A 144179-nucleotide genomic window follows, 5' to 3' on the forward strand; every position below is an offset into this window, starting at 1 on the left:
AAAAAAAAAAAAAAAAAGGTTGGAGACTCATAAATAACAAATAATGGTAATCATCCAAGCTTTGCTTTGGAGAAGTTTCTGAAAAGAATGATAAGGTCTACTCCCTTTTTATTTAATGTCTTTTACCTACTGTGTGGTGATACCAAATGTTCAGGTATTTACTTTCTACTTGGAACTTGTTTGGAATTTGGAATTTGAATCTGTGGAGAGTCGTCTTTTTTTTTTTTTTTTTTTTTTCAGGAAGATTCATAGTCACGAGGGCAAGCAGTTAAGAGAACGTCTCCACTGGTTTTCCTACTAATTTTAATGGGAGTCATATTTTTCTTTGTCTTAGATAGTGCTTAAATCCTTTTACTTGTTCAGAGGTTCCCACCACAACATAGTAGTCATACAACTCTACACACAAATGACAATGATATGTGCAATTACCGTACATGATACATACCTAGAAACAAAGAAATTATAAAAAAAAAAAAAAAAAAAGACTGGATATCTGCATGAATTCTTTTGCTCCATGGAAATACAGAGAGTTGGAACATATTGTCCATGTAACATATGAGAGTTGTGAATGGGGAGGGAATAGTCTATTAGGTCTTCCTTATTTCTGTAAAGTAAATAACAACATTTGTACTTTTATACATATTTTATTTTGTCTATTTCTATATAGTAAATAGGATATAGATTTATTCTATTTATATAAAGTAATTCACTAACCCCTACTTTTTTTTTTTTTTTTTTTTTTTCTTTCCAGTTTATCCCTTGTTTTGTCTCACTAAAATGAAGTGAAAGGATTTGATAAAAGATTTTAATGAGATCTTATAGATTTTGGGAAAATTCTGTGTCAGCATGTTTTAAAATAAATAAATAAATAAATAAATATAACACTCAAAGCAAGGTGTTTTAAAATAAATAAATAAATAAATAGATAAATAAATAAATTAATAAGGGTTTTTAAGCTTCTGAGCCTGGGGAAAGCTTAATTAAACTGAATAGGGAAATTAAATTGAAAAAAAAAAAAAAAAGTGGCAAGAAAGAAAAGCAAATAAGTCAGGGAAACTGCTGAAGAAATAAGAATTAATAACTGATTTCCAGGAAATCAAAGCAAGGTGTTTCATAATCATGATGTGGATTTCCTTCTGGTAGTTCTTTCCACAAATGTCTTCTACAGAAGATGACAAATAGACGACAAAAGTCTTCTACATTTGTCTGTCTACTTATACTGTCTGTCTCTTCTACTGTCACGTTTTTCTAGTGGAAGGACAGACAGTGCTCCCACTGTGGAATTGACTGTGTGAATAAGCTTCCATAAACTGAAAGATTTGCCTGCGTGGAGAAATTTACAGGCATAAAACTGGCAGAATAATTAGTTCATTTCAAACTATTCTGATAGGACTCTCCAACGGCAAAATTATTTTGGAACAAAAATGTTTCTATTGTTGAGAAGTAACATAATTAATCTGGAGGACAGCTGGATTTACTCAGTAATTGACTGTCCATGTGGGGGAGTTAAATAAGCATAGATTGAGTAAAATAATTCAATTGCTGTAGCTATGCCAGGAAATTACCACACATAAATAGAAATTTATTACAAAACATAAAGATAATACTTGTCCTTTTCCCAATGTGTAAATTTTTGAGAATGGATTACAAATTTAAACCTCTGAGAAAAGGCAGGGTTTTTTGTTTGTGTGTTTGTTTGTTTTAAGAAATACAGTCATTGGAAATTTTCAACATACATGTATATCCTATGAATAACAGTTGAACTAGTGGTGTTCTTTGACCTGTGAAACAGAAAGCTGATAGAGATCATGCTAACATTTTGTATATAAAAATAATAGCTTCTATTAAGTTAAGCTGGAAGCTTAAAAGAAATGAAAAATATCTGAAAAGAGGTGGCAAAATCCAAGCTAAATGCTGGTTAAAGACAGATGCTCTTAATAACCACTTATTATGTTAATAAGGCCACTGGAGAAAAGAGTCATTAGAGGTTTGTGGTAGGGTGGTTTGGCTGTGAGGTGGAGTAGGTGATCACTTTGTGTCTTTGATAATAGGCAAACTGTGGGTGAAGCAGGTGCTCAAGTAGATAGGTATGAAGGTAGCAAATATCAATTCATAATTGAATGGATTCCAATGCACTTAATTAAAGCAATATTAAAGTGTTCTTACTTTATTTTTCTGTTTGTACTAGCTCTGTCCAGTTTTTTGTTTGCTTTCAGTTTCCATGAAAAGTTAGTCTATGGAATTGACTTTTAAAAAATGTATAGGAATTAATCACCAAATAGCCATTATTTTTTTTCTACAAGTTGTAACCATACCAATTGTTTATTATTTCTTATTTAATTGTCACTTAGTATTTCATATGATTTTGATGTTTCCTTGAATTTTAGGGGGGATATGTCTTTCTGTCCCTAAAACTAAAGTGTCACTCATTTATCCATCCTAACCGTATCTTATCCGTGAGCCACACTGTAGAATTCTTAATAAAGGCAAAATAGATTCAAAAATCTCTCATTAGTCTGCAATTAATTAACTCTAGATTTCCTAATATATAAAACAAAAAAAAAAAAGTAGGAAAAAAAAAAAAAAAAGAAAAACCAAAAACATTAAAATAAAAGAAATCTAGATCCTTTATGATGTTTGGGGGAGGAAGAAGAATGGAACTATGAACAAGAGCTGAATTCACTGATGGTAAAGGTGTTTGTTGATTATGACTATCAAGTAAGGATAGTCATGGTGAAAGTTAAAACAGTTGACTTAGTTACATTACAAAATAAGATCCTGTGAGTTCATTGATTAAGCTTTGTTTTATTCTAAAAGTTAGTGAGTTCTGTTTTAACTATGACTTTACAAATATAATTTATAATGCTTAAAGTTTTTATCAGATTTTACTTAGAATTTCTCTGAATGCCAAAGTACATTAGCTTCACAAGGAAAGCTTTTAGTGCCAGAGGCAAAAGTATGTTTGTTAAAGCTGAGGGACAGACCTGAATACGTGTTTGGCTTTGCAACTGTAGGCCCTGGGTAGCTCATGTCCCCTCATTGCTAATCTAACTCATGGGCTTAGCACAACTATATTGTGTTAACTAGGGGCTAATGTCACAAATAACTACTCCTGTGAACAAACATTGAACAGCAAAGAAATTATAAAAGTTAAGACACTTGCCACACACAGAACAATGTTCTCACATCTTTCAGAATACATTGATGTTTTAACATTCAAAATGAACTGAAGGCTTATCATGCATTTTTTACTTCACCCTATGCTTTCCCAGAGAGAGAATCAAAAGGCATCTATCTAATTATCTCTTCATAGCATTTACAGAGTAGTTCTGGTGCCTGCCACTCAAGAAAGCATTCTGTGTTTGGGGAGATTACAAACAGCACATAGATGTTTCATGGGGTGGGAGCTGGGGAAGTTATAAACTGAAATAAGAAAGACAATCATACAGTGAGTTAAGTGGCAAAAGCTTCCTAACCACTGAATCTAGAAGATAAAATATCCTGAGACCTTTCACTTGTGAATAGCAGCCTGTTCTTTTTTAAGAATTTGCATGAGTAGAAACTTGCTTTGAGTTTTTAATTCATACAGTTTAGTCACTTCAGCCATTTTCTAATGCATTGATCAGACACGCTATGAGGTATGTCTTGTTAAAGAAATAAATATATGAATCACACATCAGTAATAGATCTCATAAAAAGTTAAAGTTTTGTTTGTTTGTTTTCTAGAAAATCTCCAGAACTTGATTCTGCAAAATCCGGCAGTCTGTGATGCAAGATGAACGTAAAATGCTCTTGCCACAAAATGGGAAGTATTTCTCTCTGTTGTGATGCAGGGTGTGAGGTTCTCCAGGCTGCAGTGAGAAAGGGACATTAAACAGAGCCTTGTATGGCTTCTTCACCTGGGTTTGGTTCTGGGCAGTTCCCAGTAGCAGAGCTGAGTAGGTCAGACTGTACTTCCCTTAATCCTCATGATGTCAACAGGCCAGTAACCAGCTGGGGCTTTCTGTTGTGAGATACTTTCTCATGCTCTTCACCTTCCTCAGTGGAAAATAACTATGTTAACAAGTAGTTTAGCTCATTAGAAGAAGACTAAAACAATTTGTGTATATCACCTGTAGAAATGGTACATACAAGTTAAGTGATTTATTTAAGGCTATATTTTCTCCACTTTCCTGTAACAAATATCACCTCAGTGCCCATGATTTGAAGCTATCTGCAAGCCCAGACATTGTTTCAGAACTTTATCCTCCCTGGTGATTTGAAGCACATCTGAAGCATACTCATGGAAGAACTTCTAGTCTATTTTTCTCCTGTTTCTCCTATTTCACATGCAGCAGAAACATTTCTGAATTAACATGCAGTGATTGGGGAAAATTGGCTTGTTTGATTCAAAAGTGCACTATTTTTATGCAACTATTGTCAGTGAAGATACAGCTAAATTGTTGATTTAATTATATTAAATTAAAAGGAGCATGGCCAGCAGGTCAAGGAAGGTTATTCTCCCCTTTTACTCTGCCCTGGTCAGGCTTCACCTGGAGTACTGTGTCCTGGTCTGGGCTCCCAAGATCCAAAAAAAAAAAAAAAAAAGACAGGGATCTCCTCAAAAGAGTCCAGTGAAGGACCACAAAGATGATACAGGGCCTGGAGCATCTTCCTTATGAGGATGAGGAAAGACTGAGAGACCTGTGTCTGTTCAGCCTTGAGAGTGGATCCTATCCATGTTTACAAATATCCTAAGTGTGGGAGACAGTGGGATTTAGCCAACCTCTTTTCAGTGATTTGTGGGGATAGGACAAGGGGTACTGGCTACAAAATGGAGCACTGGAAGTTCTGCACCAACATGTGAAAGAACTTCTTCACGGTGAGGGTGACGGAGAACTGGAACAGGCTGCCCAGGGAAGTTGTGGAGTATCCTTCTCTGGAGATATTCAAGGCCCATCTGGATGCTTACCTGGGCAACCTGCTCTAGGGAACCTGCTTTGGCAGGGGGGTTGGACCTGATGATCTCCTGAGGTCCCTTCCAACCCCTACAATTCTGTGATTCTGTAATTCTGTGATATAAGAACTAACTTAAAAACAATAATAATAATAACCCCCTGGCTTTTTTTATTTGTTTTAATTATTTTTTAATTTTTGTTTCCAACCTCAGACAGCACCTGCTCAGAAAAAGAAGTACCAGATTTTAAAAATTACAGTAATTTCTGAATAAGAGCCAAATAGCAAGAACCAAGAGGATAAAGTAGATACAGTCATATAGGTGTAATCTTGATTTGGAAGAAGGAGAAGAAGCTGCCATCAGCTTAATTAAGCCGTATCCCCACGGTCATGGGAGAACAGATTACAGGAGACTGGTTTTAGTAGTTTATCAAACACACCTAGATAACTTTCTCCAGACTTACATCATGTAGAGAAAGAACATAAGAATAACTACATGTGAAGAAATCCTTATGAATTCCAGTGGTTTAGAAACATCTTAAGCTACAAATTCTACCTGAACAATGACAACAATCATTACTAGAGAATCTGCTCATAGTACATTAGCTACTCAAGAAAGCTGGTTAATATTCAAGGATCGCCTCCTCCAAGCTCAAGAGCAATGCATCCTAGTTGTTGAAGTTGGGGAAAAGCACTCAGAAGCCTTCATGGATGAACAAGGAGCTCCTGGTCAAACCCAAACAGAAAAAGGAGGCCTATAGAGAGTAGAAAAAAAGGACAGATAGTCTGTGAGAGATAGAGAGACACTGTCTGAGAAGCCAGGGATCAGGAAAACGAAATAATTTAGAATTAAATTTGGTCAGGGACATCAATTAAAACAACAACAACAACAACAACAACAACAACAACAACAACAAGACTTCCATAGGTAAATCAGTGATAAAAGGAAGACTAGGGAAATTGTGGGTCCACTCTGGAAGGAAACAGGAGACCTGGTTAGGCAGGATACAGAGAACTCTGAGATACTTTTTTTTATTCAGTCTTCAATAGCAAGAGTTCTAGCCATATAGTCCAAGTTAAAGAAGGCAAAGTCAGGGACTAGGAGAATGAAGAACCACCCAGTGCAGGAGAAGATCAGGTATGAGACCAGATAAGGAATCTAAAGGTACACAAGTCCACGGGACCTGATGAGATGCATCTGTGAGTCCTGAGGGAACTGGTGGATGTAGTTGCTAAATCATTATCCATCATATTTGAAAAGTCATGGCATTCTAGTGAAGTTCCCACTGACTGGAAGAGAGGAAACATAACCCCAATTTTTTAAAAGGGTAAAAAGTAAGACCTGGGGAACTACAGGCCAGTGAATCCCACCTCTGTGCACAGCAAGATCATGGAGTAGATCCTCCAAGAAAATACGCTAAGACCCATGGAAAATAAGGAGGTGATAGGTGACAGCCAACAGAGGTTCACTGAGGACAGATTGTGCCTGACAAATCTGATAGCATTCTATGATGCAGCATTGGTGAGTAAGAGAAGAGCAACTGACATCATCAACCTGGACTTGTGCAAAATATTTGATACTGTTTCCCATTGTATCCTTGTTTCCAAATTGGAGATAAATAGATTTAGTGGATGGACCACTCGGTGGGTATGGAATTGGCTGAATGGTTGCACTCAAAGTGTTGTGTGTGGTCAACGACTTAACTTCCAGGTGGAGATAAGTAATTTGTGGTGTTCCTCAGGGGCTAGCATTGGGACCAGTGTTGTTTAACATCTTTGTTGATTACCTGTACAGTGGGATTGAGTGTACCCTCAGTGAGTTTGCCATTTGTGGCATAACGACCACACGTACACCAGGGTTCTTTTAGGATCAGCAGCTGCTACCATTTTATTGATGACATAACTTCAACCTCTCTTACTGAGGACAGGCTCCCTTCTTATACCATTCACTCTACAGCAGTACTTTTCCAATAACTATTCATTGGTCAAACAACTTTGCCCAGCAACCACAAACACCCAGCAACTTCCACATCTTAATGGCTTGAGAACAAGCAGTCTGAGACAGCAAGGTGTCTCCTGAATCACCCTTCTTTGCTTCTTCTAAGCTCTTTATGTTCCTCCTGGCCTCATTATTAAGAGTCCGATGTTATCACCAACCATGGGGCTTGTTGACCCCCATAGCCACACTCCCACAGTCAACAGCAACAAGCTGTGTGGTGGAGTCAACACACCAGAGGGAAGGGATGCCATTCATAGGGACCGTGACAGGCTTGAGAGGTGGGCCTCATGAAGGTGTGATCCTCATGAAGTTCCACAAGGCCAAGTGCAAGGTTCTGCATCTGAGTTGGGGCAATCCCAAGCACAAGTGCAGGTTGGGTGCAGAATGGATTGAGAACAGCCCTGATGAGAAGGATCTGTGGGAGTTGGTTGATTAAAAGCTCAACATGAGCAAGCAATATGCATTTGCATCCCAGAAAGCTATTTGTATCCCGGGCAGCATCAAAAGAAGCATGGACAGCAGGGAGGTGATTCTCCCCCTGTTCTCTGCTGTCATGAGACCCCATCTGTTCAGCTCTGGGGCTCCCAGCACAAGAAGAACATGGACATATTACAATGAGTCTAGATGAGGACCATGAAGATGATCAACAGGCTGGAACACATCTGCTATAAGGACAGTCGGAGGGAGTTAAGGTTGTTCAGCCTGGAGAACAGAAGGCTCTGGGGAAACTTCATTGCAACCTTCCAGTACCTAAATAGGGTGTACAAGAAAGCCAGAGAGGGACTATTTGTCAGGGAGTATAATGGTAAAACAGAGTGTATTGGCTTTAAGCCAAAAAAAAATAAAAACAGATTTATATTAGATATTAGGAAGAAATTCTTTACTCTCAGGTTGATGAGGCACTAGAATGTGTTGCCTGGAGAAGCTGTGGATGCTTCATCCCATGGAAGGTGTCCATGGTGTGTGTGTGGGGGGGGGGGGGGGAGGGGAGGGCGGTGGAATTATATGATCCTGAAGGTCCCTTCCAATCCAAACCATTTGATGATTCTACGTTTGTCTGACCCCTTTTAGGGACATTTATACTTTTATAGTCTATATATTTCCTATACAATATGTCCATGATCTTACTGGGGGGTGGGGGGGAAGAAGGGGGAGGTGGTGAGATAGGAGTGATTAGTGTTGTTGGATGTTCATAGTCCCTTAAATGTACATTATCAGCATAGGTTAAGGATCAAACAGACAGAAAATAAGGGTAAAAATAAAGTAGGCAATAAGGAATATACATAATTTTTTTTTGTGTGTGTGTGTGTGTCATTAAACTGGTAATGCAAAGCACTTATCTGTTATCTTCTAAAGTATTTTGATAATTGTCTTGTAGCTTGCTATGCTGTTACTCAAATGAAACAGTAATGAATGTGAACTCATTTTTCATTTTCTTAAATGACTATTTCACGTATTTAATGCAGTTTAGGGGTCAACAGTTGTCCTCTGTGACTTTTATATCACTTTGAAATATACTAGAGCTATCCTGTGGGATTTGACCTTGTATATGGAGAGTAAAAGTGAGCTACATTGGTAGTTCAGAAGCAATTTATAATTCCACAGTAGGCCAGACATCTGATCCCAATAAATATTTCTCCCAAAGACTGTCAACACTTTTTTATTTTTTTTTAACTTTTTAATAGGTGTAAATCATATGCACATAGTTTAAAATTTTAGAAACATAAAAATATTTCTCATATATTAAATCTGATTAAAAAAAAAAAAAAAAAAAAAAAACAACTTTGTTTTGTGATAATTCAATAGTACCTTGCTACAGTCAGCTATAATAAGCTATTCAGAATATTGACTCTTCAATTGCTCTTTGTAAATTTTCTAGATGAAAACTGTAACCCACCTGTGCAGAAGTGTAATGAAAGCCATGTAATTATTGGCCATTTTGTAACTATTCTTGGTAAAGGGAATGTATTATGAACTTGAGAAGAACTCGTAACTTCAAAATATATTACAAACTTGTTATTATGTTTTGTGCAATAATATGTCACAATGAACTTGAGTCTGTAGAGAGATAGAAAATCAAGGTAAATATTATTAATGAGCTTTAATACACTGAGACTTCAAATTACATCTTTTAATCAGTAAGGATCTATTACAGAAATGCAATCAGCCTTAGCATGGTGTTGTGGACTGTATCACCCTGTGTAGAATAACATTTGTCTCAGTATTATAAAAGGTGATTACAATAATTATGTTCCTAAGTGTTATGCCTAAAATTAAGTGAAATGAGGTTAGATCTAAGAAAGAGTTTCTAATACAGGGACAGTTTTCTTCATTTCTACATATTTTCATAAAATAAAAGGAGAAATAATAGTAAGAAACGGGAAGTAATTTTTCCTTCCTTCTGTGCTTGTAATGTAAAGGGAGCATAGTTCTGGCAATTTGCAATATATAATTCTGTGGTCCAGACTGTGTTAGTGGGGTAGGGGTTGTCTGGGTAATAACTCAATTTCTATGAAAATCCAACCATTATGGAGCTACACCACCAGCTGTGGCTATGATCCAAGTCTTTTAATTAGCCTTTTGGGTTCCTCTCCAGGAAAGTACTCAAAAATGTGGGTAGGTTTAAGCACAGGGTTGCAAAAGTGATTTCGCTGGGATTCTTGATGAACTTGAACCCTAGTAACTTACATTGAAAGAAAACACTGAACTTAATATAAATGAAATGCGTGATTATATTGTTAAAAAAAAAAAAAAAAAAAAAAACTATTTATCATCCAATAGAATCCATCTATTTAAAGGAAAAGAAATAGTACTATACATATTTTCCTACTAAAACCATTTCCCAAATCTCCATGAAACCTAATGTGGACCACAGGTTTATACAATAAAAATCATTAGAAGTCATGTATTCAATTTCTGTGAGATTCCATTTCTTAATCCTTCATTTAAACAACACTGAAAAATGTTGAAAACAAAGCAAAAAAACAAAAATCACTTTTTACTTCTCTGTAGATAACCTGCAAAACCCAAGACTTCCCTTAAATAAGTTCAACTTTTTCTATTGCACTCAATCTCTGCTATACTTAGCAAGAAACCTCACTAAGTGATATACCTTTCATCTACCTTCAAAATAGCTGACTTAAAAATAGCCGTTTCACAAAGCACAATGTAGCTATAGGTTTCCTTTCCCTAAGCAAGCACTTCCAAGTAACCTCACAAATGTTGGGGCTTAATTTAAAAGATTAATACAATCTTGTCACTGAACCATTCTGCTTGTCAAGCAGATAGGACTAAATGTTTGTCTTTCTGAAGAAACCTAAAGGTAATTTGTGAAAATAGCCCACTGTTCAAAAGCATAAATCCAGATTTTATTACCAACTGTTCCATACGAGCTTCAAAGATTAGCTACAGTTGTATTTTGATTCTTCAGTGACTTGAACAAAACTCAAGAAACCACTTAGAAACAAAAAAACAAAAACAAACAAAATAAACCTTTATAAATAGGCATTAAATTAGCTTTTGCTTTTCCATCCAATGAAGGGGAAAGTATGCTTCATCATATAAAATATGGTAACAATCAGTACATTTTAAAATCTTTTTTCTTTTTTCTTTTTTTTTTTTCTTTTTTCCTACTGCCATTTATAAACCATTCGAAATAGATTTCTGAAAACATGTTCGGGAAGCCTGGTATAATTTTTAAAGGGGACAAGAAAATGAAAAGGGCCATTAAATTCCATTCTTTTTGATCGTAGGTTAGTGGGAGCTTTAAATAATACGTATGAAAAAGGTGCTTGCCTTCTTAGCAAACTCAGAAAGCAAAACCTAAATTACTTCTAACTTCTTGTGTTTTTTGTTTGTTTCTTTAATCATTTCAGTCATGGGGATAACTATAAATAGAAGCATCCATTTGCAGGAGACAACCACAGGAACTATTCTAATAAAAAAGACCACAATTAATAAAATATATGTATTAGTTGAGTTTCAATAACCCAAAATAAAAACAACACAAGTTTGTAGTCCTTGATGAATAATTGGCTAGACCTTCAAACTCTGTGGACTTAATTTTTTTTTTCATTGGTTTTTGTATAAAAAACCTGAAGGATACAAAACCAAAATACCTATGAATTGTGACTAAGACCAATGTGTAAACCAGAACTGCAAGTTTTGTTTGTACCAAGTCTTCTCAAGAAGAACATTTCCAATAGAAACTTCAATTTATAAATCTGTTGATTCTTTCAGTATCATCAGGTAAATTTTCTCATTTTTGTTTACTTCACCTTTGGAAGCTGTGCTTCCAAAATCTACCCACCTTACTTTATCTTTCCACCTATTAAACTCCTGTTTCTGTTCTGTTTTATTTTCTTCTGATCACTGTTTCATTATCTTTTCTCCTGTTTATCACTTATCTAAAGTGACTTTATCCTCCTATCTATTCCCCCAACATATGTAATTTTTTTCTACTATTTCTCTTTTATGCTGTTAACAGACTTGACTAATTATGATTATATGTATGTATATAATGTTGTTTAAATTCTCTCATTTGGTGCCATTTACTTACTATTTCGCTTTTTTTTTTTTTTTTTTTTTTTTCCCACTATTTTCTCTCATTAATCTTTTATTAAGCATTAGAGTCAATTCGTAAAAGTTAGTCTTTCAAATGTAGGATTGCTCTGTTCTGCTCCACTCCCCTCTCCCCTCCCCTTCTCTATTTTCCTCCACTTCTACTCTACTCTCCTTTATCTCTTCAGGGATATTAAAGAAAATCAGAGATATAAAAGTGAGAGAACTCATGGGTTGAGATAAACACAGATTACTAAGTGAAGCAAAAGCCATGCACACAAGCAAAGCAAAACAGGCAATCAGGCCTTTTCCAGGAAAGCGGGACTCATCATATGTAACAGCTTCTTGGGAAGACAAGCTTTATCACTCTGAACATCAAACATCCTTCCTTTACTCCACTTTTACATGATGTCCTATGGTAAGAGATATTCCTTTGGTCAGTCTAGGTCAGCTGTCCTGTCTATGTCCCCTCCTAGCTTCTTGTACACTCCCAGCCTCCTCACTGGCAGGGTTGCACAAGAAGTAGAAAAGTCTTTGGCTCTGTGTAAGCATTGCTCTGCCAACAAGTAAAAACAATGGTGTGTTATCACCACTGTTTTCATAAAAATCCAAAACACAGCATTGTGTAAGCCTATACAAAGAAAATTAACTCTGTCCCAGCCAAAACCATGACATCTTTATATATTGTTTCTTATTTTCTCCTATTTCTTAGTATCCCATTTGTCAAGGTTGTCAATCAGATAATCTTCCTGAAATAATCATTCCCACTTTCCACATATCAGTGTGACTGAAGAGGCTGGTTCGCTTTCCTTCCTCCCTTATCATTTGTTACTCAGGTTTGTGTCTCTATGTTATTTTTAATGATGTCCTCCTTTTCTTATTATCCTCTTTTTCCCTTTGAAAAAGTCCTCAACCCTTAGAAGAGAATTAAGAGAATATGCTCTCTTCTTCCATATCATTTGAATAGATAAAGAGGTACCCAACTATGTAATAATGTTTATATATATATATACACACACACATATATATATACTCTTCCTGAAATGCAACAAGGAGCCTGAAAGACATGAACCTAGTGATCCCTCATCTTAATATCATATTACACAGTAAATACTGATATAACATATTTTTTTTTGTAGCTGTTTGTCTACCTCTCACTTGTGTTCTACAATCTAAGCTTTAATAGGTGAGCTGTAGTGTAGTCTCTCATGTACTTTAGATATGAATTGAAATTTATTCAGTGTCCGGGGGGGGGGGGGGGGGGGGGGAGGAAATGGGTGGGTGGAAGGAGAGAGAAAAAAGAAGAAAGAGGAAGAGGAAGAAAAGTTTAAATTCTGTTATAGTTTTGCTAAAAAGTCCACCCTGTGTAGCCAATTTCTGTAAATGAGTTAAAAATGAGTTAAGAATTTCTTATCTGTCAATAATTTCTATTAATTTCACTTCAGCTTAAGACATGATGTATGTAGAGCAAAAAACCCACACACAAAATATGTGCAAATGTTACTCAAGACCTAAGCCTGAGATAGGGTTCTGGGAAATAAGAGTCAATCAAGGAAACATTAAATAGAGAATCAAGGTCTGGCACCTAGGATGAAGAAGAAGAAATAGATTATTTCTTCTGTTTAATTATTATATTATTATATGTCTAATTAATTCCTCTCTCTAATTATTAGACAGAGGAACAAATTCTTTAAAACTTTTATGTGTAAATGTGGTAACATGGTAACAAGTCAAGTGAGTGAAAGCATCAGGATGCTACCGATAAACACATCCAATGAACATAAGCTAGAAGAGCTAGAAAGTCAGCAGACCAATATTTAGTAGTGCTTTTGTTTGGTTGGTTGGTTTTTCCTCTTTTTTTTTTTCTCTCTCTGTCTCTCTCTTTTTTTTTTTTTTGCTCAACAGAGTGTGACTTGAGCAAACGTGCCCTTGCATGTTTTTAATGCATTGTTTGATTCTGGGTTTAATTTTACTGACACAAAGCTTAAAGGAATTTGGAAAAAAGTTCAACTGAAAAAGCAGGTATTCACCAGCCATTCACTACTTGCTTCTGAACAGTTGTTATTCATGCTTCTGTAAAATATTGTTGTAAAAATGGATGTTGACATTAAGATGCCTTTGCAGAAAACTCATTCTAATTATTCTTCTGATATTCTTGTGCATCCTAAAGCTGCCATAATAGCTTATTTAGAATGACAGTAAGATTATTTAAGGTAGAACTAAGCTGATCAAACGTACTGAGTGGAAAAAAATGCATTTACTTTTTCAACATGAAAGTAATTAGCATTTATTTATTTATTTATTTATTTTTTGTTTGGTTGTTTTTTTTTTTTTCTTCTGGAAAATGTCTTCTTTGTTTATATCAAGAGTTTGAAAAAAACACCTTATCTGCAGTTATGGTTTTATTTCTATTTTTATTATTGACATTTTGAGTGTTAACATTAGGATGTATAATTGCAGTTAAGGAATAGCTATGGCATATATTTTATGACTTGAGGAAAGGTCCTTTTTATATATATGTATAAAATACATATATTTTAGGACTTGAGGAAAGAGATGCATACTTAAACAAGTATTGAACTAGAGTAGAAGGATGTATTTTTTACCAGTTCTCCATATTATCATGTTTGTTTCCCAGCAGCACATCTTGTAGTGGGTTTACGTGGCAAGGTTTTGGTAGTGGAAAGGCCAAAGGCATAGCTTATGTGAGAATAATCCAGAAGCTGCCCCATTTTAGATAAGGGCCCCATGACTGGCCAGAGCCAAGTCAATAAACAATGTTGTTTGCACCTCTGTGAGAACATATTTAAGACAGAGAAAATAACTACTGCAGAACAGCAGCTGGGAGAGAGAGAGGAGTGAGAAAAAGCTTTGCAGACACCAAGGTCAGTGAAGAAAGATGGGAAGAGGTGTTCCAGATGCTGAAGCAGAAGTCCCCTGTGGCCTGTAGTGAGGACCACAGTGAAGCAGGTTCTCCCTGCAACAAAAAAAGTGGTGTACCATTATGGAGCAGAGTTCCACCCTGCAGCCTGTAGTGGAGACCATGGTGGAGCAGGTGGACCTGTATTGAAGGAGGCTGAGGCCTGTGGAGGACCCCCAGCAGAGGAGATTCTGGGCCAGACCTGTAGCCCGTGGAGAGGAGCCCACGCAGGAGCAGGTGACCTGGCAGGAGCTGCTGCCCGTGGGGGATCCAGATTGGAGCAGTGTGCTCCTGAGGGATGGACCCCGTGGTATGGACACGTGGGAGCAGTTCTTGAAAAGCTGCTGCCTGTGGGAAGCCCATGCAGAATCAGATCGGGAAGGACTGCATCCCATGGGAGGAACCCCACATTGGAGGCAGGAGAAGAGAGTGACTGAGAAGGAGCGGCAGAGATGAAGTGCTGTAGACTGACCACAATCCCATTTCCCAATGCACTGCTCACAGCGGGGGTAAAGAATTGGCAAAGGGAGGATGGGGGAAAGGTGTTCTTTCCTTTGTTTCTTGCTTCTCTAGCTTGTTAGTAATAGTCTTACCATTTCCCTACTCTGAGTCTGTTTTGCCCATCACGATAATTGTTGAGCAATCTTCCCGTAAAGCCACCACACATCTACAAAATTATATTAATGTATTTTTACATATTTGGTAATTTAAACTATAGTTAACTGAAGTTTGAATACCTGCTTTCATTTGCATTTTAATTATTTATTGCCCTACAACTTTCCACTGGAATAGGTGACTTCCTCTGTAGACCCTGCCCAGGATTCAGGAGTATTCTTTTTTTGTAAACTAATTAATATCCCTAGTGTCTTGTATCTAAGTCATTGGTTCAATAATAGGAAACGCTGTCAGAGTAGCATTACATACAACTAAAGAAAGAAAAATTACCATCATTCAAGGAAAATATAAAATATTTTATTTCCTCCTGTTACTTAAATAATACACAGAGAAGGATTCTTTTTCTTTCCTCCTTCCTTCCTTCCTTCCTTCCTTCCTTCCTTCCTTCCTTCCTTCCTTCCTTCCTTCCTTCCTTCCTTCCTTCCTTCCTTCCTTCCTTCCTTCCTTCTTTCATCACAAGTGATGTTATAGATATTATTTACATATATATAGATAGTATGTGTGTGTACATGTATGTATGTGTGTGATGTACCAGACCAGAGAAACAGGAAAATTCACAACCTAGCAAATATACAGTAGGTAAAGTCTGTCTGCCTGCATTGACACTATGCTGTACTGTTGATTAGACAACATAATAAGAAGGCAAATAAATTAGATTTTTCAAAATATTTCCACTTTTCCTTGTTACAGGAAAATTTAAAAATATTTTTAATATGAAAAATATGCTTATATTTCAAAATCAATTTGCTTATCTTTTCTTAAAATATATATTATAATTTGTAAGTTTACTCATAAATAAACATTTTCAGGTTTATTTCTAGGCCTTATTTTTAGTAATCATGCTACATTTCAGTACCTATTGCCATATATCTTACATTTGCGCACCTAAGTTTTAGTGACTTCTCTAGTGAGGTAATTCCTGAATATAATGTCTTCAGATAAGAAAACTTTATGGACTGCCTTTTAAGGTAAGAGGAGAATTAAGAGCTCTTGCTTTGTTCTGCCTCCAGAATCTAATACTAGGACCTAACGATCCTCTTCCACCTTGACAAGTGCAATCATGTCTTCCCTGGATTTTACAAGTGACCACCTCATGTCCCTGTTCGGATGACTCCCTCTAGAATATTGCTTTGAATAGTCATAAAAGGTCTGTGAGATTTAGTAGATATTATCTATATCTATCTATCTATCTATATATATATTATATAGATAGATAGATAGATATTATAGATATATAGATATATATATAGATATATATAGATATTAGATAGATATATATATATCTAATAGATAACTATCATGAATCTAGAGGAGTATAATGAAGTTTTATCACAGCTAATTATTTTATTACAGATAACATGTAATTTTAGAATTATCATCATTTAGAATCGAAATGTAATTCTGAAATAGAAAATTACATTCTTTAAAAAAAATGAAATAAAAGTGAAAGAATAGAATAGAGCCATCATTTCTCTTGTTTTTGGGTACCTTATATTTAGATGTTCTTTGATTTACTCATGTTCTTTACATCGGGTGGAAGGCTTTAACAAAGGGCCATCTAAGGGAAGGACTTCTTAAGAATAAATTAGATCAGGGAAAAACAATTCTAAAGCTTCTGCTAAAAATGAATATAAATAAGTCTGTTAATGATTTTTTTTTTTTTTTCAGTGAATTCTTTAAAATAAGCTGAAAGCAGTATTTTTGTATTTTTTTTTTTTTTAATTTTGAAATGAGGTTTGAAGTTTTTGAAATTCCTGCTTCTTTGTCTTATATTAAAATTCATGATTTAGACCAACATCTAATTTTAAATTCCAACTAAAAATAGCATACTACAAAAATATATATATCAAGAAACTTATCTATCTCCAGCTTTTCAAAATATTTTCAGAGGGAAATACATTTTCACTAACAACTAAATAATGGCACAGACAGCAAGGTAATGAGTGAATTTACACTCATATACTATTCAGTTTCTTATATTGATACTTGGTGTGGGTTTCATCTTACATTATGTTTGAGTCAGAAGAATATCTGACTTATTGTTAGTGTAATGAAATAACTGACTCAAAATAAAATATATTTCATTAAAAAATAGCAATCTAAGGTTCTTATCAAAACAAAACAAAACAAAAACAAACAAAAAGTGCCTATTTATTTAAATAATACATTACAAATGTCTCTAAATGAAACAGTATAAAATTCTAGGATAAATCATTTTTGAAACATAGGAAAATTCATGCTTTACAGCTTTGCAATGGTCTATATATTCCAGCATTTCTGGTAACTGGAGAGTTCAACATAGAAATTCCTGGTAGAATAGCTATATAAATATGTCAAATAATATTTATCTGAAGAGAATTAAAACATTTTAATTTACTGTAGGTAACAAAATTCTGTAAACTAGAAAAACAAATTTGGAAGACTTGAAAATGTTGTCTTTTTATTTGGCTATTGTCAAGGAAAAATTCTTATATACTCTCCTGTCACTCACCCATATGGTGAGTGACATAATATATATATATCCTTGGTGTTTACCAAGGATTCCAGAATAGGCATTGATTATTTTTTCCCATTTACAAAATTACATAGATCAAGAAAATAAAAGGATAATTAAAATTATGATTCAAATTCAAACAGACATTAGACATTTGAAATGTGTTGTGTATTTTTGTAACACTTGCAACTTTGTCTATGCAAACTGTATCTTAAGGCAGAGCAATTTGAATACTACTTCCTTTCTGAACAATAATGGAGGTGTTTGTAAGTGTTTAAACTTCATATTAAGCTCTTTAAAACATTGGGACCAGCACTAGCCTTCAGTGTTTGTCTTTGCACCATCTTGCATGCTGAGCCCTTATTTCTCTTTATTTATATGTCTTTCATCTGAGAAAATAATATTATCTAACAGAAAAAATGCAATATGAAGTGTACTTTGTGGAAAGATAAAAAAAAAATACCATCAAAAACTACTGAATTGCAATCTTCTGCAAAACAAAACAACAAATTAAATCACAGGAAGGAAATGTGAAAAAAAAAAATAAAAAAGGAGTTTAAACTTGGAATTGATTTCTAGGAATATCATGATACAGTCAACTATAACATTTTTTTTTTTTTTTGAGTAGAATTATAGTTATTTTGTACACATTGTATTAAATAAATTTTAAAAGTAAATAAGCTGAACAATAGAACATTATTTTCAAGAGAGTTACTTACTGGCTTGAATATAATACTTGACATGATTTGAGGTTGCTCTTGAATTAATATTTTTCATTTCCCATGTTTATATTATAAAAGGGATATTAACTTTTTTTTTTTTTTTTCTCTGATTTTCTAATCCATATTGAATTTATGCTGCGGATGTCTGATTACAGCTACTATAAATGTTAAATAAATATGTCTAGTGTGATTTTAAAAGCTTAATTCACTTGCATAATATTTTCATGTGGCAAAAAAAAAAATAATTAGCTATTAGATATGCAGTTCTACATGTTGGGAAAGCACACTGAAGCTTTAGCAGCCTAGAAGTTTAAGTTGTGATTGTTTTTTTTTTGTGTGTGTTTAGGATTTTTTTCCTCTCCTCTGAGAAATAAAGCTTTTTCTTTTTTTTTCTAGGAAATGACCAAAGGTTTCTAGCAGGCAGTTTAAATCAAGATTCTCTTCTGTCTATCTCTCTTCCGTCTCTCTCTTCCTCATTTTTTAACATGTTCCACATGGATTGTCATGGAATAAGGTTAGTTAGTAAATCCTTCCCTATTGCTTTGTTATTCTAGGTATTCTTTCAACTGTTGTCCTTTATGTAGTGAATAATCAAGCATGGTAGATGGCAGTCTACAAAGTCTGTAAGATGATTAAAGAAATATGTAAGTTAAAGTTCCAATATTTTAGGTGTATTAGTAATAACATAGTTATAAATGTCACCCTGTAGTTCCTTCCAATGTATTGTAAGAAGACTACCTCTATGTCTGAAATACTTTAGATCATTATGGATGATTAATGGAGTGATTACAGCTCATGCTTGAAGACTGACATTTGAAATCCCAATGCTATGTCATCTTCAAGGAAATGAATTATCCTTACCTTTTCTTAATATGTTTATCATTTTATGTCTGAGTCACTTAACTATACAAATTTCTTTCTATCTTCAATCATCCTGTACAATATTATTTTTGATTAAGTTAATTCAGAGCCTGTTGGTATAGTCATGATTATAAAGAAGAAATGACTCCTTTTGAACAGGAAATCTCAGTTCAATAAAGCCCATTTCAGAAAAGCTGTTGTGAGGTTTCTGAAAAGCTGTGGTGTTTGGATTTTTTTAATTGATTTGGTTTGGTTTGTTTTTTTTTGTTGTCGTTCTCAAGTGCAGGTAATGAAAAGACTTCATGAGTTTCACTACACTAAATGACTAACTGGATTCTACATTGCCTTTAGGATAAATTTAGCCTGAGTGCAGGTGGCAAAAATTTCACCTGCATTCAGGCTAAATCAATGGAACATATAATCAGAATCAATGGAAAGGCTGATTTTGTTCCTCTGATTCGTATCATTACAAATACGTTTCCTCAGGGTAAAAAAAAAAATAAAAAAAAATTTGCCCTTTTTCATTTACTTTCAGTATCAATCAGAAATTTTCCATTTTTGATTCACTAAGGCTTCAATGTAAAATAACAAATCATTTAATTTAGTCCACTTTCCCAAGAAAACAAAAAAGCCACTTTGCATTTGTAGAGTGCATTCAACTATCTGCCATTTCATTCTTTCTTTCCTCCAATTCTCCTCCAAGCATTTTTCAAAAATAAAAGCTTGCCCTCACTGAGCGGAACCCTACTATATAAATTCACTTTTATATAGTCACACATTGTGGTGCTTTGGCCCCTCTACACTTGGCTGTCAATAGTGTTCAGCTGCATTAGCAGCTCTTACAAGGCCATGTGGTACATTTCACATCATCATTCTCTGCTTCACCAGAGGCATACCAACCATACAGCCTTTGATCCTATAGTGAAAGACCATGATAACATGAAGAGAACTCTTTCAGGTTTTGCTTCATATCTGTCCTGTTTAGTAATGATAAAATAAGAGTTCAAGTTATTCTTATGTCAGAAAGGCCTTATGTCAGATCAAGTCTTCCCAATTGCTGTAGTTTGGAGCTTAGTGTGATGTTTTCATGTCTCATTAGTGCAGAAGGGATGGTTGGTCTATCTGAAACACTGAAGTAAAGGTAAAATTCTTAAAGAAGCAGCAGATTTTCTTTGTGTAGGGCTGACTGTGAAGCAGCAAACAGTAAAACAAGCTGTGTGTGCTAGATGACAGGCTAAAAGGGTTCCAGAACTGGCTGCAGGATTATTGCTATCTGACTTCAACCAGCTAAAAGTTAGCATCTGGGTTTTGCTAATTATTTAGGCCTTTTGATGTTAAATAGAAAAGGTCAAAGGTATTTGAACTTTTTCTCTTGATGCCAAACATCTCACCAAAGGATGAAGGTGACTCATCCACTCATCTTGGACAGATATGATGGGACAATCTCTGCCGAAAGGGGGTTAACTTCACTTCATTGAACACAGAAGGATTTTTAAAAGTTATTTATTCTATGTGATCATTTTAACATTGCTGTACTGCAATGAAATGGACAAATAAAGTGAGAGTAAGATGCTTGATGTTAATGACTTTATCTGTTTTGAACTTTGGCTCATACTACACTGCAATGCAACTCTATACCTGAGACTCCTTCACACACAAGTTTAAGTGCCTGTAGTCTGTACATGTAAAGAATATTCTTTTACAGATGATTGCTCCACACTTGGGAAATTTCCTGTATTGCACATGCAGATAGTACAGTTTCTAATCAAAATGGCTTTAAAGCTTCTAGTTAAAGAGTAGAACCTAGATTACTATTGAGTTGAGGGGATAAATAAATGTTCTCCTTTGAACAAAAAATTGCTGAATATAATCATATTAACTGGAATATGAATTTGTGTGGATCCTGTCTACGTTTGTGGATTTAGAAAAACATCTGGGACAGAGCTGCATGAAATGTTTATCTAGAAACTTGAGTACACCTAACATACCTTGCCAAATAAATATCTGACCAAAACTACAGAATCTGGCAGATTTTTTTGTGACGCTATTTCTAGACACTGTAGAGATCTCCAGTTTCATCAGTAGGAGCTGGCCCACAGCCTGCCACCATGATTTAATTCTTCAATATCCATTTTCTTCAGTCTAAACAAACCAGTATGCTCAGCCCAACTAAAGACAGTGCAGACTTCTATAACAAACTCACTATATTCCTTTGTGCTAACTCTTTTCCAGAGTTCATTTCACTGAGAGTTTAATTCCATTTTGGATACAAGTTGGATGGATTTTTATATTCATGCTTTTTCTAATTTGGGGGACATTGCATGACCCCTGCACCATCTAAATCAACCTTTTGAACAGCAAGGAAAAGAAGCCTTCCTTGAAATAATTTTGGTGCATATTAACACTCATTTCTCAGAAGAAAAAAAAAAATCCATTTAGAATAAATGAAAAACTTCAGTATTTGCTAAGAAAAATCAGTAGTTAATTGTAGCAAAAAAAATAAATAAATAACTTAATTAATTAACCAATTAGGGGATTCAGAAATTTTGTTGATGTTAGCTGAAGAAATTTAACTTCCTGGTGGGGAATATGGGAAGATTTCATTTGTCAAGGATGTTGTAGTAATTAAACTACCATATGATAAAATAGATATATTGTACAGAAAGAACTTGGATGTGAGGATCCAGAGTGAAGTCCAAACAAAATATGACAACTATTTTTCCTTTTTCTTATTAAAGCCCCTTAATAATTTTGAGGAACCTCTTTTTATACGATGATTAGCAGGAAGCAGTGCTAACATCTCTCTGACTTTTTATAAGTGTTTTATGTTTCTGTATGTACCTCACTCAGTCTTCACATTCTGTAAGAATCTTAACTGTCTTTAGAAAGATAAAATTTTACTATCACGACTGAGGTAAAATATGTCAAGAACAATGTGAAAAATGAATAGCCAACAGGAAAATAAAGATTTACCCAAATGTATAATTTAATGAAAAAGGAAAAAAAAAAAAAAAAAAAAAAAAAAAGTGAATGGCTTGTATGAGGACCTGAGTCATAATTTCTGAATCTGAGAATACTGAAAAAGTCTTTTACTTTTGTTCATCTTCCAAAGCCTTAGGAAGAAATATCCAGATTCATTTGCAGGTTGGGAGACATTGCTGTATTGCATGTTTCATTTTTTCTCCTGTGTTTCATATATGATAGCGATTTCTATTTTTTTTTTTTTCATATACCCTCTCATCTCCATTTCTAGATGATTTACTTTCAATCACTTACTTTAAAAATGTTATGCTTTCTCTACTTTCTACCCTAATTTACACTACCCTGTTTCTATATAATGAGAATTTGAGAAAAAGAATATAATTTTTTTTCTGAATTTACATATTTCCTGACACTTCTAAGGAAACACGTCTTTCTATTACATGAGATTTTTTTTAATATCTTTAGACTGTCTATGAAATTGTGAAGACCTGTCAGTGCTAGAAATTCTCCAAAGCTAGTCATATAAAGCTGTAAATTTTATAGATCTTTACAGAGTATAACTAAACTAAGTTAAATACTGGCAGTTCAAAGATCTTAAAAATATCTTTAAAGTAGCAGGATTGTTAATTATAATCACATCTGATTTTCAGGCATAATATAGATAGTGTATTTTATTGGTTTAACATTTTAAGCCACATTCTAAAACCAAAAGAACATGGTGTGGGAAGATTATACTTTCAGAATTTAAGTCCTTAAGAATCTCAAAACCATAGTACTCACTACAGTCACCCAAATGTGAATGATCTGTCATTCTTCTGTCATGTAATTTAGAATGGGTATATTAGAATGGTTATAAAGTACTAAGCAAAAGTAAACATTTTAATTGATGTTAGTTAGCACTGATGATCTGGCAGCACCGATCAGCTGACTCCTGCCTCTATGTTTTAGGTATCAGGCAAATATATGACCCAAATGAATTCATAACTTTCTAGCAACTGGAATGACATACTCACATCTTTACATTATTTTGCAAGATGCAGCAAAGTAACAGACCCTAGTTATTGTGCTGTGCTTATATTCAGCATTTTGTCCGGACTTAAGATATTAACATAGAGAAAACAACATAAAAGAAAAAGGAGGAGTCACTACATACCTGCTGGGCAGGGGGGTTGGACTAGATGATCTTCAGAGGTCCCTTCCAACCTTGGCCATTCTGTCATTCTGTGAAAATCCAAAGTTTTTCTTTTTACCGTAATCCCTGCTAAAGTTTCTGATAATGGATTAATTATATCTATTGTTCTGTGAATACTATTTTGATAGATTCCTTTCCTTTTCTTTTCTTTAAATGATAAATGATAAAAGGATACACGTGAAAAATGTTATAAAAATAATACAGATTCAAGGAATGGTACAATCCTGTTTGATCACTTCAGCATCATTTAGTCAGTACAAACTTACATTGTTAATGGAGTTATGTTTAAACAAAATTTGCTTTTAAAGGAACATAAAAAAACTCTAAAAAGTTGTGTAATGCTTTTTCTCAATACTTAGAGGACAAATTGTGCAGGATGTGTTCCCTCACCATGTTAGCTAGGAGTTGACAGAAAAGGAATCTCGAAAACCTACTAAGGACAGAGAAAATTTTCAAGTATAATTTGTATTTTGTTTTGTTTTCGTCTTTGCATCCCTATTTAAAGGTTGTTTATTATTTATTTACTTATTTATTCCAGAACCTTACAACTTGTTTTTGATAGATGAAAACCTATGCTCTTTTGACAGAAGCAACCTTTAAGTTGTTGTTAAACATTATTTATTATTATTATATTATTATTTAATATATTTTTATTTTATTATTTTTATTATTTTAATTTTATTTAATTTAAATATTATTATTTAATGTTGTTAAATAATTTATCTTCTGCCCCAAGATTTGGTCTACTGATCATCCAAAATACTAATACATACTAATCCATTCCCAGATTATCTGTTTCTTGGTGTGAACAAAATGTTTTCTGGGGGAAGAATGAAACTTGTACATGGTTCTTCTCAAGGTTATGATAAAATAGAAACCAGATTCAGCTTCTGGTGTTTTCTTCTCCAATATGATTTCAACTTTCATTTTGCTCTTTAGGAAACACAGCACATACTCTCACTTCTGTACCATAAGCAGCCTTCTGATATATCATAGCTATCTTACTATTAGGACACATCAGACTGAAATCCTTTAATTTCCTTTACACAATCCTTTTAGTACCTGAAGGGGGACTACAAAAAAAGAAAACTGAAGTGGGATTCTTTATCAGAGAGTGTAGGGATAATGGTTTTAAATTAAAAGAGGGAAGATTTAAATATTCAAAACAAATTCTTTACTATGAGGGTGATGATGCACTGGAACAGGTTGCCTGGAGAAGCTGTAGATGCTGCTTTCCTGGAAGTGCTCACGGCCAGGTTGGATGGGGCTCTGGGCAACCTGATCTAGTGGGAGACATCCCTGTTCATGGATGTTCATGGGGTTGCAATTAGATGCTCTTTAAGGTCCCTTCCAACTCAAACCATTCTATTATTCTAGGATAAGACATAAAGACACAAACAATTCTAGATGAGCTGGCAGCAGTCAACTCACTATGGAAAAGATATTTCTGTGCAGCATGTTGTTCCTGTCTAGAAAAATATATTTAGCAGATTAGTCATACCTCTAATGAACTATTCATAAAGTAGGCTAAATCCTTTTTCTCTCTCTTGGAGCAGCTAGATGTATAGCAATATGGGAACTAACTCTTCACTATTAATAAGAAACAACATTTAAGATACTTTTACATTTCATATTGCTGTTTGAAGTGCCCAGGGGTGCTGCATAAAAAGTTTGACAGAGACTTCTTGACTTGCTCCTCTAGTGATATGACCATATAAAATGCATCCTGAAAAAAGAACACTTTTCACTAAAAGAGAGAACACTTTTATAAAATATTAGGGATTGCATGCTTGTCTGTTTTATTATTCTATAATCTATGTGATAGATTTTATTTTTTTTCAGATTCTGTGCTTCTGAGAATTGTCTTCTGATTACCATAGGCTATATTGAAGCTGGTGGATTTTTGAGTTCAAGGATCTCAATGTGAAACTAGTTGCATATTGAATATCACTGGATTTCCTGTGATTCGGTTTACATTGGAAATGAAATCCAAGAATGCAGATTTACTAGAAGATGAAGTTCAGGGTTATTTGTTTGGGAATCATATTCAGGATTCTGCAAGCTTGTAGTCTGCAGGGACATGCCCTTTGATCTGAATATATATGTATAATTTCTGGAAGCAACATCAGGCTTCACATGGAGATTACTGAGCTGCAGTTAGCAAGTGCAGGGAGAAAATAAAACAGCCAAAGCTCAACTTGAGTTGACATTGGCCACTGTGGTGTCACAAAAAAAAAAGTTTTTTTCAAGTATGTTTACAAGAGAAGGTCTATGGAAAACATTAGATTGCTACTTGATGAAGATGGTCACCAAAAAAATAGGGATGAGGAAAAAGCAGTGGCATTTAATGTTGGCTTTTGTTGTTGTTGTTTGTTTGTTTGTTTTCTCTGTTTTTAATGTTAATAACAGATCTTGGGCTGCCTGGACCTCAAAGTTTGACGACCGTGACTGGTGGAGCAATGACTTTCTATCTTTGGTGACTGAAATTGTAAGGGAACATTAATCTGAATGTTTATTAGCCCATGAGGTCTGTCAGGATTCACTACAGAGTGAAGAAATTAGTAGACATTATAGCTGGACCCCTCTCACAGTTTAACAAAGGTCTTGGGGAGGTCCCTGCTGACTGGAAACCAGTCAACGTTATCCCAGTTTACCAGAAGAGGTGGTTGATGTCTCATGCCTGTCATTGTTCAAGAATCACTTGGATAATTCCCTTAAATAGTGTGTTTTAACCTTTGGTTAGCACTGAAGTGGTCAGAGACCACTAATTGGACCAGGTGATATTTATAGATCTCTTCCAACAGAATTATTATATTTCATTAGTTGTCCAGTCATGTCATTCAAATATATACATATAAAACTGCAGATATAAAACATTATCTTCCTGCCACATCTCAGAAAATGTTATTTAAATTGCCCAGATTTAATCCCTTTTCAATGCCGTGTCTTTAATATTTTTGGATTTACTGGAATTTGGTCTATTAACGTTCTATTCCTTTATATATCTCTGTTTTAAACCTTAAATCAACATGGTGAAAGATACTAAAGAAGTCACTTATGAAAACAAATGTACAGAAGAAGCAGTAAGTTTAGTAAACTAAAGTTATGTATATTTTTTGCTCATTTAATATAATTTTATTTTGATTTCAGTAAAGTGATGAGTTCTTTTCACTTTATTGAATGTCATATAATACCAGTTTTCTAAATAGACAGAAGGTGCTAATATTAATACATAATATTTCATTTTCAACATATTATTCTGACATACATTTAAATCAGAAAGTTCTTAATATTCAGTTGAGGACCAGTAGGAATTTTATATGTGAAATATTCTATTTATTTTATTGGAAAAACTCATCCAAGCAATTAGTAACTATTCTAGCCTTTGTTCCTCCTCAATTCTCCATTGAATATTTATTTATTTTTAAATCCTTATCCTGCAGTTCCTAATCCTAAAATGGCATATATATATATGGGTTTCAGATCCGGTCTTTATTAGTTATAAGTTATCAATTTGCAAAGATTTATATTTGAGGAGAGAAATTTCAGAAGAGTAATTGCAATATTGGTGTTGTTTATAATTTAGATTTTTAGCTTTGAATCCCAAATACCTGGTACAGTAGCATACAACAAGGCACTTGCTCTGTTATTGGGTTATAAGATGAAGGGAAAACCTTTCACCCCAGTGGCCTGAGAGCTACAGGCTCGTTATGTATGTTTTAGCATATCTGTAAAATGATAGTTCTTTATTAATGTTTTTTAATAACATACATATCAGATCTATCATACTTTTTATGTGTACCTATCTGTACTATCTTCTGGTAACAAACAATTATTCAAATAAGTAAGTTTTATAGGAGAATCACTTGGTTAATATAAATATGAAAAATATTTATTTCTATATGCTATATATATATATGAATACATATATACATATATATGAATTTTATATATATTTCTATATGCTATATTTTTTCTGTACTGAATATTAATATGCTTTAGAAATAAAATTTGAAAAATGCTAAGAAAGCAAAGACCTTCCTAAAGACTGCTGCAGTTTTAGTAAGCTGGAAATTCTATTACACAGAGAAGGACTATAAAAAGAAGAATGTTCATCTGATCAAATATGTCCATTGTGTTATAAAAATTGTCTTATTTCTCCTACTACTTAAAAATTTCTCCACAAAATTTGTTTGTCTTTGTTGAAAAGCTCTCAAATTCTACCATATGACAAATGAAATTATTAGGTCTTAGGTTTCTTAGAAAATATTGAAACAAACAAACAATAAAATCACAGAGCTAAAACAGTAATAGATTTCTAAAATGGAATAACATCAATTACATTACATAACATTAATTAGTGGTCGAAAATGAAAAAGGAAACTTCCGTTTGGAACAAGGCATGTGCTATGCAAAACAATATTCTGTTTTAAGAGAAAGCGTGGAAAAAAAAGAATTGAGATATTGAGATAATGTCTAAACACATTAAGGTTTTTTGTTGTTGTTGTTGTGTTGGTTTTTTTTTTAGGTAATTAAGAATAAATCAATACATATTGTATTTGAATGTAAATATTTCCTTCTTATGCTAGTAGTTTACTTATTGCAGAGACACAGACAAAGGAAGCAGAAAGCTCCTTATAAGGAATATAGGAAATGCTATGAGTGAAAACACAGCAAGCAAATGTAAGATGGATTTTTTCCTGATTAATCCTTTTAGATCTTGTTTCTATCACAAAGAAAATAACTTTGTTTAATGCTTGTACCATCTAAAATTTATTACAATGGTAGCAAGAGTTAAATAAGGATTTTTTAATACTATCAATAATCCATTAACCTCTAGATAATACATTTACCTATTCTGAACTTCATTAAGTAATATTTCATTCATTCTTCTTTTCATCCATACATTCAGAAAATCATTTGGCCTGATTGAAACAAACCATTGTATTCAAAATATGATAAGAAAATAAAATATATATATATTAGACTCAAGACCAATCAGCATACATTTTAAGAGAAAGTGATGAAGCAATATAAGCAATGAAAAAGCAATGAAAAAAAAATAAAGCCATGTATGGAGGCTAAAAATCCTACACAGTGTTAGGAATGTTTTAACAATTCCTGTCCATAAAGAACAGTCCTGTCTGCCTCTGGGCCCTGCACTGGCAATTTAATTATTGAACCACAGATGCAGTGTGTCCCAGTCTCCCCCTCATTCTAGTCAATTTATCAAGTCTTCAGAAAATACTCCTCAAATTTATGAACCTGTTTGCTTTTGTTATTCCGGACTTCTATTTCTAACAGTTACAGCCTTTTTTCTGTCTTCTTAACTTAAGAAGACAGAAAAATTAAAAATTAAAATTCTTAACTTAAGAAGACAGAGATTAACTTAACACTGCTATAGGTGTGATTGTCCCTGTGAATGGCTGGTGAAGAATGTTTTAATTACTCGTGAAGTGTCAATAAGAAAGCTATTTGTGTTTGTATGAAGTCTTTGATGTCTGGGGGTTTCAGAACAACTGATAACAACTAGTGACTGTTATGGGATACTATGCAGGCCTCTGATATCTGGCCAGGTGGCCAAGAGATTAAGAAGAAGAAAAAAGAAGCTGAAGGATGCCTGGGAGACAAGACCTGCAGGAGATGTTCTATAAACTTGATATGGTGCCAAGGGTGTACAAAGGGGAGAGGAAGACTACAAGCCTTCAGCATGAAAGACCCCTAGAGACCCCCAGAGGAGACTGATGTGCATGCTCCAGTAAGAGGGACTGGACCCCGGAAGCTAATTATAATAACCTGGTTTTTTTTAGAAGTAGTAATGAATATGTATTAGTCTAGGAGCATAAAAATCAGCTGCTTGATGTAACTGGTGTGTGTCCTGGTGGAGCGGAGACTCCCGGTGCACCCAGCACTGTTTGCTTACCTCTATTCTTTTATATTCTTTCAATAAATCCTATTTTTTATTTAATCCTAATTTGAATCCTGAGCCATTTCTAACAACAGTAAGAAGAGTCATCTTAGTGAAAGCCTTAGAAACCATACTTAAGATTCATTTAATGATACGATTTTGTTGTCCCATTATATACTATGGGATTTTCTAGCCTCTGATTGTCATTTGTAAATAAGGGATTCACAATACACAGATGACAGAACTCAGAAAACTGTATATCATTGGACATCATTGATTGTTTTATTTCACTTGCGTGGGATAATTAAAAATATACATATATTATGTGTCTGTTCCCCAAACGAATCCCTTTCCTTGTGCAAGAAAGAGCACTCTAAAAGGTCCATGGGAAAGAAGGACAGCTGGTAGAGACAACTGACCATCCCTCTCTCCTCCCTTGTTTCTCTCATGCATATACATAGTAACCGCCCACCCTTCTTTTTGACAGACCTCAATGCATCTGTAGTGAGTAGTCCTGTGCTCTCAGTTTTCTCTCACTTTTCAAAAACTACCATTTCCAAGGTTGTCCTGGCGTAAGGTACTAAAGTAAAAATAAAGTTATCTCAAAGTAATTCTTACAAGTTGGCTTTTCTAAGACCTTCTGAAAATATATTTTTTTCCAGAATTGTTCCTTATTTGTTAGTGTAATGATAATATACTGCCACAAAGGGAGGCATGACAGTTTATTCACAATTTTCACATTGTTACTGCAAATCATCTGGAATTTTCAGAGAAATATACTATAAGAAAGTGTATGCTTGAGTCACAGTTCCACCATCTTTTCAAATGTAGCAATTGTAACACGTTTTACCTGACATGACAACTACTGGATGAAGCCAGAAATAAACCAACAAAAGATACAAAGCTAAAATCAATTTAACTGCCTGCAGTATCCAATACTAGATAAATTAATAAATATTTTGTGGTTTAACCTGAAAGCACTGCATACTGTTAGGTAAACTAATCAGAAAGGCATTTCCCCAGAGACTTCTGGAAAAATTAAGAAAACCTAAATATCGTAGAGCTTAGGGATATGGTTTAGTGGAGGGCTGTTAGCGTTAGGTTGGAGGTTGGACTCGATGACCTTGAGGTCTCTTCCAACCTAGGAAATTCTGTGATTCTGTGATTCTGTGATCTTTACTGTCACCTTTGTCATTAAAATGGCCAATCATTGTCAGGGCAAAAGAGAACAGGCAGTTTTTAAGTGAGAAAGCATTTGGAAAGCTCTCACTCAACAGTAAAACAGCTATATCAGAGAAAAGAAACAGTAATAACTAGAAATCAGGCAATAAAATATGTGAGATTGCTATTTTCCTAGTTGTCCACATGTACTGGGTCTGGCTGGAATGTTAACTTTCCCAGCAGCAGACCATACAGTGCCGTACTCTGTACTTGTAGCTGGAACAGCAGTGTTATCACACCAGTGTTGTGTCCACTGCTGAGCAGTGCTGGCACACCATCAGGACTCTCTCTAACCCTCCTAGGAGGTGGGCAAAAAAGTGAGAAGAGAAACATCACCAGGGCAGCTGACCTAAACCAACCAAAGGGATATTCCATATCATATGATGTCACACTCAGCAATAAAAGGAAAGAGGAAGAAGAGGAGAGGGGTGGGCTTTCGCTGTGAAAATGTCAGTCCTCCTCCTGAACACTGGCTACATGCGTTGAGGCCCTGCTTCAAGAACACGGTCAAGCATTGCTCATTTGTGGGAAGTAGAGAGTAATTTCTTTCCTCTGCACTTCCACATAGCCTTTATTTGTGTTTTTGTTTGTTTGTTTGTTTGTTTGTTTTCCTCCCTTTTTTTCCTTTCCCCCTCCTTTTTTCCCTCTTTTTATCCCTTTAGTTAAATTGTTTAGTTTATAATAATCTGTCTTTAACTATTATTATTATTATTTCCCTTTAATTAAATTATCCTTATCTCAATCCTTTGAGTTATTCTTTGCTTTACTTCTTCCCCTCCTCATCTAAGGAGGGCAAGTGAGAGAGTGGTTGTGGTGTTTAGCTGCCCAGCACAGTAAAACCACCACAACATAAGATAACTTGTCTATAAACAAACTAACAAACAAACAAAATCCTTACATGTTAACAACTGAAAAAAAAAAACTTTTCTGGAAGGGGAATAATTAATAGATAAGCAATTTAGCTATGAAGTAATTGGATTTCTTACTATCAGATTCTGAAAATAAAGTTGTTCAGAGGGAAAGGAGACCAGCTCAGTTTCTGCCAGATTTTCAATAACAAATACTGGTAACATCTAAGGGAAAAAAAAAAAAAAAAAAAAAAAAAAAAAGGAGAGGGGAAAAATATGTCTGCTTTTAAATAGTTTGTTCTTCAAGGTTGAAAAAATGTCTTATATTTTTACAGTCTGTAAAATATTCAAATATATTAAGTCTGTAACTTCTGAGAAGACCCACTATTTTATTCTGAAGGTCTGTGTAAAACCATTCCTGTGCTAAAAAAGAACAGGGAAAATTTGGCTTCATCTCACATTTCCTGTGAGGTATGGTTTGGTTGCTCAGTTCATGTTACTTAGGAATTAGACAGCCCTGTGATGATTCCTAGTCATGGGACATGTTAAAATATAACAATATTTTAGTTATGCATCATCCCATTGCTGGCACATCTTATATATTGAGGAAAATGGGAACTAGTGCCGTACCAGGGAATAACTACAGGGGTCTGGATGTTTCTTCAAAATGGAGGATAGTCACTTAGCCTGCTCTAAGCCTTCTAGACAGGTGTTCTAGTGCTCTGTTACATTTAAAATGAACAGCTCTTTGGTGTTATGTAGATCCTGTATTCTGATCTAGGTTTCATCTCATAGAAGAGACATCACAAAACTATGCTTGTCTTTGCAGAAATGCAAATTCTCATGGGGGGGTGGGGGGGCGGAGGAAGAACAGATGGTAAGCTGGATGGCACTATTGGACTCCTGATGAGAGAATAGAAGCTTCATGTCTGGACACATCTTGTTGCATTGCAATAATGACTTAAGTAGGTCCATTTTATTTTCAAAAGACTGATAAACACTATGAATCAGTTTGTTCATCTGTGCTCTTGGAATTCACCTGCTATAAGCCCAGGGGCTGCTTTGGTTCAACTGAAACAGACAGAGACAGGCAGAGGCAATCACTCCATTTTCCGTCTTTGAAGTGAGTTTTCATGCCAGTTACTGCCCTTCAAGCAAGTCTTTTTGCATGATACTGAATGACTAGTCAGAGAGAAATTTAGGAGGAAAAAAAACAAACAAATAACAAAATCACTTATAAATCCATTCAGTCTGCAGAAAATGGTGAGGGAATACTAATTTCTGAGGATGATTTTTTTTTTCTTTGTTATATAAACAGTTGCTTTTTCTATGAACTTTACATAATTCCTTTCTTCCTACAGTAAATTCCATAGGTTAAAAACTATAAGATATCACTAATAACTCTTAGTACAGGGAGACTGATCATAAGACTTTCTATAGTTGGCCGTATGGGTAGGTGTCTACAAAGCACTAGCTGATCAGTGGTGTCACTTAGGAATACCATGGTGCAAAAAGTAAATAAGCCAATCCAGGGAAAATTCTTAATCTTACTCTTTTTTTGTGAGCAGCTCATTGGAAGTTCTCAATGTCAATGGTTCACTGAAACACAAAGCAAACATACCAAGAACTATCAGTATTTTTCCTGATGGAGAAAGCACATACTTGCTGAGGTAAGCATTAACTATTTTTGATGTGAAGTGAGCTTTTTGTCATGTTTCCTTGAAACTATTAATTGTCTGAGCATTACTGTCAATAGCGTGATTTGCTGGACAGCTGTGTAAAAACAGGTTTCTAGGAGTAACACCTAGTGCTGAAAAGAATTGGATAGAACATTTACAGAAATGCTATTTGTCCACATGCAATTAAAAATGTGTAAAACTCAATCCAATGTACCCAAAATGTTACATTTTTGTTACCCATATATTTATTCATCTAATGACTGCAAATCTGATATATTCTAACCGTATGTGCTCATCTTCCCCTCTGATCTTGACCTCACACAGAAAATTTGTGATTTTATGTATGTTTTCATGATGTTCAACCATATCCTGGAAAGCACGGGCTCACTATGCATAGTAATTGTTTGGGAGGACAGATGTCTTCATAATGAGAACACACACACCACCACCACCGCCTTCCCCTTTCCCATATTTTATTGCTGATTGTGACACCACATGGTATGGAATATCCTTTTGGCTGGTTTAGGTCAGCTGCCCTGGTGATGTCCCCTCCCCACCTCTTGCCTACCCTCAGCTTGCTGGCTTGAGGGAGGGGGAGGAGAATCAGGTTGGAGGGAGTCCTGATCCTGTGCAAGCACTGCTAAGCAGTGGACACAAAACTGGTGTGATACCAGTGCTGTTCTAGCTACAAGTGCAGAGCACAGCACTGTATGGGCCACTGCAGGGAAAGTTAGCCCCCCAGCCAGACCCAGTACAGTTTCTTAAACCTGAACCTTGAAACTGGAAGCCAGATATTCAAAGAATATATATATATATATGTATGTATATATATATATATATATATTAATGGCTTATGTCTCCCAGACACTTACCATATATAGAACTCCCCAGACCTCTGTCATCTCTGTCATGTATACTGTGTAGAGAGAAAAAGAGATTATCAAAAGTCATATGGGTATAGAGCCCTTTCAGCAGGCCAGTAACAAGTACCTTGCAGAAAGTTGACAAGCATAAGGAAGCTTGCCCAACAATCAGAAGAGGTCTGTTTCACTGTGTTACAGACAAGAAAGGATGGGGTGGAGATCCACCAAGGGGGTGGAAGAAGCGATAACAGAGAATTCAAGACACTGTCATCTCAAAGATAAAATTGTACATGATTTTTTTATTGTTATTTTTATTTAATCATTGGATGTAAAAAAGAAGCAGTGATACAAGCGTAAGCAGAGCCCTGCCCTTGTTATGCTGCATGTGTTCAATGTGTTCTTATTTATTTATTTATTTATTTATGAGGGCCTTGCTGCACAGCTTAAGAGAGGCAGAGAATTTGCTGACCCTTCTCTTTCTCTCACAGTGAATGATTAGGGTTGTTTCTCTGGCAGAAAGAAAAACTCATATAGAAACTCATTTGAGAAAAAATCATATTTTACATTTTCTGGATAAATGATATAAACATTAGCTGTTCAGTGGGAAGGAAAGCCATCATTTTCTTTATGATCCAGCTTTTCAGAAAAGTAAGCTCTGGTCATCGCTGTATTTTATGAGGTATGTTAAGCATGGTCTGACAACAGTCAAGGGTTTTAATCCTGCAGAGCCCTACATCTGGAGCCCAGTTTCAGAGTTGATGCTGGGCACAGGTATGCTCTAGGTGCTACGCTGAATGACCTATCAAAATCTGACCAGATACAGCAACACACTGAACATATGGAAACTGAATAACTTCATTTAACAGAGGGAAAAAAAACGTAAAGGTGTCGAGCAACACAGTTTTAAATTCAAGTATCTCAGAATCACTTTGGTACCTACAACATTTAATAGAAGTTTAGCAAGTTTATCACCTTTGTTCAAACACCAACATTTTCTGTTTTGTGTATCTGAGTAAACACTGATAATAAAAAATTCAGCCTACAATAACCACTAAAAATATCTGAAAAGTAGATTGCAAAATTATTTCCTTATATGAACTTTGGGGCTATTTGAGCTTTAGATTTTGCTCAAGTAAAACAAAAATCTAATTTAAATATTGTAGTATAAATTTTTCATATGAACTACCTATACAGAATATCTATTGAATTCAAGACTACCATATTAAAATAATATAATAAATAATTTCAGATAATTAATAAATATAATAAATAATTTCAGATAAATAATTTCAGATTTAGTTCTCCTTGAGGAGATTTTTTTAAATCAATGAAATAACATTTAGAAAATGCTATAGCTAGTACAAAACAAAATTGACAAAATAAATAAATAAATAAATAAAGTCAACTACAACTATTACTTTCTTTTAAAGAGCAGCTGGTCCTCTTTTTCAGTCCTTTTATTTTACATTTATGTATCAACTTCATATTCAAAAATAATTCAAAGAATGCATACAGGGGGTAAGGATTGTTTTTTGTTGTTGTTGTTGTTTGTTTGTTTGTTTTGTTTTGTTTTTGTTTTTTCAAAATATTCAAAATTTCCTTCAATGAGTACGTAAGGATGTATTAAACATAAAAGTTCAATATGTATTCAGTGATTCTTGTTTAATTTCCTTCTATTAAACCCTTTTCATCCAGAGATTGGCGTTGTTTGATGTTAAATCAGGAAATAAGTAATAAGAGATAAATACATCTTTGTTAATATTATAAAGGAAAGAAACTGGCTTCCTAACTCAGAATTAAATTCAACCTGTATGCATTTAGAAGAAACTAATTTTGTTATCTTTATTTTATTTAGTTTTCTTTCCTTGTGGGGAGGGATATAAGAAATGAAATTGCTGAATTAAACATTATTGTTACAATGGACAAATTGCTATTATGGAATATTTAACTCAATATACTAGAAACAGAATCCATAACACGTATCTCTGGAAATTAATACAGCAACATATTTATTAGTGATTACTTTTATGATTTTAGTATACTGCATATCCAACAACTGAAAATGTATTTTTTTGATATAAAACATTTATTAAAAATAAGCAGACTCAGTCTGACTGTAATGCAAGTATGTATTTAGAATAAGTAACTGATTCAAGAATACATTATAATTAATGCAATATAACTGTATCATTTTAGTTAATTAATTCTCTTTGAAATTCTGAGTAATTTTTTTAAAGTAAAAAGTGATGTGATGACATCCAGGGAATTCACATGATCTTAAATATACACATTTCTAAATTTGCAATAATAACTAATTTTTATCATAGAATCATAAAATATCCAAGTTAAAAAGGATCCACAACAATCATCAAGGGTCCGACTCCTGGGTCCCCAAAGGACCACCCAAAGAAATCAGACCATGTGTTTGAGAATGTTGCCCAAATGCTTTTTGAGCTCCAGCTGGCTCGGTGCCATGACTGTGGGGAGCCTGTTCCAGTGCCTGACCACCCTCTCGAAGAACCTTTTCCTAACACCCACCCTGAGCCTCCCCTGTCCCAGCTCCATGTATGTTCCCTTGGATCCTGTTGCTGGTAACCAGAGGGAAGAGATCAGTGACTGCCTCTCCACTCCCCCGGTCCCTTTATGTTTGGTGATGCCTTCCTGTCCAAAGAACACTTTTCAAATCTTTATAATTATGCTCTTTTGAGAAAGTGGTTCCAGTGAACTAGGAAAAAAAAAAATATATATATATATATATATATATATTAATCCAGTGAATGAATAAATAGATAATCTGAAGCACAGTTGGTGATTTGGAAAGTCAAAATGAAATGGAAAACACAAAATTAAACAAGTGGATAAAACCAAATTAGATTATAACGACTGACATAGATTTTTAATCACTCAAACTATTTCATCAAAGGTGTGATGTTGTGAATTTTAACAGCTTCTCTGGATTTTCAACTTCATAAGCAATTTAAAGCTAGTAAGCAACCTAATTTTCCAAACATAATTTAAGAACGACTTTTTAAATCTCTATTTATTTACTGGGGCACCCAAAAATAAGCTTTAAGGCATTATTAGTTTTTTGTTGTTGTGGTTTGTTTGTTTTGTGTGTTTTTTTTTTTTCAACCTGTCTTTCAGTCATTCATCATAATGTAAGAATGTACACAGATAGTTCTCCAAACAGTGTCAGTAAGAAAGTGTACAAATTTTAGCAAAGATGATAATGAGAATATTAATGATGAACTGTTTGGCATTTATGAGGTTAAGGACTGTGATACAGAGAAAATGACATTGAAGGTCAGTTATAATTTTGCCCAAGGCCTCCTATGCTTCCATGTAAGATAGAATTCCTTTTAGAAAACACAGTATTTGGAGATGTGGTTCTTTGTATAGATACTGCATTTGATACAGTAATTCTAGTACCACACTATGTAATCTCCAGGTAGGACAGACATTTCTTCACCCTGAGAATGATTTTCTCCTGTGACAGATAGTCTAATAACATGATACATTTCCCATTTTGCATGTAAAGGAAAAGGTCAGCTCTTCTCATAACAGTGAAAAACAAACAAACAAACAAACAGAAAACAACAACAATAAAAATATCTTTTTTTTTTTTTTTTTTTTGCAAAATTATTCAAGACAGAGACAAATTTTATCTGAAGCATTCTATTCAATTGTTCTCACAAGCTTAATCTAAAATAATTGAAATCTTTCATGGATTAACCTGGATTTTTGGGGGCAATGGCAGTACCACAATTTCTCAGACAGATTAATACAATATAGACTGTGAAAAATAGTGTGGGTTAGTTCTCAAAAACATTAGATACAGAGTTCTATCCTAAGAATGACAGCTAAATGTTAGGAAGAAGTCTGTAAACAGATGAAAAGGAAAATGTGTTGTTCAGAGCTCTAGGGTGCCCAGTAATGGTACCTTGAACAGTAATTTATTTGTGAAGTCAACAGAAAAAGTACTATTCCAATGAACTGGTATGGCTATTGTTTGATAATAATAAATTATAATTTGATAATAAATGCATACAGGCTGTTAGACAGTAAAGCTATATAGATAGCCTGTAAAATAAATTTACCCATAGTAGTCACAAGCTACCTAATCTAGCTTCCATGTTGAATCCAAATTCAAAGTTTATCTTTCTTTGATTGAGGTGTTGGACTAGATGACTTCTAGACATCCCTTCCAACCTACCTTATTCTTTGAGTTTATGAAAATGGAAAGTAAACATATGTAAGCAGAAGGAAACATAAATTTGTTCATAACTGTCAAAAAACATAAAATGTGCTCATACAGACATTTTGGAAATTCAAACACAGGAATGGATAATGAAGAAAAAAATAAAAAGAATAAAAGAATGATGCCTGTGAACTTCATATCACGTGATCTTCCAGAAAGCTGAACTATTCTACGTCATATTTGCTAGCTGGATCTTGCACAACAGAACGCAATGACAGCAGACTGTACTTGTAGCTTCCTATTTTGCCTTCTCTTTCTTCCCATGCCAATTTTGAAGCTTTATAGCATCAGGGGACTCGCTGTAAAATCTGACATTGCAAGGAAAGTCTTGTAACTCCTGGCTTACAAAACACTTGAATTCCATTCTCTTTGCCTGTCAAATAAATGCCAAAAAAAAAAATCCTTCAAGTTCAGGGCTATTTGTAACAGCAGGAAAGCAAGACATGCCACAGAAATATTTGTGACAACTTCTTTTGAGACACTAGCTTTTTCTGCTTAAAATCCATATCAGCTTGACCAAAAATAAATAAATAAATAAATAAAAATAAAATGGAATGAGTGTTGTGGTTTAACCCGCCAGCAGCTAAGCACTACACAACCGTTCGCTCACCCTCCCACCTTCCTCTCTGGAATGGGGAAGAGAAACGAGAAAACTGAAGCCTGTGGGTTGAGATAGGGACAGTTTATTAGGACAGAAAATAATAATAATAATAATAATAATAATAATAATAATAATAATAATAATAATAATAATAATAATAATATGTACAGAGCAAGTGATGCACAATGCAATTGCTCAGCACCCAATGACCAATGCCCAGCCTATCACTGAGCAGCCGGCCCCCCCATCCAGGCCAGCCCCCCATATTAATTGATCAGCATGACGTCAGATGGTATGGAATATCCCTTTGTCCAGTTTGGGTCAGCTGTCCTGGTGTAGTGGGTTTACGTGGCAAGGTTTTGGTAGCAGGGAGCCATAGGGGTGGTTTCTGTGAGAAAGATCTAGAAGCTGCCCCATGTTTGGGAAGGGCCCCATTGTTTTCCAGATCCGAGCCAATAAGCGATGTTGTTTTGCGCCTCTGTGAGAGCATATTTAAGACAGGGCAAAAACGCTGCGCCAGACAGCAGCCAGGAGAGTCAAGGGAGCGAGAGAACAGCCTTGCACATGCCAAGGTCAGTGTAGAAGGAGGGGGAGAGGTGCTCCAGGCGCCGGAGCAGAAGTCCCCTGCGGCCTGTGGTGAGGACCATGGTGAAGCAGGATGTCCCCCTGCAGCCCATGGAGTACCACGGTGGAGCAGGGTTCCACGCTGCAGCCCGTGGAGGAGACTACAGTGGAGCAGGTGGGCCTGCACCGACGGAGGCTGCCGCCTGTGGAAGACCCCTGCCGGAGCAGATTCCGGGCCGGACCTGTAGCCCGTGGAGAGGAGCCCACGCAGGAGCAGGTGACCTGGCAGGAGCTGCTGCCCGTAGGGGAGCCAGGTTGGAGCAGTTTTCTCCTGAGGGATGGACCCCGTGGTACGGACCCATATCTGGAGCAGTTCTGGAAGAGCTGCTGCCTGTGGGAAGCCCACGCTGGATCAGTTCATCAAGGACTGCATCCCGTGGGTGGGACCCCACAGCACAGGGGACGAGAGTGACCGAGAAGGAGCGGCAGAGAAGAAGTGCTGTAGACTGACCATAACCCCCATTCCCCCGTTCCCCTGCGCCGCTCGGGGGGAGGAGGTGGAAGAGGGTGGATGGGGGGGAAGGTGCTTTTGGTTTGCTTTTTCCTTTGTTTTCTCACTTCTCTCACTTGTTAGTAATAGGCAATAAATCTTACTATCTCCTTATGCCGAGTCTGTTTTGCCCGTTACAATAATTACTGCATGATTTTCTCGTCCTTATCTTAATCCTTGAGCCCTTTTCACATATTTTCTCCCCATTCCTCTTTGAGGAGGGGGAGTGAGAGAGCGGCTGTGGTGGAGCTCGGCTGCCCACTCGAGCGGAACCACGACACCTGGGTCTGTCCCCTCCCAGCTCCTGCTGCACCCCTAGCCTGCCTGCCAGCAGGACAGAACAAGAAGCTGAAACATCCTTGGCTCGGTGTAAGCACTGCTCTGCAAGAACCAAAACATCAGTGTGTTATCAACATTCGTCTCATCCTAAATCCAAAACATAGCACCCTACTAGCTACTAGGAGGAAAACCAACTCTATCTTAGCTAAAACCAGGACAATGGGCTATCTTTCTGTATATGCCATTGTTTTCAGTCACACAGACGGTGGTGTGTAGTTGCAAATAATAGTATTGAAACTACTGTGCTTCTAATCTAGCATCCAAGTGAGCAAAGAATAAAAGTGCTCTAATATTTCATTTCAAATACCAACATACACTATATCTCTGGTCACTCTATCATTATTCCTACTTCATGTCAGTGGGATTACTGACACCGTGAAGTACTATACAAGCACTGCCTAGCCTTCTCCAGAGTATGAGATAAAACCTTTCCTTTGTGATTGATGTGAATAACCAAGAATAATTACAGTCTTTTGAACTGCATTCCACTGTGAAATGAACACCACATAGCAAAAACAAACAAACAAACAAAAAACAATACAACATCACAGAAGGAAATGTTAAGTTCCCATCTCAAAAGCAATGATTTAAGTTGTTAACACTCCCCCTCCCTTGAAACTATTTTGGCAATTCTTGCAGTCTCACTATGCTTTCCACTCCCCTCTCCTCCATATATTCATTATAACCACATCTCTAAGAGACAGTGAAGCTTTTACTTATCTGTAGATCCCAGAACATGTGAATGAAAATTCTAACACTACTTTATCATTCAGTTTTCCTAGTGGTGCTTTTAAAACATTTATTAGAACACAGGTTGATGAGAAGATCTCAGGTTAACCAAGATCAGTCTGATTTACTTCACAATTCTTTCCCAATTTTAAAATTCTACCTGTAAGTATACAGGTAAGATATTTGGTAAGAAACTAAGTATTCCAAACACTGTTGTTACTACTTAGGTGTATCACTTAAAATCAATGAAAATGAACAAACAAGAAAGCCTACCCACAAGATAGCTTCTCTAGGGATTTTGTCATTTGTTGCCTGATAGAAGTTTCAATTTTTTATGCTACACAGACAATATGATTTCTCTGTGCTTTACTGATGTGCAGGGAGAAACTATTAAGCAACGGTAAGTATGAAAAGATAAGAATATATTCCCTTTTGGGTGGTGGAATATGAAACAATACAACCACTAACTTTTAACTGCTAGAAAACTAGTGTTGTTTTGTTCTTTTTTTTTTTTTTTTTTTTTTTTCTTTTTTAATTTGAAGACATTAGAACTGTAAAAATTATCATTAATTAATCATGCTGCATTAAGCCCATGAAAACAGGTTATTTAACTGAAGAGCAGAAAGAAACTGACAGTACTAGAACCTGAATTCCCTTATTTATGACAGCATCTTTTAGTAATTTATGTTTAACACGGTGTGTGTTTGGTGCCAGCACTAGTACGCTAATATATTCTTGTTGTGAGGCTAACTGAAATAAGTTATAGCTGAGGGAAACAGGAAGTCATTAATTAGAAAGTTTAAGTAGTGTGCAGAGCATTGTCTGTGTGTATAACCAATGCCATCAACATTAATTTCAGACTGTGATAGCAGAACTACTTGATAAAGTATTTGCTTTCTCAACATTGCAGTGAGCTTTTAGATCACACTGTGTTCCAACTCAGAATAAATCCTGCAATATACACATGGATAAACCCAGAAATGGTTGGAGGCATTCTAGATCACCCACTCTTGGGCAGGACACATACCTGAGCAATCTGTTCAGGTGATCCTGCTTTGAGCAGCAGTTTGAAGTACATGATCTCTAGAGATAACTGTCAGCTTTGGTCATTTTCTGACTGTGTCTCTTTTGTCACATTGAAAATACAGAAAGGCACTTGGTTAAGCTGTAGTGCAACCAAATTTTTAATGACTACTGAGGATAAGGAAAGGCTGAGATTCTCAATGCGTTCTTTGCATCTGTCTTTACTAGCCAGACCACTTATCCTCAGGATACTCGGCCTCCTAACATGCAAGTCTTGGATGAGGAGCAGAATAACCCCCCCCCACACACACACAGGAGAAATACTTGGAGACCTGCTGCTTCTCCTGGACTGTCATAAGTCCATGAAGTCAGAAGGAATCCACCTGCAGGAGCTGAGGGAGTTGGCGGATGTGATTATTGAGCCACTTTCCATCAATTACCAGCAGTCATGGTTAACCAGAGAGGTCCCAAATGACTGTAGACTTGCTAAAGTGACGCCCATCTATAAGCGGGGGTCATAAGGAGGACCCAGGGAACTACAGGCCTGTCAGCCTAACCTCAGTGCCAGTGAAGGTTATGGAACAGATTATCTTGAGAGGAATCATGTAGCTTATGCAAGACAAACAAGGGATCAGACCCAGCCAGCATGGTTTCATGAAAGGCAAGTCCTGCCTGACCAATCTCATCTCCTTCTATGACCGGGTGACCCGCTTTGTTGGTAAGGGACAGGGTGTTGATGTAGTCTACCTAGACTTCAGCAAAGCTTTTGATATGGTCTCCCACAGTATTCTGCTGAAGAAGCTGGCAGCCCATGGTTTGGACAGGTATACTCTGCTGGTTTAAAAACTGGCTGGACAGCCAGGCTGAGAGAGTAGTGGTGAACAGAGTGAAGAATAAGAATTCTATATGAGGCATCTTTTCCTGAAGCTTCTGCTCACTGGAGCAGCATTACAGAAGGAATAAAAAGATACTTTTACTGAATCAGGGGTCATACACTGACTGAAGAATTTTTCAGACATCATACACTCTCAACACCCAACAACTAAATACTTTGTATTATCTGAAACTTGTGCTGACACTCAAGGTGTTTTTTTTCCTGCTTCTTTTTCAGGAAGCAGAACTATAAGATTATCTAGTAACTGAATACTAATTCTGTAAATACACTGTGGAAATTGAGTATAGGAATACTGTGCTATATATGTTAGCCTGATCCCAAATAGCCCTTCATACTTCAGATCATGGGATCCTCAAGTTCATCTCCATTTCCCTAAATGAATCTGAGGAGACACAGGGAATCACAGAATCACAGAATGACTGAGATTGCAAGTGACCTCCAGAGATTATCTGGTCCAAACCCCTTGCTCAAGCAGGGTCACCTAGAGTATGTTCACATCCAGGTGGGTTTTGAACTCCAAAGGGGACTCCATGACCTCTCTGGGCAGCCTGTTCCAGTGCTCTGTCACCTGAACTATAAAGAAGTTCTTTCTCATATGGCAATGAAACCTCCTGTCATTCAATTTATACCCATTACCCCCTCTCCTATCACTGGCCACCACCAAGAAGAGTTTGGTCTCATTCTCCTTACACTGTCCCCTCAGGTATTTATAGAGGTTGATAAGATCCCTTCTCAATCTCCTCTTCACTAGGCTAAACAGGCCCATCTCACTTCTCCTCTTCACTAGGCTAAACAGGCTCATCTGACTTAGTCTTTCCTCATAAGGCAGATGCTCCAATCCCTTAAACATCTTTATGGTTCTAAGCTGGACCCTCTCTAGAAGTCCTACGTTCCCCTTGTACTGGGGAGCCCAGAACTGGACACTATATTCCAGATGCAGCCTCCTCAGAGCTGAGTAGAGGGGGAGGATCACCTCTCTCGACCTGCTGTCCACAGTCCTCCTGATGCAGACTAGAATCCCATTGGTCTTCTTGTCCACAAGGGCACACTGATGGCTCATGGTTAACTTGTTGTCCACCACGATGTCCAGGTCCTTCTCCACAGAGCTGATCTCCAGCCGGTCAGCTCCCAACCTGTACTGGTGCCTGACATTGTTCCTCCCCAAATGCTGGACCCTACACTTTCCCTTGCTGAGCCTCATGAAGTTTCTCTTGGCCTGACCCTCCAGCCTGTTGAGTTCCCTCTGAACAGCTGGCCGTACAGGCCTGTGGTATGTCAGCCACTCCGTCAATCTTTGTATCATTCACAGACTTTCTGAGGGTGCAGTCTGTCCCTTCACCCAGGTCATTGCTAAGTAAATTGAACAGTACTGGGCCCAATACTGACCCCTGGAGGACACCACTTGCCACAGGCTTCCAAGTAACTCGGCACTGTTGAGCACAGCCTTCAAAGCTCTGCCATCCAGCCTGTTCTCAATTCACCCCACTGTCCACTCATGGATCCCACAGTTCTGGAGCTTGGTTAGGAGAATGTTATGGGAGATAATGTCAAAAGCCTTACTGAAGTCAAGGTAGACAGCCTCCACTGCTGTCCCCTCATACATCCAGGCAGTCATCTCATCGTAGAACTCAGGTTGGTTAAATACGACTTCCCCTAGATGAATCCTTGTTGACTGCTTCGTGATCACCTTCTTTTCCTCCACGTGCTTAGAGATGGCCTCAAGGATGAGTTGCTCCATTGCCTTTCCAGGGATGGAGTTGAGGCTGACTGGCCTATATTTTCCTAGGTGTTCCTTCTTGACCTTATTGAAGACCAAAGTGATGTTGGCTTTCTTCCAGTCCTTAGGCACCTCTCCTGTTCTCCAAAACCTTTCAAAGATTATAGAGAGTGGCTTAGCAATAACACCGAACAGTTCCCTCAGCACTGTTAGGTGCATTCCATCAGGGTCCATAGATTTGTGGGTGTCTAGCTTGCCTAAATAACCTTTATCCCAATCCTCTTCAACCACGGGAAAGATTTATTCTCTCCAGGTTTTCTCTCATTTCCAGGCTCAGTAGTGCATGGGGGCCAGCTTTAGCAGTGAAGACTGAAGCAAAGAAGGCATTCAGTAGCTCTGCCTTCTCTGTATCTGCCATCACCAAGGCACCCACGTCATTTAGCAGCACACTCACATTTTCCTTAGTCTTTCTTTTGCTGATGATATTTTTGAAGAAGCCCTTCTTGCTATCCTTGATGTCTCTTGCTAAATTTAATTCTACCTGGGCCTTGGCCTTCCTCATTTTTTTTGCTGTATTCTCTGACAATGTTCCTATATTCCACCTAAGTGTTTTGTCTCTTCTTCCATATCATGTATGTTTTCTTCTTCTGTTTAAGTTTTCTCAAAAGATCTTTGCCCATCCACACAGGTCACCTGCTCCTCTTGCTTGACTTCTTTCTTGTAAGGATGCACCAATCCTGAACTTGGAGGAAGTGGTGCTTGAATATTAGTCAACTCTCCTGGACCCCCTTTCCCTCTAAGGCACTGCCCCAGTGGATTAGGTCCCTGAACATGTCAAAGTTAACTTTCTTGAAATCCAGAGTACTTTTTGCCCTGTTTCCTCCTTGCAGGATCTTGAACTCCAACATCTCTTGTTCACTGCAGCTGAGACTGCCCTCAACCTTCATGTTTCCAACTAGACCATCTCTGTTTGTTAGTACCAGTATCCACAGTATTCTGCAATAACCTGGACAGTTTGTTCTGAGCTGTGTTGTCTTCCCAGCAAATATGAGGGTGGTTAAAGTCCCCCATAAGAACCAGTGCCTGCAAATGGGAGGCAACCTGCAGCTGCCTGTAGAAGGCCTCATCCACTTCCTCTTCCTGATCCAGTGGCCTGTAGTAAACACCCAGCACGATGTCACCCCTGTTGGCTTGTCTTTTAATCCTTACCGAAAGGCTTTCAATTCACACTTTGTCTTCCCCTATCCAGAGCTGCATACATTCCAGATGCTCACTCACGTAAAGAGCAACTTTATGAGCACCTCGCCTTCCTGGCCTGTCCTTCCTAAAAAGCACATGGCCACATTCTAGTCATGAAAGCTATCCCACCGTGTCTCAGTAGTTGTGTCAGAACTTCAGTGAAAGAACATTCAAAAGATTCTTAGGCTTTCTGAAAGCGTAAGAACTCATTACCTCCAGCCAAGTCATGTTGCCCTGATAAAATTGAGAGTATCAGGGACACTGCTGAGAAATAAGGATTTTTCAGCTTGCTTCTTCATGCTCTGATATCTTTGGTATCTCTGATGAATTACTCATTCTAATTTTTATTTATAAACTTTGTAGTTACAATATTGGTTCTGTAACACAAAATAAGATATATATGTATGATTAATTGCCATCACACACATTTATTTGATCTTTATAATGTGAATAGTTTAAAACTCAATGTGAATTGTTTATGAATGTAAGTGTAACCCTTCAATGTCAGTTTTCATAACACTGATATTTGTCATGTTGCTCCTCTCTATTTTTATTCTGTGATTCTGAGGTACATAGTCCTTCTCTACAATCATTCATTTTCTTCCTAACATTAAATCACATTTAGATTTACTAACATATTTTAAATGAACATCTGGATGGAAGATGAACAGATTTCTGTTGATCTAATGGGAACAGCTGAATGCATATTTGTTTTGTTAGCTTTACAGATGGATTTAGATACAAACATTTAGCATAATGTATAGTGATAAACAAAATGTCATTGATGTCTTAATTTTTCATACCTGTTATAACCACCAGACTAAAGGCCATCTGAACGATGGCTGTGTTTGATACTTTTATTTCTGTGCATTTCCACTTCTTGTCAGAAGGTTTCTAGTGACCAGTTAGAAACAAGGAGCTGTGGGACTGAGCTCTTTGAGGATATGGAAGACACTAAATCCAGCATGCTGATCTTAGCTGTTATGCTAAATTTATCTTCTTCTGATCTCAAAGCCAGAAGGGATGTAAGGCTTTGATTCCCACTATTACCACTACCACATAGTTTGAGTTCAAGAGATTTAGCTTGTCACAAACACAATTCTCATCAACTTTTACTGCCTGGAGGAACTTCTTCTTAACCTTATGGATTTGTCTCATTATCCCTTATGTACCCCTTTTTTATTTCAGTGTAAGCATCTAATTCAGCAGTGCAAATCTACAGGCAGATAGCTAGTTTTTAGGTACACTCCTGTACCTCAGATGTCCCCAAGTCCAATTTCTGTGTTTGGAAAAAATGAAAATGTAAATCAAGGTCACGGGACAAATTATCCAAGATTACATCTAGAGCAGTATGAGAAATTGCACACCCAGGAAATAACCTGTATGAATTGTTCTTGAACAAGGAAAAATGAATAATAGCTCATCTTTAATAGCAAAATATGGTTTGCAAAGGCATGATCATCTGGCAGCTAGATAAGTGCTTAAATCAACCTTTTGTATTCAGTTTATCTCTGAATCAAGAAGATTTGTAAACTCATTAGAGGAAGAAGGCCTGTGCAGATAATGAATATATTTTGTATTGCATGAAATTTACCATTGTTTGTGAAGAGCTGGATTGTAGCCATACTTCTTACAGGCAATAAAAAGAACTTACAATGAAAATGATTCCCTGTGCAATAAAGTGTGAAAATGAACAACTTTGTTTTAGAAATGTTTTGTGAATGATGTTTTGGATGTGTGAAAAAAATACGTTACCCTTCTATTTACATTCTGTCCTTGAAGAAGGTAGAAAAAGAAACAGCCCACTGAGGTGAGGAAAAGAAAACTGATGTGTAAATAACTTCACATCTTATAGGAGAAACTATGTGTAATAACAGAAGTGTTGCCATTGTATTATTCCTCTTCCTTTACTGTGTGGCAGATTTGAAGGTGAAATTTCTGAATGTAAGGAGATGTTTCATGGCACTGAAGTAATTTGACAACATAAACATAAAAATATTTTCAGAAGAAATTTAATGTGGAAATAGTCTATAAATTAGTTCCAGAAATTAAAGAGGTCTGTGCAAGGTTTTCCTTTTGACTTCAATGATCTTTGCATATGACCCTGTGAAAGACATTTGGTCTCCAAATAAAATTTGTATCAAAGTTAAAGACTTCAATAAGAAACATATTTCCACATTTCATCCTTATATCACTTTCCTAAAATCAATCATTTCAGCACTTCAAGTTTGAATATAAAAGCTTGATCTGAAAATTAACTAAGAAATGCCAGATTACAAGTTATATTTACAACAAATGATAACACAATTTATTTCTTTATGTGATAGACCCAGAAAAATTATTCCAATATTTTTAATATATATATTTTTATTCCTTTAATTAAGGACTATAAAATCCAACAACAAAACATTAAAAATGACACCATGCGTGGTTTGAGGAGACATATGGATAAGATTTCTAAACCACATTTTTGTGTTTCTGCTTTGTTCAAGGACAGTAAAGAAGAGGAAGCTGTCTCAAACCAGTATACGTGAGCAAAGGATTAATGAAAATGTTAGTAAATTTTATAATGGCTTCAGGCTTGAAAAATTCAACAACATTTCTTTCATAAAGGATCTTTTGAAGTCATTTTAAAGCAACATTCACATTTTATTCAACTCTACATCAAATAGAATTCCCATATTGGACTGATGAAGATCACAAAGGTGCCATTGTAACAGTCTTTATTTGTATTTGTATTTGTATTTGTATTTGTATTTGTATTTGTGTTTGTGTTTGTGTTTGTATTTGTATTTTTTATATTTTTTACTATAGTAGAGTCCTAAGAACAATGAAGCATAAGATGCAGAAAAATTACCCTTAAGAAAATATCTTCAGTCATCATTTCTGCAGAAGACAGCAAATATTACCCATTTAAAACTAAATGCCAAATGTAAAAAGGGAAAGAAAGCCTCAGTATTAAAACCAGTTCATTTTCTTGGCATATTCCTGCTTTTTACAATACTTATAATTGCAATAAGCAATTGCAATAGTATAAGAGATTAAATACTTTCAAAATGTATTTTTAATTATTATTACTGTTTTCTAATCATTATTTTTATTTTCATTCAGAACAGAGAAGTAAATTTCAGCTATGTGAGAGATTCTGTCCTGATATCAATATAGTCAATATATTATTTAAATATTTTACTTAAACATATTATTGGTAAGTATGTCATATTATTAATATGATTCCATCATTTGTGATTCTTTGAATAAGAAGGGACTTTGCATGGATATTTCCGTCAGGGAGGCAGTTTTCTAAGAGTTCAGGTACATGCTATAATGTACCAAAACAAGAACAAGAAAGGAGAGAATATAGCTGTTACAAATCTGAGGATGTACATTGACATATAACATTGTCATGTAACTTTGGCAATGTTAAATATTGCATAATTAGAAACAGAATAGTTTAGGGGACAAGAAATTCATTTTCTAGAAGCAAGAGCATTGAGTGAGATTAATAAAACTGAGGACAAATTACTTGAAAGGCCTAGAGTAGTAGGTATAAGTGTACCTATTCACAAAAGGATTGGAGCAGTAGAGCAATGACAGCCACTGATGCAGAACTATTAGACAGGATCAAGCTCAAGGAGACAAGAAAGCAGAGAGATGAGCTGAGAAAATGGTGTTGCAAAGGTCACAGTTCAGTGTGTTCTGTGGAAGGTGACAGAAAAAGTAAGGGTATAGAGGGCATGGGAACCTGAAGCATTTTATTTCTCTATGTAGAAAGTGGAGAAAAAAAAAAAAAAAAAAAAAAGGGAAAAAAATCTACCAACCAACCAACCAAAAAAAAACAATCAAAAAAGTACAGTGAAGGAATATAGAGAATTCCATGAATATATCAATTATGTATTGGCACATCCAAAAAAATCTTAATGCATATAGGCAAACACAACTTAGTAGCACAAGGCCACAAAGATGATGAAAGCACCTCTCATATGAGGAAAAGCTGAGACAGCTAGGACAGTTCAGCCTGGAGAAGCTTATCAGTGTGGGTAAGTACCCAAAGACAGCAAGAGAACTCTTTCAGTAGTGCCCACTGACAGGACAAGAAGAAATAGGCACACATTTCAACACTTAAATTCCATCTGAACACAAGATATATATATATTTTTAATTTAATTTAATTTTATTTTTTTTACAGTGAGGATTCTCAAACACTGGAAGAGGCTGTCCAGAGAATTATGGAGATTACATCCATAGAGATATTCAAAACTGAACTGGACACAGTTGAGCAACCTGCTCTAGCAGACTGGACTAGGTGATTTCAGAAGATCTCTCCCAAACCAAATGATTCCATGATTCTACATGTGTGAATCACTCAGTCGGTTGGGGGTTCTTCAGCCTGTTGGGGTTGCCTGCATCTGCACTCCAGAAAGTGTAAAAGAATCCCCTATGCCATTTTTCAGCCTTGGTCCATGACTTAGAAAAGTATGTTCTGGAATGGTCAATGAATCACAGGACAAAAAGAGTTAAGGGAGTTATACCATCTCCTAGTGAATAATATTGATATTTTTTACTATATTGCTAGATATGAAATAGTGGGATTGAGTGCACCCTCAGTAAGTTTGCGGATGACACAAGAAGAAGATAGAAGTCTCTATCTTTCCTGTTTAACCAGGTCAGAATGTGTAAAGTATTTGAAAGATTTCAGAGGTATATTTTTCACTGGAACAAGTTCTGCAATTAATATATCTCATTTAAAAATCAGCCATCTTGCTGTTGCAGAAATAATGAAATTGTATATAGATGTACATATGCTAAGTGCAAGAGAGAATATCTTTCATGTATATATATATATTTTTGTTATTTTCTCTAAGACAAATAAATAATATGCACATGCAAGCAAACTCACAGCAATAGCATCCAGTAGGAAAATACTGCGGAAAAGGCATCTTGTTGTTGTTGTTGTTTTGTTTTGTTTTGCTTTTTGACCCCAGAATAAAGAAAGAACCGCAGGATTAGGATTTCAGGGATTTGAGGGGAAAAGAAGTAGCAAAAACTCTGGCAAAGATATTCTATCAAGATAGTGTTGTTTTAAACCAATTCATCTTTACTGTTTATGCCCCCTGACAGACAGCAAGTGTTTTACCAGTTAGCTTCCAGCTCAACAATCTTCAGGCTACCCCAAGGGCCAGTTCTTTCAAAAGACTGGCGGCAATATCGCACTAACCGAGACTCCCTGATTCCCATTCATAAGCTAATTCATCAATTGGAGAGCCAAGGAGTGATCAGCAAGACTCATTCACCTTTCATTAGTCCCATATGGCCAGTGCAAAAGTCTAATGGTGAGTGGAGACTAACAGTGGACCATCGTGGCCTGAACAAAGTGACGCCACCACTGAGTGCTGCAGTGCCGGACATGCTGGAACTCCAGTACGAACTGGAATTGAAGGCAGCCAAGTGGTATGCCACAATTGATATCGCTAATGCATTTTTCTCCATCCCTCTAGCAGCAAAGTGCAGGCCGCAGTTTGCTTTCATTTGGAGGGGAGTCCAATATACTTGGAATCAGCTGCCCCAGAGGTGGAAACACAGCCCTACCATTTGCCATGGGCTGATCCAGTCTGCGCTGGAGCAGGGGGAAGCTCCTGAACACCTGCAGTACATCGATGACATTATTGTGTGGGGTGACACAGCAGAGGAAGTTTTTGAGAAACGGAAGAAAATAGTCCAAATCCTTCTGAAAGCCGGTTTTGACATAAAACAAAGTAAAGTCAAAGGACCTGCACGAGAGATCCAGTTTTTAGGAATAAAATGGCAAGATGGACGTCATCAAATCCCAATGGATGTGATCAACAAAATAACACCTATGCCTTCACCAACTAGCAAAAAAGAAACCCAAACTTTCCTAGGTGGTGTGGGGTTTTGGAGAATGCACATTCCAAATTACAGTCTGATTGTAAACCCGCTCTACCAAGTAACCCGTAAGAAGAATGAGTTTGAATGGGGCCCTGAGCAACGACAAGCCTTTGAACAAATCAAGCAGGAAATAGTCCATGCAGTGGCCCCTGGGCCAGTTCGAACAGGACCAGATGTAAAGAATGTGCTCTACACCACAGCCGGGGAGAACAGCCCCACCTGGAGCCTCTGGCAGAAAGAACCTGGGGAAACTCGAGGTCGACCCCTGAGATTTTGAAGTCAGGGATACAGAGGATCTGAGGCCAGCTACACTCCAACTGAAAAGGAGATATTGGCAGCATATGAAGGAGTTTGATTTGCTTCGGAGGTGGTCGGTACTGAAGCTCAGCTCCTCCTAGCACCCTGACTGCCGGTACTAGGCTGGATGTTCAAAGGAAGGGTTCCCTCTACACATCATGCAACTGATGCTACATGGAGCAAGTGGGTTGCACTGATTACTCAGCAGACTCGACTAGGAAACCCCAGTCACCCAGGAATCTTGGAAGTGATTATGGACTGGCCAGAAGGCAAATACTTTGGGATATAATCAGAGGAGGAGGTGGGTCATGCTGAAGAAGCCCCAGGTAGGGTGCCAAAAAGGACTGTCATGGTTTAACCCGGCCAGCAGCTAAACACCACGCAGCCATTTGCTCACCCTCCACCCTCCCTCTCTGGGATGGGGGAGAGAAACGGGAAACTCATGAGTTAAGATAAAGACTGTTTATTAAGACAGGAAAATAATAATAACAATAATAAAAACAACAGTAATGATGATAATAGTACTACTACTAATAATGTCTACAAAACAAGTGATGCACAATGCAATTGCTCACCACCCGCTGATGAATGCCCAGCCTAACCCCGAGCAGTCCGGCGCCCCTCCCGCAGCTAGCCACCCCTATATATTGTTTAGCATGATGTCAGATGGTATGAAATACCTCTTTGGCTAGTTTGGGTCAGCTCTCCTGGGTCTGTCCCCTCCCAGCTCCTGCTGCACCCCCAGCCTGCCTGTTGGCAGGACAGAGCAAGAAGCTGAGATGTCCTTGGCTTAATATAAGCACTGCTCTGCAACAATTAAAACATCGGGGTGTTATCAGCTTTCTTCTCATCCTAAGCCAAAACATATCATTCTACCAGCTACTAGCAAGAAAATTAACTCTGTCCTAAGTGAAACCAGGACAGAGAGAGATGGATTTGATGGATGGACCATTCAGTGGATAAGGAGTTGGTTTGAAGGTCACACCCAGAGAGTGGTGATCTATGTCCAAGTGGAGACCAGTGATGAGTGGTGTCCCTCAATTGTCTGTCTTGTCTGGTACTGTATAATACCTTTATCAATAACATAGACAGTGGGATTGAGTGCACCCTCAGCAAATTTGCGGATGACACAAAAAGGAGTGGTGCAGTTGATACAATAGAAGGAAGGGATGTCATCCAAAGGGACCTGGACAAGTTTGAGAAGGGGGCCTACGGGAACTTAATGAGGTTCAACAAGTCAAAGTGCAAGGTGCTGCACCTGGACTGGGGCAACCCCAGACAGGAGTACAGACTGGGAGAAGAACTCATTGAGAGCAGCTCTGCAGAGAAAGACGTGGCATTTCTGATGGATGAAAAGCTCAAATGAGCCAGAAGTGTGTGCTTGCAGCCTAGAATGCCAACTGAATCCTGGGCTGCATCAAAAGAGGAGTGCCCAGCAGGTCAAGGGAGATGGTTGTCCCCCTCTGCTCCGCCCTCGTGAGGCCTCGCTAGGTGTACTGCATCCACATCTGGGGCTTCCTGTACAAGAAGGATGTTCATCTGTTAGAGCGAGTCCAGAGGAGGACCAGGAAGATGATCAAGGGGCTGGAGCACCTCTCCTACAAAGATAGGCTGAGAGAGCTGGGGCTGTTCAGCCTAGAGAAGAGAAGGCTCCAGGGAGACATCATTGCGTCTTTTCAGTGTGCGGCTTAACAGCAGTGTTATCACACCAGTGTTGTGTCTACTGCTAAGCAGTGCTGGCACACCATCAGGACTCTTTCTAACCCTCCTAGGAGGTGGGCAAAAAAGTGAGAAGAGAAACATCACCAGGGCAGCTGACCTAAACCAACCAAAGGGATATTCCATATCATATGATGTCACACTCAGCAATAAAAGGAAAGAGGAAGAAGAGGAGAGGGGTGGGCTCTCGTTGTGAAAATGTCAGTCCTCCTCCTGAACACTGGCTACATGCGTTGAGGCCCTGCTTCAAGAACACGGTCAAGCATCACTCATTTGTGGGAAGTAGAGAGTAATTTCTTTCCTCTGTACTTCCACATAGCCTTTATTTGTTTTGTTTGTTTGTTTTCCTCCCTTTTTTTTCCTTTCCCCCTCCCTTTTCCCCTTTCCCTTTTTTTATCCCTTTAGTTAAATTGTTTAGTTCATAATAATCTTTCTTTAACTATTATTATTATTATTATTTCCCTTTAATTAAATTATCCTTATCTAAACCCTTTGAGTTATTCTTTGCTTTACTTCTTCCCCTCCTCATCTAAGGAGGGGGAGTGAGAGAGTGGTTGTGGTGTTTAGCTGCCTAGAACGGTAAAACCACCACATATGTATAGACTGTTGTGTTCTGCTATTGCACTAAACCTGCATGGTCACCATTAAAACGTGGTATTAAAAATGTGAAAATCCTGAAAATTGTAAATGTCAGTATTTTGATGATAACTACCATCTACACTTTTAGTCTTTTCTGGCTGCTTCCTTATTCTCCATACTGCTTTTTGTTGCTCTTCTCTGAACTCACTTCAGTGTGTCCATCTTCCTAATAAATAGCTTCTAGAATGTAACACAACTAGCTGGAGATGCACTGCTGCCATATCATTAGTTATTAATATGATGAACAATGATATTGGTGAATGTGGTAGAATGATGTGAGTCTACGAAATAAATTCCTTTTTAACGGACTCAATGTTTAAAGATAGGTTTATGGCATTCACTCCATATTTTGCAAGGTTTAATCCGGAAGAAATGAAAATGGGTTTAATTAAAAGGAAAAGCAGAAAAATCTCATCTTTAAAAACATGCAAGTAATTCAACAGTTATCTTTATTCCGTGTCTGGATCAGCACAGTGCTAAAAGTTAGAGAAACAAACAAACAAACAAACAAACAAACAAACAAAACTTCTGCTTTCTGGATAATAGCATGTGATAAAGTAATGTAAGAATAAAATTCATGCTCTGCCTGAGTCAGACTCAAGCCAGGTTTCTCACATCCTCCAAAATACCCCTACCTATCAAGATGTACAAAATGCAGTCTGTATTATTCTGATCCTGTTTTAGTGTCTCAGTTACACAAATTGTGACTAGATTTTTTTTTCTTATATTTTCTCCTCAATAATGAATCTATACAATCAAAAAGCTGTCATTTTTACAAATCGCTTCTTTCAGTGTTTAAAATATCTCATTCAATTCTTATTAAAACATCTCTAATTATTATTTACCATCCATGGTACAAATTTCAATATTTTTTCTGTAGCTGATAGTTAGCTTTTTGCCTCCTGGATCAGGTACACAGAAGTGAAAATCAGTGTGAAATGTGATGGAGTTAACTTGTTACTGTGCAGTAGAAGAAGATGCAAAAGCCACGGAGAGCTTTAATTTCTTGTCTCTTCCATTAAGAGCAAAGGGGGTGCTGGTCATGCTCAGTCTAAAGTGTCTTCAGGACCAGTCCTCTTACATGCGCTAAGTCTCTATTCCTGTAGTCCTCATCTTAGACTCACCCCATATGTAGGATATGTAGGTCCCAGTACACTTAGTGGTTGTTGTTGGTTACATAATCACAGAATCACAGAATGGCCAAGGTTGGAAGACACCTCTAAAGATCATCTAGTCCAACCCCCTGCCAAGCAGGACCCCCTAGAGCACATTGCGCAGGATGGCATCCAGGGGGCGTTTGAGTATTTCCAGAGAAGGACACTCTACAACCACTCTGGGCAACCTGTTCTAGTGCTCTGTCACCCTCAAGAAAAGAAGTGCTCTCTCATATTCAGATGAAATTTCCTGTGCTTCAGTTTGTGCCTGTTGCATCTTGTCCTGTCTCTGGGCACAACTGAAAAGAAACTAGTTCCATACTCCTGACACCCACCCTTCATATGTTAAACAACACCCACCCTTCGTATGTTAAACAACATCTCTGCACCTTACACCTCTTACACCTCTGCAAAACATTGGGAAGATATTGGCTTGACTTTGTATCATTCAACTTAATGGTAGAAAATCTAGGCTGATATGATCTAGTGTATTTAGAGATACGTTGGACCTGATCAAGTCACTGGCTTACAATGATGTAAACAGAGTCCAAAAGAGGATTAATACAACATATATATTTTTATGTTTATAAAATACCAGGGAGTGCAAGACAGAGAACAGGTGCCAAAATATTTTAGTGATCTCTATGAAGGACTGTTGGTTTCTCTCTGTGGACTTCTGTACCATGTAAGATTTTGGCATTTTCTATTGTTTACATGATTGATTTTACAGTCTTAATGATGTTCCTTTGATGCTTATCTTCAATTAGATGGAAAATCTGTTCAAAATTAATTTAGAGCATATCTCAGAGATCTTGGCAGATGGAGAGACCTTACTATCAGCTTTAGGACAAAAATAATGTCATCAAAATGGACATGCCTTCTATAATTCTGCATGTCCTAAGATGTCTCCTGGTTACTATTCATCCACCCGATTGCAGGAAAATGAACTCAAATTTTAATGAACTCTTGCAAGCAGATGAGAGAAGAAATAATTTGTTGCAATTTGCAGCCCTTGTCTGATCTGAAAACTTTCATGTCCACATTTTGCAGGTCTGTCAGATGACCCTTCATATTGTTCAAGAAAGTATGACTTCATAATAAATTACAGAATCACAGAATCACAAAATCATCTAGGTTGGAAGAGACCTCCAAGATCACCTAGTCCCACCTCTCTCTGACCAGACACTAACAAGTCCTCCACTAAACCATATTGCCAAGCTCTACATCTAAACGTATTTTAAAGATCTCCAGGGATGGTAACTCAACCACTTCCCTGGGCAGCCCATTCCAATGCCTAACAACACTTTCAGTAAAGAAGTTCTTCCTAATATCCAACCTAAAACACCTCTGGCGCAACTTTAGCCCATCTTCCCTCAACCTATCACTGGTAATATGGGAGAACCCTCATATAGACCAACCCTCACCTCGCTACAGCCTCCTTTAAGTTACCTGTAGAGAGTAATAAGGTCACCCCTGAGCCATCTCTTCTCCAGGCTGAACAACCCCAGATCCCTCAGCCACTCCTTGGAAGACTTGTTCTCCAGACCCCTCACCAGCTTCATTGCCCTTCTCTGGACTCGCTCAAGCACCTCGATGTCCCTGTAGTGAGAGGCCCAAAACTGAACACAGTACTTGAGGTGCAGCCTCACCAGAGCCGAGTACAGGGGAACAATCACTTCACTACTCCTGCTGGCCACACTGCTTCTTATACAAGCCAAGATGCTGTTGGCCTTCTTGGCCACCTGAGCACACTGCCGTCTCATATTCAGCCGACAATTAACCAATACTCCCAGGTCTTTCCCTGCCAGGCAACTTTCTAACCACTCATCTCCCAGCCTGTAGCTCTGCTTGGGATTGTTGTGCCCCAGGTGCAGGACCTGGCACTCAGCCTTGTTGAACTTCATACAGTTGACCTCAGCCTATTGAAGCAGTGCTGAGCTTTCGCTACAAAAATAATGTTTCATCCATCATTTACTGAGCAGTTGGATTTAGCCTGATGCAACTTTTACTGCAAGATGCCTCCTTCAGCACCTGTTACCAGACAAACACCAGTTTGACATAAACTTATGTATAATCACTTCTTAGATGTTAATTCATATAAGTGTACAAAAATAATAATCAAAAATGTTATTTGACAGTGGAGGGATAAGAATTTAGCTTGTGTCATGCACTTATTTACAGAGGCTTCACTATAGCATTAACAATCATAAATGTATGTATAGGTCGGGCTCTACAATCCAACCCATTGAACCTGCAGAACAAACTTTAAGGACTTGTCTTTTTTTTTGGTTTGATTTGGTTTGGTTTGGTTTTAATTCAGTACATAGGGTACCAGTAGGTGGATCTTTATTAATCTATTTATTTCCCTTGATGTGAGAAAAACAATCAGGTTCAGGCAGGGATCTTCATAAAGCCTGTTGCAAATATTGAGCCAAAAGACTTTTCCCACTTTCTATCACTGGTGCTAGTCCTGGAACTCAGATCTATGTATGTTCACAGAATCACATATTGTTGAGCCCTCGTCTGTAGGGAGATGTCTTGAAAGAGACTGAAAAAAATCATATTGATTAAGACTGGTCCAAGCACTTGTCCCACATGTGTTCTGCCAAAATAAACCTGCTGGACTTGTGGATTAATAAGATGTTTTGGGGCTGTCCCAGACTATAACTGTCTTGGCTAAAATGAGGTAAAAGAGAATTCTGATAATGATAAGGAGATGATATGATAATACTTCCTAGAACTATGTTTTGGTATATATCCCAGAATCTTGGGAGGTCTGTAAGTTGTGGAAAGCCTGATTTTCTAAAGTAGTTCTTGTAGCCAAACAGCATATATTTCTTTAGATGGAATATAGATTCTCTCTAAGGACAGAAACTTGGCATATTAACTTGGGAGAACTAGAAGCTAAGTAATGAGTGCAGTTTTAAGGAATAGGGACCTTGAGTCAAATCTGAAAAGCTTTCATCCAACTTTTTACAACCTTTGATTAATCCTTAGAAATTGGATACTGAGAGGTCTCTTTCCACAGTCTCAAAACGGCCCCACCCATCCTGTCTCCTTTCCCAACAAATTCTCCAGCCGCCTGGCTAGTCTCTTGTTTCCTTTCCAGTTCATTGGTCTGCTTCTCTGATGCTACAGCGTTTAATCTCTCTCTTACCTACAGTGCTTCTTATTCTGAGCCTTTTATTGCTGATTTTTGTAAAACCACTGTATTGCACATGTGTTGCTTGGTTGTACTGAGTATTAGGGCAGGTCTGTGAAGGCTGCTTGCAGGTGGAATCTTTTGGAGATTTTACTGTTAGTGTTAAGCAGCTTTTGCTGAGTCTATAATAAACTGCAATGTCTTGTAAGTCTATCATTCAGTACAATTTTTGCTTCCTCTGTGGTGGAGAAAGAGCAAGAAATGTCTGCTCTCACCAGATGCTGCATGCATTAAATGATACTTCAAACTGAGTTTTGTGTATTTGACTTTACCTTTATAAATGTTTTAATTGTGATGGTTATTTTTTATTATTCATTCGTTTATGACAGCATGTGAGAACTGTTCAGGAGACATTTTGCAATAGTTGGAGCATCCTGATTTTTCAAGTAATTTAGTCAACTGCTTGTGGGTGTGAGAAAGTTTTGTCATTAGCAGTAGGACAGGTGCAGTAGTATTATCAAGTTTTCTTTGGATCCAGCCTGAGCTATTAATGGCAGAGCTATTTCTCAGGGAGTTAAGTACTAAATGGTTTTCATGATAAAGTCTGACCATTCCGGCAGCCTGTGGCTCCATAGCCTTCCAGAGAGAAAGAAGCAGAGCCTGCATTGACACAGCTAGCCCCAAAACCTAGATTACAATTTTAATTTGACCTGGATTACATATGATGATATGATATGACCTACAGTGATAGGATTCAAAGTTCTGAATCTAAAAAGATAAACATCATTTCATGTTTCCAACAGCACTAACAAGAGGAAGAGAAAAAAGCTGTGAGTGTTAGTGGATGGGCAGATTTTGCATCCTGGTGATAGAAGTATGGCTATACAATAATGATCAAGTCATTGCCTCTGTAATTTAGAGAATAAACAAACAAATATATAAAACAATCTCAATTTGTGTTGCCACAAATTATAGTATAAAGGCGATCCTCTAAAATAAGAGTATGAATAGAACATTGGTAGAAAGGTGGCATTTAACTTTATTAATGGATACTTTAAAAAATTGCTAATTTTTTAAGTTTCATTGAAGTTGCTTAAAATCATCTTTTCGTCCTCTGCCTAAAGTACTCTTTTTTCTGAAGAAACTTCAATAGTGTGATTAGTGTCTTTGCTAATGAGAGGTCAACAATGAAAGGTATTCAACCCATCTGAAAATTAACCCCTTAAAACTGTTTTCTTCCAAAATACTGAATTGATTAGCTGTTTATGTGACTCCCACAAGCATTGTTTAGAACAGAAAGAATACATTGTTAGGATAGCTGAAAAAGGGTTCCAGGGCAGGCAGAACATCTACTTTAAAAACAATAAAGATTTAGTTCAGTTTTTATTGCACATGAAACCACTGCCTTTTATGTACAGTGAAATTTCATTAGTCTGAAATGTTGAAGATACAACAAATCTGTTTTATTGTGGAGAGTCCCTTTCAAAGAAGTAATGGCTTTTAAGGCTTTAAAACATTCTATGTGCAATAGATGGATAGCCATTGCCTAATTTAGGTGTTTTATTTCTGAAAAGCTCTAATAACAGAAATAGCAAACTGTGTTGCAGAAGTTCTAAAATAGAACTTCATTTGACTCATGAGCTGTGAAATAATCCAAATGCTATGCCTCTAAGTAATGACATGCATAAGTTATTGGCTTTGATACTACCTTCCAGTTTAGGTTAATGTTTAGATTTCCAGAAATTTGGCTCTGTAAACCTGCTTAGTCTTTCTTTGTTCCTTTTTATTTCTTTTCTACCACTAACAAATGGGGGAATGAGGAGTTTGCTTTCCATTTGAAATTAAACTTACAAACAAAAGAAAACAAACAAACAGAGAAACTAGACCATGTCTCCTGCGGTTGTTACGCATCAATAAAAGTAGACTTGTATGCCAATTTTCAGTGTTACCTTAAAGAGTTCATATAAGGAATATATTACAAATGTACTTTATAGTTGATCTGTACACCTGACTTATTACACTAAGATTTCAGCAAATGTAAATACAAATGTAAATGGAGAAAAAAAAAAAAAAAAAAAAAAAAAAAAAAAAAAGTAAAGAGTAAGAAAGCCCCAACAATCTTGTACTTCAATAATCATGCCATTTCATAAATTGAATCCCTTCTAGAGTCTAGCTTTGAACCATAGAACCATAGAATCATTAAGATTGGAAAAGACCTTCAAAATCATCTGGTCCAACCATCACTCTACACTACCAATATTAATATTAATATTACACTACCAGCTAAACCATGTCCCTAGGCACCAAGTCCAACCTTTCCTTGAACCAGGGATGGTATACATTCATAAAAAATAAGCAGAGTAAAAAATAAGTTCTATCAAACTTCACTTTCTAAGTATAAGACACATAGATTCTGTACATAATTCTATAATCATTACAAATTAAATCATCATCTGAAATAAATTTATTAACCAACTGCTTCATAAGCTAATCAGATAAATAGAACATGTAGTCTATTATAAAAAAGATAATTTGGGCTTCAAATAGCTTGTGTTTGATAAATGCATAGTTGATCCCAAAGCCTGGTATTTCCCATAATATTTTTATTGGATTTATATTCATACTCTTTAATGTATCAAATATAGTCTCACAGACTATGTTATCTATAAGCCTTAGCCTCAGGATGTGACACTCACAAAGTGTTTAACGAAAACCCTTCTCTTCAAATTTGATAACCATTAAACACAGGCTTTTAAAAATATCCATCTATCCTGTCATGTCTGATTGCATTCCTAATATGAGAGCAATGAAGTGTCATTAGCCAACAACTATAGAATTAGATTATATATAAAGTTGAGTACTGCATTTTCCTTAGTATTTTTCAAGTTATTTGATAACTCTTTTCTTTCTAGTAACTTAAATAATTTTCTACAAATTGAAAACAACACCGTTTTGGCATATGAGGGTATGTTAACAAGGTTGTTAAAAGTTTAACAAAGAAATTAAGATATAGTTAAAATTAGTATATTTACTTATACTGATTGAAGATCTTTATAAAACTATCTTTCCCATAATAGTTTTATAGGGAAGGCTTAGGTTAGCACATATATTTTCTATGCAGCAAAGCTCCTTATGTCAGTGTGAACTGCATCTATATGAGGAAATATGACAGCATCCTTAGATCACAAGAAGAATGTCTGCAAGTATGGAAGTGACATGATTCTTAGAAAACTACTTTGAAAATATAATCAGAACAACAGCTTACAGATTTACAAAGTTATTAATTTTATTCATCTCTTATTCCCTAAAATGGAGAGACTGCAACACGATAGAATATTTGATTGCAAAATAGAATGCAAGAAAGAGGCTTGGTGGATCCCTAAATTGATTCAGTCTGCTGTGTCACACCACCATCCCTGTTTACAGTGAGTAATGTAGAGATATCTTCTAGCTCCTTTTGAGAATCTTCTTTAATGTTCAAATCATAAGTATAAAACAATGCTGATATGCAGGAGAACAAAGTCCAAGTTACATAACATAGGTGGGGTTATTTTGTGCTGACACAGATACTACATGCTAATGGAAATTACTTCAGAATAGTAGATGTTGAGATTGTTAGTGCTTTTTCTCCTGTCTGTATTTTCTGATGCTTCCATCTTCCACTACAGAATGATTCAGTTGCTGGTAGGGTTTTCTCAGCTATAAACTCTGAGCTTTTGTTAGTTTTTTACGATTCCAAAAAACATAATTCAGAATGTGAGGCTTTGTATACATCAAACAAATTTTCAGTTCCTTGAGAACAGTATACTCTATTCCTTAGGCAGAATGTTTATAAGCAGTACTTAAAATAAGTGTGAAATTATGTACTGAGGTTAAATTCAGCAAATCATTCTCAAAATAAAAATGAAGCAAACACAGTAAATACTAACACACAATTTATTTTGACACTTTCAAGTAATGAAAATAGACTGTGGATTTTGAAGGGAAATTAATATTACTGAATAAATAGTTTTAAAATTGGTGTACATTCCTCAGCATATTCCCATGTTTGATATCCAAATAAAAGGGCAATATAACAAATTGCCTTTCTGACAGGTTTACAGCAGAGGTTTCTCCTGAGATATCCTACATCTCAGAAGACTCACTTTCCCAGGGCAATGAGTTTTATTTTATTTTATTTTATTTTATTTTATTTTATTTTATTTTATTTTATTTTATTTTATTTTATTTTATTTTATTTTATTTTTTTGTCTTGCATTGTTTTGTTTATTTTTATTCTATTGTTTATTTTTATTCTATTATTTTATGTCATTCCTACATTCTGTAGGCATTGCTTTACCTACAGAAAAGTTTACGAAATGAAGCAGTATTGAAACAGGAAATGAAGCAGGAAAAGAAACACTCTTTTTGCCTTCTAGTGAATATTTAAATCTGCAGAAGCACTATGAGGAAAGTAAAATAATCTTAGATGAATAGAAATTGTTCTCTCAGCTCCCAAAATCAATACTTCATGGAAGAATATAAGGGGAATATAAGGGGACAACATGTGAGCTGTTGACACTAATTCACTAGAAAGTAGAATATGGACTGCAATGTGAGACAATGTTCAACAGCCTTCTATTCACACTAAATATACACTTGTTAATATAACATGGACACATGGACAAGAAACACTTTTTTTTTTTTCTTTCTTTTTTTTTTTTTTTCCCGAAATCTTAAACTGCAGCAAAGCCCAGGTCTCATAAGACAAGTAGAATTGAATCTGATCAAAAGCCAAGTAAATACTTGATTTCTGTTGAAATACAGTTTGCTTCCTGAAGTGCTTCATGCACATGGAACTCTGAATGACCAAGAGATCACCACAATTAAGCTGAACAATGGTTTACATTTTAAGGCTGTACGAGTCAGTATATGGCAGTGACATCTAGTGAGGTCTGAAGTGCCTAGTTAGACCTACACCTGAATATGTTCACTGCAATACTGATCTTTGTTTCACCTAACTTCCCCTTGTGGCTCCTAAAAGTAAATTCCTTGGAAATTCATATATCTTCAGCTTTTCAATAGTTAACTGTATGCTTCAGAGGCTAAAAGATCATGATTTTCAACAGCACCTACAGCAATAGTTGGGGCTTAAACAGGGAGGACTTTTTAATCAAATCAGTCCTAACAAGAATATATGAAACATCTAGGATAATTTTATCATTTAATTGTGGTCATTTTGATTTGGACATTATTTTAAAGATTCAAATTCAAAATGGTAATATATATATATATATATGTATGTTTCTTTTGTCTTTGTGTTTCTATTGTCTTGTTTGTCTTGTGTTTCACGGCTCTTCAACAAGTGTCTAATATCTTGTCAATGTTCTTACCAGTATATGGTAATATGAAAGACTTAAACATCTTTTACTATGATATACATGAAGTTTCTTGGAATTATGTTTTTCTTTTATTACTGTCCCAAAGTAATTCATTCTTCAGCACATGCATCTTTTTACCACAGATAAATGATTTTGAAAAGAAAACCCAGTCATCTGGCTTTGATCTAAATTGTATTTCTATGGGGTAGTGCAAAACAATTTCATTTTATACAACATTCTTATATTACTATCACAAAACACTTTAAGAGCTAAGTCAAACAACAGCTAAAGAGAAGTAGAAGATATTAAAGTGAGATTTAGAAGAGAAAATGCACTAATGGATCATAGAAGCAAAGCAGCAAAGATAGGTAAAAATAATTAACGTACCTTTAGCTGCTGAGTAGGTTGGAAGACAATAGCTGTTATAGCTTGAGAAAAAGAAGCAGAATAGAGAGAGTTTATTTTTATAAACTCATTCATATGGTTCCCATCACTATAATTTTCCATGCCTCCTTATACCCACACAATATAACATTTTTCTTCTGTTTTTCTTCCTTCGCTTCCAATGTAATTTATTATGTATTGTTCTTGTTATGTGTTGTCATTGTGGGAAAGCAGGGGTCAAAGATGTGGACTTTACAGCTTGCACTGAAAGTCCCATCCTTGCGTTCTGAGGGCAGTAAGGGACATATTGCTGTCAAACCCATTAGATTTTCTTCTCAGTTAGGAAGCTCTCATTGTCTTTCTTTGCAGAGGTGGGGGGATGAGGAGTCTATTTGGCTAGATTCAGTCTTCAGAACAGGCATCCAATGTGAACATGCTGTGAACAGCAACATATCTCCAATTTAGCTGAGTGATGAGGGACAGCTTTTTATAAGGTATAGCTTGTTGTAAGCCCAGTAGTGTAATATCCCAGAGTATTCACTCAGAGCTTATGCTCAGAAATTCTTGGACTTTTCTATCACTTGTTGTCTTGCTTGATTCAGGTTGTGAGCTGAGCCAAATCACACAGTCATATATTTACAAAGGGATTACATGCACAGTGACCAGAGATCCTAGCTCAGCTGACAAAGAGAAATTGTCAAACCATGGTAATTCAAACAGGTATCTGAGTATATCTTCATATCCATCAAGAATATGGACTTTTGAAGTTTAAATGTATTTATTAAACAAAATTCAAACAAATGCATTTTCTATGAGCTTCACATCAGTGTTATAGTATCCTGAAGCAGATAATAGAATAAGCATAAAAAAGTGAAATGGTGTAACAACAGATGTTGTTTAAAGAGATAAGAGCTCTACTGCCTCAAAGACTGTGATGCACCTTTTGTTGTTTTCGTTGTTCACTTTTGGTCAAAGGCAATGCTTTAAATATTCACAGTCTAACATTAAGAAAATCAACTTCTGTTTTAACAGAAACCTACATTTATAACAAATGTGGGAAAAGGTTACTGAATCACTTTATCTTTTAAAGACTGAAGAAAAATGACTGAGAAATCATTCTGCAATGATGAAAGATTCAAAATCTCATTACAGAGGCTTTGAAGAAGGCTGAATGAAGAGATTTGCAACAATACCTGATACAAACAGCATTGCTTTGTTTTAATGAATGAGGAACAGAGGAAACTAGCATATAAATTCTATGTCTGGAACAAGAAAAGGTACAGCATGCTGTTGTAGGAAATTACATTAAATATTATGGAGAACGTGTTCAATAGATTTCAGCCTAATTAGTGTAAATCTTTGGCATACTCTCAACACAAATGTGCTATAAGTTTGAGGAAGTACATTTGCCACCTAGCAATGCAATAATTCTTTGAATAATGAATAATCTCTTGCATTCCTCTATCAGATTTCCTGGACACATTAGGCTTACTTCACATGTTAGGAGATAATGTATAATGTAGATATTCATAAAGCTGATTTGTGCTTGCCCAGAAAGTCTGGTAAGTATAACCTATTAATTTGTGTGTGTGCAGGGTGCATCAGAATTAAAACCTCTGCATCTTTAAATACATTTGCTGGAACCAGATAGTTCTGGCTCACTCTCTTAAAAGGTAAACAATTTCTAACTGCCATTCAGGTGGAGAGAGCTTTAATATCTCACATACAAAGCTGCGAGGTTGCATATGTCCAAAGTTCCTGCAGGTATTCTACTGAGGAAACCAATCAGCTCTAGTTGATTCAAAGAAATTGAAGACGAGAACCTCAAAGTTCCTGGAACCGGCAGATGAATCTGCAGTAACAAGGGCTCAAAGACAACCCCTAATTACTTAGGGGTAGAGAGTGTTACTTCATGTCACAAAAGAGCAAATCAAGGTGCTCCAAACACCAAACGCTCCCCACCTTAACCCTCCCCATCCCCCCCCCCCCAAAAAAAAACACAAAAAAAAACCACAAAAAAAACAGTGTACGCAGACTAAGAACTCCATTGTACTCCATTGTAAACACTGGAGCGACTCTCAAGGAACACTCCAGAAAATGTAGCTGTGTTTTTGTTTTGGCGCCATGTCACAACCTGGGTAGTTTCAGGCAAGGGTCTACATGTTAAATTGCCACAGCTGAAATCTGAAGTTGAACTGAAAAGAAAGAAGCATCATACTCTCGGTGGTGTGAAGCACATGAGGAAGGAGTCAGAGTTATTGAGGACTTCTGTGAAGTATTAGGAAAATTTATCCATGGAAAATTTGACTAGTGTTGGAGGGAAAGCAAGTCAGATCCCCATAATTTCAGATCTACTTCAAGATGGAAAAGGTAAACTAAGAAGTTGCTTTGCTTGGGCAGTTGAGAGTACTAATAAAAATACAACACTCTTGCAAATATTCCTCTTCTGGACATCTGTGACAAAGTGGCTGAAAAAGCTTAACAGCAGTTGTATTTAATTTATATCATAGAATCACAGAATCATAGAATCACACAATCACAGAATGGCTCAGGTTGGAAGGGACCTGTCCTGGTTTCAGTTAGCACAGAATTAATTTTCTTCCTAGTAGCTGGTGGAATGCTGTGTTTTGGCTTAGAATGAGAAGAGTGCTGATAACACCCCGATGCTTTAATTGTTGCAGAGCAGTGCTTATACTAAGCCAAGGACATCTCAGCCTTTGCTCTGTCCTGCCAACGGGCAGGCTGGGGGGTGCAGTAAGAGCTGGGAGGGGACAGACCCAGGACAGGTGACCCAAATTAGCCAAAGGGGTATTCCATACCATCTGACGTCATGCTAAACAATATATAGGGGTGGCTAGCCGGGGGGAGGGGGCCGGACTGCTCGGGGTTAGGCTGGGCATCGGTCAGCGGGTGGTGAGCAATTGCATTGTGCATCACTTGTTTGTACATACTATTATTACTTTCGTATTATCACCATTGTATCATCATTATTATTATTGTTATTATTATTTTTGTTATTTTTTTTTTCCTGTCTTATTAAACTGTCTTTATCTCAACTCACGGGCTTCACTTTCCATTTCTCTCCCCCGTCCCAGAGAGGGAGGGGGGAGGGTGAGCGAACGGCTGCGTGGTGTTTAGCTGCCGGTCGGGTTAAACCACGACAGTCTTTTTTAATTCTGTGCTAACTGAAACCAGGACAGGACCTTAAAGATCATCTACTTCCACACCGTCCCTTGTCTTAGGCAAGGATACTCACTAGATCAGGTTGCCCAGGACCTTATCCAACCTTACTTTGAACACCTTTAATAATGGAGCATCCACAACTTCTCTGGACAACCTGCTCCAGCGCCTCACCACCCTCCAAGTGAAGAATGGAAACATCCAATGTTTCCTAACATCCAATCTAAATCTCCCCTCTTTTAGTTTAAAACCGTTTCCCCTTGTCCTGTCATTATCTGCTTGAGCAAAGAGTTGCTCTCCATCTTTTTTAAAAGTCCTCTTTAAGTACTGAAAAGCCGCAATGAGGTCTCCCTGGAGCCTTCTCTTCTCTAGGCTGAACAGCCCCAGCTCTCTCAGCCTATCTTTGTAGGAGAGGTGCTCCAGCCCCTTGATCATCTTCCTGGTCCTCCTCTGGACTCGCTCTAACAGATGAACATCCTTCTTGTACAGGAAGCCCCAGATGTGGATGCAGTACACCTAGCGAGGCCTCACGAGGGCGGAGCAGAGGGGGACAACCATCTCCCTTGACCTGCTGGGCACTCCTCTTTTGATGCAGCCCAGGATTCAGTTGGCATTCTAGGCTGCAAGCACACACTTCTGGCTCATTTGAGCTTTTCATCCATCAGAAATGCCACGTCTTTCTCTGCAGAGCTGCTCTCAATGAGTTCTTCTCCCAGTCTGTACTCCTGTCTGGGGTTGCCCCAGTCCAGGTGCAGCACCTTGCACTTTGACTTGTTGAACCTCATTAAGTTCCCGTAGGCCCCCTTCTCAAACTTGTCCAGGTCCCTTTGGATGACATCCCTTCCTTCTATTGTATCAACTGCACCACTCCTTTTTGTGTCATCCGCAAATTTGCTGAGGGTGCACTCAATCCCACTGTCTATGTTATTGATAAAGGTATTATACAGTACCAGACAAGACAGACAATTGAGGGACACCACTCATCACTGGTCTCCACTTGGACATAGATCACCACTCTCTGGGTGTGACCTTCAAACCAACTCCTTATCCACTGAACGGTCCATCCATCAAATCCATCTCTCTCTGTCCTGGTTTCACTTAGGACAGAGTTAATTTTCTTGCTAGTAGCTGGTAGAATGATATGTTTTGGCTTAGGATGAGAAGAAAGCTGATAACACCCCGATGTTTTAATTGTTGCAGAGCAGTGCTTATATTAAGCCAAGGACATCTCAGCTTCTTGCTCTGTCCTGCCAACAGGCAGGCTGGGGGTGCAGCAGGAGCTGGGAGGGGACAGACCCAGGAGAGCTGACCCAAACTAGCCAAAGAGGTATTTCATACCATCTGACATCATGCTAAACAATATATAGGGGTGGCTAGCTGCGGGAGGGGCGCCGGACTGCTCGGGGTTAGGCTGGGCATTCATCAGCGGGTGGTGAGCAATTGCATTGTGCATCACTTGTTTTGTAGACATTATTAGTAGTAGTACTATTATCATCATTACTGTTGTTTTTATTATTGTTATTATTATTTTCCTGTCTTAATAAACAGTCTTTATCTTAACTCATGAGTTTCCCGTTTCTCTCCCCCATCCCAGAGAGGGAGGGTGGAGGGTGAGCAAATGGCTGCGTGGTGTTTAGCTGCTGGCCGGGTTAAACCATGACAGTCCTTTTTGGCACCCTACCTGGGGCTTCTTCAGCATGACCCACCTCCTCCTCTGATTATATCCCAAAGTATTTGCCTTCTGGCCAGTCCATAATCACTTCCAAGATTCCTGGGTGACTGGGGTTTCCTAGTCGAGTCTGCTGAGTAATCAGTGCAACCCACTTGCTCCATGTAGCATCAGTTGCATGATGTGTAGAGGGAACCCTTCCTTTGAACATCCAGCCTAGTACCGGCAGTCAGGGTGCTAGGAGGAGCTGAGCTTCAGTACCGACCACCTCCGAAGCAAATCAAACTCCTTCATATGCTGCCAATATCTCCTTTTCAGTTGGAGTGTAGCTGGCCTCAGATCCTCTGTATCCCTGACTTCAAAATCTCAGGGGTCGACCTCGAGTTTCCCCAGGTTCTTTCTGCCAGAGGCTCCAGGTGGGGCTGTTCTCCCCGGCTGTGGTGTAGAGCACATTCTTTACATCTGGTCCTGTTCGAACTGGCCCAGGGGCCACTGCATGGACTATTTCCTGCTTGATTTGTTCAAAGGCTTGTCGTTGCTCAGGGCCCCATTCAAACTCATTCTTCTTACGGGTTACTTGGTAGAGCGGGTTTACAATCAGACTGTAATTTGGAATGTGCATTCTCCAAAACCCCACACCACCTAGGAAAGTTTGGGTTTCTTTTTTGCTAGTTGGTGAAGGCATAGGTGTTATTTTGTTGATCACATCCATTGGGATTTGATGACGTCCATCTTGCCATTTTATTCCTAAAAACTGGATCTCTCGTGCAGGTCCTTTGACTTTACTTTGTTTTATGTCAAAACCGGCTTTCAGAAGGATTTGGACTATTTTCTTCCGTTTCTCAAAAACTTCCTCTGCTGTGTCACCCCACACAATAATGTCATCGATGTACTGCAGGTGTTCAGGAGCTTCCCCCTGCTCCAGCGCAGACTGGATCAGCCCATGGCAAATGGTAGGGCTGTGTTTCCACCTCTGGGGCAGCTGATTCCAAGTATATTGGACTCCCCTCCAAATGAAAGCAAACTGCGGCCTGCACTTTGCTGCTAGAGGGATGGAGAAAAATGCATTAGCGATATCAATTGTGGCATACCACTTGGCTGCCTTCAATTCCAGTTCGTACTGGAGTTCCAGCATGTCCGGCACTGCAGCACTCAGTGGTGGCGTCACTTTGTTCAGGCCACGATGGTCCACTGTTAGTCTCCACTCACCATTAGACTTTTGCACTGGCCATATGGGACTAATGAAAGGTGAATGAGTCTTGCTGATCACTCCTTGGCTCTCCAATTGATGAATTAGCTTATGAATGGGAATCAGGGAGTCTCGGTTAGTGCGATATTGCCGCCAGTCTTTTGAAAGAACTGGCCCTTGGGGTAGCCTGAAGATTGTTGAGCTGGAAGCTAACTGGTAAAACACTTGCTGTCTGTCAGGGGGCATAAACAGTAAAGATGAATTGGTTTAAAACAACACTATCTTGATAGAATATCTTTGCCAGAGTTTTTGCTACTTCTTTTCCCCTCAAATCCCTGAAATCCTAATCCTGCGGTTCTTTCTTTATTCTGGGGTCAAAAAGCAAAACAAAACAAAACAACAACAACAACAAGATGCCTTTTCCGCAGTATTTTCCTACTGGATGCTATTGCTGTGAGTTTGCTTGCATGTGCATATTATTTATTTGTCTTAGAGAAAATAACAAAAATATATATATATACATGAAAGATATTCTCTCTTGCACTTAGCATATGTACATCTATATACAATTTCATTATTTCTGCAACAGCAAGATGGCTGATTTTTAAATGAGATATATTAATTGCAGAACTTGTTCCAGTGAAAAATATACCTCTGAAATCTTTCAAATACTTTACACATTCTGACCTGGTTAAACAGGAAAGATAGAGACTTCTATCTTCTTCTTGTGTCATCCGCAAACTTACTGAGGGTGCACTCAATCCCACTATTTCATATCTAGCAATATAGTAAAAAATATCAATATTATTCACTAGGAGATGGTATAACTCCCTTAACTCTTTTTGTCCTGTGATTCATTGACCATTCCAGAACATACTTTTCTAAGTCATGGACCAAGGCTGAAAAATGGCATAGGGGATTCTTTTACACTTTCTGGAGTGCAGATGCAGGCAACCCCAACAGGCTGAAGAACCCCCAACCGACTGAGTGATTCACACATGTAGAATCATGGAATCATTTGGTTTGGGAGAGATCTTCTGAAATCACCTAGTCCAGTCTGCTAGAGCAGGTTGCTCAACTGTGTCCAGTTCAGTTTTGAATATCTCTATGGATGTAATCTCCATAATTCTCTGGACAGCCTCTTCCAGTGTTTGAGAATCCTCACTGTAAAAAAAATAAAATTAAATTAAATTAAAAATATATATATATCTTGTGTTCAGATGGAATTTAAGTGTTGAAATGTGTGCCTATTTCTTCTTGTCCTGTCAGTGGGCACTACTGAAAGAGTTCTCTTGCTGTCTTTGGGTACTTACCCACACTGATAAGCTTCTCCAGGCTGAACTGTCCTAGCTGTCTCAGCTTTTCCTCATATGAGAGGTGCTTTCATCATCTTTGTGGCCTTGTGCTACTAAGTTGTGTTTGCCTATATGCATTAAGATTTTTTTGGATGTGCCAATACATAATTGATATATTCATGGAATTCTCTATATTCCTTCACTGTACTTTTTTGATTGTTTTTTTTTGGTTGGTTGGTTGGTAGATTTTTTTCCCTTTTTTTTTTTTTTTTTTTTTTCTCCACTTTCTACATAGAGAAATAAAATGCTTCAGGTTCCCATGCCCTCTATACCCTTACTTTTTCTGTCACCTTCCACAGAACACACTGAACTGTGACCTTTGCAACACCATTTTCTCAGCTCATCTCTCTGCTTTCTTGTCTCCTTGAGCTTGATCCTGTCTAATAGTTCTGCATCAGTGGCTGTCATTGCTCTACTGCTCCAATCCTTTTGTGAATAGGTACACTTATACCTACTACTCTAGGCCTTTCAAGTAATTTGTCCTCAGTTTTATTAATCTCACTCAATGCTCTTGCTTCTAGAAAATGAATTTCTTGTCCCCTAAACTATTCTGTTTCTAATTATGCAATATTTAACATTGCCAAAGTTACATGACAATGTTATATGTCAATGTACATCCTCAGATTTGTAACAGCTATATTCTCTCCTTTCTTGTTCTTGTTTTGGTACATTATAGCATGTACCTGAACTCTTAGAAAACTGCCTCCCTGACGGAAATATCCATGCAAAGTCCCTTCTTATTCAAAGAATCACAAATGATGGAATCATATTAATAATATGACATACTTACCAATAATATGTTTAAGTAAAATATTTAAATAATATATTGACTATATTGATATCAGGACAGAATCTCTCACATAGCTGAAATTTACTTCTCTGTTCTGAATGAAAATAAAAATAATGATTAGAAAACAGTAATAATAATTAAAAATACATTTTGAAAGTATTTAATCTCTTATACTATTGCAATTGCTTATTGCAATTATAAGTATTGTAAAAAGCAGGAATATGCCAAGAAAATGAACTGGTTTTAATACTGAGGCTTTCTTTCCCTTTTTACATTTGGCATTTAGTTTTAAATGGGTAATATTTGCTGTCTTCTGCAGAAATGATGACTGAAGATATTTTCTTAAGGGTAATTTTTCTGCATCTTATGCTTCATTGTTCTTAGGACTCTACTATAGTAAAAAATATAAAAAATACAAATACAAACACAAACACAAACACAAATACAAATACAAATACAAATACAAATACAAATACAAATAAAGACTGTTACAATGGCACCTTTGTGATCTTCATCAGTCCAATATGGGAATTCTATTTGATGTAGAGTTGAATAAAATGTGAATGTTGCTTTAAAATGACTTCAAAAGATCCTTTATGAAAGAAATGTTGTTGAATTTTTCAAGCCTGAAGCCATTATAAAATTTACTAACATTTTCATTAATCCTTTGCTCACGTATACTGGTTTGAGACAGCTTCCTCTTCTTTACTGTCCTTGAACAAAGCAGAAACACAAAAATGTGGTTTAGAAATCTTATCCATATGTCTCCTCAAACCACGCATGGTGTCATTTTTAATGTTTTGTTGTTGGATTTTATAGTCCTTAATTAAAGGAATAAAAATATATATATTAAAAATATTGGAATAATTTTTCTGGGTCTATCACATAAAGAAATAAATTGTGTTATCATTTGTTGTAAATATAACTTGTAATCTGGCATTTCTTAGTTAATTTTCAGATCAAGCTTTTATATTCAAACTTGAAGTGCTGAAATGATTGATTTTAGGAAAGTGATATAAGGATGAAATGTGGAAATATGTTTCTTATTGAAGTCTTTAACTTTGATACAAATTTTATTTGGAGACCAAATGTCTTTCACAGGGTCATATGCAAAGATCATTGAAGTCAAAAGGAAAACCTTGCACAGACCTCTTTAATTTCTGGAACTAATTTATAGACTATTTCCACATTAAATTTCTTCTGAAAATATTTTTATGTTTATGTTGTCAAATTACTTCAGTGCCATGAAACATCTCCTTACATTCAGAAATTTCACCTTCAAATCTGCCACACAGTAAAGGAAGAGGAATAATACAATGGCAACACTTCTGTTATTACACATAGTTTCTCCTATAAGATGTGAAGTTATTTACACATCAGTTTTCTTTTCCTCACCTCAGTGGGCTGTTTCTTTTTCTACCTTCTTCAAGGACAGAATGTAAATAGAAGGGTAACGTATTTTTTTCACACATCCAAAACATCATTCACAAAACATTTCTAAAACAAAGTTGTTCATTTTCACACTTTATTGCACAGGGAATCATTTTCATTGTAAGTTCTTTTTATTGCCTGTAAGAAGTATGGCTACAATCCAGCTCTTCACAAACAATGGTAAATTTCATGCAATACAAAATATATTCATTATCTGCACAGGCCTTCTTCCTCTAATGAGTTTACAAATCTTCTTGATTCAGAGATAAACTGAATACAAAAGGTTGATTTAAGCACTTATCTAGCTGCCAGATGATCATGCCTTTGCAAACCATATTTTGCTATTAAAGATGAGCTATTATTCATTTTTCCTTGTTCAAGAACAATTCATACAGGTTATTTCCTGGGTGTGCAATTTCTCATACTGCTCTAGATGTAATCTTGGATAATTTGTCCCGTGACCTTGATTTACATTTTCATTTTTTCCAAACACAGAAATTGGACTTGGGGACATCTGAGGTACAGGAGTGTACCTAAAAACTAGCTATCTGCCTGTAGATTTGCACTGCTGAATTAGATGCTTACACTGAAATAAAAAAGGGGTACATAAGGGATAATGAGACAAATCCATAAGGTTAAGAAGAAGTTCCTCCAGGCAGTAAAAGTTGATGAGAATTGTGTTTGTGACAAGCTAAATCTCTTGAACTCAAACTATGTGGTAGTGGTAATAGTGGGAATCAAAGCCTTACATCCCTTCTGGCTTTGAGATCAGAAGAAGATAAATTTAGCATAACAGCTAAGATCAGCATGCTGGATTTAGTGTCTTCCATATCCTCAAAGAGCTCAGTCCCACAGCTCCTTGTTTCTAACTGGTCACTAGAAACCTTCTGACAAGAAGTGGAAATGCACAGAAATAAAAGTATCAAACACAGCCATCGTTCAGATGGCCTTTAGTCTGGTGGTTATAACACTCTCATTAGAGCAGAGAAGCATAGATCTAATGACAGATTTTACTAATTATCACTGAAACAGCTTTGCTATTTGTTACTAATATTTTGTAAACTCTGGGTGCAGTCATCCCGCCAAGTCCTTATCCACCAAATAGTTCACCCTTCAGATCCACATCTCTCCATTTTGGAGATCTGGATGTTGTGTTCAACTATGTCAAATGCCTAACAGAAATCCAGTTAAATAAAGTTATTTTTATTTGTCTACTGATGCAGTTACTCCATCATAGAAGGCCACCAGATTGGTCAAGCACAATTTGCCCTTGATGAAGCTGTGCAGGCTATCTCAGATCATCTCCTTGTCTTGCATGTATCTTAACATTGCTTCAAGGGGGATTTGTTGCATTATTTACCCAGGCAGAGATGAGGCTGTAGTTTCCTTGGTCCTCCTTTCTACCCTTTTCAAAAATGAGAATGATGATTCCTTTTCCAGTCACCAGAGACTTGACCTGACTGCCATGAATTTTGAAATATGATGGAGAGTGCCTTGGCAACTATCAGCCAGTTCCCTCATGACCCTGTATACATGTCATCAGGCCCCATAGACTTGTATCTGTTCCGTTTCACCAATTGGTGTTGAACCTACTCTTTGCTTATATTGGGAAGGGACTTTGTTCAAACAGACTCTGCCTAGAGTCCCAGATTGCCTCTAATCTTAACCTATTTAATGATTTCATCTTCACTGGTGAGCACCAGGTCCAGTAACACTTCTCTCGTTTGTTTTTCAAATACCTGGACCAGAAAGTTATCCTTGACACATGCCGGGAGTCTTCTGGTTTGTTTACAACCTTCTGTGTATTTTTGCCAGCAGGTGGTTGAAGTTCTCCATCAGGATGAGAGTGTGTGAGCATGTTTCCTGCAGTTGAAGCAAGAAGGCCTAGTCAGCAGCCTTTCTTTGAAAAGGCAGCCTACAGTAGACCCCAAACACAAGGTGTCTTTTACTGGTCCAGCGATGAGCTTTTTTTCAAGTGCCTGACTAATTTAAGTTTGGGTACAATATTAGGGATAAAATCAACTGTGCTTCCTTAAGTTCTTCTATAATAAGAGATGAATAGTGCCCTAAGTTTTGTTGTTATTGCTTTTGTTGTGTTGTTGTTGTTTCTTGAAGTGAGTAATGTAGCACTGACATATGTCTGAGTTTCCTGATGCAGCAAAATAAAGCAGTGCAGAATATATGAAACCAGCAGCTGAGGTCTTGGAAGCAGCAGAATTAGAACAGCAGGGCTAATAAAACAGAATCATCTCAGTGCTGCACCTGATTGCAGAGCATAATTCTAGGAAGTAGATGAGATTATGTGGTGTAGTGTTCTTCATGTCCCTGTTCGGGCACCATTTGTGGCGTAAGGACAACACTGACACCAGGGTTCTTTTAGGATCAGTAACTGCTACCACTTTACTAATGACATAACTTCAACTCCCTCTTATTGAGGGCACAACTTCAACTCACTTGTTGAGGACAGGCTCCCTTTTTATACCATTCACTCTACAGCAGTACTTTTCCACTAACTATTCATTGGTCAAAAAACTTCGCCCAGCAACCACTAACACCCAGCAACTTCCATGTCTTAACAGCCAGAGAACAAGCAGTCCCAGATAACAAGGCTTCACCCTTCTTTGTTTCTTCTAAACTTTTTACATTCCTCATGGCCTCATCATTAAAAGTCTGATGTTATCACCAACCATGGGGCTTGTCAACTTCCATGGCCACATTCCCACAAGATCAAGTGCCTCTGACAAAGCTGTAAATACAGGTATGTTTTCTGTAACACGTTGCTACTTCAAATGAATGTCATCTGGTAGATGCCTGTTAATTCAAAATTTCAATTCTCTTCTCTAAATGTCTTTTAGGTCAATCAGTTTAATCTTTTAAACAATAGAGTAATGTTTTTATGTGCAAATATTCACAAAATGAACTTTGCGAATGTATATAAAAATGTACTTCTGTATTGTTAAAAAGAGAATTATGAGAATCTTTAGTTTTGACCTGCATTTCAAGCTCTATAAAGTCCTCTTTTTTTTTTTTTTCTTTCTTTTTTTTTTTTTTAATCAAAGTCCTTAATTTAAACTTTAGGAATTATGTCTCTTAGCTCTGAAAATGGATTTAGACTTTGTAACACTTCTCAAAAATTCAGTTTAACCTTGGGCACTATCTGTAATAATCTGCAACTATTTTCCAGCCTCAGGAATTCAGTATCAAAATTCTATTAAAAATCAGAAAATGTAAATTTATTTTTTTCCTTTCATATTTGCTTGAGGTTAAATTTATTAATTTAATATTTTTAATACTTTGGCTACACTCTCTAACTCATGCTTGTATAAAGAAGAAAATAACACAAATTATAACGATCTTTTTTGATAGATTTAACAGGGCCTTTGTTGGTTCTTGTTTCTACATGATGATTTTCAACATTTCATTGGTTATAGTTACTACGATAAGTTGTTCAAGTTTTACACGGACAGTTATTCACAAACATGACAGCTTAATTACTAAGTCAATTATTACTAAGTCAATAATTACTTGACTTAATTACTAAGAAAGTAATTAAACTCCTTATAAACTTTTACTCTTAGGGAATTCCCCTAATTTTTATTTATTTATTTATTTATTTTTTTGATCAAAAGTAGTGCAAGCAGACTACTGGGGACTAATGTTAAGATGAAGGAAATTTCTAGAAATTAAATAAGCTTAGTATTTTCTGCTAATAGTCCAATTCATGAAACCAAGAAAATATAACAACACATTTAATCATGCATACCAGAGACCAAATGATATACTTAAAAGTCAGATTTATATTTATGAAGAATATCTGGAGGACCTGATCCAGTTACTAAACTAAATTTAACTGCCATAAATGAAACAAACAAAAAAAATTGCTTTCCTTTAGACTTCATTACTCAAACTGTTAATTTACCTTTTGCTTAGCCTATTGAGTATTATTAAAGCTTATCCTATGAACAAGCTAGTCTAAAGGCTTGATGCTATCTTATTTAAGCCCATAAAGTCAGGGATATCTAGTCTATTTAGTGATCATAGAAATAGGAGGAAAAAAAAAATTGGTTGCAAAGGACCTATGAAGGTCATCTAGTCCAATGTTCTGTTCAAAGCACATCTTCAACTTTAGAGAGGATTAGTCAAGTTTTTAGTACGTTCATTTGTGGAGAATCCCTGAGTAACTTGTTCTGTTGCTTGCTAACTCTAAGTGTGTTTTTTATTTCTTTCCCTTGACTATTTCTGACTGTGTCAGCAATATTTTATGTTACTCTTTCTCATGGAACACAAAGGCACAGCTGGCTGCTTCACAATGGGATAAAGAAATTAGGAACCAAGGGTCACTCCAGGCAGTTAAGGAGGTAAAGAAATGTCTGTTAAAGATTTTTGGGGAAAAAAAAAGAATTAAAATCTTATGTTATGCCAGAGTCTCATGTATACATAACACCTTCCTAATCAGATTTCTATCTCATTTGGCTGTCTTCAAATGATATTTTTTATAACTAAAATTAAGGTCACAGTGGTTATTCCTGGCCCTATGGAAAGCAGTAAGGATTTTTGTTTGTTTGTTTTTGCCTTTTGTTTTGTTTTGTTTTCATTGATTTCAGCTGCACTAGAAGTTTTCTCTCACCAGGAGCCTTACATTAATATATACATATATATGTATATATGTAATATATAAAAACAATAAATCTTAAAGGGAGTAAGATGCTGATTAGTCACTTTTAAGTAATTTTTATGAGTGATTTTTCAAAAGGAAAATGCTTTCTCCAGTTTCTATTTGGGTTCATTAAGCTGCTGCTCTGCTCTTTTTCTTTAAGACAAATGGAAATTAACTTATTTGCCATGTTTCACAACAGAGACATTAAGAATGGGTATTACTTTCTTTATATCGCTCAGTTCTTATGTATTAAGAAAAAGAACATTCATGATCTTCCAATGTCTAAATAGGATGAGCATGTGATCAATCAAATATAACCTTTGCTTAGCCCCTCTAGGTTATTCATCATAGCTTACAATGCCTCTTTTAAAATTTATATTATAAGCTTTTTCAGGCAGGAATCCTGATTCATGTCTTCCGTTGAGTCTCTATTGCCCTTTGTGTGCTTACCATAATAATAGGGTGATAAATGATTTATGTTGTTTTCTCTGTCTCTACATTTGGATTCATAAATCAATTTTTAGATGTACTTTAATCATCCTCATGCTTTCTGTTTATTCTGATTGAAATCTCTTGGATTTTCTTCAGTAGTTTTTACCTGGCATCTTCACAAATATTTGAGCTAAGATTTTCCACAAACATTCAACACATGTCAACAGAAAGCAAACATGTATTGCAAGCTTCATCCAGAAGCATACTGGAAGAACACTGCCTTAAGTATGATCACTGATAGCTATGGTGTGTGGCTATAAAATGTTTAATCTTTCAAACAGCAGAGTCCAAAGGAAAACCTAATATTCTATAGCAACTGTGAAAGCTGTAGCTGACAGCTTGTCTTGCTGCAAGATACATTAGCTTTCTCCTATAAAATATTAACACATTTATCAATTTTATGATCAATAAACTGTACTTTTGAAGAACTTAGATGTTTGAAAAACATTTCATGAAATGATGCATTATTGCTCTAAATGCAGTATGTGCGTAACAACCTTAAATTCTGTACTTCTTTATAACTATAATATTATGTCATTTTTTCTGATGATTACAGAACAGTAGGACTGTCAACAAATAGATTCTTTCCCAATAAGACACAAAAAGAATCATAGAAGCATAGCATATCCTGAGTTGGAAGGGTCCCACAGAAATTACTGAGTCCAGCTCCTGGCTCCACATAGGATCAGCAAAAAAAAATCAAACCAGTCAAACCTAAAATGAAAGGTCTAAAATGAAAGGTTAGCAAAAATGAAAGGTTAAAAATGAAAGGTTAGAAAACCACCACAATTTTGCTAATAGGATTAAATTAATTTGTTTTTATCTGTTTGAATACTTGAATGGCACATAAATCTTTCCCTTGTCCTCTGCGAAAGGGATACATTTCACACATAAATGTAAGGTCATACCTGTCCTACTACTACTGGAGGCTCTCACGTATCAGTGAAGTAGTACTGATACTGACATAGGAAAGGTGTGGGCTTTAATTCATTCCCTATGAGTTAAAAAAAAAAAAAAAAAAAAAAAAAAAAAAAAAAAAAAGAGAAGAAGAAGAAGAAGAAGAAGAAGAAGAAATGCAACAAAAAGCATTTGTGATAAATGCAAGTCTTTCCAGTGTAACTGTTTGACATTTTCATAGCATAAATATATTGGTTGCATACCACACCTTCTCAGGGTGTCTTGACCCCTATTTCTGTATTGACACAGGTGTACTAAAGAAAGACTGAGAGCTGTAAGATAATCATGGCCTCAAATGCACTCCTTTCCCAACATTTCTAACATTTCTTAGCACAACCAGTAGACATCCTAATTTAGCAGCATTAACTCCACCAATGGTAACATGAAGTTTATCCAGAGTTTTGATTATTTATAGACACCTAATATCTTTTTGAAATTCAAATATATTCACCAATTCACACTTCACTAACTGCAAAATTTGTGCTCTGCAGAGAGTCACAAAATGTTAAGTAAGCTAAAAAGATCTCTAAATCTTTGTGTGTACTGGCAGGTCATGTGCTTTGACATAGAATAAAAACTTCCATTTTGAAAATGAGGGAACACTTGTATTTTGAACAATGAGGAAAAGTCAAAATTACCATTATTTATTGTAGGCAACTATTAATACTTACTGAAAAAAAGGGATGTGAAAGCCTTGAAATTCAGCTCACCCTGTGGGATAAAGATATCTCTCGTGACAACAGTAATATTATCTTCCTGCAACTTTAAGAGCTGCCCTTGTCTGTAAGCAAGTGCCAATTCCTCATGCTGCTAGCAATCTTTTTCTGATCAGCTGCTATTCTACCAGATGACAGCTCTCTCAATATTGCTTTTGCTTCCCCAAAATATCTTTTTCTATGTCTCAGCTGATTTTCTTTTAAGGAGAGTGAATGTGTAGTCTTTCGTGCGTCTACTAAAAAGATCTTTGAAAAGTACAGCCATACAAAGATATTATTGATGTAACACTTGTGTGTGTCTTTGCCAAATATGCGACACAACTTGATTTCTTCTCAGAGGATGTTTCTTTGTGTGTTATTATTTTTTTTTATCTATACTGAATTTTCATCCTATGATTCATTCAAATCATATTCATATGATTCATTCAAATCATAAATTGTCTGGTTAAATATGTTGCAGGCAAGCTGCATGTCCTTAGAGACTTGAAATGGCAGTGGAGATTGGAAATAAAAAATAAAATAAACAAATATACAAATAAAATAAAATTAAATTAAATTAAATTAAATTAAATTAAATTAAAATTAAAATTAAATAAAACGTCTAAAATGTTTTTTGCTTCTCTATAATGCAAATGTTTCTAATATTTCACTGACAATGTAAAATGGTTCAATGTCATGTTCTGTGGAAAACTGTTTCTGATACAAGCCAGGACGCTGTTGGCCTTCTTGGCCACCTGAGCACACTGCTGTCTCATATTCAGCCGACTATTAACCAATACTCCCAGGTCCTTCTCTGCCAGGCAGCTTTCCAACCATTCCTCTCCCAGCCTGTAGCTCTGCTTGGGGTTATTGCGCCCCAGGTGCAGGACCCGGCACTTGGCCTTGTTGAACTTCATGCAGTTGACCTCAGCCCATCGGTGCAGCCTATCCAGATCCTCCTGCAGAGCCTTCCTACCCTTGAGCAGATTGACACATGCACCTAACTTGGTGTCATCTGCAAAATTACTGAGGGTGCACTCGATCCGCTCATCCAGATCACTGAAAAAGATATTAAAGAAAACTGGCCCTGATAGTAAGTCCTGGGGGACTCCCCTAGTGACCGACCTCCAACTGGATTTAATTCCATTCACCAGGACTCTTTGGGCCTTGCTATCCAGCCAGTTTTTAACCCAATGAAGCATATGCCAGTCCAAGCCATGAGCAGCCAGTTTCTTCAGGAGAATGTTGTAGAAAATGATATCAAAATTCTTACTGAAATAAAGGTAGACCACAACCACAGCCTTTCTCTCATCCACTAAGCAAATCACTTTGTCATAGAAAGAGATCATGTTCGTCAAGTAAACCCATGCTGACTGGGCCTGATCTCCTGATTACCCTGCAAGTGCCAAGTGATGACATTCAAGATAATCTGCTCCATGAACTTCCCTGCCACTGAAGTTAAATGAACAGGGTTTTACAGGGTTCATTCTCAGCTCAAATACTTCTGTGTGTATCACGGTGCATAGAAGGGTAGTAGAGAAAAAATGCGAGAACACAATTGGAGCAATTATAAAAGTGATATTTCTCCCTTTTGATGCCAGCTTCCATTTGCGATGGAGTAAAGCAACCACGAAAACAAATCCTGAGTTTCCTTATCATTTCATATTATTGTCCACTGAGATCTGCTGACCTATAGTTCATCACTGGTGAGAATTATTTATCTGAAATGAGGTTCTAAATGAAGTGTTGTTGTGATGAGGTAGAACTTATAATTATTTGAATGATTTAATAATACAGAAAATAATATGAGGATATGTAGAACTGGAACGTATTGTTTGTGATTTTTTATTATTTTTTATTCCCTTAGGAGCTCTAGAATTTTGAATTTTAGAATTTTAGATTAGATTTTTAGATTTTGGAGCTCTAGAAGCCTTCTGGATCAAATATTCCTTAATTCCCATTTACTTAGTTGTAGATCTAAGTAGCAGTTTACAGATGTGTTTTTTTTTTTTTTTTCTCTCTCTCTTTTTTTTTTTTTTTTTTTTTTCCAGTTTTACTGCTCCCAGACTGAAAAAGGTTGTTGAATATTTTGGCTGCAACAGTCTGTTTTCTAAGCAGAAGCTGGACAAACATTAAACATTTTAATGTTAAGCATGTAATCTGAACTACATGGTTAGACTTCCTCGATAATCTTCTAAACTGTCCAAATCTGTATAATCTTCTAGAACTGTCCAAAGCTGATAACGAAGCTATCCTAATGCAAGATGCATTTGTATTCCTGTTCTATTTTACTGACTTTTGGAATCAGGTTTAACAGACAACATGTATTCAATGTATAGATGGTTATGCTAGGCATTAGGAAATGGGGGGGACAGGGAGAGATGGGGTAGTGTTTCCCTAGGAATTCAAGATTACATGTGATAGACCACCAACTTTGATTTCTTGAATTAGAGATCTTACTATATCTGAAAGCACTGTCATATGTATGAGATATTTTCCTGGGTGGGAGTGGTTCAGCTTTTCCAGTCCTGCTTTAGGTTTTCACATAAGAAGTTGATCTTGCTGCAAGAACAAATTGAGCTAACACAGAGTGAACATTTATGACAAGACATTTTCTCCCTTTTTTTTTTTTGAATCAACTGAAAATTAAAAAGTTTCCCAATGTTCCTCGGAAGTAGATTTATCATTAGGACAAGGCAGTTACTCTAGTTGAATCATCATTCAAAATCATTCAAAAGCTGTGAACAGCTTTTACTTTGGAATCATACCCAGTACATGGACTTGGGTGTTGTTCAAAATTGCTGAAATCTGGGAAAGGATTTATGGTTGTTTGGTTTATTTTATATAAAATATATTTCATATGTATAGTACACACAGCTAAACCTGAGATACGAGTTCTTGGTTATATCCATTATTTTTTTTAGACTAAATCTAAACTTCATTGTCTACATTTATGTCTAAAGCACAGAAACTGTGGTATCTCTTCTGTGATGATCCAGATACAGTTTAACCTCTATAAAATAACTATGTTGATTCTCATTTTAAAAGAGTGTAGTTCTAGGTACATTAATGTAAATAGGTGATACCCCATGGAGAAAAAAAAAAAAAAAAAAAAAGAGATTAAGAAGATTAAAAGAAATTATAGAAGTGCACAGTTAAACCAACCACATCTGAGTTAGAAACAGGCATTTTATTGCTCTGAGTTACGACTGTATCTACGCTTAAAGATGTATTTTGTTTACTTCTATTTTCCTCTCAAATCAGCCCCCATCACAGGACTACAGGATAACAACTAAGATGAATTAAGTGCATTCAGAGAAGATTCTCCATGTTTATAAGGCCACAGCTTTTCTTTTAATGCATTTAGGTTTAAGACACTCACTTGCAAAATGAGAAGGATAAGAAGGTATGCAGAAGTAGCAAAAGCATTGCCAAGGACATTTCTGACCTTAGTCTTTAACCAGAATAGAAGATGATAGACATTTGGAACAGGGATGAAAGTTTTCTGTAGGAAGACTTTTTTCATTTGTCATTGTAGTGGGTTTACGTGGCAAGGTTTTGGTAGCAGGGGGCCATAGAGGTGGTTTCTGTGAGGAGGATCTAGAAGCTGCCCCATGTTTGGTAAGGGCCCCACTGCTGACCAGAGCCGAGCCAATAGGAGATGTTGTTTTGCACCTCTGTGAGAGCATATTTAAGACAGGGAAAAACACACTGCACCACACACAGCAGCTGGGAGAGTGAGAGAAGTGAGGAATAGCCTTGCAGGCGCCAAGGTCAGTGAAGAAGGAGGGGGAGAAGTGCTCCAGGCACCAGAGCAGAAGTGTCCTGTGGCCTGTGGTGAGGACCATGGTGAAGCAGGATGCCCCCCTGCAGCCCATGGAGTACCACGGTGGAGCAGGGTTCCACGCTGCAGCCCGTGGAGGAGACCACGGTGGAGCAGGTGGCCCTGCACCGATGGAGGCTGCCGCCTGTGGAAGACCCCTGCCGGAGCAGATTCCGGGCCAGACCTGTAGCCCGTGGAGAGGAGACCACGCAGGAGCAGGTGACCTGGCAGGAGCTGCTGCCTGTGGGGGAGCCAGGTTGGAGCAGTGTGCTCCTGAGGGATGGACCCCATAGTACAGACCCCTATCTGGAGAAGTTCTGGAAGAGCTGCTGCCTGTGGGAAGCCCATGCTGGATCAGTTCATCTAGGACTGCATCCTGTGGGAGGGACCCCATGGCACAGGGAACAAGAGTGACCAAGAAGGAGCGGCAGAGAAGAAGCGCTGTAGACTGACCAATATCCCATTCCCCCATTCTCCTGCGCCGCTCAGGGGGAGAAGGTGGAAGAGGGTAGATGGGGGGGAAGGTGCTTTTGGTTTCTTTCCTTTGTTTCTCACTTCTCTAGCTTGTTAGTAATAAGCAATAAATCTTACTATCTCCCTATGCCAAGTCTGTTTTGCCTGTTACAATAATTACTACGTGATCTCCTTGTCCTTATCTCAACCTTTGAGCCCTTTTCATAGTATTTTCTCCCCATTATTCTTTGAGGAGGGGGAGTGAAAGAGCGGCTGTGGTGGAACTCAGCTGCCCACTCAAGTGGTACCATCGCAGTCGTAAAAGAAGTTTCAGTTTTAGTTCCTGCTTTTAACTGAATTTTATCATTAAAAAGAAAAAAAATCCATGTCCCATGGATTTTACCTCTTGTACTTCCACACTTTTTAAGGAGGGGAATGAATAAAATTGGCCAAAGCAGAGCTTATCAAATAAATGAACATATTGGTTGCTCATTGAAGTAATTCATAAAAGAAATTATTTCCATCAAATGATTCCAGAACACTCTATAAATAGTGCCATCAAACTTACTGATGTTCAGGGAAGGCTTCAGTTAATTATGTTGATACCACTCTTCTTATACATACAAATCAGTGAAGGAGTTATACATAACAAAGTCACAGAACACATTGATAACAGACTGAAAAATTATAGACCTTAGGGGTGTCTAAACTCTTGAATCTTAGTCCTAGACATTCTAAATTATTATTTTGTCATTACTTAATATTATTCTATCTCAACACAATATTACTCTCCTATGTTTACTTCTTTCAGTCTTAAAATAAGTAATGTACAATGTATTGAAAATAACAAGTTTAGATGGGAAAAATTATTCATGAACAAATTCAAGGGTCTTGTCCTCTTGGAACAAAAATATTCTCTATTCCTTTGTTCTTTCTTTTCTGTAGTTAATAAATACGTAAATATGTATTTCAAATATCAAAACAGAAAGCAATTAGAAGCTTCAGGTATATATCTTTATTTCAGATTTAGAACTCTGATTCTATCACTTAAGGGCCCAGTTTTATTGAGACAAAACACTCACAGATATCAGTGACAGCCTTTTGTGCTCAGTCGGTTAATTGTTTCCTGTGCTTAGCCAGCTGGGCTATGATCCTGCAATTGGATCAGAGGTGCCCACATGGGCTGAACTGCAAGATCAAAGCTTGGACATTTTATTCCTGTTTTGTGTGACTTTATTCAACAACAGGGAGAAGACAGAAGTTCCTTCAGAAGGAAGAAAGAAAAGGTATCCTAGGGCAGGTTGAGTAATTAATTTATGGTTAACCCCTCTTTTGAAATTCACTACATTTCAGATTGTCTCAGTCATTATGGAGTAGGAAAATTAAGCTGATGAATCATATGTTCCTTGCAATAAATTAATCAGTGCACAGAATAATTTTCAATTTCTGTTATATATAGATAAATATGCACACATGTACATAAATATATAAATCTTAAAAACAGCACAGGAAAAATAAGGAGAAAAATTTGGAGCAACCTATTTATTATGAGTATATACACACAACCTATTTATTATGAGTAGCTATAAGGCTACCAGCCTTTTGCTTGACTGTTGCTGAAGATCACAACTTGATTTAGAGAGATTAGTCAAGGTTTATTTACCTCAGTCATAATGGAATAATGCTGACATGTTTTAGTACAAAAGCTAGACAGTCGAAATTTGGTTAGTACACCATGCACTTCTATGTTTGCATATACTGCTGAATTAGACTTCAGTGAAAACAGATAAAGAATTTATATTACTGTACAATATAGAATTTTAACTGTGCAGACAAAACAGGGAGATATCATCCTATGCAGTTAGCAAATAAAAGGAAAATGATAATTATCACCAAAAAGCCCAGATGAAATCTATCAGACGTTTGAAACATACTTATCCCACCTAATTTTAGCCACCCAGATCAGGTAAATTAAAGGTGTTGTTGGTTGGGCCCTCTTCCCATGCAGAGATAAGTATACCAAAGAACGCTGCATCTTACTTAAGGTCTGTTACGATGTCTCCATACATATAGAGCAAACACAAAGAAAATGTGTTGGAAAAGGGATGGAAGATTTCTGTAGGAAGATTTTTTTTCATTTGTCATAAAAGAAGTTTCAGTTTTAGTTCCTGGTTTAAACTTAATTTTATCATTAAAAAGAAAAAAAAAAAATGTCCCATGGATCTTACCTCTTATATTTCCACACTTTTTAAGGAGTGAAATTTCTATTTTCTAATTTCTAATTTCCAATTTCTAATACATGTGTTTCTCATATCTAGACAGTCTTATATTTGATTCGTATCAATTGGAATATGGACTTTTGAATTAAAAAATAGAGGGGTAGTTTTATATTGCCTTTGTTAACATGGGATAAAAGTATCTGAAATAAGAAATGATAAGAATTATACAGTTTTTCAGTTTAAATAAACAGAAATAATATTCAGAAAAAGCAGCACATGCATTTTTAAAATGAAACTATATTTACATAAAGACAGCATTCAGTTTTCAAATCAAGCAATTTTTTTTATTTGGAGATCGTTTCTTTAAATTTTTTATTTTTTTCATTCAACTTATGTCAAATATTTCAAAACAGTATTTTCTCTTCATATCTCTCGTTTGTTTGTTTGTTTTCCAAAATTACTGGGGAAAATAAGATTATTATTTTTTTTAATGTTTCTTTTGTATGCCCAAACTCAGGAATAAAAAATACTTTACTAGTATTGCTACAATCCTGATGATGTTATTGTAGAGAATTGCATTTTTATTGGACCAATTGCTAACTTTTGAAAAGTGAAAGAGCATTCTTTTTTTTTTTTTTTTTAACTGTATTATTTTTTCTAATAAAGAATATTACTCTTCCCTGTAAACTCTGCTCCACTTTATTAATAAGAATATATTAGGCTATATGAGAGAAACCTTTAGGTGCACATATATCAATGATTTACCTAATGTAGCATTAAAAAAAAAAAAAAAAAAAAAAAAAAAAAAAAAAGAATGAGAGAGAGAGTGAGAGAGAGAGAGAGAGAAAAGAGCAAAAATAAAAGGAACACCAACATATTTTCTGTCACTGTATTCTTTGAAGCGGTTTATAGAACTCCCAAACCTTCCATATTATTACCATAGGATATACTTGACTGAAACAGCAAAACTGCAGAGTACTTTATAGTCTTTCAGAGGTCAGTATGAAGCAGTCGAGTGAAAACACATATATTTTGCTTTTTGGATCTCCCTCTCATGCTTTCCTTCAGGTCTGCACTTTGTAACTGTGTCTAGTGTGTCACCAAAGAACGCTCCAATTTTCTCTTTTTCTTTGCTACTTGAAAAGACACATTCAAGTAGCCATACCGTTTTGTGATATCATTTTCTTTCCACTGTACCTCTCCTCTCTGTGTCAGGAAAGAATCACTTGGTTTATTGACTCCTCTAAAATTCCCCCTCTTTTTCATTTTCACTTTGAAGACAAATATCGCAAGTGTAATCTTGTGATATCTTGACAGCCATCAAATGATCTGATATATGGATCAAGACCAACAGGACATAACTAGCTCCTAACAGCTCCATAAGGAAAGATTAAGTTTGCAACTGCTGAGATGAAACCCCAGCTTCATTACAGTTAATTGGCATTTGGTATTTACTTCAACAGTGCCAGAGTTTTGTTCCAGTATATGTTGTAAGTTATTTAGAAACAGCTTTCACTTGTTCTAAGGCTGTTTCTAGACTGTTCTTTCATTAAGGTAAAGTGTTCAAATTCACAGGCAGTATGAAGGAAAATGTGTTTGTATCTTCAGTTTATATGCCATCCATTCTTCTAAACATTTTTTTTATCTGGAGCTGTGTAGTAAACAGAATCTGAAATGGAGTCTCTTAAGAATCAATTTTCTTTTACTGTCAAATTTTGCCATGTTTTATTTTCAATTAAAAGTGCATGATTCATACTTGGGAAAACACTCCGGGATGTCAATATGAAAGGGCCATTTAAGTGACTAATTGATGTGTTGGATTGCACAAATTCATCATATAACCAGAGAATGTAAGAATGTTTGTTTGTTTGTTTGCTTGTTTGTTTTGTTTGTTTGTTTTGTTTTGTTTTGTTTTGTTTTAACATGAGGGTATGCAGTTATCATTCAAAACTGTAGGCAATTTAACTACCTAAAGTAATATGTAACATCTTAGTTCAATGCTCAACAATTAATCAGGTTTTTTCTGAAACAATGAAGTAAATCTGTAAAAGAGTAATCTATAGGTATTACACCAAGGAGTTGTGCAGCTGGCAATGCTAAAACATGCTGATGGGACAAAGACCAACTCTTCATTGGTCTTTTGAACTTTTTTTTTTTTTTAATTAAAAATTAATGTAAATACTATAACTCAGATACTGTCTAAATGTGTAGAGTGTGTACTACTACCAACAACAGTAAATGGAAAACCTTTTATTACTAGCAATGAATTTGCGATCATGTCTTTCCAGTATTATGAGGATCTTACATTATCTTTGTCAAAAAATAAATCTAATTCTGAGATATGCAAATTGCTTTATACCTGAGATTAATTTACCTAGTAAATATTTTTGACAACTGCAATAGCTTTTGGTAAATTTGTGCAGGATTCCTCTCATCAAACTTAAGTTGACAATTCTACAATGACTTTGCCGTATATGGAGAGAAAGGTTGGTCCAAAGGATGAACAACTTATTCTAGAAACCATTCAGAAAAAGGATGAATTACACTTTTGAAGATGTCTATTTCTGTCCACCAACTGTAGGAGAAGCCTAGGTGATTAGCTTAGACCTCATACAGCTTAGGATGTATTTAATACAGTCTAGATTTAGACAGCTAATGTAATTCACACCATTATTGCATATTACTTGCAATAGATCCAGCTTTAGATTTGAAGGTAGTGTAGCTGCATCCATAAAGGACTTCTGATTTGAGAGGATTTTAAGATCTTTAGTATTTTACCAGGGAATTAAAAAAGTCTTTTAAAATCAATTTCAGTATTGTAAAAAGTATACAATCACATTTTAAAACGACCAATGTGACATTTCAAAATATTGTGATTGTATAGTTATTATATATATATTTTTAATCATTATATTTTTAAATGATAGTACTCAAATTTTCTGTGATGTATTTGACTAAAAATAGAAGGAAAGTGATTTTTGCACTGTAAGGATAACAATATTACTCTTATTAATTTGTCCTTTGTTCTTAATCAATATTCTACTGGAAAAAAATCTTATTAAGAGAAATAATTGTCATGAACCTCCTAAAGCATTGAAAAGTAGATGATGTGCTTTTACATTATGAATGGTTATAACAATTACCTTTGGAGGTAGGATTTGAATGAGTCATATAAAAATTACTACATCAACTTCCACACACTGAAGATTTTTCTTATATGTTTTGACCTAATTTAAGATTAGAATTTCAACTGTGTCACAATCAGATGCTAGAACATTTTGTTCCATCTTTTATGAATTCATGCAATTATGAATATATATATAGTAAAGCATTACTGTAGAGAAAGTTAATTTATTCTGCAACTATTGCATTTATTATGAAAAACTTTTATTATTTTATTATTTATAAAACATTTATTATGAAAGGTCATACACTTGTACATGAATAATCTCTCTTTGAACAGCAAGGGTGGTTTTCAACAGAGTAGCGATATTATAGTTTTCAAAGCTTTTAATATAGCTTATAACACTTCACCTGTTGAAAAATATCATGTTAGTGAGGGGATTCATAAATGAATATATCTGCAAAAGTGGGTTATGAATGTCATAGTGAACATTCAACTTAAAACTGTTTTGCATAATATTAAGCATGAACATCAACCGCATTATGTCACAATATTATCATGACAAAGGAGTAAGTCAGGAGACTTCCTTTTTGGCAGCTCTTGTCCCATTTCTAAAGCCTATGAATTGTTTTATCAGAAGTACATAGCACACTTTTATTTTATTTTAATCCTTTTTTTTCCATTGTGCTGAAAAATACAATGAGAACACAATGTATTTATATTTGTATGAGTATGTGAAATTGAACATTTAGAAAAAGTGGTCACAGCAACTGCATTTGTTTTTATACTAAGTCTATTGCTTTTGCATGTGTTTTTTATTCAATATGTTCCCTTATTGCTGGCTACTACTAAAAAAAATCTCCATCCACATCTCTCACAAAATCATAAAGCATATTTGGTACAAGTGATTAGGAAAGTCACTCTGGTCTGACAGTGGCAATACAGGGCAAAATGCTGAAACTGAACAGCAGTTTCTTTTATTTCCAAGCTATCTGTCTGAGCTACTTTTTCCCTGCAATGAGGTATATACATGTATATAATATATTTATTTACTCTGTGAAGTATAGTCCATTTTCCTGGCTTAAATTTTGAAAATCCCAATGGTTTTATGCAAAACTAACCGCATGTGTTAGGCATTTTGTGGTACCATTAAATTGCTAAATTGTACGCTGAGTGTTGAAATTCTGAAGTTAGTTACAGCTCTGCTATTTAATACAATGAACAGAAATGAGGTTAAAAGTAATTGGAATTTGTTTGTAAAAGCAATTTTTTTCTGTATTGCGAATAAATATTTTCATGGAATCATATATGGCAACTTTGCTTTGTCAGCTGTAGCATTTATAATCTTAGCTTTTTTTGCCTTTTTTTTTTTTTTTTTTTTTTTCACCTTTAACAGCTGTAGGGATTAGTTTTGCTGACCATTTACTCCTTTTCCTTCAGATGTCAGACATAGTACAAATGTATCATTCTCATCTTCAAATGTTTTGATGGTGATGAAGGTGGTTTTGTTTTTTTCTTTCTCCCAGGTCTTTGTATAGTTCTACTGCTACCTGTTACTGCTAAAATTGAGCTACTAATCCATGCTCAGTCTCTTCTGTTAAGAACCTCTCTTTATTGTTACAACTAAGCTTGGAAGGTTGTAATCATGACTAAGTTCTTCTAAGAGATAATGTACTTTTATTTACTTACTTATTAATTTATTTTACATGGATTCATAGAATCATAGAATGGTTTGCATTGGAAGGGACCTTAAAGATTTTCTGCTTCCAGATCCCTGGCTTGGTCCCATCCAAACTGGCCTTGAACACTTCAAGGGACAGGGCATCCACAAGTTTTCTGTGAAACACCAGAGAAGTTTTTTCTGGTTTTACTTCTTTTATTTACTTTATTTATTTATTAATTCTTATTAACAATACAAATAAAAATATAAAATAAAGTAAATATGCATGTTATGCATGAGTATCTTAGATATGATCTAACTCTCATGTAAATGTGATCAAATGTTAAATATTTTAAAATGTTCATTATAACCTCAGTTTATAAATTCAGAAGAGAAACAGGCAATGTGGAAAACAGGAAGTAAACATTCAGAATTTGATCCTCAGCTTAAAGATAAAAATTTCAGTGTTCCTACTGACTTTAATGCTATATGATTTGAGACTCCAGAAGCAGGTTTGTTGCAGTGTTTTTATGAACTGCATAAAATTTCAACACAGTCTGACAGGGTCAGACTTCTGTAAATGTCTTTTATTCCAGACACTGACTTATGAATGTTGCATATTCTCATGTCTGTAGTCCCTCCTATATTTCTCACTATCATTTTTATTATATGGCACCTACTCCTGTAATAAACCTATAAGGAATAGAAGAACAGTCTGTAAAAAAAAGGAATGGGAAAGCAGTGACATTTTCTCAGACACAACTAGGGTCAAAGACCAATGTCTCTTCCCTTTTATGTGACTTTGATAGCATATTCAACATCTGTTATAAATTCTGTATCATCTGTGCAACAGGAAGCAGAACATAAAACTATGCACATTTGAGAGACTTGCACTTTTTTAGTTGTTAACTGAAAATGCTTTGCAGTATTCATGGCTTCACAGTAGTACTGCTTGTAGTTGCTAGTAAACTAAAGACAGAGGCAGAGTCTTCCCACTGACATGAATGCATGCAGTTGTTTGGAGGTAATGACAAAAATTATTTCTGTCCAATTAGTAATTAAATATATACTTTAAGCTGTAAAAATTCAGATAAATTTGGATAGGAAATAACTTCTGTTCCATAACTATTGATGCAAAGCAACAACTGAATTCCAGCCTATCTGCAGGAAGACCTTATCAACCTACTGTCTGACTGTCTGAGGCTGATGAATGCTTTGATTCCATTCTACTAGTCTGCTAATAATAGACACTAGAATTTTTATTTTTTTTTTTGGTCTTTTTCTGGTTTAACTTGATAATAGTTAATCGTTAATTTTATTTGTATTTTTCAATTAGCTTAATTTTTAGAAAATGTTCAGGCACTAGGCTGGATATTGTCTATTACTTCTATGAAATAGAGGTGGTTCAACAAAAATCAATACTGCTTACTGCACTGAACTCTAAAGGTTGGATCCTCTATTTTTCTTTCAGAATGTGCACGTCAAAGGCATCACTAATGAGAAGCTGTAGTTTCTTAGCTGATGTAATATTACTTCAGTGCCTTAACTTTGATAAACTTTCATTCGTAGATTTTTATTTTATCTTCAAAGAACAGACATCTTTCATTACTTTCTTCATCACTCTCCCTCCCCCAAACCTTGAACTGCATATTGATGTCCTTGACAACATAAGAATAAAATTTTGCAGTAAGCTGGAAGGAATGATGCAGAATAATTAAAAGAAAGCTATGTCCTTTAATTTCCATGCATTCTTTGGAAAATTCACGCTGCAAGAAGAATTTCTAACCATACATAGAGAACTTTGAATCACATATGATAAATAACTGTGTAATCTCCTCCAACTCCTCCCATAGAGGGGTTGAAAAGAACAGAAAATCCAATCTTTTGGTCCAAATGTTGTCAGAAGGAGGGAGGGATGAAGTAACTTTATCTTATCTATCCCTTTAGTCCCATGAAAGGCACTGCATGAGAATTGTCTGCAAAGAGAGGTCTTTAGGTTTTGAGACAGTGCAACTCTTCGGGGAGAGGGCAGTGCTGGAACAGAGAAGCGTTCCTCTTAACTGAAAGCCACAGGCATTTTCTTTGCGAAGTTGCTATTGACACTGGCAGAAGCACTTTGTACAATTCCCACTCAGCACCTGTAAATCCCCCTAATGTACGTTTGAAGTCTTAGGAGCCAAGCCACCTGGGACAACACGAGAGCAAGGTCTAGGCCTATGTGTTTATGATGCTTTTAGAGGTATACCTCAGGGTCGACAGATTCACAGTAAAATGCATCCTACAGAAGTCCTTGCAGGTCCATGGGGCTATGATCCCTGCTGGCTCCATGGGTGTCTGAACCCATCCCCCCAACATTCCTCAGCACATGATGCAGTGGAAACTGTGGCTCAAGCCTGCAGATCACTCTGCCTGATTTTTGGCCATCCCATGACTTTTTTCCATGGGAGGATGTTAGCTGAGCCAAAGTCTTTAACTGAATCTGGCATTTCTCAGCCGTTTGTTGGCAGTCACCAATTTGGTGAATTGACATAATTTGTGACACTCTCAGTGTGGGATCTTAAATGGAAATATTTTAATTTTAAAATGAATGAGCTCAGCTCCTGGGGGGGTGAGAGAGAGAGAAAAGGAAAAGGAAAAGGAAAAGGAAAAGGAAAAGGAAAAGGAAAAGGAAAAGGAAAAGGAAAAGGAAAAGGAAAAGGAAAAGGAAAAGGAAAAGGAAAAGGAGAAAAAAGAAAAAGAAAGAGAAAGAGAAAGAGAAAGAAAGAGAAAAAAAAAGAAAAAGAAAAGGAAAAAGAAAAAGAAAAAGAAAAAGAAAAAGAAAAAGAAAAAGAAAAAGAAAAAGAAAAAGAAAAAGAAAAAGAAAAAGAAAAAGAAAAAGAAAAAGAAAAAGAAAGAAAAAGAAAAAGAAAAAGAAAAAAAGAAAAAGAAAAAGAAAAAGAAAAAGAAAAAGAAAAAGAAAAAGAAAAAGAAAAAGAAAAAGAAAAAGAAAAAGAAAAAGAAAAAGAAAAAGAAAAAGAAAAAGAAAAAGAAAAAGAAATAAGATGTTTTCCAGGACTAATTATTTCTTATGCCTGAATGCCTAAAACAATGACATAGGCAATATAAAACTGCAGGATGAAGTGGAAAACCACCACTTGGTTTGCCTAAAGAAGGCAAACCAAGACTGTCCACACCCATTAAAAATTCTAGGAGAGAGGGAAAAACTGCATAGTCTAAACCGTAACACTAGCAAAGTGCTGTCAGTAACAGATAGCACACAATTACCTATGGAAGGAACAATTTATTCTTGTCTTTCCTGCATTTTTTTTTCCTGGGTGGGTGGAGGGAGAGGAGGGAAGGGAATGGAACAAATGCTGTATTTTCCTTCCTTTGATCTCCAATTTTCAGCTGTTTTCTAAAGCAATGGCTTCTTTTGCTTCTTCGACATTCAGATGAATGTTGCACATCACAGCAGCTATGCCAGCTGCCAAGTTATATCATAGAATCATAGAATCAGAATCATAGAATGGTTTGTGTTGGAAGGAACCTTAAAAATTATCTAATTCCAACTAGGCTTTGAACAACCAGGTTGTTCAAAGCCCCTTCCAACCTGACCTTGAACAATTCCAGGGATGGGTAATCCACAGCTTCTCTGGGCAACCTGTTCCAGTGTGGAGCTGGAACTCCCCTCATTATTAATGTCTTTTTTAATGTCTTCCCCTCACAAGGGTGTTTTCTCTATCTCCTGTTCTCTTTGTGGTTTGAGCAAAGGCTCATCCCTATATGGCTAATAAGGACTACCACCTTCAAAATATGCCTTCCCAAGCACCATCAGTTCTGCCCTCAGAAGACTGCAGTGCTCAGAGAGGGCAAATTATAGTGCAGTAAAAATCACTAAATCGCTTATCATTCGTTCTCAACAGAAATTCTTTTCTGCCAGCATCTTCCTACTGACAATGGCAACAACATTTCCAGAATACTGGGTGTTGTTTTTCAACTCCCTTTTTACCCTTGCCATAGCTCTGGGCATATTTATCAGAAATTTAAAGAATCAACCTCAATCATGTAAAATAATTTTCAGCCCTGAATATTCTTTGTCTTTATGAAATTAATTTCACTGGATTAAAAAGTAGTAGGTGTGCATCTTTTGAAAGAAATAGAAATAATCTGTTGTTTAGGGTTTTATTTTTTCAATTCACACTTAGACATGAGAATCACATGAAAAATACTGGGTAGGGTCTAAAATAACTAGATTTAAGACAACATGGGAATGAAACAAAAGGAAACGAGTTTTGTGGTGCTTTCTGTCTAGCAATATATTTTTCTAAAAATCATTTCAGCTGAATGTTTGGTAGAAAGATAACACATTATGCCAAAAATAAAAGATCATTGGCCAAATCTACTATGATTTATGTCACATACTAACTCAGCAAAACCTAGAAGAAAATAATGATGCTCCAACATCAATTAAGAGTAGGGTCACTGAAATGAGAACATGTTTCTTCACCCAGTCACTGATGTAACATGGAAGAGATTTGACAAAAATAAATACAGGATTTATAAAGTTATTGTTATTTGAACATGTAGTGTCAGTGTGTCAGCTCTGAAATAAATATCAAGTCAGAAGGTGAAATAAAGACAAAATACAGAGATTGCAGATGGCAATTGAGATGGCAACACAAAGAGATTCCTAATTCTCTATTTATTTTGTTCCTTTTCATTATTCTTAGTTCTCTTTACTACTGTGTGTTCTTAAAGGTTTACAAATCTCTCCTTCCTTCTTCAGTGGTTTCAGTTATCAATTACTGTAAATATTTAACCAGGCAAACTTTCATCTCAAAAGGAGACTAAGCCAGAAAAATGTCAACATTTTATTTACCACTAAATTATTTTTTTCCTTAATAGCCACGTAGTATATAAAATGAAGTTGCAGATCCCTGCCACATGACTATAAGCAACAAAATAATCATTAAAAGCTCATATTTTTACCTGTTTTGATTTAAAACCATTTAGTAATATTGTATGCTCTTTTATTGGTCATTTTATTGGTTAAGTCCCTTACATCATATAGACTGTTGTCTGAGTGATTTAAGTTTAAATGTTTATTAAACCAGCTGTATCTGAAAGAGTTACTTTTTGTGGATATTGTGGTGTGAAAAGCTAGATTCGTGTATAATTGTCAACATGTTATTAAAGGGTTCAGATTTTCACTATATCCTTTATTTTCTGGAGCCATTCCTCTGTGAGATTATTTTTCTTCATTTTTAATGAGAAACTAAACTACCCAGTACTTTAGTGGCTACTAAAAAATAAAAAATAAAAATAAAAATAAAAATAAAATAAAAATAAAAATAAAAATAAAAATAAAAATAAAAATAAAAATCTTGAGTCTAGTGAAAAAGTTTTCCTAGAAAGAAAAACGGGAATCTTATGAAACAATGTTTATTGGTTGTTCTCAGATTCTGTCCAAGTCTGCACTTGATTATGTCTGCAAACTCCATAAAATTTCTTCGTCACCCCAGTTTTTCCAATATTCCAATATTCCATTTCCAATATATATGATTGCTGACTTATATGAAGTGAAACTACTCTTTAAATAAATTTTTGTTTATTGTACTACAGTTTCAAGTGATTGGTCCTCTTGATCACACATTCCTCTGGGGTAATTTCTCTCTCCAAATCCTGACCATATATTAAAAAAATATTTGTTAGAAAAGCTTTCTGAAAAATACATATAAATCAATTGTATACTTTTTGCCCATTACCTAACCATCATTTCTATTGAAGTTAATTTTCTGATTAAGACAAATTACCTACTATATTAAGAAATGTAATGATTAATCTGAAGGTTTTTTTCTCTAGGAAAAGGTTACCCCATTAAGCTCAGTTAAAATTTCAAAATAAGATTGAGATATTTATTTGTTCTTACATGTATATTTTGTAAGTTTAATCACAGTTTTTGTTGTTGTTAGAATTGATATCCTCTACATATATGAAATTCACTGTGCTTCCTCATCAATGCAGTGGTGGATCTACAGTCATTTTAAGGCTTCTCAGCATCAGATAGGAACCTCAGGAATGGGAGATGTGTGTGTGCTGTGCCATGTCTGTGCCCTTCTTACTACAGGAAAGGAAAAGATAAGGAACTTCAAGGAGGATCCAGGTCTTAATGCTCTTGCTGACATCCAAAGGCTGGGAAACACTGGTCACAGTCGTTATTGCTGCTGGGAAATAAACTGTGCCAATAGTAGCTATATATAGCTCACAACCCTTCTTCTAGTGGAAGCAGTATTACTTGGCTTTCCAGGGCTTTTACTCCAGTGAAGTAGGCTGTCTGACCATAGCAATTTCACTGCCACCACCAGTATGCTTCTAATGGCTGCTGCCTCTTTGATTCTGCCATATAAGATTTATATTTTCCTCATTCTCAAACAAGAAAAAACATTTCAACATAAATCGTCACAATCTCATTTATTTGGAAAATACAAGGTAATCATTATGTAAGGAAGACATCCATATGTACATTCATACATATAGATAATTTGATCTGACCTTTAAAACATCAGACAAAAAAAAAAAAAAAAAAGAATCAAGCTTAATATTTTGTTTTAAGGACACAGCAGATATCATTTTATTTAGCCTAACTTCTAGAGAATAATTGAGTTTACTTAGTAATAAACTCATGATTTAAGATAATTGAGGTCAAGATATTTAAGATAATATATAGGTCAAGAGACTCACCAAGGAACAATCAAAAGATGTCACTTCTGTTAGCTGATCCTTTAGAAGCTGTTTGTTCATTTCAGGCCCAGATCTTCTGGTTTTCAATAGAATTGCTCTATTTTATCTCAGATGTAAAATTCTTTGAAATGGAAATCCTAAATCATTACCTCTTGACAGCTTCAAAGGATTGATAGCCCACTTTGAATCTCTTTGAAGTACATATTTCAAATTATAAAAAAAAAAAAAAAAAAAAAAAAATTACCCTCAAAGAAAACAATTATACCTTGAGAAATAGGCATCCTTTTTCCTTCTGAAATATTTCCTGTTCCGTGAGCATCTGAAGTACGTCTTATTCACTCAAATACCTCAGAACTTAACCAGTAACATGTAACTTGTAACATAGAGATACAATTTGATATTTTAATAATCAAAGAAAAGTTAAAGTTAGTTTTAGACGCTGTTTACAAATTTGTTCTAAATAAAATTTGTGGAGATCAGCTATAACAAGAATAGCATGAAAAAAAAAGACATCTTCTAACTGAACTTCATCTTAAACTACACATTTGGGGATTATTTCAGCTAACGGAGTACAGTGCTTTCCTGCTTTCTTGTTTTCTAAGGGAAATAAGCTGATCATTCTAACTTCTTTACTTAATTTTCAATAACTAATTCCTAAAATTTAAACCCTGGAAGTCCTACATAGTTTAAACTCATGTTTTGGTGTTATTTTTGAAGGTTACACATTAAGATCAGAATAACAGAATCTCAGGGTTCTCAGGGTTGAATGCTGACATGCTTGTGCATGTTCTGACATGCAGGTTTTTTTTTGTTTGTTTGCTTGTTTAGCTTTGTTTTTGTTTTCTTTTGTTTTTCCCATGAATTTGGATCATCAACTTATAATTTCAGGCTTTTCTTTATTTTCTTTATTAAAGAAAAGGTAAAATAAATACAGCGAAGACTAATCTAAAGCAAACTTTTAATTGTAACAAATAAACTATAAATAACTAAAAAGCTTTCATAAAAGAAAAAAAAAAAAGAGAGAGAGAAAGAGAGAGAGAGAGAGAAGAAAGAAAAGATCAGAATGAGTTTGATCATATTTACAAGTTTTTTACATTCCAGACATTCAGGAAAAAATAATTATAAAAATATATATTAGTATATATGTATCTGTATATATTTATGTATGTATATATATAATATATAAGTATAAAAATATATAATAATTGTATATAATATATATACTTTGATATAGTATATAATGTATACAATATATGTATGTATATTAAGATGCATATAAGATGCAGTTGAGATGAAGAACGTTTTTTTCTTCTCTATTCCCTGAGTACTTGTGAAATCCTAAATATAACAAATGACTTGTTCATTTAAATCATTGATTAGTCTTGACTGAGATCCTTCCTCACAAGGGGAAGTGGAGAAGCAGGCACTGATCTATTCTCCTTAATCACCAGTGATAGGACCCACAGGAACGGTGTCAAGCTAAGGCAGGGGAGATTTAGGCTAGACATCAGGAAGAGGTTCTTCACTGAGAGGGTGGTTACACAGGCTCCCCAGAGAAGTAGTCACTGCATCAAGCCTGTTGGAGTTTAAGAAGTGTTTGGACTGTGCACTTAGTCACATGGTCTAAAATTTTGGGTAGACCTGTGTGGTGCCAGGGGTTGGACTCAATGATCTTTATGGGACCCTTCTAACTCAGGATATTCTATGATTCTATGATTCATTTTCAAAGCTTCCTTAACACAGAGTATTTTCAATGTATTTAGAAGATTATTCTGATTTGGGTGGACATATCTAGTAACAAAGGAAGAAAAAGCACATCATCTTTTCCATGTTTATTTCCAAATAAGGCTAATTCCAGATGTTTTGCAAGTGTATACAGTTAGCAGGTGAGACTCATTACTTTTGTGGTTAGCAAAATAAAATAAAATAAAATAAAATAATAAAATAAAATAAAATAAAATAAAATAAAATAAAATAAAATAAAATAAAATAAAATAAAATAAAATAAAATAAAATAAAATAAAATAAAAACTTGACACTATATCAGTAGAATTCATACCTCTTTAAGAGGACATAGGCAGCTGGCAAGCATCAAATATTCTGTGATCTGTCCTCTACTCAAGAAACATTATCTTAATGGTGTATAAACTATCTTTACAACCTGCTGTCTAGCATTCCCTTACAGGGGAATTCCTAGAGAAGATGACAAAATAAAAGCAATCTGGAAGGTGTTTCATACTTCATCATCCAAGAGGAGTAAAAAATATATATACATGTATATATATGTATAGTCCAACTATTGATCCCACATACTTTGATATAGTGAAGTATAAAAGTATTGAAATTACTGGAATCGTAGCACTGTGAACCCTGCAGATCAAGATCAAGATGACATTCAGTGTAGCTTAGTCTATTTTTGCTTATGTTGGTAATGTTAATTTATTTTTTCAGATTCCTGATGGTTCTTTGAATTGGAAACTGATTTACTGGAATAAAATGTAATTTCTTTCTAGCTGCTAAAGCACCAACATCTAGGAAAATCACAAGGAACATAGAACAATATTCTTTTTATAAGTATGATAAGGGAAATACCTAATAAAGTGTGTTGATATTCAGATAATCACATCCAAATGCCAATCTTGCTACTCTTCCCGTCGGTGACAGTAATGAGTAACATGCAATGTCAGTTAAAGACAACTAATTGGAAAGTTAAAAGAAAAGAAGTCCCACAGACTTACTAAAGGCTTAACACCACTTACAGAGTGCTGACTGAGAATAATCAAGAGACAGGGAAAAACATGTAGGAATGCCTTCATATTTAATTGTTTTTTCCTCTTCCATTAATAAAAACAAGTAGACAATTCTCCTAATTTCTCTGTGATGCACCATGTCTTTTTATTTGAAAATAAATAAATAAATAAATAAATAAATAAATAAATAGAAGCTTCCAAAGAAACACATATCATCTCAGGACTAATCAATATGAACTGCAAGTGATAAATTTAATTATTTAGAATCATAGGATAATAGTATATCCTGAGTTGAAAAGGACACACAAGGATTATAGAAGAATAGAATCATAGAATTAATAATAGAATCATATAATTAATAATAGAATCATAGAATGTCTTGGGTTAGAAGAAACCTCAGGGATCAGCTAATTCCAACCCCCCTGCCATAGGCAGGGATACCACCATTAGATCAGGTTTCTCAGGGCCTCTTCCAACCTGGTCTTGAACACCTCCAGAGATAGGTCATCCACAGCCTCTCTGGGCAACATTTCCCAGTGCCTCACCACCCTCTGAGTGAAGAATTTCTTCCTAATCTGTAATCTAAATCTCCCCTCCTTTAGTTTAATATCTTTCCTCTTCCTCCTGCCATTGTCCGATTGAGCAAAGAGTTGCTCTCCATTGCTTCTATAAGTCCTCTTTAAGTACTGAAAAAGTGCAATGAGGTCACCATGGAACCTTCTCTTCTTTAGGCTGAACAGCCTCAACTCTCTCAGCCTTTCTTTGTAGAAGTGCTTCAGCCCCTTGATCATCTTTGTGGTCCTCCTCTGGACTCGCTTTAACAGCTCCACATCCTTCTTGTGCTGAGGGCCCCAGACGTGGATACAGTACTCCAAGTGTGGCCTCACAAGGGTGGAGTAGAGGGGAGCAATCACCTCCCTTGACCTGTTGGCCAGTCCTCTTTTGATGCAACCCAGGATAGGGTTGACCTTCTGGAATGCAAGCTCACACTGGCAGCTCAAGTCAAGCCTTTTGTCCACCAGAACCCCCAAGTTGCTCTCCACAGGGTTGCTCTCAATGATCTCTTCTCCCAGTCTGTATTCCTATCTGGTATTGCACCAACCCAGGTGCAGGACCCTGCACTTTGACTTCTTGTACCTCAATAGGTTCATGTGGGCCCAGTTCTCAAGCTTATGCAGTTCCCTTGGGATGGCTTCCCTTCCTTCTAGCGTATCAACTGCACCACTCAGCTTGGTGTCATCTGCAAATTTGCTGACGGTACAGTCAAGTGGCTTATCAAAAGAAATCAACAAAAAATCAGTCCATGTGTCTGAGAGTGTGTTTCCTAAACTCTGGAAGTCTCAGTGCTGTGACCAGTGCCCTGGGGAGCCTGTTACAGTGCCCAACCACCCTGTTAAGGAAGTACATTTTCCTAACTATCCAACCTGAAACTCCCCATTTCCTTCTGGTCCTATCACATTTCACCAGAAAGAAGAGATCAGCACCTATCCCTCCACCGCTCCTTGTGAGGAAGCCTTAGGTCACTGCGAGGTCTCCCCTCAGTCTCCTCCGCTCTAGGCTAAACAAAACAAGCTACTTCAACCCCTCTTCATACATGTTCCTGTCTAAACCCTTCACCATCTTCATAGACCCCCTTTGGACTCTCTCTAACACTGTTATGTCCTTCTTGTATTGCTGTGTACTTGAGGTGAGGCCACAGTGTCCTGGTTTCAGTTGGGACAGAGTTAATTTCCTAGCATTCTACCAGCTACTAGAAAGAAAATTAACTCTTCCCCAACTGAAACCAGGACACAGTAGAGTGGGAGAATCATTTCCCTTGACCTGCTTGCTATGCCTGATTCACTCCAGGATACGGTTGGCCCTTTTGGCTGCCAGGGCACACTGTTTGCTCATATTCAACCTGTCATTGACCAAAACCAGCAGATCTCTTTCTGCAGGGCTGCTCTCCAGCCTCTCACCTGTATATACATCCAGGGTTGTCCCTTTCCAGGTGCAGAATGTGGCACTTGTGCTTGTTAAATGTCATGTGGTGATGATTGCCCTGCTCTCAATTTTGTCCATATCTCTCTGCAAGGCATCTCTACCCTCAGTGGAGTTATCAGCTCATCCCAGTTTAGTGTAATCTGCAAATTTACTTAGTATGCCTTCTAATCTTGCATCTAAGTTACATATGAAACCATTAAATAGCACCGTTAAAAAGCACTGGACTTAAAATGGAACTCTGTGGAATTTCTGGCCACCAGACTGAGGTAACCCTATTTTCTCTAACCCTTTGCACCTGACCTATTAGCCAGTTCTTCTTGCATTGAATTATGTTTGTATCATTCTTTGTGCTGGCCATTTTCTCCAGAAGAATACTTTGAAAACCAGTATCAAAGGCTTTACTGAAAACCAAAAATATTACAAAGACTGGCTTGCCTTCGTCAACTAGATGTGTGACCTTGTCATAAAAGCGAATTAAGTTTCTTAAGCATGATCTTCCACTCATGAACCTGTTTTGGCTATTATCACTGTCCTTCGGGTACTTCTCAGTAACTCACAGAACGTTTCTTCATAATTTTACTAGGCGCCGAAGTGAAACTGACAGGCCTGTAAATATCAGGGTCTTCTTTCTTGCCCTTCTTGAAAACTGGAATGACATTTGCCAGATTCCAGTCATCTGGAGCCTCTTCAGATTCTTAAGACCATTGAAAAATAATTGAAAGAGGTCTTTCAATTAATAACATAACATAACATAACATGATGTTATGTTAATAACATAACATCAGCCAGCTCTCTGAATACCCTGTGATGAACCCCATCAGGCCCCATAGACATATACACCTAGGTGGCACAACAAATCCCACAAAACTGAGTGTTTTTTTGTTTGTTTGTTTGTTTGTTTGTTTGTTTGTTTGTTTTTCCCACAATCACAGTCCTCCAGCTCAGGACAGCTGGGGTCCCAGATCCCATCATCGGTGTTGAACACAGGCAAAGGCATTAAAAGTCTCTGCTTTGTCTGTGTCCCTGTTTGTGTGACCATCCTCAGCAAGTAATGGACCATTGTTTTCTCTGGTCCTCCTTTTGCTGTTAACATATTTAAAATAATAATCATCATAATTTTCCCACAGAGTACTGGACAGATTCAGCTCTAATTGAGCCTTGGCCATATGAATTTTCTCCATACAAACACAATCTCTGTAGTGCTCCCATATCACCCAGCCTCACTTCCAGAGGCTATGCACTTCATTTTTCCACATAATCTCTAGAAGATCACTGCTCAGACAAGCCAGCTGCCTGCCCCACCTGCTTGTCTTTCTGTATTTTGGGATGGCCTGTTCCTATGCTCTTAAGAGGCGGTATTTAAAAACTGACTAGCACTGATAGACAGCAATATCTTCAAAAGCACTTTTGCAGGGGATCTTACTAACAAGTTCCCTGAGCAGCCTGATCCTTTAACTGATCATTCCAAAGCCCTAAAGTCCCTTTTGATTGTCCTTGGACTTCTGTTTGCTACTTCATCACTGCAAACATGAAAAAATAATAATGAGTAATAATCAGAGCAAGTTACTTTTTTAGTGATGTCTCTTACTCAGACCCCAGAGAGGAAGAAGACTTCCCTATGGGTTGGGTCCAGATGGCATATCTGGCCCTCTGCTCCCCTGAGAGCCCCCTGTGACAATAACCTTTCCTAATTGTTCTTGATGGAGGTTGTTGTGTTAGGCTAGGTGACTCCTGTAACCTGGATGGAAGTTCATCCACATCATCATTTGCCTACCCTTCAAGTTCCATTTAAAGCTTGTTCAATGGAGCTGGCAAAGGGAAGGAGGTCTGAGAGTACTAAAGGCTTCTTGTCAATATAATGCCATGTAAAGGGGAAGGATTTGGAGACTTGTTTTTATTTGCAGCTTATATAATTCCAGTTTGCTTATGAGTGTTATAGACAGAAAGAATATATCCATGAATGTACAAGTATTTCTAAAAACTGAGTCTCCTCTTACAGTGTGATCCAGAGTACATAGGGAAGTCAGGAGTTATAACAGCAAAAAATTACAAGTCACCGGGCCAAAAAATCTCTGCTTCTTTATATGGAAGGGTCACTGACCTCAGTGTACTGAAACCATTTAACACCTGGTGAGGATCTGTTCTGTGCTGTGCATTCAATCTGATCTGTAAAAGGGCACTCCTACAGCTTATGTCTACATTTAAGAAGTTCCAAGTTTCCTCTCATTACAGCATGAGTGTTTTGGTGGTTTTTTTTTGTTTGTTTTGTTTTGTTTTTTTTTTTTGTTTGTTTGTTTGTTTTGTTTTTTTTTTACCTTTCAAGCCCAAAGTTAGAAAACTGACAAGCCAGATGAAGAAAAGTAATATTTTTTGGTAACCAGAAAGCTCTTTGAGTTGCAAGACACGGTGTGATAGTTTCCAGTGTGGGTATGGATGGCTTCTGTAGAAGTTCTTTATTGCTGGAGGTCATTCCTCTCATTCCACTGTCTTTTATATATAGCTTATAGTTTGCATCAACTGTGTGTTCAACTTTTGTAACATGATGAAGTCTCTCTTGAAGACTCCAAATTGTCTCCTCTCTCTAACTGACCCCTTATATACCTGAAGTACTTGGCAAATAAATAAAACAAGGGGCAGCATGTTTAAAGGAAACGTTTTCTAGATCTTTCCCAGCTCTGATTGTCTATAGGCAGTCTTACTCATTAGTTACAGTCTCCTATTTTTCCTTTTATATCTTTCTATTGCAGCTCAGCTGTAATACAGCTGAGCTGAGCTGGAATAGAAAGATATGTACCATTTTATATATATATATTAAAAAAAAAAAAAAAAAGAGAAACGTCTAGGTGTCTTCCTAGTGTACAAGCAATCCTACAAGCTCATGGATTGCAAATGCTCCAGAAAATCATAGAATCATAGTAAGTAGATAATAGAAAGAATATAGCTAGTTCATTTTAAGTAATTTTGGCGTGTTTTCTATGACATTCATTTATTTATTTATTTTTTATGTCTGTCTCATATGAGATATCTCCTGAAATATAATTCACTCATTTCCTTTAGGAATGTTCTGAAACTGTTACTATATTACACTGTTAATATTTCTGTAATATTATCCAACTTTTATATATATATATATATAATATAACTAGTTTGATCTTATTGCTATTCTGTACATTCCTCCACACTCTACCTTCTATTTTTGTATATATCTGGCAAATTTCTGGGAGTTTCTTAGACTATATATTCACTGAAGCCATGTTGATTTAAACCAGATGAGTATCTGGCTCTCCTAAAGCAATCACTTTAAATCTTTCCACAGAGTTTAGTTCCTGCAGATCTGTGTCCTTTAGTTGTTATTTTCTTGACTCTTTAAATGTTTTTTTTTTTTTTTTTTTTTTTTTTTCAAAATTTTGTTTTGTTTTGTCTTATTTTACTTTAAATTTTGTTGGTAAAAAGAAACCCAAAATCTAGTACTAGTCCAGATACGGTAATTCTTTGGTAATACAGAATGGAATTTTTCTCTCTCTTCTGTGTTGAAATGATACCTCTGTTAATAAGATCTACCTCACCTTTTTTTTTTTTTTTTTTTTTTTTTTTTTTTTAAGCTACCATTTTGCATATAATAATGAGAGAACTTGACAAGGTATTTTTGAATATTTTTCTTTTTGAATTCTGTCTTTTCCCTGATTAGTTTTGGTTTAGAGAACTTTTAAATCCTTCTCCCTAGAAGGATTCCTCAGAAGGATTCCTCCTGCTCCTCAGAAACATAATTAGTTTCTGCTCTCATTTGTAACTTTTCTATGGAAGGGAATGTCTGAATTCATAAAACTGGTGCAAATGATGATTTACACAAGAGATGGTGCATGCATGGTATAATAAAGCCATGTTGAAACAGTATCAAGGACATGAGTTTGTTGAATTTTGAATGAGTTTGTTATGTTGTCAAATATCTTCTTTTAACTCATGCTTAACTCATTTCTGACAATTTGGGTGCAGATTGCTCAGTTGTATCCAGTTGCCACAGTAGAATTATGTCCAGATAGACCAATAGATAGGATCTCCCTGTGCATAGGGTAGATAGCAGTCCCTGCAATTGCTGTAAAGCAACTGTCCCCAGATTTTAATAATTTCTTTTTTAAAAACTTTTTCTCTGTGTGTGGTTTGGGACTTTTTTTCTGTTGTTGTTGTTGCTTTGATTGTTTTGTTTTGTTATCTCATTAAGCAATACTCCGCTGATTTTCAACAGACTTCACGAGTCACTGCTTGTAATGTTATCCATGTTTTTCTTTTAAAGAAGTATAGAGAGTTCCATATACTTAGTATATAGAGTATATCTGACTTGTTTATTTTGACAGTCCACTATACCCTTACACTTCCATTTGGAAATTCCATTCTGACCCTGTTCATCTGATTCTTGTGGCCTTAAGGTATCTGGCAAAGACCTCAGATACAACCTAACTTACTTAAGGCATAACACAATCTTATCCCAAGCAGCTCTGACTGGCAAAGTCACGAAAATAACTGTTATTGTAATCAGTCTTAAAATGCACTCATGAATCTCATCCATGTCATGTACAAACTACACTTTTTAATCTTAGATATATACTCTTTGGGGTGTATAGTGATGGATGTTAGAGGCCAATCCCTGCAGGAAAATAAACTAGTTAACAACCCTAAGGTACATATATGTTCTTATAAATCTCCCTGAATCTTCCAAGATTAAGGAAGCTGAGCCCGTATCAGAGTTCTCAGCTTCTCATAAATGTAGACAAAATTGAGTTTTGTGGAACTAACAGACCAAGGACTGAAAAAGAAGGACGACAGTGTGGCTGGAAGGAATAATATGTAAATGAACACCCCTGAAAGAGAGCTGAGAAGGGTCATTGGGGTTGCTGGGGAAGGTGAGGAAAAACTAGGAGAAAAGCAGAAGTAGTTTTAGGGAACAGAAACTATGATATTCATAAAATTTGGTAGCATTTTAAGGAACTGCAAATAAATTCAAATATATTTGGATTATAGGGAACTGTTTGTCAGTCTTCCTCATTCTGCTCTACTGTTACTCCCTCTAAATCTTCAGTTTAATTTGGGGTTGGGATTTTACCTTACATAAATTTTCTTTTCTCTTTCTTTCACCTTCTTTACAAGGATGATCAAAGGGCTGAAATACCTCTCCTGTGAAGACAGGCTGAGAAAGTCAGGGTTGTTCAGCCTGGAGAAGAGAAGGCTACAGAAGGTTAGGTACTGGAAGACCTTATAGCAGTCTTCTAGTATGTAATTGAGGCCTACAAGAAAGCAAGAGAGGGAGTGTACTGATAGGACAAGAAGTAATTGTTTTAAACATAAAGAGGCAAGATTTAGATGAAATATAAAGAAGAAATTATCTACTATAATATAAATAAGGAAGAAATTATCTGCTATCATTGTGGTGAGGCACTGAAACAGATTGCCAAAAGAAGCTGTGGATGCCCCACCCCTGGAATTGTTCAAGGCCAGGTTGGATGGGGCTTTGAGAAACCTGATCTGGTGGGAGGTGTCCCTGGCTATGACAGGGTTGGAATTAGGTGATCTTTAAGGTCCTTTCCAACCCAAACCATTTTATCACAGAATCACAGAATCATCTAGGTTGGAAGAGACCTCCAAGATGACCTAGTCCAACCTCTGACCTAACACTAACAAGTCCTCCACTAAACCATATCACTAAGCTAATTCATATCACTAAATTATGATTCTAGGACCTACCCCATCTCTTTATGTAGCCTTTGTGCACCATACCTTCTCTTACTGGACTGACTATAGATTACTATGGATGCTAGATGTAGAAATGGGGAGTAGTAGGGTCTACTCTTACTGAGCAGAAATGGAAAGAGAAGAAGGAACAGAATTGGTAAGAGGTACTGGATGAAGTGCTCAAATGATGGTCTTGAATGAAAGGAGTTTCTATTCCTTGAGGTGAAAGGTCTGAAGAAAGAAGCTGGGTACAGAGGCTTCAATTTCCATATAGGACTGCATCCTAACAAAAATAACTCTAACTGATGTCAGTGACAACTGAACCAGTTCTTGGTAGTAAAAGATCATCTGCTTGGACCACACAGTACTTGAGTAGGCAGATTCCCTAATCTACATCAGCAGAGTGGGAAAAAACTGCTTGCTATTCTCTAACTGCCACAGTCTCTCTTGTCACATAGAAATTAAAATTTGAATGTAAAAAGGTAATGATATATTAACTTTTTTTCTATCTACTGTTCAAATTGTCAACTGTTGTAATCCAAACACTAGTTTCATGATATTAAGACTATTTGATGTTAAGAAATATTGTACATATGATACAAGGATAAATAGGCACAAAATAGGTTATTGATTAACTGAATATATAGGGCATTTGGAGTTAATCAGGGGGGTTGATTCTACCGAAGATGGTTAATATTTATCTTCTCTTTCAGAGACATTTGTGAAAATGTGAATAACTCAAAAAGTACCTGAAATGGTTGTGTACTGATAGCTTTCCTGGCTTTAATGCCTCTAGGACAGTATTTATCTAGCTTTACCATGTGTATTTATGTTGCATTTAGTGCTGGCCGAACACTGATGAATTTCTAGTTACAGTCATCTTTTGCCATTATGCTATTCCAGTATCATTGGTCTCATTGTTACAGAGTGTATGGAAGGAATCATGTGATTTTGTTCATTTTTCACATCTTGGTAATAATAGTCACTGTAATTGCAGGGTGAAAATCTGGTGACAATACTCAGAATATATATATATATTTTTGTATTGTTGAAACTTTACTGTTTTACTAACTTGTTTGTCTAATTCATTTTGCAAGGTGTTATGCCTGGATAGTGACCAGCCAATTGATTCAGTATACATCTGAAGATAATCTAAAGCATAAAAACATGGGATTTACAGGGCAATCCTAGTGTCAGCAATCCAGCCTTGCTACTGCAAGCAACTGCTATATATCTGCCCTTTTCTTCTGAATTCTCCTAGACTGTTCATTCACAGTCATCTTAGGTAATATTCCTCTTCATTATCACTTTTCCCACACTATTTATTATTTCAAATAGCCTGAAGATATTTTGGCAAAAAGAGCATGACTGCATATGCCTGTTCTTAGAATCATAAATGATTTCATTTCCCTGTCTCTGAGGAAGTACCTTGCCTGTAGCATATCTAAGTCACAGAGTTCATGCATAAAGTTTTGTTAGACTGAACTATGCGGTTCAAGCAAGATTAAAACACACACTCTCAAAAACAAACCTCATCTCCCATCTGCAATGATCAGCTTAATTGAGTATGTTTCAAGCTTCTTTGGTTTATATTCAGTAAGAGACGATCATTATTAATCTGAGTTAGAAGTCACCTCACATACTAATACGTCTTCTGATCCTCTGATTTATACGCAGCTTTACTCATCTTCTAGCATCATTGCTTGTGAAGTTGCAAAGATTTTTTTACTGGCAGACCTTTGTACTTAAGATCTATATTATTATATTAATAAGGATATGTATTTGAAAAATAAACCAATTTAACTGAGTCAGTAACATCTACTTTGCTTTATGTTGCAGGCTAAGAACTTCATGTACATAAATTTGCATAGAGGAATACAAAGAAAAAGTGAAAACTATAATGACGAGCAAGAATACATATATGTATTATCCTGAGATTCAACTTATCATGAAATCTGTTATCAATGTGATAGTTGTTTCAGTGTAAATGTTCATGGATGAGAGAGCAGGGAGGGAAATTCTGCCTGCTCACAAAATTCCTATTAGTTTTTTGTTTGGTTGGTTGTTTTTTTTTTGTCATCCTTTTTTGTCTCATCTCTTACATTGGTTTTGTACATTTGTAAGACAGAGTTAGACACAGTTCCTTCAGTGGTTAGCAAAGTGAAATTTTATAAGAGTGCCTGAAAGTTCCTGCAGTACTAACAAAGGAAATTATAGTGGAAGAAGATCAATGAAAGAGTTTTTATGAAGGCAAGCAAAAAGTGCAAACAGAATTTCTGTTTACTAACTCCAAACTTAAATAGTAGACTTTTAACTAGACATATATTGAACCAAAAAAAAAAAAAAAAAAAAAAAGTCATGTTATCTTTATCATTTTTAAACTCTCTATAACAAGTTAAAAAGGGGAAAATAAAGAGAACAAAAATATTGATTTTAGCCTTTTGCTGGATCTCACCATCTCACCTTTGGGGAAAAAATAATTAATCATCTTTAATATGCACTTTAAGGAAGGACGGAAGGACAAAATAACTATGTATTTGTTTCTAAAGCATGGAGAGAGATCAGACAAGAGATTCATATAACAGGTTTATGGTGGTTTGAGCAAAATTCCAAGATTAAACCTACAATTGGCCATTGAAGATCTAATTTAGTAGCTCTACTCACATCCTGCACATATAACAAATCTTGTTCATATATGCAATGCACAAATGCTTCAAAAAGTTAAAAAGAAAACAACAGCAACAACAACAACAGACTAATTCCTCAATAAAACTTCAGGCTTACTGCTACTTCTAAGGGTACATTTTTTCTTTTGAATGTGATGTTTCTGTAGTGACAAAATTTGTGCCTGCATTTCTTGTACTTTTTTTTTCTGTGTCTGCCTCTGCTACTACTGTACCCTGGGGTCATGCAGTGTGTGAGAGGCAAAGCCTAATTCTCAGAGGGTACTAAAAGCCTGTCTTCAATATTCAGTAGAGCATAAACCTTTTGGAAATGGTAGCTAAGCATTTCTAAATGCTACCAATTAATGTGTGTTGGTGGATTGTGTTTAGAAATACGGAAAATGAAAGGAAATCCCATATCTTAAGAGGCTCAGTGGTCACTCAAAGTGGCTCGAATAATAGCATACTGCCAAGAATTTAAAAGATGGCAAGTCTGCTTTCTTTTTCACTTCAAAATTAACATGACATTTATCCCATATTTCAGTTCACTGATGTTTTAGATCTAAAAGGCTATTACAATGGCTCTCTGACTTTTTAATCTGTGTTCCCAATATAACAGTTATTCTTACCACCAAAATCTTTATTTTTTTATATACACGAGCTTCAGAATTATCTTAGCAGTATTTGAAACTTCCTGAAATAATTGTTTCTTGTCAAAAGCCAAAGATTGACCAGTCTTCTAAACACACTTCCGTGAATGATGTCACAACACGTTCATCTGAATTACCTTTCTTTTTTTCTCTTTTTTTCTCTCTCTCTTTTTTTTTTTTTTTTTTTTTTTTTCTGGAAACATTTTTATGAAGAGCTGGAACTCTGTATGATATCTGGATAGATACCCATCATGTTTTTAATAGTCACAGCCATGGGTTAAAAGAGAAAAGTCAGGATACGAAGATTTACGCTTTGTTCTTTAAGCTGGAATCCTTCTGAAATTGGTCTGTGAAACTGACATCAAACTAATTTTTTAAGTTACTTCATTTTGACTTTCCTCATTATGGATTGATTCACCTCTTTCCTTTCCAAGTTGCTATGCAATACCTGAATATAGGATTGCAGGAACCCTTGTTTATGTATTTCAAAATAAATTTTAAAAAATCATATTTTTTGATACCATCAAGTCTAGATCTTCCAGTGTGCTGTAAAGCCCTACAATATATCTATCAGTTATAGCTATTATCTATATAGATGTATCTATATCTATTACGTCTATGTTTTTTTCTCATCATTATATAAATAGCAATGCCAAATTGGAGAAAGAATTCAACCTTGTTTGATAAGGCCAGTACAGCTAAAGAGGGAACTGCTATTAAGTGTAGATTAACAACTTAAACCTCTTTTTACCTAGACTGTGCAAACAACATCTTGTTATAAATGCTTGATGATGTTAAATATTTTTATTGGCATTTTGCAATACTTCAGGCAGCGCAAAGTTTCAAGAAAATGAGACTGCATTCAGCTTGGCATCTAAGCACAACAGTGGTCTAACCACAGTCACATTTTTTGCAGGCAACATGGAAAAAGAGAATTTTAAGCAAGATTTCAGAGGTATATAATGAAGTGGTATTGTGGGAACACTTCCTACGCATCAAGAAGTAACACGAAACAAAGTACAAAGACTTCTCTTTGAAAAACTTAATATTTGCCCAGTGGAGAAATGTCACAGCAGGAGAGTTAGTGGCCAGACTGTCAACAGTATGAAAGAGATGATAGGCAGTGTAGGGTTGGAATAGAAAGATCTCAAATGTGAACACAAATTATTTATGTAAGATATGATAAAAAATAGACAGTCAGGATGTAAAGAAGGAGTTAAAGTTTTAAAAGTATTTTAAAGTTTAAAATATTCTGGCAAAAAGAGAAGAACGAACTCCAGAAGCCCCAGACCCCTCTGGGACCAATTTCAATTTTACAATGTGATGTAAAAGATAAGACTTTTCCTAGGTCCTAGTGGGAAAAAATAAAATAAAAATTAAAAAATCAGAAACTGATAAACATCTCAACATCTCAGCTGTGTTTTACCTAAGCAGAAATCATCACAGTGTGAATTCCTCATGAATCAAGATTACATAGATGTTGGAAGATACAGTGGCTTAAATTCCTTAAAATAGAACAAAGGATAAAAGGAGAGAATAAAAGACATTTCAAAGAAGTAGGTTTTATCCACTCTCTATTTTCATGGCTCGACTGGAAAAAACACTGAAAATCCTACTCCACCCTCCTAGTCCTTCTGTGGGTAGGATATTGACCTAGATGACATTTTGAGAAACGTTTTAGTCTGAATTAATCTATGATCCTATGGATTAAGAGGAGGTTGAGCTAGCCAAATCTGTTCTCAGGAGTGATCTTGGAAACATGTGTATTCCAAGCAAAGTAATAGGTTTATGAATGTATGTTTATAATCTCGACTGAATTTCAGCCAAATTATTTTCACATGGGTTGCACTTTCTATCTGTTGGAAGAAAAAAATAATAATGGTTATTCTCTGAGGAAAAGACAAAAAGTGGATTGTATTCACAGCCATTCACAGGGACAGTCACATCTATAGCAGTGTTAAGTTAATCTCGAAGAAGACAGGAAAAAAAAAGGCTGTAACTGTTAGAAATAGAAGTCTGGAATAACAAAAGCAAACAGGTTCATAAATTTAAGGAGTATTTTCTGAAGACTTGATAAATTGACTAGAATGAGGGGGAGACTGGGACACACTGCATCTGTGGTTCAAGAATTAAATTGCCAATGCAGGGCCCAGAGGCAGACAGGATTCAAACAGAATTGTTCTTCATGGACACAAATTGTTAAAACATTCCTCACATTTTACATGCATAAAATTAAAGATTTGTTAAGAAACAGGGTGCATTTCCATGCATACATTTGTTTAAATTCAATGAAAAAAAAAAAAAGCCTCATCTGAAATTCACAGATTTCTCTGTATTAATGACTGTTGATGACCACACAGCAGTTTCATCCATTTAAAATTATTTTAATATCTCCACATTCACTGAAGACTCTACTATGCATTATTACCATGCCGTATTGCCAGCGGAAGTAACTGACTTGAAACAATGAGCAGTGAATCCCCTTCATGGGGATTCATAAATAAATATATATACAATTAATTATGTATGCATATATAAATATAAATATAAATATAAATATAAATATAAATATAAATATAAATATAAATATAAATATAAATATAAATATAAATATAAATATAAATATATATGTGTATAGTTATTTATATAGATATTTATATGCATATATACATATATATATACACACACCTCTGCTTCTGAAACTCATATCAATAGTCATTATAACCTCACAGCATATGTAACATATATTGTGGTCTGCTCAGTGGTGTAAGGATTCACTGTATCAGACAGACTGTAATTACATACAAATCAAACTACCAGACAATTAATTTTTTTCAAATGAAAAAAAGGGAAAACCATACAAATAAAAATACTGGAACCTACTGATACACCAAAGAGATGCATGAAATCAATCAGAAGTTACTAATGTACTTTCTTTTATAGTAGGCAGTGGTTGACATTTTCAAACAAATCCCAAGAAATCCTGTTATGAACAACCATGGAACAAATTATTTGGCTCCTATAATTTTGCCAAAGTGTATGCAGAAATATACATTTAATATAGTATTTTTCTTTTAATTTACATTTCTTTGTATTTGTCAAAACTTTTGCTGACACCTTATGTGCTAGTATAAATGCCATTATAATCACGTTTCTTAAAACAAAACAAAACAAAAAGTTAAGTACAGCACAATTATGTCCTATTTTGGATGTAGTTCAAGTGTTCCATTAATTTCAGAAGATGTCTCTGTTCCTTCTATAAATTTGTCCATTTCCACCGTTGACATTACATAATCTAGATGTTATTTGATTCAAAGCTGTGGCTTTCAGTTCCAAAATTCCTATTCTCTCATTTGAAGAAGATTTCTTCTTCTCTTGTATAATATATTTGTTATCATTATTTCTTAAAGGTTGATTTTTAACTCCATGTTTGCATGCAACATAACATTGTCAAACTTGGCATTGTTGTTTACAACTCTGGAAAAATCTTTTGGCAAACTTTCATCTCATCAATATATTGACATGATCATTTTCACAGAAAATATTTTTTAATTAAGCCAGCAAAGTAAAATGTGGGTTTGAGTTTCTGCTGACTGTTTTTTTTCCACCTCCATTCTCGCCTTTATTTTTATTGTTGTTGTTGTTGTTGTGCCTTTTATATTTTTGTGAGTAAAAGTGCCATATTTTAATTAAAATATTGATGGAAATTTTTAAGCTCGCTTTTGAAACAGTGACTTATTGTAAATGATAACTGTTGTCAGCAATATATTCTGTGTCCATTGATTTTGTATGGAGTCTTATAGCTCTGATACTCAGCTTAGCAGTAAAATAAAAAAAAAAAAAAAAAAAGGAAAAAAAAAATTAAAACTCTCTGTTCCGGAGTTTTCATGTTTACTGGGAGGAAGGTAAAAATTAGGAGACCATATTTTACTTTGCATTAATTCAGTACCTAAAGATGTTGGCTAGAATTTAAGCACTGCTGCACTAAGCCCTGCACAAAGACTTTGCTTACATGTTGTTCACTGTAGCTAAAAATGCTAGTATATTTGTGTCTACATAATGTATATAATATGCAATAGAAGATTAGCGCACTGAGGGAAGGAGAAGTACAAAATAAGCATAAGGATATGGTAATAATCATAAGAGATTTGGGCTGGGATAGAATTAGTTCACAGTAGCTTTTATGGTGCTATGTGTTTTGGATTTATGATGAAAAATGGTGTTGATGGCACATTGGTATTTTATTGGTTGCTGAACAGTGCTTATACATAGTCAAGGATTTTTCTGCTTCCCTCTCATAAGAGGAGAGGAGAGGCAAGACAAGGAGAGCCGAGCTGAGCCAAGCCAAGAGGAGGCAGGGAGAGTATGGTTTTATTAATATGTTTAAATACCCAAAGGGAGGATGCAGAGGACAGAGACAGGGTCTTTTCAGTGTTGGGCAGAGGTAGGACAAAAGGCAATGGGCACAAATTGGAACATAAGTTCCAAACATCAAGTAGCACTTTACTATGTGCGTGATGGAGCACTGGCAAAGGCTGTCCAGAGAGGTTGTGGAGTCCCATTACTTGGAAATCTTCAAAAAACACCTGGACATGGTCCTGGACAACTGAAGGTGTCCCTGATTGAGCAGAGGGACTCACTGAATCATAGAATCATTGAATCATAGAATCATAGAATAGCTTGGGTTGGAAGGGACCTCAAGGATCAGCTAGTTCCAACCCCCATGCTATAGGCAGGAATGCTACCCACTAGATCAGATTGGCCAATGCCGCATCCAACCTGGTCTTGAACACTTCCTGGCATGGGGCATCCACTAGTTCTCTGGCAACCTTTTCCAGTGCCTCACTACTTACATTGAAGAATTTCTTCCTAATGTCTAGTCTTTACTAGACATTACTTTACTTTTACTTACTCCTTTACTTTGCCCACCCCCCCTTGTCCTGTCATTACCTACTCAAGTGAAGAGCTCTTTTCCATCCTTTTTATAAGACCTCTTAAATACTGAAAGGCTACAGTGAGGTCACACTGGAGCCTTCTCTTCTCCAGGCTGAACAGACCCAGCTCTCTCAGTCTGTTTTCATAGGAGAGGTGCTCCAGCCCTCCGATCATCTCTGTGGTCCTCCTCTGGACTCACTCTAACAGCTCCACATCCTTATACTGGGGGCCCCAGACCTGGAAGCAGTACTCCAAGTGTGGCCTCACAAGGGCTTGTTGAACTTCATTAGGTTCATATGGGCCCACTTGTCCAGCCTGTCCAGGTCCCTTGGAGTGACATCTTTTCTTTCTTTGGTATCAACTGCATCAAAAGAGATTGAGCTAGTAAATGTGGAAGACATTTGGTAATGGTTTCAGTCACAGAGTGGCCAAGGTTGGAAAAGACTTCTGAAGATCATCCAGTCCTAACCCTCTGCTCAGCAGGATCACCTAGAGCACATTACACATGATGGCATCCAGGCAGGTGCTGAATATCTCCAGAAAAGGAGACTCTGACACCCTCACAGTAAAGTGCTCTCTCATATTCAGCCAGAACTTTCTGTGCTTCAGTTTGTGCTTGTTGCCTCTTGTCTTGTTGCCGGGCTCAACTGCCAAGAAACCAGCTCTTGTCACCCTCCCCTCAATCAACCTGAAACTACAAAAATTAGAATATTGGAGGGGAGGGAAAGGGAGGGGAGAGGAAGAGCCTATATATATATAAGGCTCTCTCTCTTTCTCCATATATAGAGATGACCTATATACATGTATATATAAGTATATATATTATATTGTATTATATTGTATTGTATTGTATTGTATTGTATTATATATATTGTTATATTATATATATAACCTGAAATAAGCCAGGGTCATGCACTCAGTGAGGTTACTGAGAGGATAAAACAAAACCAATTTTCAAAACTAATAAGGGCTGTTACATTGATATCACTCTTTGAGGCATGGTGAGCACAGATAAAAGCTCACATGAAGACCACTAGTAGCCATGACATCTTGCCATTGACATTTTTTAACAAAATTTATTGAAGACAGTTTTCTTTCTCTGTCTTCTCTTTCTCTCCCTGTCTCACACAAGCATATTTTCTGCCTGCAAGGGCAAATTTTCCTAACATAAAATAGTTATTACACTGTTGAAACAAACGTAAAAATGCAAAATATAAAGAAATATAAAAATGTAGGAAAATATTTTCTGATTGACATGAAATTATGCATGTATATAAATGAATATACTAGTACCATAATATGTTTTACCCTTTTCAGGTATAAGACTGAATTTAAGAGATTTTTCACATTTTCAGAAGTTTATAATCAGAAAAGCCTATCTTTATTAATTTACTTTTGTTCAAATGAAGGGAAGTGCAGCCGTGACATGCAGCATATGACCAGTGTACCTTTAAGAAAACTTAAGTGCATCATAAACAATACATGTATTTCATACAATTCTTATCAGGTAATTAGGAACAACTAAAATATCACCAAGAGCAACCTCAAACTCTCTGCTTCACATCATGCTAAGCATTAACACAAGAGCACGCCAAATAAAGCATACTATCTTAGAAGTAAATAAATATATAAGTATTTAGAGAAGGCTAGCATACTAGACACCATGACTCCTTCAAATATTTCTGTTCTTCCATGGCCCATGTTCAGTTAGCAAAATCTTTTTTTTTTTTTTTTTTTTTTTTTAATGTATTTTTGGGGTCACTTTTGTGCATATTTGGCAGTTCGTTTGCTCTGACATTGTCAGTATGTAGCCACCACTAGAGAAATGGTCTTTGAAGCAGACCATGTTTGTTTTTTGTATTTATATATGTGCTTTGTATTTACAAATGTGTGTGTTGGCTCCCAAAGGCATTTCAATATACTTTACCTGACAGTAGAGAACTTAATTCTGCTGCTTTCTTTCTTTTGAGTAGTACTTCATTTATCCTGTATATCTTTTTAAATTTACTTTTTCTCCTGCATGACATCAGCTTATTACTGATTTTAATTGGCTTAAATCTTATTGGATGTATATTATAGTTGAAAAAAAAGTAATTAGAACTTAAATTGTACATACTAAAAGGGTACAGAAAATGTTGTGTATATATGTGGATAAATGACTGAAAATGGTGGAACCTAAGAAGCCCACTATTTGTTATCTGCAACCACAATACATCTGTTGCAAATTTTGATAAAGTTTGGAATATAAAAAAGTGGCACATTCTGAATCCTCCAATTAATAAAGGAATGAGACAGAACCACATTCTTTATAGAATATTTAGGTTGTGAAAACTAAAGGTTTGGGGCCTAAAAGAAGGGTTCCTGGAAAAAAATGGTACTGGAAAGAAGAAGCAGTCTTGATTGGAAGAAAGATACTGAAACTGGGACAAATGTGGACAAATGCCAAGGGAATGCCAGGAATCTTGGCCATCAACAACACAGGCTGATAACTGCAAGTAAAGACACAACATAACTTTGTCCCCAGCCTTCCCAAGACAGCAGAAACTTCCCTGCTAGGTAGGGGAGCAATGCTGGAGAGTTCAAGTGTGAGAACTAATCAGGCAGGGTAAAAGCCCTAAATGACTTGTTTTTTAAATAAACCCTATTATCCAAATATACTGGAGGTTACCATTTGCTTTATCTCGTAGCTGCTAGTCTACAGGGTCTTTGGTTTTGTTTCTGCTGTCTTGAGTCTGTTAGTAGCTCATAAGGCTTAGGTCCCAGTGCAATCCTAACTCTTAGCTTTTTTTTTTTTGTGTGTGTGTGTGTGTGGTGAATATCAGACTCAGACCTTCTTACTTGTATATATGTTGCCTAGTCTTGGGCTTCCTTATCTGAATGCGCTGTCATTCTATTAAATTATCTTCCCTATGTTCTTCTAATGGATAGCAGCAGACTACTTTTATTACGAATTATATTTGTGTTTTTCTGTCCCACTGAGTTTGCAACTTTGGGTACAGGTCCTGGTCACTCAGTGATTTCACTGTGGGGGAAAAAATTCTTCTTCTTGGTCTTGCTTTTGTTGTGAGTATTCCTGATTATCTTTACTCTACATGTTGTTTTATCATTGATTAGCAAATGGATGGAGATAGATATCTTTTCATGTTGACTTTTGTTCTTGTTTGTTTTCCTTCTTGTGGTGGTTTTACCGTGCTGGGCAGCTAAACCCCACAACCGCTCTCTCACTCCCCCTCTTTTAGATGAGGAGGGGGAGAAGTAAAGCAAAGAACAACTCACGGGTTGAGATAAGGATAATTTAATTAAAGGGAAATAATAATAATAATTAAATAAAGATTATTATGAACTAAACAATTTACTAAAGGGAAATAAAAAGGGAAAGGGGAAAAGGGAGGAGGAAAGGGAAAAATAAAAAGAAGGGAGGAAAACAAACAAATAAAATAAATGAAGGCTATATGGAAGTGCAGAGGAAAGAAATTACTCTCTACTTCCCACAAATGAGCGATGATTGACCACGTTCTTGAAGCAGGGCCTCAACGCATGTAGCCGGTGTTCGAGAGGAAGACCGACATTTTCCCAACAAGAGCCCACCCCTCCCCTCTTCTTCCTGTTTCCACCTTTTATTGCTGAGTGTGACATCACATGGTATGGAATATCCCTTTGATTGGTTTAGGTCAGCTGCCCTAGTGATGTTTCTCTTCTCGCTTTTTGCCCACCCCCTAGGAGGGTTAGAGAAAGGCCCGATGCTGTGCCGCTGCTGCTCAGCAGTAGACACAACACTGGTGTGATAACACTGCTGTTCCAGCTACAAGTGCAGAGCACAGCACTATATGGGCTGCTGCAGGGAAAGTTAACATTCCAGCCAGACCCAGTACAACCTCCACCCCTTATTCCATAACATTTGTGTCACACTCAGATCCCCATACTTTAGCATACAAGCATTCTCATCATTATTCCTTGTCCTTTAATAGGACAAGGATTTAACAGGACGGGATTAATAGGCAGGTGTATCCTTTCATTTCATAGGTCTTTCTTGGAAAATGTTCATAAGAACTGTTGATGATTAGGTCTTCATCTGCCAAAGTGGCCACTCAAGGCAGGTGGAGTTGGATGTCTGGACACCAGCACCAGCTTAGCTCAAGTCTTTGTTGCACTGCCCGGCTCCTTGCAAAGTTGACCTGTCATTGATCCTACAGTGTCTTCCTACAACATATAACTTAGATTACAGATTAGTTTTCTCTCAATGTCAAATCTCCTTGAGGCACACACTTGATATCCCCATTCTTTTGCATGACCCACCAGGTATACCCTGGTCCTTGGGCGAAGACAATCCCACGAGTGGGTTTGCCTTTTCCCGAGGCAGGAGCAACCCACACTGCCTTCCCCATCCACCTTCCTACATGCACTAAGGGAACTTTAGCTCCTTTCACAGTGTGTAGGGGTTTTGTTTCAGCAGGACCAGCACGGCTGTCAGACCCCCTATTGTTAACTAGCCAAGTGGCTTCTGGTAGATTTGTGTCCCATTGTTTCCACGTCCCAGCACCTAATGCTCGTAACATAGTCTTTAACAGTCCATTGTACCTCTCAACCTTCCCAGCAGCTTGTGGGTGATAAGGGATGTGGTACACCCACTCAATACCATGCCTCTTGGCCCAGGAGGTAACAAGATTGTTTCGGAAATGACTCCCATTGTCAGACTCAATTCTCTCTGGTGTACCATGACGCCACAATACTTGTCTTTCCAGGCCCAAGATAGTGTTTCGGGCCGTGGCATGTTTTACAAGGTATGTTTCCAGCCACCCAGTAGTTGCTTCTACCATGGTGAGTATGTACCGTTTGCGTTGGCGGATTTGTGGGAGTGGTCTGATGTAGTCAATTTGCCAGGCCTCACCATATTGAAACCCTAGCCATCTCCCCCTGTTCCAGGGAGATTTTACCTTCATGGCTTTCTTGATTGCAGCACAGGTCTCACACTCATGGGTAACCTGTGTGATGGCCTCAATGGTCAAGTCCACCCCTCGATCACGAGCCCATCTGTAAGTGGCATCCCTCCCCAGATGTGCTAATGTTTCATGGGCCCATCGAGCTACAAACAGCTCACCCTTACGTTCCCAGTCTAGGTCCACCTTAGCCACTTCAATTTTCGAAGCTCGATCCAATTCTTTGTTGTTCTGATGTTCTTCAGTAGCGTGACTCTTGGGCATGTGGGCATCTACATGACGTACTTTAACATCCAGGTTTTCTACCCGGCCAGCAATATCTTGCCACATGGTAGCAGCCCAGATAGGTTTACCTCTGCATTGCCAATTGCTCTTTTTCCATTGCTGCAGCCACCCCCACAGAGCATTTGCCACCATCCATGAGTCAGTATAAAGATACAATGCTGGCCATTTTTCTCTTTCGGCAATCTCCAGGGCTAGTTGTATGGCTTTTACTTCTGCGTACTGACTCGACTCACCTTCCCCTTCCATGGCCTCCACAACTCATCGTGTGGGACTCCACACAGCAGCTTTCCATTTCCGATGGCTCCCTACCACACGGCAGGATGGATGTCGCCATATTCCAATGGACTTCTGTACAGATAACTGATTTGAGATGAATTTCCTTTTGTCTGCTCACATATGCTGAAGTAAAAGTATACAATGCCATTGTACAAACTGTTAGAAGCTCCATCTATTTTCCTCAGTTTCCTCCAGTACACAGTCTTTTCAGACTCCATCTTCTCCCTTGACTCAGATCCCTGGTTCAATAAATTGAAGGACAGATGGAAGGATCCTTCAATCATTCTATCATAGAGATACCACAAGCATTACTTCATCTTCTGGTACAGTTTCCAATTGAAGATTTGTAAATAAATCCTTGATTGCATGAATAGATTTGCATCCTCATCTTTAATATTTCCTCCCTCTTCTTCCAGTTTATTTATTTATTTATTTTGAGAAGGAAAGGAAGACAGGAAGATGGGAGGGGAATAAGAAAATAAAAATAAAATGTTTTTGTACACAAACATTTTCATCAGTACACAAGCATTTTCATCCTGTAGGAAACATTCAGTCTAGTTACAACCAACTGAGACGTTGAGGAACATGATTGTATATATTGGAGAAAAATTCTATACTGAGTATTGCTCCGAGAGCATAGCGTCACTTTCATTTATAAATCAGGTAAATGGAATGGGTCCAGTAGAATATGGAAAGTAGTGTTACAGTCTTCCAAAGCTGCAAGATTAATTTAATAGCTAAGGTTGATATTACTGCTTTCCAGAGCAAATACCTGCATATTATATTTGTTCACTTGAAATAATGGAGTGTAATGGTTGCCTCCAGTCACAGCTAGTGTCAGCCTGACTTCATCTGCTGAAGTTACAGAGCTTGATTTTCTCAAGAAACTACACAACTTGTCCATGCAGTTATTTCTGTTGAAATATATACTGTGGATAAGTGAGAGGTAAGTCAGACACATAATACTCTGTGAAACAGAAAATCACAGAATCACAGAATCGTCTAGGTTGGAAGAGACCTCAAGATCATCGAGTCCAACCTCTGACCTAACACTAACAAGTTCTCCACTAAACCATATCACTAAGTTCAACATCTAAACGTCTTATAAAGACCTCCAGGGATGGTGACTCGACCACTTCCCTGGGCAGCCCATTCCGAAGCCTAACAACCCTTTCAGTAAAGTTCTTCCTAATATCCAACCTAAAACACCCCTGGTGCAACTTTAGCCCATTCCCCCTCATCCTGTCACCAGGCACGTGGGAGAAGAGACCAAGCCCCACCTTGCTACAGCCTCCTTAGTACCTATAGAGAGCAATAAGGTCACCCCTGAGCCTCCTTTTCTCCAGCCTGAACAACCCCAGCTCCCTCAGCCTCTCCTCCTAGGACTTGTTCTCCAGACCCCTCACCAGCTTCATCACCCTTCTCTGGACTCACTCAAGCACCTCGATGTCCTTGTAGCAAGGGTCCCAAAACTGAACATGGTACTTGAGGTGCAGCCTCACCAGAGCCAAGTACAGGGGAACAATAACTTCCCTAGACCTGCTGGCCACACTGCTTCTGATACAAGCCAGGATGCTGCTGGCCTTCTTGGCCACCTGAGCACACAGCTGGCTCATATTCAGCCAACTATCAACCAATACTCCCAGGTCCTTCTCCGCCAGGCAGCTTTCTAACCACTCATCTCCCAGCCTGTATGGGGTTGTTGCGCCCCAGGTGCAGGACCCGGCACGTGGCCTTGTTGTCATCTTGGTGTCATCTGCAAAATTACTGCGGGTGCACGCAATCCTCTCATCCAGATCATCGATAAAGATATTACAGTGGACTGACCCCAGTACCGAGCCCTGGGGAACTCCACTAGTGACTGGCTTCCAACTGGGTTTGACTCCTTTCACCACAACTCTTTGGGCCCAACTATCCAGCCAGTTTTTAACCCAATGAAGCGTATACCAGTTCAAGCCATGAGCAGCCAGTTTCTTGAGGAGAATGCTGTGGGAAACAGTGTCAAAAGCCTTGCTGAAGTCAAGGTAGACCACATCCACAGCCTTTCCCTCATCCACCCAGCACGTCACTTTGTCATAGGAGGAGATCAGGTTCGTCAAGCAGGACCTGCCTTTCATAAACCCATGCTGACTGGGCCTGATCACCTGCTTGCCCTCCAAGTGCCGCGTGATGACTCTCAAGATAATCTGCTCCATGAGCTTCCCTGGCACTGAGGTCAAACTGACAGGCCTATAGTTCCTCAGGTCTACCCTTCAGCCCTTCTTGTAGATGGGAGTCATGTTTGCTAGCCGCCAGTCAACTGGGACCTCCCCCGATAGCCAGGACTGTTGATAAATGATGGAAAGCAGCTTGGCCAGATCCTCTGCCAGTTCTCTCAATATCCTTGAGTGGATGCCATCTAGCCCCATTGACTTGCGTACATCCAAGTGCCGTAGCAGGTTGCCAACCATTTCTTTGCGGATAGTGAGAGCCACATTCTGCTCCCCATCAACTTCCACCAGCTCAGGGTACTGGGTATCCAGAGAACAACTGGTTTTGCCACTGAAGACTGAGGCAAAGAAGGCATGATGAGAACCTCATTGTTTCTTCGTCATCATTCTTTGAAATGAGGTGTCAAGAAAAACTTTCTTAAAAATTGGTTTTCTCAAGAATTGCATTATTCCAGGAACCTAGTTCACATGGAGATTTTGTTCTTTTTGAAATGACATTGTCCAGCTTAAATACATTAGAATGAATACATTTGATTCATATTTAGAAAATTATATTAAAATTAATGAATCATAGAATAAAATGGTTTGAGTTGGAAGGGACCTAAAAGATATCTAGTTAACCCCCCTCTGCCACCTTGGGGGGACACCTTTCACTAGATCAGGTTACCCAAAGTCCTGGGCAGCCATGGACGGGACAATTTACTGATTTCACCTGATTTACATCATGAGTGATTAAAAAAAAAAATCATTTTGCTTGTTTTAGACCAATTGCAAACTGTATGCAATGAAAAATAGAGGGATGTTCATGCATTGTCTTAATTTCTTAAAGAAAGAGGAATTAACTGAACTATTTAAAACTTGGAAGATTATGTTGAAGTGTACATTTGTAACATTTTAGGTAATTCTATTTGATCTAAATGCTTGTTTCATTCTTTATTAACATTTTTTATAATTACTGAGAAAAGAAAACAGGGAAACAGGAAACAAGTTATTTGTACTATTAGTTCTCTCACTAAGAAATAGTTAGGGAGCTAAATTATGATTTTTTGGTTATGTTTAAGTTCCTAAATAAATAAATAAATAAATAAATAAATAAATATATAAATAAATAAATAATGAGTTACTGCAACAAACAGATTTTTCTCTAGTCCCAAGAGGAAACAGACATATTGCCCACTGAAAGAAAGAGTAAGAGGTTGACTGCTACTCAGTAACACCATTATTAAAACTTAAACGGACATTAGAAAATATTTATTTACATTGCTAGGATCACTTATAACACACAGTAGAAACATTGAATAAGTTGAATAAGTTTTATGGATTTTCTGGGAATTTCTGTTAATATGAAATATATCTCATCTAAATTAGGAAAAATTAGGAAAAAAAAATCCTGAGTGTCTCTTTTCCTGTTAAACCTACAAGCATATGTTATATTTTCAAGGGGGATGAAAGCAGGCAGAAATAGGTGATGAGAATAATAAAACCAGGGAAAGAAAAATATAGAAATGAGAATCAATGTAGGATTAAGAAAAAGGAGAACTTAAAGTCCAGTTTCCAATTTAACATACTGGAGCAATTTTAAATTATAGTGACCACAGATTGGTCCCTATTGCTAGCTATTTAGAAATGTTTCAAAACTTTATCCCTCTGGCTTGTACTTTGCTTCTAACTTCAAATTTTAAGTCTTTGAGAATGTCATGAAGTATTTTTGTAGGTAATAATAAATGACATATTTAGGACATCAGAAAGTTGGGAATAGTTAGCATCATCCACTAAAGTTACTGAGACCATTCTTGAATTAAATAGTGTTTCAAAACAAGGATCATTGCTACCATTCGTACAAATAAAGAGTTTCAGAACAGTTGGTACTTTTATTCTTTACTAGTTCCAGAGCTTTTTTATTACTTGGATTTACAACAGTGTGTGACTGTATTTTTTTAAAATGTTTATATAATATTTTAATATTTTAAATATTTTATTTATATATAATATACAAAAGTTTATATAATATTTTGATAGTAATAATATATAGTAGGTTGGTAATAATAATACTATATTTCATATTAAATACATTTAAATTACATATATAATTTAATAAATTCAATACATGAAATAATAATTACATATATGTGTTCATTATTACCAGTAATACAATTATTATTATGAAGTAATACAACTTAATATACAATCTTTTTTTCCTCAGTAGTACATCTTTGCTAGAAGTAATCATACACAACGATAACTTGGAAAAGTATTTTCTTTAGATACATCTGTAGGGATGTGGGTAATTGAATTTCACAGAATCACAGAATCATCTAGGTTGGAAGAGACCTTCAAGATCACCAAGTCTAACCTCTGACCTAACGCTAACAATATCACTAAATATAATATATTTAAACCTGAGCTTTATATTTAAACCTATATTTAAACACTGAGTTCTAAATCTAAACATCTTTTAAAGACCTCCAGGGATGGTGACTTAGTAGGTTTAATTTGGATTCTGTACGGTACATAAAAACTGTGTACATTTCAGGCTCAGAGTTAAAGGGCTGTTGTCTGAAGTGCTTCAAATCCAGATAAAAAGGAAAAAATAATAATAATAATAATAATTGAATGTCATGCCATGTTACCATAGCCTACAGAATATTGGTACCTGATAAAGAATTTTATGGTATTGGGTTTTGTTTGTTTGTTTGTTTTCCTACCTCTAACATTTATTATTCTAAGAACTTTTAAAGGGTTTTGGGGAGACAGTTATGTTTTTGTTTGTTTGTTTGTTTTGTTGTTGTTGTTTTTTCCCAAACTTGTTTATCTCCTCCTAATTAAGAAGATAATACAGCTCTTGAAGGGTGACATTCTGACTTAGGAAATACACAGAGTTAAAATAATCAAATAAATTTTAGTTTGGTTAGTTAGTTGGTTGGTTTGGTTTGGTTTATTTTGTGGTTAAGGTAGCTGTGTGAAACGAAGAAACAATTTTACCGCCTCCCTCTTGCTCTTCCTTTCTGGCACTAGGCACTATGTTCAGTAATTGTCACTTGTGTCAATACAGGAAAAGATAAAATTAAATCTCCTTTTCTGTCTACTTTGCTGCAGGCTAAGGTTGTTGGTTACTCTGCTAAAAATACAGTGCTCTGTGAAGAACTCATACACTGCTGACAGCAGAAAGTAGCTGTAGGCCTGCCATTGCAACACAAGCTATGAGCCTACATAGAAAACTCCTTCATTTTCTATGTAATTAATGTTCTCATGCTCTAAGAACCACTGTTACAGTATCAAAGGTATAGATAGAAAGCACCAGACAATTAACAGTCTTAAAAATAAATCTCCCCAAATTGAATTATATTGACAGGTTTATATTGATGGTAGCTAGAACAGTGTAGGTCAGATAAAAGAAAAGGGAACAAAGACAGAAAGGAAGTAAAGGATGCCAACAAAATAGATAAGGCTTTTACAACTGCTAAAGAAAAAAAAAAAAAAAAAAAAAGGAAGAAAAAAAAAAAAAAAAAAAGGATCCTATTGCCCTTTGAGGACTAAAATCTTACATTATGTTTAAGTCACATTTGTAAGTCAGACAGTTGGAGCCACAGGTGAAGTAGTAAAAACTAATAAAACATCATCAAATTAAATATTCCATACTCGGTATCCATTGAGACTTCCTGTCTCAATTTTTTTGGTACTAGACAGGAAGCCAGTCTAATTTGTTTTGGTGTTAGTCAAGAAGGTGAGAGGTTTGAGAAGGAGGTAGCAATAGATGGTACTACAACAACACAGGGTTGTTTATTTCCTGTGTCCATTTGAACTGAAGTTGTTGTGTTAAAATAAAATTCCATTTCATGCTCAAAGGAACAGTAATTGTCCTGATTAATTGATCTTGAGGTCTTTCAGCCACTGTGTTCCTCTATTGTTCACTGTATGTGCTTGCAGCATGATTTTATGCTTTTTAAATTATTCTCCTGGCTAGCTATTGATTTCTCGGATTCTCTTTTATTTTCCTTTTTTTCTCTTTTTTTTACTTAGAGAATAAGTAATTAATTTGCATATGAATATTCTGTCCAAGGAATGATTTAGAATGTCATGTGTGTGACATTTTTTTTCTCTTTGTAGCAAAGTCTTATTTCTAATATCTTTATTCACATAAACTACTACTTTACTCCTTATGTAGTCCAGTAGGAGCTATTCTGCCAAAGGTTGTTCAAGAAGTTCCACAATTTCCTATTCATTTTCCAAGCTGTACTAGGGCAACATATTGCTGAGCTAATAGATTGAGGACAGAAGAAGAAAAGTGAAGTATTTCATATTTAAACCTGGATGGACTGTATACAAGTTAGTTGTTTTAAAATCAAATATAATAAATAATTCTGTGAAAATATTAGCTCAGTGCTCAGTAACTGCCAAAAAAGGAAATCAAATATGCAGAATGCTTACAAATTTGAACAAAACAGAAAAGACCATTATATACTTTGAAAACCTATACTATGCCCACACCTTAATTACAATGTGCAAAGCTGAACCTCTATATCAGAAAAGATGTGTTAGAATTGGAAAAGTGAAGAAATTCAGGAAAGATGTTGAAGTGTATGGAATTACTTCTGAAATAATAATATGTTAGGATTCCCCAGCTTTGAATAGTGAAGACCAAGGAGACATTAAATGAAGAAATCAAGATCAAAACAGAGAAGGTTAAAAGTAATTACTGCCTCTCCCAGGTGAAGAACAGTGGATTTTTTTCAGTTTTAATGGTGAGAAACAAACAGCAGAGGAGGCAGTCAGGGCTCAGTAAAGCTGTGGGAGGTATAGTCATGGAGCACCAGGAGTGTTCCCAGCTCCAGAGGATGACAAAGCCATGAAAGAAACACACAGAAGGGCTTATGCTCCCTCCTTCCACCATCACTCTCAATTAAACAAGATAAAGTTTTTTAAAGGAAAGTATATCAGAGAAGTGTCATTTGTCCTCCTACTTTACATTAAATACTTTAATGTAAAGTTTTACATTAACATTAAATAAAGTTTTATATTTACATTAAATACTTTAATGTAAAGTATTACTTTACATACTTTACATGTCCTCCTCCTACATTAGCAGATTAGAAAATCTGCTAATGGTTATTAGCAGATTAGAAAATCTGCTAATGGTTACTTTCATAAACAGATTTTAGACTAGACAGCTCTTTAGAATTATCCAAGGCACCCATTTCTCATTCTCTAGTTCCCAATAAACCATGCATAATGACTCTACAACTAACTTTGAGTAGACAATAGATTTAATAGATTCTATAGTTAATTGCAAGGTAAAGTCTGTAGGCTGAAAAGAGTGACAATATTGCTTGTTATCAGTAAAAGGTTAAACTCATCTAAAAGAATTCCAAAGGATTAGAAATAAATAGGAATATAATTGAATAACAGTAACTTCAAACCTTGCATATCTATCTTGAAACAAAGACTTATGTACTCGGTGTTTCAATTATTTTAATATACTGCCCATGAAGTCTTATTACTATATGCTCAAGTTACTCCAAAAGGTAAAAGATACTACAGTGTTTTTTTTTCCAGTTTTCCCTTGTAAATGTGAGGAATAATAAAGAAGAGTTCCCTCTTTATATATATACTATAATCCCAAAACTAAGCCATGTTCACAGTCTTATCTTCAAATATGCCAACAGCACCTCCACAGGAGGAAGGGTATTGTTAAATGTTGGAATATAGGGACAGGCTGTGACATACCATTAATGATGCATAGCAGATGGCAGTGAACAACTATGATTACTCCAGACTGTCTTTTTAGCATCTGTCAGTGTCACATGATGTTAAGAAGACTGCAGCATAAATTACCAATGCAGAAAGATGAGCAAAATTAAGTTAGTCCACACAAGAGATGCACACAAAGCAAATGCATGTTTAAAAATGCTTTGGCTCTTATCATGCATCATGGAGATGTAGGTCCAAATTCAATTAAAAAAAAAACTTGCATTTTGAGGGTGATTGGTAGTCAAACCAGTATATGGTGCATATTTCTTCTGGAAATCACACTCTTTTCTTCTTCATCCTTCCAAAATACCAAAGCAACATATACACACAGCACAAAAATTTTCCATATGTAAATGCAGCCAAATTTATGACTAAAATATAGAACGTTTTAAGTAATAAAGTAAACACAGTAATTAGATTTGATCCCTAAATTTTGAGACTTGATGACTTCTCTCAAGCCAAGAACACATTCCTAGTTTATAAAACTATTATTTGTCTGATCCAAAGTCTATTGATCAATTTTGGATCAGGCATAAAGTCTATGAACCTTTATTCACTGATATCTATGGGACTACATATGAGATTTATACTTGTGCACTAAAGCCTTAAATAGCATTTAAAAAACAGATTGTGAATGATAATAAGAAATGTAATATCATCTTTGCCTAAAATACAAGTGTTTTCCAAGATAACTAATTTCCACAGCAAATTCAATCCTCGGTGTGCAGAAGTACATGGACCCTATTTACTCTGAAAGGCATGAAACATCTACTTTTTAAAGGTTTGATATAAGGCAGAATTGGTTTTACAGAGTGACTAAGAAGCGAATAAGTGAATAAAAGTGGATAAGTTTAATTATTCTCTTTTAATGTCATCAGAAAGAGTTAATTAATCTAAGAAGCTGGCAGCATAATAATTATTCCAAAGCAATTATATGCAAAATGTACTCACAATGTGCTTTCTTTCAGTTTTAGGATTATTTTTGTTGTTGTTGTTGTTGCTAGAACACACAGGGAACTGTCACTTAGACTTCATTAGTGGAGGAAGTGGTGCTTAGAAATATTATGGAATAGTATTTTTTGTGACAAAAAGGTATATAGAAAAAAGAATAACAGCAACAAGTAGTAGCAAAACCTGTCTGAAACATGTGGAAGTGTAATATCAAAAACAATTACATGCAAAACTTTCTGTTATTCATATTGATCAAAGATTCTGAAATGGTCAGCATTTTGGCATGACTGTGGCCTTCTTTACTTCCTGTTAGCTTTCCCCATGGAACTTTTTAAGCAATTGTGGTTTTGAAATATCTCCCAGTCCATTGTGGCAAATTCAGAAAACCCTTTTCTATTCTTTGCTTTGATGTAGGTGAACTATGTGACCTTAAAGAAATCATTTGAACACTTCTAGTACAACTTGTGTTTTTTTATAGTTTTAGAATGGGGACATTCTTTCACTGTGAATCTAAGCAATATTCAGGAGAACTGGTTCAGCTTTAACTGAAGTTTTCTGGTGTTGTAATAAAAATGAAAACCTTAACAGAGGTAGTATCTGGAGATCAGTGGCAGACAAGCTCAATATTGTCATTAAAGTCGAGATTTTGAGTGATTGGATTAAGGAGAGCTATGACTGATCATTTTGTGCTGGTGAAAACTTCTGAAAAAAAAATCAATTAATTTTTCAAAATGAGATAGAAATCTCCAAGAAAATAATTCAGTCTAAAAAAGTCTCTTGTGATTTCTAAGGTTATTATTAACAGTTTGTGGGAGAAAATAAATAAATAAATGTGCATTCTACTATTGGGATGGTACTAACCTGAGGACCAAAGGCATTGAAAGAGGGCTGGAGCATCCCTCTTATGAAGAAAAACTGGGGATATTCAGCCTAGAGAAGAGAAGGCTCCAGAGAGGCCTCATTGTAATCTTTCAGTACTTATGAAAAAATGCATAGTTTCTTTTTACATAGGAATTCAGTGACAGAAGAAAGGGTTATGGTTTTAAACTAAAATAGGGGAGATTTAGCTGAGGCATAAGGAAGAAATTCTTTACTATGAGAGTGGTGAAGCACTGGAACAAGTTGCCCAGAGAAGCTGTGGATGCCCCATCCGTGGAGGTGTTCAAGATCAGGATGTATGAGGCCCTGGGCAACCTTATCTAGGGGGTGGCATCCCTGGCCATGGCAAGGTGAGAGGGGTTGGAAATAGAGGATCTTTAAGGTACCTTCCAACTGAATCCATTCTATGATTCTATGACTGAACAAAAAGATGTGAAGACAAGCTAAGAAATCTTTGCGGGGTGGGGGTGGTGAGATGGATGGACTCTTTCTCTGTTTTTATGAATAGCAGATAAGGGCATTAATTAACATTTTTTTGGTAAACTGAGGGCTACTAAGGCTGTAGAAATAACTTCTTTTTGCTCAGAGAACAGGTGTAGCAGAAGTAATCACGAAGTGATTTTTCTCACATCCTCCATGAATATATTTTAGTTCTTGATGCAGAAACTAGTTCTAATGGCAAGTCAGTTCAGACTCCATCCTTATTCAAACCTCTCTTCTGTACTCAGCCTCTACACTGCCAACAAGGATGTCAATTAGTGCCAACTGTTGCAAAGAGGCAATTTATTGTCCCCCAGCAGCAGCCTGGAAATAAGGTATAGAAACCTTGAAAGGAATCTCTTATCCCATACACAGTCACTTTCCACTTAATTTTGATTTCTGCTGTCATGAACAAAGTGGGTGATAGTTCATTCTTGCTGGCAGCAGGGAGAAACTATCAATGGTTTGTGAAAAGAAAAGAAAAATCAATGTCTAAGGGTAAGTGGCCATGAGGCCTCATTTTATCCTCAGAACTCTGTTAGTGAACAGTAGAATGACTCTTAGATTCATTCATTACTTTCGTAATGACAATATTCTTACTAGATCCTTATTATTGGACATAACCAAAGGGTTATCCTTGAAACTGTTTCTTATTTTGTTTGATCAAAACACATTCCTACCTTAAAGACTATCTAGACTATAAGAGTTCTATCCTCACCTTAGATTTCCACAATGAAAATATGTTAAGCACATCAAACTATCAAGCCAAATACTTTCAGAGACCAAAAAGGAAAGAACAGAAAAGTAGCAGGCCTCTTTAAACTCAGGCAAGAGGATGGCATTCTGTGGAGAACAGTGGGAAACTATATAAGCCCAAAATAGATGAATGTAACTTGAGTCTATATGGAGACTATCTAACACCTGTATTTGTTCAGATCGTTGTTGCCATTTATTAAGGCAAAAAGGAACTAGACTCTGGGTGCTGGATTGGGTTTCCAAGGGCAGACCAGGGACATGGTCTACTAAATATTATCTGAGGCATGAAGAGATGTTAAAAAAAGAAAAACATGAGTTTGGGACTGATAGGTTTACTAAGGGGAAGGGGAAGGGGAAGGGGAAGGGGAAGGGGAAGGGGAAGGGGAAGGGGAAGGGGAAGGGGAAGGGGAAGGGGAAGGGGAAGGGGAAGGGGAAGGGGAAGGGGAAGGGGAAGGGGAAGGGGAAGGGGAAGAGAATTAATATCTTTATTAATTATTTGGATGAGGGAGTTGATTGCACCCTCAGTAAATTTACAGAGGACAACAAGCTGAAGGGGAAGTGTTGATCTGCCAGAGGGTAGGAAGCCCCTACAGAGAGACCTGGACAGGTTGGATCATTGGGAAGAGGCGAATGGGATGAAGTTGAATATGACTAAGTGCTGGGTCATGTACTTTGGTCACAACAAGCCCATGCAGTGCTACAGACTTGGGGCAGAGTATCTGGAAAGCTGTGCAGAGGAAAAAGATCTAGGGGTGTTGGTTGATGCTCTCCTGAACATGAGCCAGCAGTGTGCCCAGATGGCCAAGAAGGCCAACAGTATCCTGGCTTGTATCAAGAATAATGTAACCAACAGGGCCAGCAATCACCCCTCCATACTTTGCTCTGGTGAGGCCGTACTATGTTCAGCTTTGGGCCCCTCAGTACAAGAAGGAAATTGAGGCCCTGGAGCACATCCAGAGAAGGGCTGCGAAGCTGCAAAGCTGCAAATCTGGAGCACCAGTCCTTTGAGGAGCAGCTGAGGGAACTGGGGTTGTTTAGTCTGGAGAAGAGGCTTGGGGGAGAGAGACTTTATTGCTCTCTACAACTACCTGAAAGAAAGTTGAGGGGAGCTGGGGTAAATTAAAAATATTTTTTATTTACCTTACAATAAATAATGTGACAGTAATACAGATTATCATCCATCTTTATGTTATTTTGAATATTTTTTAATGTAATTTTGACAAAAGAATCTGAAAATTATGTATCTGACTTTTTTTTAGCTTTTCTTTTGAATTAAAGCTAAATATGCTCACCAACTAATTTTCACAATAGAATATTTTCAGTTTAAAAAATCATGAATGACAAAGGAATAACATAGATTGGTTTAAATTGCCAAAGTGGATTTGGGATGGCTGCCAGTTGTGAATTAGCATTCCTCATCCAGAATAATTGAGAGGAATTAATTGGTTTGTCAGATATCCCCTTTGAATATCACCTGGTATAATGAATAAAATCTGGGTTATATAGTCAATATATATAATAGTTAAAGAAACAAATACAGAAAAATATATATATATATATATCCATATAGTTATTTAAGAACAGCACTCGGCTATTTTTTTGTTTTGTTGTTGAAGTGGTGGTGGTGATGGTGAGTTTTGTGCTTTTTCAAATTGCTTGTATAGGGCACATATTACACTGAATAAATAGAATTACAAAAGTGAAGCTGTTAGCAGAACATACAGAAACTGATGTAGTTGAGCATTTATATGTTCTCCACCATAAGCAGTCTTTAAATCAAGATAAGATAGATAGCCAAAGATATGTAATAAAGCAGCAGAAGATAAAGGCTTTATGCAGTTGCTACGTAATAAACTTGTGGCCTGTGTTCTGTGACAGGTCAGACTATATTAGACCAGCATGTCTCAATGTTGTAGTCAGTGCTTCTTTTTAATCAAAAGTATTTTGAGCCTTGTCATCCAGAAAAATGCCAGAGAGAAATGGTAAAGGAGAATGTTTTGTTTTTCTTTCGTAGTTCAGAGCACATCACTATTTGAAAAGATAGTGGTAATGGTGAATGCCTGACATTGTTGAGATTGTTGTTGAGATCATTAACAGTTTTTGCCTTTGTCTTTAGAGAACCAGGATTTCAGCTAATAAATACATTTTTATTGAAGATAGAAAAATTATATGACTTCAGAAGAAATGTGTACTTGTTAATTAGTTTCTGTATTCACATGCAAAACGATATGTTGGACCAATATACTCAACATAATGGTAGGCTGAATTTCTTCTGCAAAATCTTCTCCAAAATTTTTACATCATATTTTCTCAAAAAACACTCCACATCTACTTATTTCAATGCACGAGCACTCAGATGCTACTTTTTGGTCAAAAATAGGAACAAAGAAATTCACTACAAAACTTTATATTGAATAAGATGACAGTAGAGTGTGTAAATGGAGGTCCAATCTTCAGCCTAGATACTGGCAATGCAGTTTTGTTTGATCACATAAACATGAAAACTCAGAAAATGTCAGTCACATCATGTGTTCTTCTTAAAACGTGGATGTAGTTCATCTGAATGTATTATAGACTGTATTAAATATTCTCTCTCTTTAACAGGTCTGCATATATATGAACTTAGGAAGAATTCAATCAAATTGCAACAGAAAATAATCTACAAGATAAGAAAAAAAAATATATATAAAGCAAATTTTATTTTATTTTATTTTATTTTATTTTATTTTATTTTATTTTATTTATCTTATCTTATCTTATCTTATCTTATCTTATCTTATCTTATCTTATTTTTTGTGCCATATGGCTCTTCTTCACAAACGTCACCTAGATAAAACAACCACATTTCACAGTATAGAACATAGTCTGAATAAATGCCATCAAGCTTTAAAATTTGCTTTTCACTGAGACCATAAAGGGCAAGCAATGAACTTGTGAGACTGACCAAGCAAGCAGAAAATGGTTGGCTCCTAATAGTGCAAATCTTTTGTAAACAGGTTGCTGCAGCCCTATTTCATAAACTCCACAGAGGACTGCTCTGCATTTATGAGTTTCAAGCCTTGAATGATGAACTAGCCAGTGTTAAATTTGCTTCATTCACTTTCAGTCCAATGCTGCGAAATTCCTATTAGTTCTCTCTAGGCAGTCCGAAGTCTGCCACATTTTGTAAGTCAAAATGTAACAGCTCTTTTCCATGCATCTTCAATGTAGGGATGTGTTTTCTGAAATCTAACAGTCAAGAGGTGGATCAATATGTAAAATCAAAATATTAATGCAAGGTACATGGTAATTTGACTCCAATGGTTTGGAGTTAGATACCTTAAGCAATTAGAAGCAAACAAAAATAAGTACTGAAAAGTGACATTTATCTATCAGGTTAAACTGTTTGCAAAGGAAATTTATGTGCCAAGGTTATAAAGATTCTAAAAGACACTATTTAATTATCCTTCAGTTGAACAAAGAAGTCTAGAAAGAGCATGATAGAGGACTAATGGACCAGCAAAAATGCAAAGTACCATTCAGCACTAAAGTAATTGGGCAGAACACAGAAAGAGACCAGGATAAATGATTACCTCATTAATTTTAAAATTAAAGGGCAAGATAAGGCGGTCACTATCATGGAGTTATTAAGGTAAAACTGGCCTAATCAGCACAATTTAAATGTAAAGAAGTCATCCAATGCCTAGCAATTTCAAAAGAGCATGAAATAAAGCAATTCAATACAGCTTTATCTATCAAACCATACAGATAAGTGTTTTACTATAAGAATTTTCTAATTTATCATAACCTTTGTTTAATACACTGACTACTATATACTGAGGATGAACAGCTCTTGAAAGGTATAGGGTTTGGGACAGGCCTATCTTACATTTTGCAAATTTCAGTGTTTTGCAGGAAATATTCTGTGTTCCTTGTCTCCATAGTGATCCCATAAAGACTATGATCCACTCAAATTCTGCCGCTATCTCGGCTAATTGGTCATTGTTTTTACCTGTTCTTAACAACAAAAGGTTTTATATCTTGCTTTCTGAGTTTTCTTCCCTGCTTTCTGTTGCACTGACTTACCACTTCCAAAACAAAAACACAAAACAAAAACAAAAATGGGTCTGCCTCCCCAAAAGCAACATGTATATATAGAAGTCACAAGCATTTCAAGTCCTTTTCCACCTTTCCTCCATGAACTCAGTTTTTAAATATCATTTTATTTTTGTCCCAAATGGGTTTCTCTGACTGCAAATTCCATTAGAACCTTATTTATTGCTAAAAGTCATGCAAAGGTTCAAATAACCTTAAGCCTTCTTCTAAACACAATCTTATTACTGGATGTTTGAGTAAGTAGCTTAAATGGTATCAGACCCCAGAATACCTCCTGTATCTCATCGGCAATATTCACTTACTTACGGCAAACGTGTTTAACATGCCTTAAATCCAATCCAGCATGCCTGACTAGCAAACTGTAACTCTTCATTTATTTATATTATATCCTTGTACTGCCATGGAAATATAACATCTCCCAAGACTAAAAGCCTTAGGGCTTCTACATTATATGTTTAATCTGTTATCTACACATCATTTTGTTTCTTCTAACAGCTGTAAGTGAATTCTAGGACAATAATATGTAAATACTTTCTACTGACAGACAAGATACTAATAATGAAAAGTGGGTTTTTCAATTTATTAGCAAAGATACACTATGACAAACATTTAAATGAAAAAAAAAAAAAAAGTATAATAAAATTTTAAATGGCTAAACTTGAAAATCTTCTTTTTCTAGGCTACCTGCCAAACAGAATTTTATGAGGAAGTTTAGATAGATATAGACATAAAGGCACACAAATTGAATAAAAGTTGTAATTTTCACCTTTTCAAACATCTAATTTTTAGAAAAATACATATATATTCTACAAATTGAAGAGTGAAAAGGAAAACTAGAAATTCTCTTTCACTTTCACTCACTCATGTATCAGTCTTACTTTAAAATTTAGGTTTGACCTAGGACATATATATTAATTTAGAAACATTGATTAAAACCATAAGATTTTTTTTTAGAAGGTCTGAGTACTATTTTGATGCTAGATTTATTTTTTTTTTTGCTATTAGTGAGATCAAGACAAGATATGTCCTACATTAGAAATCAGCTGGATTCCATTCCAAAGCCCTCTGCAGAATGTGCAAATTCCCAAAGTGTCTTCTCAAACTATTCTGTCAATTAAAAAGAAAAATTAATTGTTAACATGAAATTTTAGAAACACTTATGTTTTAAAATTATTTCTGTACTTTCCTCTTAACAAGGAAAAAGCAAATGCAATGTTCTGAAAGACATTCTGAAATATTTTTTTTTCTTTATTTAAAAGTATGTCACGTAATAATCTTGCAAAACTCAATGGCTTACTCTGCATTACAAGATGTAACAAAAGCTCTCTTCAGACCACTCTACCTTGTTTTGGTCTGAAACACGGATAACACCATTCTGTTATTTTGGTAAAACACACATGAACACTACTGGAGTATCCTAATTGGTGCTATGATGCTATTGGTGTTAAAACAGTTGTTTTTAGGAAAGGCACCAAACAGGAAAATCAAATCTGAGTATACTTTCACTCTGAAAATTTTTGGATTCAGACCAAACTCTGGATTGGAACTCTGTGGCTACCTTTAGTTGATACAAAGGTGACTGGTAGAATCATTTCAATATTCTATAGTTATGATCCAAAACAGTCTATACACTGCGCTCTCAGATGCTTTTGGCTAGTACAGTCTTTTTTATTATTATTATTTTTATTTTTCATTTAACTATGCTAATATGTAACTATGTTAATATGCCAATAATGTAATAGATATTTTAACGCAGACTTGTATAATGGTATGTGGTCTGAAATTAAGAGGCAAAACTTCAACCTGTAGCTGTAAGTCTGCAAAGTCTTCTGCAGTTCTGTCTTTCCAGTTTGCACTGAAGTATAGCACTTTCTATGCCTGTAAGTTACACTTAGAAATTGTTCCTTGTTGCTAACTACATTACTGCACATATTTTGTGTGGGTGTCAGCCAGAAGACAGAAGGTTGATAGTAATGTAATGTTTTCACTGATATTTTTGTTGTTAATTTTTGTTTGCTTTGTTTGTTTGCTTGGTTTTACTAACATTTTCAATTCCAACGAATTGTAGCTTGCATTGTGGCTTTTTTCCATAGTTTTAAAAGAACTGGGAATATAGGTCTCTCTAGTAAGTAATGTGGAGCTGTTAAAAGGGATCCAAAATAAATCATGTATTTAAATGGTCATAAGATCTTATTGGGTCTATGAAATGATACAGGGCAGAAGCTGTATGAGGCATGCAGATACATTTTAACCAGCTCCCTGTAAAAAAAGTCTGCTACAGTGGTGTAAGGACAGCAATGCCAATAAATTTATAAGCCAAAAGTAATGTAAAGAGGACCGTGCATTATTTTCTAAATAACAGCATTACACTAATGTAGTTATCTGACTTACAAACCCAAGATAACTTGTCTCTTTGGTTCTGTGCTGCACTATATGAATTTACCAGTTTCTGTCCATGGCAGCTTGGGGACATCTTGTGATAGTCCACACAAAATGGAGACACATCTTTGTGTTTCAGTAACGGGTACCTGGACTCAAAATTTACATCAGGGAAACCCTCTTAATTTTGTAGATTTTGTAACACTTACACACACAAGAGTAAATAAACTGAGGTATAGTTTCTTCCACAAGCTTTAAATTGACCTGAAAAGAAACTTAGGAAGAATTTTATTATATACCCTTGAGTACTATTTGAATACCTTCCAGAGATTCCTTGCAATACTACTTTTTTTTTTTTTTTTTTTTTTTTTTTTTTACTTATAAACAAATTTCACAGTAACAGTTGGCTATGCAGTTAATTACCCACAATGCATACCACTGTCAAACAGCAATGTGTGTACCAAATAGATATTAGAAAAATAATGATTTTAGTGCTGACCTTTTCTACCTGTGCCAGGAATGTGTACTAATAAACAGTGATGTACTCATCATGAAACACAATGATGTGTCTTATATGTAACAGCTGACTGCTAAAGTCCTTACAAAATTTGGTTTACATCTACAAATAGTCTACTGACATCTATGCAAAATCATTTTTTTTAGGTCTCATCTATCACCTGTGTGACCCTTACAATAAATGTCTTGCATGATCCTGGCACACAGATGAGTTCTTGGATTCCCCAGCTTTCAGCCTGGGCCTGAAAATGCCAACACCCATGACCTTTCTATAAAGACCTGAATCAGTTCAGAAATGGGCATTTAAACTCTTTATAGGAAATAGGCAGCAAAGAACAGTTACAGCTTTTATAAAATGAACCTGAGTCTGTTGCTCACCTACATATAAAGTTCTCAATTCAGGTTGTCAGCTTAGCAAATCTCCGTCAGATAACAGAGAAGCTGACTTTCCTCCCTCCCAAAATCCAAGAAGCCTTTCCCTTTGTGCCTCTTACTCCAAACATTTCTCTCTCCTGCTTACTTTTCAAATGGTGTTAATTCTAATCCTTTCTTTCATGCCTTTCCCAAGGAAAGTTAGTTGCTACAAATGTCTGATGTCACCAGTGCTTTATCCAACTTATTTCACTGAAATTTATTTTTATATAAATGGCACATTTCAAAACTGAAAACCAAGTCTAGGTTAGATGCATATGATGTGTTCATATCCCCTAATCCCCTTGCTTTTCAGCCCAAGTAAGGATCTAACTCATTGTCTCCCATTATAAATAGTTAAACAGAAATGTGAGAAACTGAGACAAGCTGAATGAATATAAAAGTATTTCAGAATATTTTTGTATGTTCCATAAGCTGTTATGAGGTTAGCTGAGCATGAGGGAGGTTTTATTCTAATTATTGGTTTTGGACACTTAAAACGTGTCAGTGTTACCTACGTGGTTTTGTTGCTCTGTTTCTATGTGACTTTTCTGGTATCCCAAAAGAAGCTATAATGCCAGAAAGGGATTCCAGTATATTTTTTCCATTCACTCCGTGATCTTTTTTATGAAATTCCCCTTTTCTCTTAGTTGTTTTTTCCATTATGAACTCTAGTGAAGCTATAGACAGACTACAGTTTAAAAGAGAAAAAATGAAATAATTCTTTCTGTAAAACACGAATAAATCCTTATAAGGGAGAGTACATAAAGCCAAGCCAGAACATTCATCTTGCTCTGTGATGCCTCTTAAAAAATATTTTGAATACTGTTTTTCAAACTCACATTAACAGTTATCTTCAGCTTTCAAATAAGTTTTGATCCATATAAGGATAATTTCATCATAGAACTCTGTGAAATATTATGGTTTAGGCCATAAAATTATATTTTAGGTTCTGTCACAATAAGTTGATCCAGTGGAGCTTACACTTAAGTTAATGGAATTACAGATGTAAATCTGAGAACAGACTGCAGTGAAGAAAAAAAAAAATCAAGAAAATGTGTGTTCAGCAAACAAGAACCACCCATTCTCTTGGGGAAAATGCAATGTTGTGGAACACAGCTTTATGGTGAGACTAAATGATTACAGAAAGGAAATCCACAGGGGGCGGCTATGCAGAAGACTTTGTAAGTGTATGTGGTGAATTATTGTGGGTGCCCAGTGTGATCTTATACTCTTCCATAGGTATCTGCATGCATTGTCATAGACACTGTAGTTAAATGAACTTGGGATTCTGTCTCCCCAGGCAGCTCTTCTTACCATTTTATAAACTTTTGTATGTTTAGAGTAGGGAAAAAATAAAAAGAAAGAAAAAAAAAAAAAAAACACAGAAGAAAAAAACAAGTTCCAAAATAGGCATATATGTACCACAGAGGATTACACAACATTTGCAATATTTCAATGAAGTACTTTGTTGTTTCCAGATGATTACAGAATAACACGGACTACGTAAGTGTTAGCAGGACATTCAGTGAAGTGCAAAGCTGGGCCTTTGAGTTTCTAAGGACATAGAAAGGACATTCAAGACCCTATGCAATTAGCATATGTTCTGTTGACTATTAGGACATGTCTGCAATGCTCAATACTGTCCACAGAACATTTCTGAGCAACCAAGCATCCTTTGGGAACAGAAACAGGCAGGTGCCTTGACAGTTAGCAGAGAAGCATTTCTCTACTCAGCCGGTACCTCCTCACAGGACTACAATGGACTACAATTAATGTACAAATATTCTCTGTTACAGCTTTTGGGGGCTCTTTGAGCCACCATTTTCCATTATGGTGACAATGAGTCTTCAGTCATCATACACATATCAAAAACACATTGTCAGAGAACACAGACTAGATCATAGCAAACATATTTACCAGATTTATTGTATGTATTATTCTTGTCTATTCACCCCATCTGAAATACTTCATTCACCTCTGGGACACCCAATATAAGAAGGACATGGACCATTTGGAATGAGTCCAGAGGAGAGCAGCAAGTATGATCAAAATGCTGGAACACCTTTCCTGTGACAACAAGCTGAGAGGGTTGGAGTTTTTCCATCTGGAGAAGAGAAGGCTCAGGGGAGGCCTTATAACAAACTTCCAATACCTAAAAAGAGGCCACAATAAAAGTGGGGAGAAAGTCTTTGTCAGGGAATGTAGTGATAAACCAAGGAGTAATGATTTAAAACTAAGAAAAAATGAGATTAGATTAGACATTTGGAGGAAATTCTTTACTTTGAGGGTGATGAGGTACTGGAACAGGTTGCCAAGAAAACTTGTGGATACCCTATCCCTGGAAGTCTCAGGGGTCTGAGACGGGGTCTCAGCCAACATAATCTGATGGGGGGCATTCCTGAGCTTGGCAGGGGGTTAGAATTAAATTATCTTTAAGGTCCCTTCTAACCCAAACCATTCTATCACTCTATATAAATCAATAGGAGGTGCTGTCTCTTTGCTATTTTTAAATTAAAGTAATTTTGTTTAAAATTGTACACTCAGGTTTAAAAATGTTTTTATTAAAATATTTATATTTTACTTTTGTATGATAAAAAATGTTCTGGATCATGGAACTATAGTGTAGAACATAACTGTCATGCCCAGTTAACTCTAATATTCTGAGTTACTAGAAGATTACAAAACACAGTGGCAGTGGAAAGTTCTCTTTCCTTTATACACGTTACACTTGTTTAGTAATGGTCTAACAATTAGATTTATT

The sequence above is a fragment of the Aythya marila genome (genome assembly GCF_965140915.1).
Source record: "Aythya marila genome assembly, chromosome: 2".
Taxonomy (NCBI): domain Eukaryota; kingdom Metazoa; phylum Chordata; class Aves; order Anseriformes; family Anatidae; genus Aythya; species Aythya marila.